At 43.4% G+C, this 134273-nt stretch overlaps 3 protein-coding genes, 2 long non-coding RNA genes, 1 other non-coding gene and 1 pseudogene across 14 annotated transcripts in view; 4 read left to right on the forward strand and 3 right to left on the reverse strand.

Moving 5' to 3' along the window:
* PAPSS2 (3'-phosphoadenosine 5'-phosphosulfate synthase 2) overlaps window positions 1-29130 on the forward strand; it is a 73894-nt gene extending 44764 nt beyond the window's left edge. For 2 of the 3 annotated variants that reach the window (XM_040454234.1, XM_040454235.1), the window contains 11 exons: window positions 101-336; window positions 1050-1188; window positions 1998-2116; window positions 2252-2365; window positions 4067-4178; window positions 9022-9036; window positions 13193-13398; window positions 22560-22695; window positions 24760-25028; window positions 26519-26748; window positions 27237-29130. In XM_040454234.1, the coding sequence (XP_040310168.1) occupies window positions 101-336; window positions 1050-1188; window positions 1998-2116; window positions 2252-2365; window positions 4067-4178; window positions 9022-9036; window positions 13193-13398; window positions 22560-22695; window positions 24760-25028; window positions 26519-26748; window positions 27237-27378 (1718 nt within the window). In that variant the 3' untranslated portion in view covers window positions 27379-29130. The remainder of the gene's footprint in view (window positions 1-100; window positions 337-1049; window positions 1189-1997; window positions 2117-2251; window positions 2366-4066; window positions 4179-9021; window positions 9037-13192; window positions 13399-22559; window positions 22696-24759; window positions 25029-26518; window positions 26749-27236) is intronic. The other variant, XM_040454236.1, reaches the window with a different exon arrangement.
* An 8059-nt stretch (window positions 29131-37189) lies between these two features.
* On the reverse strand, window positions 37190-116806 carry ATAD1 (ATPase family AAA domain containing 1). 5 transcript variants are annotated; one of them, XM_040454239.1, is made up of 10 exons: window positions 116707-116806; window positions 91889-92060; window positions 77020-77118; window positions 74723-74843; window positions 69189-69389; window positions 60937-61043; window positions 52777-52866; window positions 49660-49710; window positions 40676-40809; window positions 37190-38864 (listed from the first exon to the last, which is right to left on the reverse strand). In XM_040454239.1, the coding sequence occupies exons 2-10, from the start codon at window positions 92048-92050 to the stop codon at window positions 38744-38746; spliced, it is 1086 nt and encodes a 361-aa protein (XP_040310173.1). In that variant the 5' UTR covers window positions 92051-92060; window positions 116707-116806; the 3' UTR covers window positions 37190-38743. The 5 variants fall into 5 exon arrangements, with proteins under 5 accessions (XP_040310173.1, XP_040310172.1, XP_040310171.1 ...); XM_040454238.1 differs by lacking the exon at window positions 116707-116806 and adding an exon at window positions 95599-95722; XM_040454237.1 differs by lacking the exon at window positions 116707-116806 and adding an exon at window positions 92899-93419.
* On the reverse strand, window positions 51758-51920 carry LOC121016611 (uncharacterized; annotated as a pseudogene).
* On the forward strand, window positions 75430-75514 carry TRNAQ-CUG (transfer RNA glutamine (anticodon CUG)). The gene has a single exon. It is a non-coding gene; the product is annotated as a tRNA-Gln (tRNA).
* Window positions 95737-101703, forward strand: LOC121016568 (uncharacterized). 3 transcript variants are annotated; one of them, XR_005784358.1, is made up of 5 exons: window positions 95737-95905; window positions 96362-96485; window positions 100447-100542; window positions 100992-101049; window positions 101390-101703. It is a non-coding gene; the product is annotated as an uncharacterized LOC121016568 (long non-coding RNA). The 3 variants fall into 3 exon arrangements; XR_005784359.1 differs by lacking the exon at window positions 100992-101049 and having other exon boundaries at window positions 96362-96601; XR_005784357.1 differs by lacking the exon at window positions 100992-101049.
* LOC121016569 (uncharacterized) lies at window positions 115742-118274 on the forward strand. The gene is made up of 2 exons (XR_005784361.1): window positions 115742-117279; window positions 117824-118274. It is a non-coding gene; the product is annotated as an uncharacterized LOC121016569 (long non-coding RNA).
* A 10785-nt stretch (window positions 118275-129059) lies between these two features.
* On the reverse strand, window positions 129060-132868 carry KLLN (killin, p53 regulated DNA replication inhibitor). The gene is given in 3 exon segments (XM_040454194.1): window positions 129060-132535; window positions 132537-132769; window positions 132812-132868. Coding segments are annotated over 3 exon segments (459 nt in total). The 3' UTR covers window positions 129060-132366.
* Window positions 132869-134273: the final 1405 nt, after the last annotated feature.

Consider the following 134273-nt stretch of genomic DNA (forward strand, 5'->3'; position numbering starts at 1 on the left):
ATTTCAACACGGGAGTGCAAATACTTGACTCGTAGTAAACTGTGCTTTTTTCCTCGATTTTTGTGGTATTGATTTGAGATCAACTGGTTGAAATGAACAGGTCTCTCTGGTGCTGGAAAAACGACAATAAGTTTTGCTCTGGAAGAGTACCTTGTGTCCCACGGCATCCCGTGCTACTCCCTCGATGGGGACAATGTCCGTCACGGCCTGAACAAAAACCTCGGATTCTCTCCCGGGGACAGAGAGGAGAACATCCGCCGAATCGCCGAGGTGGCCAAGCTGTTCGCTGACGCTGGTCTGGTCTGTATTACCAGCTTCATTTCTCCGTTCACGAAGGTAAGATGATGTGGCCCTTCCCCCCCCCCCCCCCCCCCCGCCCCCCCCCCCCCCCCCCGCGCCCCCCCGCGCCATGGAGTGCCAGTGCTTCTAAACCTCCGGAGAGAGGAGTCAGGTGGAGGGCAGGGCACCAGCGAATGTTGTCTTTTCAATTTCCCCCACTCTTTCTTCTCTTGCTTCCCCATTTCCTGTTTCATAGTGGTTATGTAAAGAGAGTTCCTTCATTTCCAGATGCCGGGCCACCGGCTGACATAAAACCCTTCCGCACTCAGCACCGTGAGGGACATCTGGCCGCAGTTGAAAGGAAGAAAAAGTTAAACAAAAAAAGTCAAAGCCTCTCTAATCTCATTTCTCCAAAAAGTCAGAATGCTTATGGTTTGCTGAAGACAATGGGCAGTTCAGTGGGGGCCTGGGTGGCTCAGTCGTTAAGCGCCCGACTTCGGTTCAGGTCACGATCTTGTGGTCTGTGTGTCGGGGCCCCGCATCGGGCTCTGCGCTGACAGCTCGGAGCCTGCTTGGGATCCTCTGTCTCCCTCTCTCTCTCTGCCCCTCCTCCCCTCGTGCTACCTCTGTCTCTCTCAAAGTAAACAAACTTAAAAAAAAAGAACTAAAAAAAACCCCAACAACTATCAAGTCCCAGAGCCCACACCGTTTTGTGAGGGAGCTTTCCGTGGCCAAAGCTCTGCTTACCCTCTCCAATGTGTTTTCCCCAGGACCGTGAGAATGCCCGCAAGATCCACGAATCGGCAGGACTGCCGTTCTTTGAAATATTTGTTGACGCGCCTCTAAACATCTGCGAAAGTAGAGATGTCAAAGGTCTCTACAAGCGGGCCCGAGCTGGGGAGATCAAAGGTAGGGGAGCCAGTGCTGTGGCCCGTGCGTAAGTTACTTCTGCCGCTGAGCCTTGGCAGTCTGTCCCCACAAACCCGTCTGAGGTTTCAAAACCCATTTTCCAAAATCGCATGTAGCGCACCCAACTTTTTGTCAAACCACAGTATGTTAAAAAATTGTTTTTTTAATGTTATTTTTGAGAGAGAGGGAGAGACAGAGCGTGAGCGGGGGAGGGGCAGAAAGCGAGGGAGACACAGAATCCGAAGCGGGCTCCAGGCCCCGAGCTGTCGGCACAGAGCCCGATGCGGGGCTTGAACCCATGACCCGTGAGATCGTGACCTGAGCCGAAGTCGGACACTTAACCGACTCAGCCACCCAGGCGCCCCCAAAGCACAATATATTCACGATGTCCCCGGGCTAATTAAAAGGTGGGCTTGTATTTTCCAAGAACTATCACCTCGGTCGTGAGTAGTAAAGTTCACGGAACTGAAATGGGTTTGTGCACATGAGTGTGTGTCTAGAGGGGATGGTTTTAGACTTTTCTCTTCTGCTCGTCTTCCTTTTAGATTCTACTCAGCTCCAGAGGGCTTGGACCTCCCCAAATTTTGTTGATAATTTGGGGCTTTCTATGTGGATAATACAGCTCTGTGTGTGTGTGTGTGTGTGTATACATATTTTATCTCTGGCTAGAGGTCAAGGGTGGCCGATGACCTTTTCTGTTATAATCTAAATCCTCAGCTTAACGCATGATTCCGACCCGTGTTATGTCTTGTTGTTTAAAAAGACTGTTCTGTTGGTGCTGATGTGATCTTCACCCTTGTGCCCGGCAGGGTTCACAGGTATCGATTCTGATTACGAGAAACCCGAAACTCCCGAGCTTGTGCTCAAAACCAACTTGTCTCCAGTGAGTGACTGTGTCCAGCAGGTGGTGGAGCTCCTGCAGGAGCAGGTGGGTGGCCCGGCCATCTTTTCTTCTTTCTCTTTTTTTCTGAAGTTGAACCAAATCACAGAAGATCACTTATTTACCAAGGCATCCTTCTTAGCGTTTTCATTTCAAATTGTTACCAATTCCGCTTCATTGCAGAACATCGTACCCCACACTATAATGAAAGGCATCCATGAACTCTTTGTGCCAGAGAACAAACTCGACCAAGTCCGAGCTGAGGCTGAAGCTCTCCCTTCGTTAGCAATTACCAAGGTAAGACAGACAGTGCAGACTGACCGCAGCAGAACCAGGCGTAATGGCGGTCGTTATAGTCCATTTACAATCACTCTTAATAATGAGGACGGAATGGGGGCACCTGGGTGGCTCAGTTGGTTAAGCACCCGACTTCGGCCCAGGTCATGATCTCGTGGTTCGTGAGTTCGAGCCCCGCGTCGGTCTCTGTGCTGACAGCTGGGAGCCTGGAGCCCGCTTCGGCTTCTGTGTCTCCCTCGCTTTCTCCCCCTCCCCCACTCATGCTCTGTTTCTCTCTCTTCTCTCTCTCTCTCAAAAATAAACATTAAAAATTTTTTTAAATAATAAGGAAGGTATGGGTGAGGGAGGTACAATGTCCATAAAGAAAAACACTTCTTCTTTTTTTTTTTTTAAACCTCTTCTTCAAGAGATTAAAAAAAAAAATTTCCCATGAAGAGCTGCCCCAGGGCCCTGGTCGATGCCACAGACAGGGAATGTAGCTCCTGTTATGCACAGGGCAGCGTGACATGATTGTTGTTGTATCTTCAGTTCTGCAAAAGTGCAGGCATCGGGCAGTATTGATTGGTTGGCAACTGCTGAGAAAATAGTTTTTTCAGAATGCAAGTATTTTTGGGGGCAGTCGAGAAGGAATTTGGAGAAAACCAGTCACCCTGTGATCTAAAGTGACGGGAATCTTTTTCTACTCTGCAAATCCTACTTTTTCCTAACGAGGCAGAGTCCAGCCTCAGTGGAGGGTGTAGACTGCTTCGGTCACAATGAATTTACTGCCCGGCACAGGGAAATACAACCTCGGCAAACTGCACTACACGCGACTGCCTTCCTATGGGTCAGTACCAGTCGGTCCATAGCAGGCGATCACATCTTCACTGGCACCTTTTTGTTATCCTTGAAAACCCCGGACAGTTTTGAAAGAGGCACAGTAAGTTGGGAACCTGTTTCAGCTCACTTGTTCTCTATGAAGTCGTGAAAAACTTATAAGCAGAACCCCCTGACCCCACAAAATAAATTCTGAGTCCTCCAGCGCTCCAGAAAAATGTGATTATGTATTGCTGTACGTAATTATAATTGCAGTGTGGAATGATAGTTTCAATAACAACATGGGCCGCAGGGTACAGCAGAGCTTCAAATAACCTAATAATTAATTTTTTGGCCCTAGGGTCGGCAGCAAAGGGCATCAGAGCAATGACGCATGATTAGGGTTTTAAAGGATGAGTAAGAGTTTTCAGGTGGGGAGGAAATGGAGATTTCTCCATGAGCCCAAGGGACCAGGGCTTGCAGGGCTCTCAGTATCACGCTAAGAATTTTGGACTTTTAGCGTCAATGATTCGGCAATTTCAGTCGGCTAACTAGGGCATGTGGTGAAAGCGTGTGGCCATACCAGAATTTTCTGTAGGAAGAAAGGAAAAGGGAATGAACAGTGAATGTTCACACAGTTGCACACCCTCGGGAAGTCTGCAGCCTGAGGCGGTCAAAGAGGTCGCCTCCATTTCAAATCTTTTCCCTACACTCCAGTAGGAAGGTTTTAGACTCAAACTTAATCTGACCCCTGGATCCATGGGTCAGCATAAAAGTGGGAAGACTGAAAACAGAAAAACTTTTGCCTTTTTCTCCTGACAGCTGAGTAAGAAAGGGCTTGCCCCGGGGCCAGATGGCTGAGAAAGGAGCTTCTGGAAATGTTCACCTGTTTCTTGTGTTTTGCAGCTGGATCTGCAGTGGGTCCAAGTTCTGAGCGAAGGCTGGGCCACTCCCCTCAAAGGGTTCATGCGAGAGAAGGAATACCTACAGGCTGTCCACTTTGACACCCTGCTGGATGGTACGGGCTCTCCCTGTTTGTTTCTCACTCTTCGTTATTATAGAAAAAAAATCTCTCTCGGAAGTCTTCACAGGATCAAGGAACGTTCATTCTTAGTGTTAATTCTTGGGTCGCACATCTTAACCGTGGAGAAACATTTAGATCATGTATGGTGGGTCTAATTCTATCATGCATAAATTCCATTTTTAGGACCTTTTTCATGATCCTTGAGGGATTAGTGATTATTCGAATCTAAGGGACTGAAAAAGGAAGGTTTTACTTGCACACAAAGCCGAGAGAAGGTGAAGTGTTTCACCGCACTTGTGCTGGTGTTTAGAATCGAGTCGGGAGCACTGTTGCCCGCCGCTGGGACCCCCCTGGGGCAGCCAGGGAGAAGCTAGCACAGGGTCCTGATGTGCAGGGTGCCCCTCAGCCCCCAGACTGCTGGGTCACATGTTATCGCAGCAGCTGCATTCCTCAGTGGATGAAAGTGTCACTGCTCATGCCCTTCCATGAGATCAACGCGGTGGCTTCCTCCTAACCCTCACAGGGAGCATTAAGTCAGCCTTCTGGGCACAGGCTGAATGACTTTAGAGAACTGACTGGTCCAGGTCGGAAGCACGTGTTATTCAGAAAACTTCCGGCCCCTTCCGTGATCATTTCCTTCCCAGAACTGCCTGTACTTGTCAAATGGAACTTGTCTGTTTCAAGACTCTCCGCCCCCCCCCCCAGGAATGGCTGCTAAGTGGGAGGGGCTGGGAAAGCCCCCCGGGATTTGTAACACTAAGCAGGGCTCCCAGACCTTTTCGGAAGAAACATCAAATCAGATGTTCTTTCTTGACAAATGATGCTGACGTTCTTAGCGTGTGACTCTGCCTAGGGAATGGGGCAGGAAGGCCGAATCAGAGCTCCGAGAAGGCTCTGGTCAAAGTAGACCCTCCCCTCTTATTCCCCTGTGGGGCCTGAGAAAGTCCCATCGCCCGAGACCTTCATTCCTCAGATACGATAACATTCCCAAATACGATTGCTCTCCTTGTAGCCTGCCTTTACAACAACAATAGTAACGTGCGTCTGTAGGCTTTCCCCATCTCCAGGGCATACTCTCGGGCCTTATTTAACGTGATCTTCATCAAAGTCCTGGAAGACGGGCAACGATGCTCACCCCCTTGGCAGACGAGGAAGCGGATCTCGGGCAAAGTGCTTTGCTCGAGTTCATGCCCCTCGTCCAGGACCAGAGACCAGAACCTCCCGACTTCTGGCCCAGAGCGATTTCATACCAGGCTGTTCTCCTGGTGTCCTTTCTGATAGAAGTTAGAAGGCCAGGACGTCTGACGTTTACCTCGACGTCTTAATCGCGACACATGCCGAACACAGGCGGTGTCAAGTAGATGTCATGGGGCCCAGCAGCCAAACGCGGACAAGAAGAGGTTGACCACAAGCACCCCGACCACAGTTGTGGCTCGGAGACTAGCAAACCGCAGTGTAAGTGAGGGCTTAATTCCAGACACAGCGCTGTCACCTTTTGACAGGTACTTGTTCCAGAAAGAAAAATACAAGGGCAGTGGGCGCAGGTGCAGAAGTCAGCGTTGGTGGAAATTCGGGGTCCTTCACCCCGGGGTCTAGGACTTCGTCGTGGGGGGCACAAAAACCATCCTAGGATAGGCGCCAATCATTTGTGGTTTAAGGGGGGCGGAAGGGGCATTTTCCTGGGTTGAGAGTTCCTAGCTTTTGGTAGATTCTTAAAGGAGTCCGTGGTCCAACAAGATGGACAGCTAATGCTGTAATAACCCATCTGGAGAATTTAGGCAAATCTCGCTCCCTCCTTCACACACCATTTCAATGTCAGTTTATGGTGTTCTTCAATTGGTGAGACACCTTGATTTTCTCCTTATTTGGTCCTCACCACCATGAGGTAGATGAAGCCCTTATCGCGGCCCTCCCTTGCTCATGCCGTCACGTGTCTCCCTCCCCCCCCCCCCAAGCCTACCAGTACGGAGACATGAGTGAGGTCACTTTGCCATTGATACTGGGGTCCCACGAGCTCCCGATTCCTACCTGCTGCCACAGAAACCCCAGTTCTTCCCCCAAACCCACAAGCAAGCATCTGCGGGAGTTCTCCAGGGTGTGTTTCGTATGCTCCCGAGTCAGGCCACAGCCACGTGGATCCGTGTGGTTGTTGCACCCACAGAGGTACGGGTCCCACAGGCTCACTCCAGCCACTAAAGCCTCTGTGCCCACAGGGCACAGACTCTCTCGAGTGGGAAGGAAAATGTTCCCTTCCTCCGGGCTGACCTCAGTCAAGGACTCTCCAGTGCACTGCTTGACTCCCAGGGTGTTAGAGAGTTGGGTGAAACCTCTTGGGATGAGTACACATGCCTTTATGGTCCTCTGGTTGCCAGTCAGCAGGAGTCTGGATCACATGCCATGCTGCTTCTTGACCCTTACCCCTTCCCACCTGTAGGGCCTATTTCTGGGACTCTTTGCAAGACTCCTTCCGCGCCCCCCCCCCCCCGTGGGGATTTTCTGCTGGCTCTACCATCTACCCCAGAGTCAACCACAGTCCCACTGGACACGGGTCTGCAACCCCAATTGTAGTTACGATTCAAAAGTGCCCCCCACCCGAGAAGCCTCCTCGACTCCTATGTAAACTGATTAATAAAAACAGATGCCAGGGAAATAGAGGCGGGACATCACAGTGGGAGGAGTGCAAGCTTTGGATCCACACTGCGTTCATAGGCTAGTGATTTGCTAGGAACCTGGGGCAAATTAGTTACCTCTTTGGCCCCAGCTCCCTCAAGTGTGGATGCTAATAACCGTACCAACCACGTTGGGATGCTGAAAGTTTAAGGAACGACCGGTCCACGAGTAAATGTTCCATATATGAACAGATCCCCACTGCATACAATGAAAAGACCCTGAAATCTTGAAGAGACTCTGTGGCCATAGTTACATCAGTTTGGAAGCAGCACAGATAAGGAGTTCATCGGTTAGCCAGTAAATATTTACGGAGTGTCCTCCTGTGCCAAGTTTAGGTTTGTTCTAGCTGCCGGAGGTAGAGTGGTAGTGAAGACAGATGTGAGCTTGAGAGGATAGATATACAGCCCAGTTTCCGAACCCTAGAACAGTGGGTTCTTCGCCCCCCCCCCCATATCAGTGGTTGCCAAGCCTGTTCTTCTTTAAGCCAAATAATGTGTTAATTTCAGTGAAATCTGAGGCAGTCTATGCAACAGAATGGGTGGGCTTGGCCTCCCTCCCCGTTGGACGGCAGCCCGGAGGGGGTTGGGACGAAACGGCTTGCAACCCTGTTCTGTGCCACATCCGTGACGGTCTCATGGGAGGGGTTGGCTTCTGACGGCTTTTGGACTGTGTAGACACAGTTAAATTCCAAACAGTGATGGATGTGTATATCAGAAGGTCGATACACGATATCATTCATAGGGACATCGTTTTAATCCACGAAAGTCTGAGTGACCACCACTGACCATTTGAAATTTCTGTGGCGACAGACATGTAGTCCAACTTCGGCCATCAAACAACTGTACATTTCTTGATCACTTACAATCTACAGGCAGTATTTTCTTTTTATTCGGACCATGTCTCCCAAAAGTATTTTTAAAAAATTTTTTTAATGTTTATTTTATTTTTGAGAGAGAGAGTGTGAGCAGGGGAGGGGCAGAGAGAGGGAAACACAGAATCTGAATTAGGCTCCAGGCTCTGTGCTGATAGCACAGAGCCCGACATGGGGCTTGAACTCATGAACCATGAGATCATGACCTGAGCCGAAGTCGAACATTCAACTGACTCAGCCATCCAGGTGCCCCTATTTTGTTCATTTTAATTTTCTCGAAGGTTCACATTTCTCCTTAAATTAAAAAGCAAAACAAAACAAACAGAAACCTCAGCCTACTCAGTCCAAAAGCAAAAAAAAAAAAAAAAAAAAAAATTTTTTTAAGTGTTTGTGATGATTGCATAACATGAGTTACTCCTTATATGACTCAAGGATATACTTTCATGTCCATTGATTACACCACTTTATTTTTCACTAGATACAGAGTTTTGAGGTTGTTACAGATCCTCAGGGCATAAATGTCTCATCTGAATTTTTTAAAATGGCACCTCAAGCTTGTCAAGTTCTTTTGACTGGTGGCATTCGAGGAGGGTCACAACATGGCGGCCTTGTGAGTCTTGACCGTTTGATGACGTCTTATGTAGCCCTGACTTGCCAAGACAGGGTTTGAGGGCTTTCCATATATCCCCCCAGCATTTATTTAGCACCTAATGTGTTCCGACCCTGGCGTTTAACACAGGATATCACATTCAATCCGGATAACACCACTGTGAAGATATTTTGCTCCTATGAGGAAATAAGTATTGGAAAGATTAAATAACGCGAAGCCCGGATTCAAATCCAAGTTCTCTTGGTTCTAGTTTTTGTACTTGTTCTACTAGGCATACTTGTGTGTGCTTTAAATATCTGGGATTCCAGGACATTCTAGAACAGTTTGCTACTACGCCTACCAATACCTGGTTTGGAGCCATTTGGTAGTAGTTATACAACATCACATATTTGTAAGAGACAACTTTTTGCTGAAGTAGGAGGTGCCTCTGGCATATGCTGTAATTATTTTAAAACAGATAATCATCTAAGTGGATTATGCACTGAACGACATTTCAGTACAAATTCTGCTGTCACCAGCTTTTTGCGGTCATATACTCTTTAGAGCAGAAGCAAAAGGCTCAGTACGTTTATCTGTTGTATGTGTGACGTTGTGTATTAGGAATTTGTTCTTTGACATTGTTGCTTTAAGATTATCTTGGTGGAGAGCTGAAAACATGTTTCTTAATTGTGTTTGTATTTCTCTAGGCATGGTCCTTCCTGGTATGTACTTTAACTTTCCAAGTAGTTCAATTATTATAATTAGATATTTATATTAATTATAAATGGTTAAGAACATAATTTAAAAAAAAATCCAAATGAACCAGTTGGAATTGCTAACAGTTCATGATCCAGCCAGTTATAAGAGAGTAATGCTGCATTCTTCTGTTGATTGGAGTCCAAATAACAGGAAATTTCTGGATCAGATGCAGCTGTTGTCTACAATGTCGTATTTGGCTGACAAAAGTAAACTTGTTTCTAAATTATTGTTGCACATTTTGTCCCTGGGATTTAAAGAATTTATAATCCTTTCTGCTAATTACTTCTGAGTGCTGTTCCTCAGTTTTGCAAATCCAGAATGCTTTCTCTACTGCATTTGTAAAACGTTTTTAATCGATGAAAGATAAATCAATTTTAGATGCAATTTAAATGGACGCACCTGGTTGGATTGTGGATAATTGTACTTCATTTGTTTGTGATGTGTGATTCTGCATGAATTTAATTTCAAGCTATGATGATTGATAGTTGTAGAACTGGGAATGAATACACAGCTTTGTTATGGCTGTAAAGTTCTGCACTCTACCAGAATGAAAAGGTAAAATTCTGAAGATACCATTTATCTTGGGCATTGTTTTCATCACCATTGTTTTCCTCATTGTTATTTAAAAAGCCCAGCTAAGCAATAAAAAACGATTTTGTTTCACGAAACACGGAGTTACGTGTTGGACTAGCCATGGTCTCCGAACCCAGCAGTCGTTTCCAAAGCGAGATGGATCCCTGTAAGATCAGTGCTCGCTTCGGCAGCACGTACACTAAAATCAGATCACTGTAAGATCAGTCTCGGCAGACGAGGGGCACACGATGGAAAAGGCTGACAGCCCGAGTCAACGTGTGAAACCATGGAGGGTGCTTCAGCACAGAGTGTCCTTGTGGGATAAGTTCCTGCGGTAGAACAGTTGGGAACGCTCATAGAGAAAGCGCAGTAAATCTGCTTATACTGATTGTTGCTGCAGGCGGATGAGTTTGGGCGGCCTCAATTCTCAGCAGACCTCTTTCCCTAACTCCCCGAAGATTAGCTCTCTTATCTTGACCACCTGCCAGGAAGGGCCGTTTCCCCAGGTCAAGGCCAACGTGAACGTGGCCGAGAGACTACCTTGGGCAGGAACCTAGTGGACCGAAGGAGGTGATTGCCACAGGAAAGTGCTGGAGCCCTTGGATTTCAACCCAGAATAACTGCCCGAAGCCAGCACTGCAAGGGTGTGGTGGGCAGACCTAGGCTCTCTCGGGCTTCCCGCCCGCTTTTTGCTTTGCATTTGGTTTTCCTTCATTTTGGTCAAGTCGCTGCAAGCAGTGTGGTCAGTAATCCACAGAACACATGCTATCTAGTTAGATCATCGACAGCCTTGAAGGGGGTTCCTGTTAGCCTCTCTCCCCTTTTCTCAGCTCAACTGAGCGGTAGGATTAATCATCTTCCATCATCACCCTCCACTGGCGAGGTGCTAGACGGCAGGGCCACTCTCGGCAACCCAGCGATGTACGTAGTATTTGTTAGCCCATCTCTCAAGTGGGGAAACAGCACAGGGAAGATGAGTGGCACAGGCAGTCAGTGGGAGAACGCCTGAACTTTGAAACAAAGGAGTTATTTGAACGACAAAACCCCTGACTTCCTGTGCAGGGTCCAATTTGTGGTTTACCAGGGCTCCCAGGGCGGGTCACAGGGTTTTGAAGGTTAGGTTTAAAAGACTTCATGAATCGAGGGGGTATTTCCTCAGATCCATAAATAACTGCATTTGTTTCCTATGGAGTTGAATGTTTTCCTTATTCACATGCTTTTGTTCCCTTCTGAGTCTTGAACTTGGGAAGCCCTCCTAAAGCTCCCTAAAATTCTTCACTGTTGTACACTCAACGGCGTGCCCCCATTTTCTTGCCTGTAAGTACAGCAGACGTAGTTGGTGGATGTTTGGCGTCACCATAGAAGTGGGGAGACGGCTGGTTGTTTCTTTCTTTCTTTTTTTTTTTTAATGTTTATTAGTTTTTGAGAGACAGAGGGAGAGAGAGACAGAGACAGAGCACAAGCGGGGTAGGGACAGAGAGAGGGGGAGACACAGAATCTAAGGCAGGTTCCAGGCTCCAAGCTGTCAGCACAGAGCCCGACGTGGGGCTCGAACCCGCAAACTGTGAGATCATGACCTGAGCCGAAGTCAGATGCTTAACCGGCTGAGCCACCCAGGTTCCCCTGGGTCGTTTCTTTTATATTATCTGGCCTCATTAAGAAATGAGATGTTTCCGGGAAGCCGGATTATAATCTTTGAAGCCCCAAACTAAAAAACAACTACATCTTTTAACCATTTTGTCTAGAAATATTTAAAAATGTACGGCTAAAAAACCCCAAATGATTTCATATTCACTTTAAAATATGTGTTAAACACAAGGCAACTTTAAAGGTGACTTCATCGGGGGCTCCTGGGTGGCTCGGTTGGTTAAGCGTCCAACTTCGGCTCAGGTCATGATCTCACGATTCGTGAGTTCAAGCCCCGCATCTGGCTTTCTGCTGACAGCTGGGAGCCTGGAGCCCGCTTCGGATTCTGTGTCTCCCTCTCTCTCTCTGCCCCAACCCCGCTCACACTCTGTCTCTCAGAAAATGAATAAATGTTAAAGAAAAAAATTTTTTTAAATAATTAAAAAAAAAAAAAGTGACTTCACTGCCACTCCTGAGCTGAGTGGTAACATAATGGTGCTCTGAGGGGTTATTGGCCCCACGCAGAAGGAACCCCTGTGACTCTCCTTTTGGTTTCTTTATTAGTCAGGGTTCTCCAGAGAAACAGGAGACGGGTGGGGGCTGGGGGTCACAGAGAGAGAGGGAGAGATTGATTTTAAGGAGCTGGCTCTCGAAGTTGCAGAGCCTGGCAAGTCCGAGATCTGCAGGGTAGACTGGCAGGCGAGAGACCCCGGGGGAGACATAATTCAGCCCCACAGTCTGTGGCACAATTCCCTGTTCTTCCTGGAAAGTCCGTCTGTTTCTGTTGGGTCCTTCGAGTGATTCTCTGAGGCCCACCACCTTACGGAGGGTAATCTGCTCTACCCAAAGCCCCCTGACTTACATGTTCATCCCATCTTAAAAATACCTTCAGAGAGACATCTAGAATAATGTTCGACTGACTACCTGGGAACTGCAGGCTAGCCGAATGGACACCTAGAGTTTCTACGTCAGTTTTTAAGTCATTTTCCTGCCTCTTCCTTTGAGGCCAAGCTGTCGCGACGCATGGTTACAGCTGAAGACGCAAATTCTCTGAACACCACCTCCCACACCTTCCGGTTTGTTGTGTTGTATACGGAGAGACCCGAATGCCAGTTGACTTAAATTCTTTGTAATGTAGGATACTTAGCCTCAGGGGGAGAGGTGCTTGCTGTCCATGGGAAATGCATGAGTTTTAGGAAACCAGCTTTGCGTGGTTTTCCCTTCTTTCTGTTTTTCGACTGGTAGTTCTCCGTAGCAGTTGGGCTGGTGAGGATGTTGGTCCTCAGGTCAATCTTTTCGATAGCATTTAAAGGTGACGCTGAGCCCAGACCATAGTAAACAGAGCAGGTGGATGGCTTGGTCCTTCCTACCCGCTAGTGTTAATGGTCTGACTCTTTTTTTTCCTCTCTCTTTTCAATACAGCGTGTTGGTAGCACAATGAGAGCCTAAACAGAGAACAAGAGATTGGCCAATGTTGTTACAGGACTCATTTCCAAGAGAGACTAGAAGTTTGCATTTGGGTTTGCTTGGCCAACCTTTATTTTGTGTAATTGGATTTCTAAAGACCTTACAACTCTGGTATGATGAGGTCAGCACCATGCTTTCAAAAGGGAACTCAGAAGAGAAATGTCCCCTCCTCAGTCCCCAAATTAGGTAACTTACTGAAGCCACCTCCGTGATTTGACACGCAGCCCACTTTTCACAGATGCGTCTGTCTCTTGCTTTGAGAAGCCTCTCAAGGACTTCTTGTCAGACCCCCTGGAGAAATTGCTGCAGCCAACACAGCCATGGGGGATTTAGGTCTTCGCGCCCCGTGCACTTCAGGCAGTGTTTGAATGCACGTTGTGTGCATTCGAATTGCCCTTCAAGGATGGTACACCTTGGATCCCGTATTCACGCGTCCTGTGGCTCTTTCTACAGATGGAGTGATCAGCATGAGCATCCCCATCGTGCTGCCTGTCTCTGCGGATGACAAGACGCGGCTGGAGGGACGCAGTGAGTTTGTCCTGACCTACGATGGACGGAGAGTGGCCATCTTACGAGACCCCGAATTCTACGAACACAGAAAGGAAGAGCGTTGTTCCCGTGTGTGGGGGACGGCGTGTGCAAAGCACCCCCACATCAAAGTAAGTTGCAAGACCTCTGGAAGGGCTCTCTTGTTCTCGTTCGATTTTGGACGAAAAGCATTCCTTTTTATTCCTTCACGAAGGACTTAGCAACACCGGGGTAGATGGAGGAAGGCATTCCTAAGGTGGGACTTGCAGGCTTTGCCTTGGGAGATCTTGTTAGAAAGGGGCAGAAAATGTCTTCCTGTTTGAGGGCTGCTCTGGACGATCCCCTGAATCCCCGCATGATGGTGACTCCCTCAGCTAAATGGGAAACGACTGGACCGGGTATCATTTAGCCTGGCACCTCGAATACAGGGCAAAAGTCAGAGCCGCAGCGGTGCCCCAAACTAGGGCTTGTGGCGCTCTCCATCCTGAACATTCACCGGGGAAGCGCGTTCCTTCATGCAGAATGGGTCCAAGCAAACCCTGGTAAGAGACTCCAAGTTCATGCTCTGTGGCCAGCTGAAGGGGGGTCAGTGACATCCTTTCAGTAAACAGAGCTCAGCGCATATAGCGGCAGTTTCCAGAGGGAAATGGCGCGTTTTTGTCGGTGGCTATTTTAAGACTGAAAAATGTGGTCATCTGATTATGATCATCTTGAGCCCATCCTGCCTACAGGCAAAATAGGCTAATCTTCCTCAGATTCCTTCACAACCTCTACTTGGTGGGGGTCGGGGAGGGGCAGGAATGGAAAATACCATGGAATCACTGGGTGTGGTTCATTTCCCATAAAGACAAGTATGTGAAACTGAATGCAAAAGCCAACCCTCACCCAAGATCAGAGCATTAGGGTTGAAATTTTAAAAAGCCTTAAACTAGTAATTCGACTTACCAGCTTCCCCAGGGGGCTGGAGTAACAGACTTCCAGAAAATTCATGGGGACAGAGAGCAGTTTGAAGCCCAGGAGACGCTAAGAAGCCTTGTGATCAGACAAGGTCTGGGCCTCAGTTTCTTCACTGATAAAAGGAGGGGCCAGACTCAAAATTAACTCCAGAATCTCTCTCAACCCCATGACCCTAGAAAATGGCTGTTTGAACAAACCTATCGGTTCTGGTTGGGCAAATGTTTGTTTTATTTTGTTTCCTTTAGTTGTGAAAGGTTGCAAGGTAGGAGAAGGGCTCTTTCAAGGCCCCCGGTGACGTGACGGCCTCTGAACACAAGAGGTTAATGGGCAGCTTTTCATTTATTGGACACGATCCGTCCTGCAAATTAAGCATCTTTAATTTTAACGCACATCCAGTTCAAAGTCATCTGAACAGGGTCCAAGAGGCTGGCAGACAGTCCTTGAAATGGCTGGCCGCTGACTGAGAGTGATTTCAGGAATTGTGTCCTGGGCCTTGATCATGCCTGTGGTGCATTTATTTCCTGATCGTAATTGCACAGGGTTGGGATGTTATCTTCGGTCAGTGACCTAAAGGATGAAGAATAGTGACCTTTTATCCTCCTACTTCAGAAATTTCCAGATTCAGAAATCTCTGGGCCTATCATCCACATCTACATGATAAGCGCTAAAAGAAAACAAACAAAGCCCCCCCCCCCCCCACCAAAACCTAAGGAAGCCCTTAAGCAATTATTTCTTTTCATTTTGTCTCACAACATGTGTTGGCACTTGGAGTTCAGAATTTCTTTCTTTTCTTTTTTTTAAGTTTATTTATTTATTTTGAGAGAGAGATCAAGTGAGCACAGGGGAGGGGCACAGGGAGAGGGGGGGAGAATCGATGTGCAGGGCTCGAACTCATGAACTGTGAGATTACGACCTGAGCCGAAGCCAGATGCTTCATCAACTGAGCCACCCAGGTGCCCCGGAGCTCAGAATTTCTTAGAAGCAGGCATGACCTGTGGTCTTGGTAATACAGTCGGTGGCCCTTCTGTTAGAGCATCCGGGGGGACTCTGTAAACATTCCCAGTGAGCTAATGGCGAGACATGGGCCATGGAGAACGAGACAGAGGAAGCCACTCAACGGTAGATTCTACACTCGGTGTTCACCAGACACACAACACATGGGATTTGGGGGGGGAAGGGGCTCTTCTCATTGCACCTTTGTTTTTAGCACCTCAAAATTTACAGTAACGCTAAAAGGTGTTATTTTTCTTTTTAACCCCAAACTTGCAAAAGTCACCCCTTCCAAAAGTAACTGTGGGCCTTGTATTTGCACTTGGCCCTGGAAGTGATATTTGTGTGAATGGTCGGCCACCACGGAAATGGTCTGCTTCCTCAGTTCCCCACGGACATCGCCCTGACCCTCCACCCTAGTCCCCCCTCATCGAGTTGCTCACTGAACCGTGTGACACGACATCAGGTGAGGTCACGAGAGCAGGTGAAAGTTGCGAACTAAACCCCAGAGGAGCCGTGTTGCTGCCTCCCAGCCTGCTCCCAGCATGCTTCCATGCCCTGATTATTTTGCGCAGTGATTATTCTCGTGAAGCCCCGAGGAATCATTAATCCCATTTACGGACATAGAAACCAACCGCTTGGAGCGCGGCTTCCCGATGAGGCGTAGCAGTGAGAGAGGGTCTGCATCCCGAGGTCTGCAACATACAGCATGTGGTCTGTTAGGTCCACGGCATCCCCTGGGGAGCCTCACAAGCTCCCACCCTCACAGACCCTGGTGTACTTGGCCGGGTCACTTCTGGGTGCCAGGGTGAGTCCGGGAAGGTCGGGAACCATGGCGTTAAGAGAATTCTTCGGAGCAGTTTCCCGCAAGCACTCGACACCCACATGCCCAACGCCTCCCCAGCCCTGCTCCCCAATGGCGGTCCACATCCAAATCCTGGATGTTCGCCTTGCTTCTTTCTCCTCCCCGCTTCGTTCCGCCGTCGGGTCCTGGCGATGCTCCTTCCATGTATCGCTTGAACTTGCTCACTTCTCTGCTGTTCTACCGCGTGCGGGGCCGTTCACCCTGCCCTTGTCCTGCTCCACTGGCCCCACTGTTTTTTCACTTCTTAGTCTTCTGCAACCTCTTGGTCAGCCCCCAGCAGTGCCAGGGCTGGGCCGCTGGAAGGGCTGACCGCGCGGAGCCTGAGCGTAGGTCCCTCCGAAGGCAGTGCCTATGCGGGACAGCAGGTGCAGTGGCAGGAACAGCGGGTTTGGAGGGGTCCTGGGGGTCCTGGGTGCCCTGTCCTGCCATCTGGGAGACGGCTGTGTGCACTTGAGCTCTGCCTCTTCTCCCGTCTGCAAATGAGGCATGAAGGCCCCGTTCCCTCCATCCCCTCCGACTTCGTTGTGGCCCCAGGCCTCCCTGATGCGGACGGAAGAGCACAGAAATGGATAGATGCTCTCCACGTGCACCGCCTGGGTTGTCTCTGCCTCTTGACGCAGATCTCTGGACTCTGTTCTCCTTCTCTGCATTTCTGTTGCCTGGCCCAGCTCCCCTTTCGCTACCCTGTTCGATTACCCCCCCCCCCCCCCCAGCCCGTTCCTCCCTGCTCTCCGTGTGCGCAGGTCTGCAAACTCCAGCTGCGTTCCTTTGCCCGCCTTTGGCAGGAGGCTTGAAGCAGGTGGGGGCTGGGCGATTGGGCAGAGCCACTGAACCTCCCAGCCTGGTAGCGGAGTCTCAGTTCTGGGACGCGTTGGACCATCCTGGGGAGAGAGATGCCCTTTGCGCCCTCCCTGTCTCAAAAACGCCCAAAGCATAGTGTCCGCACTGCTTTTCAGATAGACACAGGCCTGGTTTGTGAACCAGGTTGGTTCCATGCTGCCTTCACCAGCAGAATGATATAGGGTGGGCCCCTAGCGTCCAGAATGAGTTACTGCACTCCTAGGGATTTGGGGTGTTCACGTCTTTCAAAGTTTTATCTGTAGCCTGACTGGGGCAATGAAGAGAAAGTAAATGAATAGGTAAGGGTATTTGACAATATCTTATTAAGTGACTTTTCTTGGCACCGAGTTTAGAAAGGGGGCCACGGGCCCAAGCCCTTGAAAATCACCCTCTGTACCCAGAGTTTCTCAACGCCAGCACTGTTGACGTTGGGACTGGATAATTCCTTGCTGTGGGGACTGTCTCGTGCCGTGCTGGGTATGTAGTAGCATTTCTGGCCTCAGCACATTAGATGCCAATAGCACACCCTTCCCTGCCCCCATCATGACAATCAAAATTGTCTTCGGATATTGTCAAATGTCACCAGGAGGGGCAAAATCGCCCTCTTTTGAGAGCCTCGGCTGTATCCCAGTTCCCCAGATGCTGAGCCCCGATGGAATGCAAATCATAAGCTCCAACGTCCAGCCACAACAGGGGATGTGAACCAGGGGTATGCACACCCTCGGTGCCTTGGCGTCTTCCAGCTCAGCGCTTTATCTTCCATCAGCTTTATCTCGCTACTCCTGCGCCCTCTCCTCGGCTGTCATCACAGGTGGCCATATTGTCCTTGGACAGCACGAGAGCAGTTATGGAATTTGATCAGTGGAAGGGTTATGAGATCATTAACTGATGGAGAAGTTGGACTTTCTGTAACGTCCATCTCAGCAACTGAGACCCTTGCTTTAACAAGGTTGTAGGTTGTAACTGATCACATCACAGCATTATGTGGGGCGTATTTAGGTTTATGACAAAACGAAGGTCGTGTTTCTCTTCTCTCCCCAGCCTTATTGAGATATAACTGACACATAGCACTGTGTGAGTCTAAGGTGCACCTTATGACCCAGTTGGATGTCACCAAGTGGGTGACATGGGTGACACCCATGTGTCCTGTTAGGCCCGAGGGTGTCTTCCCTCCCATGAGGGGAGCGCTGGCCTTTCCTCCCTCCATCCCACACTGGCTTGTTCTTCCTTTTTGTTCCTATGGCCGCTCCTCACGCCAGGCTCACCCCTAACATTTGTGGGGCCCGGGGCAAGGCCAGCCTACTGCATCTGAAGGTCCCATATCGAACTCACGAACCGTCAGAAACAATGTGTCCCATCCTTCTTCTCTGACAGCTATGCCTTGAGAATAACCCGGAAGGTCAGATTCCCAGGTATGCTTCTTGATTCTGTACCAGAACATGGTGCCGTGTGAAGAGTTGACTCCTGGCCTGCAAGGAACCCTCCTTCCTCTTCTCTGCTTGGCCTTGTTCCACACCATGAGGGTGCCCTGGGCTGGGTGTCCAAGCTGCACCCACACCCCTGGAAAACTCCCTTCACTTGGCCAGTCTCCAGAACCAGTGCTGCCCTGGCAGGGTCCACCCTGGAAAGACAGGCGGGGGCAGAGGGGTGAAGCGCTCTGACTCCTGGGAGCCAGCTCGAGGCTCCTTGCGCAGGGAATTCAGGAGTCCCAGGTGCACAGGTCATGACCTAGACCTTGGAGATGGAGACCAAGTGCGCCTGCCCCCCGAGGCTTCTATGCCCTGACAGAAAGGGGCACAACCACAGAGGGGAAGAGTGGGGTCATTGATAGTGTGAGACACGGTGCCCAGGGTGTTTCCTAAAGGTCTCCATTTCCTGTCCCTCACTCACCCTTTCCCAAAGTCACCTCTTCAACTGAGACTTTGCCAAGTGAGGGTATTACTAGTAACCGCAGTGAAATCCTCAGTGAGTAAAAAAACAGGCCATAATCTATCCATTTATCTACACCCAAAGCATATAACCTAACATTTACCATCTGTAGCATTTTTGAGCGTACCATTCAGGAGTGTTAAGTCTATTTACTTTGTTGTGAAAGGAACGGCCAGAACGTTTGTTTGGCAAATCTGAAAATCTATACCCATCGAACAACGACTCCCCTCCCCCTCCCAGGTAGAAGCCCTCCTATTTGCTGTTTCTATGAATTTGACTCGTTTTAGATGCCTCTCCTAGGAGGGATGATACAGTATTAATCTGTTCTGTGAGTGCTTTTATTTCATTTAGCGTAGTATCTTCAGCCACGCTGTAGCCTGGGACAGGCTGTTCTTCGTTTTTTTTTTTTTTTTTTTTTAAATTTTTTTTTCAACGTTTATTTATTTTTGGGATAGAGAGAGACAGAGCATGAACGGGGGAGGCGCAGAGAGAGAGGGAGACACAGAATGGGAAACAGGCTCCAGGCTCTGAGCCATCAGCCCAGAGCCTGACGCGGGGCTCGAACTCACGGACCGCGAGATCGTGACCTGGCTGAAGTCGGACGCTTAACCGACTGCGCCAACCAGGCGCCCCTGTTCTTCGTTTTTAAGGCTAAATAATACTGTTGTCTGTATGTGCAAGTCACGGTTTACCCATTCATCTGTTGTTGGGTCCTTGGACAGGTTCTACTTCTTGGCTTTTGTGAATAGTGTTTTTATGAACACGGGCGTGCAAATCTCTTCAAGATCTTGCTTTCCATTCCCTTGGCTATATGCCCAGAAGTCGGATCAGTGGATCGTATGGTAGTTATATGTTCTAATTTTTTGAAGAAATTCCACAGTGTTTTCCACAGCGGCTGCACCATTTTACAATCGCACCCACAGGGCACAAACATTCTGATTTCTCCACGTCCTTGCCAACACTTGACATTTTCTGCTCTTGACAGTAGTCATCCTAACAGGGGTCAGGCGTTTTTCTGATGAGGAGTGATGCCGAGCGCCTTTTCCTATCCCGTTGGACATCTGTAGATCATCTCTGGAGAAATGTCCGTTCAAGTCTTTCACCCGTTTAAAAAAGCAGGTTATTTAATCTTTTGTTGTTGAGTTGTACGACTTTTTAAAAATATATTTGGAACATTAGCCCCCATTAGATGACTTGCAAATATTTTCTCCCATTCTTAGGTTGCCTTTTCACTCCGTTGATTGTGTTCTTCGAGGCACACAAGTTTTAAAGCTTCAAGTAGTCCCATGTCTATTTTTGTTTTGTTGCCTGTGCTTTTTGGTGTCCTAGCCAAGAAACCATTGCCATGTCCAAGGTCATGAAGCTTCTCCTCTGTTCTCTTCTAGGAGTTTTAGAGTTTCAGATCTTACATTTAGGCCTTTAATCCATTTTGAATTAATTGTTTTTGCAGGGTATAAAATAAGGCTCTAACTCTATTCTTTTATCTGTGGATATCCAGTTTTCTCAACACCATTTGCCAGAGACTGCTCTCTTACCATCCAGTGGCCTTGGCACCCTTCTCAAAGATTATTTGAGAAAAACAAGATTTTAGCTAATTAGTCTGTGCTTAGCCTTGGGTGTGGATTTGGCTACATACTGCTGCTCTTTGGACATTGTCTTTTGTTTTCAAATTAGAGATAACTAAGAAAGATGCTCCTTTGGAGAGTTTCCTTAGAAAGTGTGCTTAGCAATGATTAATTAATTGGTAGAAAACAACTTGCCTGATTTTTTTTTTTTTTCCCAGCTTCTCTATTCTGGGTCCTTATTGAAAACAGTCTAAAGATACGTGAGGTTGTATTAGGAATGCACCGGCAGTGGTCCTCGGAGAGTGGCTCACAGAACACTGGGGGTCCCCAAGACCTTTCCCCAGAACCCCAGTCTCAAAACTGTTCATACTCCTGAGACATTATTTGCCATCTTCACCTTGCTGACGTCAGCACTGAGGGTACAACAGCAGTGGTGAATAAAACTGCCTGCTCCTCAGACTCAGGACAGGGACAGCCGGCCACACTCGGGTGGTTGTGCCCCTCACCACACACACTTGCAGGAAAGGCAGTGCCAGCCTCAGTTGAGAAAGTTCTTTTATCTTTTTTTAATGTTTATTTTTGAGAGAGAGAGAGAGCACAAGACGGGGCAGGGCAGAGAGAGAGGGAGACACAGAATCCGAAGCAGGCTCAGGCTCCAAGCTGTCAGCACAGAGCCCGACGCGGGGCTCGAACCCATGAACTGTGACATCATGACCTGAGCCGAAGTCGACACTTAACCGACTGAGCCACCCATGCATCCCAAGAATGTTCTTGATGAAGCTGTAAAAACAATTACTGAATCTGGACACTTGATCATCTCCTTTTAATAATCTATCACCAGGCATCCAACTTAGGCTCAGGTCATGATCTCATGGTACATGGTTCAAGCCCTGCATCGGGCTTTGTGCTGACAGCTCGGAGCCTGGAGCCTGCTTTGGATTCTGTGTCTCCCTCTCTCTCTCCCTCCCCTGCTTGCGTTCTCTCTCAAAAATAAAAAATGTTAAAAAAAAAAAGTTTGTGTCACGAGACGGGCAGTGCACACAAAAGCGCTTTTGCCACACGCACGGATACACAACGGTTGTCTCAGTCGGAGACTCAGTCGGGCACTTGAGCCAATGAGCAAAACCAGCCACTTTTTCAGGAAATGCGGTTTTTGCTTAGATGACTGACAAACTATGGCTACTCAGACTTGGTTATTTGGCAGATATTTAAAAACAAAAACAAAAACAAAACAGTGAACCTGTCACTTCAAGGAAAACAATGGAGGGTGTTGGTTGCCAATGATCTCAAACTGAGCTTTCAAACGAAAAAATGCTGGAAAGCTTTTATTTGCCACAGTGGGTCTGGCATCTTCCCAATACTTACAAAATTGTCTGATGATGTTAATAAATATCAAATATTGACATTAATATCAAGTATATAGATATTAATATTGATATCAAATATTAATTTTTTTACATCCTAAACTGAAATATGTTGACATTTGAGAAACTGACAAACTCAGTGAACCAAGAGTTTATTTCTTTTTTTTAAACTTTATTTTGAGAGTGAGGGAGGGAAGGAAAGGCAGAGAGAGAGGCAGAGACAATCTCAAGCAGGCTCCACACTGTCAGCTTGGAGCTCAATGAGAGGCTTGAACTCACAGCTGTTGAGATCATGAACTGAGCCAAAATCAAGACCCAGACGCTTAACTGAGCCCCTCAGGCCCCCTTCACCGCCTTCTATTAACTCAGACATTAAAGAGATTTGCAAACATGTAAAGCAATGCATTTCTCTCTCTTCTTGCTTGGAAAACATTTTTAACTAAAAAGAAAGTTATTTATATTACTATACAGTAGGTTTATATTAATCTTAAGCAAATTAATAAATATTTTTGAAATTTCCCACTTTTAATTTCTAATACGGAAAATACGATAGGTAAGAGCCACAAAAACAAAGCTCTTTGGGGGGTCCTCAGTAATTCTGAAAAGCATAAAGGGGTTGAGAGACCACATAGTTTGAGCAAGGCTGCGCTAGAAATGCTTAAGAACTGAAGGTGGTTCTTCAACAGGAACCCGAGATCGGTTCGGAAGGAGAACATTTTTTTTTTCCAGGTAAAACAGAAGCTGATCTAATCTCCAACAACTTTGCTAACGGTCTGTTCTAGATGGTGATGGAGAGCGGGGATTGGCTGGTTGGTGGAGACCTGCAGGTGCTGGAGAGAATCAGGTGGAACGATGGGCTGGACCAGTACCGCCTGACACCTCTGGAGCTCAAGCAGAAATGTAAAGAAATGAATGCTGGTGAGTAGGCTGGCTCGAGTGGGTGCGTCTGTCAACACTCGTCGCCACCCTCCCGTTACAGGATTAAAGATACCAGGAAGCGGCAGGTTTATAGCTAAAAAAAATTTTTTTTAATGGTTTTAAGTTTGAGAGAGAGAGAGAGAGAGAGACAGTGAGCAGGGGAGGGGCAGAGAGAGGGAGGGCGGGACAAAATCCCAAGCAGGCTCCAAGCTCGGTGCAGAGCCTGATGCAGGGCTCGAACTCACAAACTGTGAGATCAGGAGCGGAGCCAACACCAAGAGTCTGATGCTTAATTAACCGACTGAGTCACCCAGATGCCCCGGCATGTTTTATAGTTTTAAAAAGCTGGAAGCCTCTATCAGCATTTGTATTGACACAGACTGGAATGAGTGTATAAGGTTGGCGTATATCCATATATTGGAATAGTTGCAGCCCGTTAACGATATGCACGGACACAGAAAAACACCCCAGCTGTATTTATTAAGCAAAACCGCAAACTGCAGAATAACATGCAGAGCAGAGTTCTGGAAAACAAAATAAAATAACTGTTCTTAAGTTAAATAACTGTATATAAGCCAAGGTCTGTGTAGAGTATGTGCCAAATCGCAGGTGACAGCGGCTGCTTCTTGGGGACAGGGACCAATGGGCAGGAAGATTTTCATTTTATGTTTTTTGAAAAAGAGAGAGAAAAAAATCATGATAGGATTTTAGGTAGTTTCTATATCCTATTTTGGGCTTTTCTGTATTTCCCAAATTTTCCATAATGGATATTTCTTTCATAACTAGAAGGAAAAATTAAGCCTCTCGGGAGTCCATTTTTTTTTTTTAATTTTTTTTTTTCAACGTTTATTTATTTTTGGGACAGAGAGAGACAGAGCATGAACGGAGGAGGGGCAGAGTGAGAGGGAGACACAGAATCGGAAACAGGCTCCAGGCTCTGAGCCATCAGCCCAGAGCCTGACGCGGGGCTCGAACTCACAGACCGTGAGATCGTGACCTGGCTGAAGTCGGACGCTTAACCGACTGTGCCACCCAGGCGCCCCCATTATTTTTTTTTTAAGTTTCATTTATTTATTTTGAGACAAAGAGTGAGCCAGGGAGGGACAGAGAGAGAGAGAGAGAGAGAGAGAGTCCCAAGGAGGCTCCAAGCTGTCAGCACAGAGCTCTGACACAGGGCTCGAACCCACAAACCGTGAGATGCTGACCTGAGCTGAAATCAAGAGTCAGATGTTCAACCAACTGAGCCACCCAGATGCCCCAGAAGCCCATTATTAAGTGGAGTAGTTTTGGAGATTTTTTTTTTTTTTTTTGACAGTTGAAGGTGAAATATTTTTTTACGTCTTTAGATTGTTGAAACTTTTCCCAGGCCCCAGAAGTTGCTGGTCATGGTTCTTGTGCTGGGGACGTGAGAGACAGGAGCAAAGGGTAAACTGAGGACTGACCAGCACCAGCTCTGGTCTGGGCCGTGCTTGGCTGGAAAGGCCCTGGCCACAGATGTCTTCATTTCCGAGTCAGGCTCTCCCTCTAGGGCTTCCTGCCTGTGTGTCCCCGCCCTGTGGATGCGGTCTGGCACTGTGGGCACCTTTGAAGTAAGAGTCCTGAAGCCCCAGGTCGAGTCTCTGGATGCTGTTGTTTTTTTTGTTTGTTTGTTTTAAATGTTGTATTTAGTTTTGAGAGAGAGACAGAGCATGAGTTGGGGAGGGGCAGAGAGAGAGGGAGACACAGAATCTGAAGCAGGCTCCAGGCTCTGAGCTGTCAGTGCAGAGCCCGACGCGGAGCTCAGACTCATGGACTGTGAGATCATGACTTGAGCCAAAGTCTCACGCTCAACCAACTGAGCCACCCAGGCGCCCCTCCTGTTGATTTTCGAAAGCCGATGGGCATAGCAAATGCTCTGTGCCTTAGACGTAGCTGTGTTTCCTTTCTTTTAAAATCAAAGTTCTAACTGGCCTTACTAAACGATTCTTGCAAGCAGAGGGGAGCTCCCCTGCATTTCCTCTTGTTCTTGCGGACGAGCGACAGCGTGCACTTCCTTCACCTCGCCTTCCTCCTCTCCCTTCCCAGATGCGGTGTTTGCCTTCCAGCTGCGCAACCCCGTCCACAACGGCCACGCTCTGCTGATGCAGGACACCCGCCGCCGACTCCTGGAGAGGGGTTACAAGCACCCCGTGCTCCTGCTGCACCCCCTGGGTGGCTGGACCAAGGACGACGATGTGCCCTTGGACTGGCGGATGAAGCAGCATGCAGCTGTGCTTGAGGAAGGCGTCCTGGACCCCAAGTCAACCATTGTGGCCATCTTCCCGTCCCCGATGTTGTATGCCGGCCCCACAGAGGTGAGCTGTCCCCAGGCTGGGCTGTGGGCCTCAGAAATGTGGGCTCAGACTTGACTTAAGAGGAGTGAATGAATCTCTGGGATCATTTTCCCTCATGAGCAGATTCTGGAGTCTTCTGCTATCTCTTTTTTTTTTTTTAATTTTTTAAAAAATGTTTTATTTTTGAGAGAGAGAGAGAGAGAGAGAGAGAGAGAAAATGAGCGGGGGAGGGGCAGAGAGAGAGGGAGACAGAATCCGAAGCAGGCTCCAGGCTCTGAGCTGTCAGTACAGAGTCCCACACAGGGCCCGAACTTGCCAAACCGTGAGATCATGACGTGAGCTGAAGTTGGATGCTTAACCAGCTGAGCCACTCAGGTGCCCCCTGGTCTCTCTTCTTTATCCAACTTCATTAGGTTTCCATTTCATTTCTGTAAAAATGCTAGAAACACCAAGTCGAGTCTGTTACGCACTGCCTCTGAGAACACAGAGGTTGGTGTGCAGATAAGGAGAATAATGCAGCTTAACTGGGGCGGTATTGGGCAAACTGTATTGAACCTAATATTCAATTTCCAAAGTCTAGTCACTGAGTCACCACACAGGCCCGGTGAGCTCTATTAGAAAGCCCCACTAAGGGGCACCTGGGTGGCGCAGTCGGTTAAGCGTCCGACTTCAGCCAGGTCACGATCTCGCGGTCCGTGAGTTCGAGCCTGTTTCCAATTCTGTGTCGCCCTCTCTCTCTGCCCCTCCCCCGTTCATGCTCTGTCTCTCTCTGTCCCAAAAATAAATAAACGTTGAAAAAAAAAAAAAGCCCCACTAAAAGCTCAGTGTCCCCTTTGATCATAACACAGAGAGCCTGTCAAACAGGCTTGAAGTGGGTTTGAACATGTTTGCAGGAAGTATGATGAACTGCGAGGGTCTCAACTGTTTGGAATGCCCCAAAGCGAGTTTAGTAAATTAATTCTCTTCAACCAGATCAAAGTACCTGGTCTCTGGCTCTCTTCTCCACCCTCCATATTTCTATCTGAGCTTTAGACAGGGCAGTTCATTTTGAAATCCCAATATTTGTGTCAAACTAGAATTGATGTCTGTGTATAATCAGCTCATTATTGGCAATCAGATAATCAAAGATGTTGGAATTTGTAATTTCCTTTAAACTGTGATTTATTCTGAATAGGGAGGGCCTGGAAAGTAAGATTCACATGGTTCTGTAGAACAGTAAGGTCCCCATGCTCCTGGCTCACCTGCCTGTTTGGAGAGAGCGATTAGGAAATATAACCTCAGGTTCCAGGAAGCTGGGGGGTCAGGTGGGGGGGATTTGGGTCTAAAGCTCCTACCTCATGTAAACAAGCATGAAGAAGAGCTTGGGGTCTTAGATACCCCACGGACTTCTGCACCTATTAGGTGATCCTGTCACTGAATTATTTTTACAGCAGAATAAAGGCATCTCTGTAAACAGGGACCCAAGAGTTGGCCAGTGGTGACCAGCATCTCCCTCCCGTGATGTCTCCTAGGTCCAGTGGCACTGTAGGTCCCGGATGATCGCAGGGGCCAACTTCTACATCGTGGGCCGGGACCCCGCTGGAATGCCTCACCCCGAGACCAAGAAAGACCTGTATGAACCCACTCATGGGGGCAAGGTCTTGAGCATGGCCCCCGGCCTGACCTCTGTGGAAATCATTCCATTCCGAGTGGCTGCCTACAACAAAGCCAAGAAAGCCATGGACTTCTACGATCCAGCAAGGTAGGTTTCCAGAGGAGGAGGCCTTCATCAACATCTGCTCAACCAGAAAGAGGCGGCAAAGCTTGGGCCCCGTGCAAGCTCTCCAGTGCTTCTCCACCTTCTCCTAGCAGGAATGAGAGTCCCTTGAAGGCCAAGACCGGTCTTACACATTGTGTGTCCCCGTAAAGTCGTAGCATGGCCGCCTGGTATGTCAGTAGAGGGTCCGTCCATAGCTCGCTTTCAGCATGTCTCTCCTGAGCTCAGAGCTCACGGACGCAGGCGGGGCAGAAGACAGAGCAGGTACACGGGAAATGTCGAATGCATGCCTGCTATCAGTCGCCCTTTCTTGTGCACATTCCTTTACTGAAGACCTAGTGAATCACCCATTCCAGAAAGTGCAGCATTTTACAGAAAAAAACAGGGTCGAAACACCCCCTCACCTACCGCGGGCACCTTTAGGGTCGATGTGCCTCACCCACGCTGAGTTCTGTGTTGCTGTCCTGTGACAGGCACAACGAATTCGACTTCATCTCAGGGACCCGGATGAGGAAGCTGGCCCGGGAAGGAGAGAATCCCCCGGATGGCTTCATGGCCCCCAAAGCATGGAAAGTCCTGACGGATTACTACCGGTCCCTGGAGAAGAACAACTAAATTGCCCTCCGGTTCCAGAAGTTTCTTCTTGAAGTGCTCTTGGATTCCCTTTTCTATTTTTGTGATTAGATGCTTGGCATATGATTGCTTCTCAGTGACTGATTTTTCGTGTTTTATGACAAGGTTAAAAATTGTGTCTATAATTTAAAGTCAACTTCAATAATATATAAAAGAAAGTCACACTGAAGACCACATCTTAGCAGGGACAGCAATGCTGTTATGATTTCGGAATGAAATTAGTTGTATTCTCTTCTGCATCTGATTAGGCAGGTCCCGGATTTCTTGATGCTTTGACCGTGTGCCTAGTTTCCTCACCAGAAGGTAAAAGCGTGTTTTCCGGCGTAGGTCTTGCCAACCTGCACTCGCCCAATGTCACGGTAGTCGAATAAACCAGGTGAGCAACCTCTTCTGTACGACTGACCTAAGGCGGGGGAAACAATCCTCACCCTAAGTGAGGTGTGGCTCGCATAAGATCCTTGCCCCTATGTCACCCCTCGTACAACCTCGCTGCCCAATCTTTTAGGTGCTCACCTGCCTGGAGACACCAAGTATGTGAAAATGCGAATTTAATCTCGGATCTATGCAACCTCGTTCTGCCGAGAAAGTTACGTTGTCTCATAAAGAAGTCTTAGCGCCCTTGTGTGAGTAATCGAAGTCCAGTTAAAGGGTGATTTTCAGTTGGAGAGTGGAGCGTGCTTTGACCAAAAGATTTGCACCCGGGGCTCCAACCATCTGGCATTGTTGTGGCAGGTTAATTTCCCTCCTCTTTGCTGTGGTCACTGTGTCCTGGGTGAGGCGGCACTTGTCGGCTGCAGCTGCAACGGAAACCAGTTCACGCCATTAGACTAGCGAGCTGCTGGGATGGGAAGAGACCACGGAAAACGTGGCCTCCAACCCTGTGGTCTCACAGAGGACCACACTAGGCGACGCACAGCACATGCTCCGCGAGCTGCTGAGGCTGCCAGAAAATGCACCACTGGTATTATTTAGGAAAGACTGGGAGGACGGGGGGCCCGAATGGGCACGCTGCCACTCGACTCCCTGTCTGGTGCTCTGTGCGCACTGCACGTACGCCCGTCGGTTTGGCCAAGCTCCTTGCACCAGGGCACCCGCGAGGCAGACTTCTTGGATGTCGGAAGGTCCAGAGTTTTCTCACCAGTTTTGTAGTTTACGGCTGCAAAAAAAAACCCACAACGCCAAAAAGCCCAAAAAACCCCACATGCTTTTCCAAAGACTTATGCTGTGCCGACACCTAACCTCCAATGGCTTTACTTCTTGGGAGGTGATCTTTTGTACTTTACGCATAATTCTTTGTTGCCAAAGAATATATGAAGAAACGGTACCTTGTGTACTTGGGTCTCTCTGGGAGAGACTTAAAACTGGAAAGAGAAAACTGTGATTTTTTTTTTTTCATATTCTCAGTTGTTTTTTTAAATGCTAATCTTCGCTAATGAAAGCTCTTTTGAGAATAAATCACATACAGTGGCCACAGCAAAACGTAACTGCCTTTACGAGAATAGTGCCTGTATTGATTTAATAATCAGAGGTACTTATTGCTGCCTTTTTAAAACAACAGCGTATTTATTGAAAACATGAGACGGGAGGGATGTAGTGCCTTAACTGATACATTTTGTGATTTAAAAAAATGTATTTAAAATTGCTTTTCTGCTCTTAGTACCACCATAGTGCAAATGACTGTTTCCACGGACAAGCAATGCTTGTTTTTGTTTTAATAAATTTCTCAGAATGGAAGCGGAGTCTTTTCTGCCTGTGACGCTGAGTGGGGTTGGCCCCATGAGTGCTGAGAGCTGTGTGACTCTGCATAATTGGAGACGGACAGCAGCAACCCTTACACCGCAATTAGGAGGCTGTCTGCCCTTGTTCGAGTCGCTTTATAAACCGTGCTGTATGTGTGAATGGCTCCTCATGTGTTCAGGGGTGACTTGGTAGCTTAGGGACTCCCCTCAGGTTGTCACTGCAGGAGGATCTGACCCTTTTCTTCCTAACTTGCTTTCTTTTCTCCAAGTGCCCGCAGGCAGTCCCACCAGCAGGGTGGGGAGCGGTCTTTTTGCTGTTTCGTATTCACATCATCCACTCCAGCACCTTTTCCAACGGGAGCCACTCGAGAAAGGGCACCTGTTTCCACCCCTGTTTTCAGTGGCCTCCAAGCACCTGGTACTTTGGGCTTTCCCCTCCCTGGCTGCCTCCCTCTGTCCCAAAGGCTGGGGGCAGATTTGGCTGCGGGTCCTCCCTTTGTAGAACGCGGGTGTGAACACTGGTGTAAGAGCCGCTGGAGGCTGCCACTCTTTGTCCCTCCCTCTTCCCGTCCAGAGCCTGCTCACTCGTTCCTAGTGGCAATTAGCAGCACAGAGTAGGGCAGGAAATGTGTTAAGGACACGGAGATACAAGAGGTGCCCAGGGAGGACGCCAGAATGTACAGGGCAGGGGAAAAACATCCTGGAAAGGTGTATGTAAGTCATTCGGTCAGATAATGGCAGAACTTCCAAATACGGTAAAACCTTGGATTGCGAGTAACTTGTTCTGAGTGTTCCGCAAGACGAGCAAACATTTTTCTTTCTTCCTTTTTCTCGTCTTTTTTTTCTTTCTCTCTTTCCTTCCTTTTCTTCCCCTTCCTTTTCTGTTTACTTATTTTTGAGAGAGGGAGAGAGAGAGAGGCAGAACACGAGTGGTGGAGGGGCAGAGAGAGAGGGAGACACAGAATCTGAAGCAGGCTCCGGGCTCTGAGCTGTCAGCACAGAGCCCGATGTGGGGCTCAAACCCAAGAACTGGGAGATCACGACCTGAGCGGAAGTCCTGTGCTTAACCAACTGAGCCACGCAGGTGCCCCAACGAGCAAACATTTCTAATAAATTCTACCTTTACAAATGAGCGATGTCCTGTGATATGAGGAGTTTGTGACACCGAACGTCACATGATCACAACTGAGCCAGTTCTCTCTCTCTCTCTCTGGGATTGTAGGTGATCATCTCCCATGTTCAGATGCTCGGTCTCAGGCCACAGTGTTTGGCAGAAATCAGTGATTTTTCAGAATGCTGGAAGGTGCCCACAACTGGCACTGGTGTATTTTTGTCACTTCAAAGCACCTGTGGACAGTCCTTTGCTTTTCCCAACAAGAGTGAGCTTAGGAATGCTTTGCTTCATTCTAGGTCAGGCTGCCTGCAGATAGAGACCCTTTCCTCTGCTGCCTTATTGCCAGTTACATGAAATACAGTCTATGACAAGAGTTTATTAATTCTGCACTGTGGTCAGCATCCACGTGAGCGTATACAATGGCCCCGTGCAGAAAAAGATTCCTTTGAGTCGATAGCAGTGATTCCGTTGGTGATAGTGAAAGTTGTCCTACACAATAACCCTCCTCTCTCCTGTCTCCCTCGTACCAGCCACGAAGGTTTTCAAAAGTAAAACTAGATAAGTACAGGTTATTTTTCTTTGTATTTTCTTTACTATTTTGCATTATATTACAGTATTGTAATCATTTTTATATGAATGTTTTGGGGTTGTGCAACAAATCCTCTGAGTTTTCATTATTTCTTATGGGGAAATTCGCTTCAATATACAAGTGATTTGGATTAGAAGCATGTTTCCGGAACGAATTATGCTCGTGAACCAAGGTTTTACTGTACGTCAACACTCAGGCGATAGGATTTCCTTCCAACCCATCCTCCCTGGCACAAAGAAACAGATCTCGGTTACTTGAGAACACCACGTTGGATTTCGTTTTTTCTTTGTTCTCCTCCTGTCACACGGCTTTCAGGTCTGGTACTGATCTTCAGAATTCCCTGACAGTAGGACAGTAGGTGATCAGAAATTAGATGGGCACCAGACCACCGACTGCTCTTACGTCTGAAGTTTGGATGCAGCAGTAACAATGCAGCTTTTGCCTGAGGTTTTGCTACAGGTTCCATTATCTAAGCGTTTCCTCACTACCAAAATGCATCAACTGTCAAGAATGAGCCGTACACAGGTATTGACAACCACGGATTTTTCTCCTCCCTCGGATGCACTTAGTTCTTTGATGAATATTAACCATTATCGGGCCACTCAAGTGCCCGCTCACCGAATGCTGAGAATGATATACAAGCAGGTGGCTAATACACACGCCAGAGGACTGCCTGGCTTTTCTGCTTATGTTGGAAACTATTTTAATGAAAATAAATTATTACAGAACTTATATTGATATTACCAAACATAAATGGGTCATTGGCTAGAGTTTGGAGATTTATTAGCCACAATATACAAATCCTACTTTCTTATGGGGCCCCTCAGGGGAGGCGGTGAGTTTACCAACGGTTTCTCTCTTGTAACAAGGTACCCCCCCACCCCACCCCAGCCTATTACCCTTCCTGTAGACCTCTTAATTTGGATTAATTGCAGGGAAGGCTAGTCTCCATGAGTAAGATACTTAAATTATGGAATGTTTTTTAAAGTAATGCAGTTTTATCATTTTCAAACATGTAAGTCACAAACGGATGGACACAGCTCTTTTAATGTCATATGTATTAATGATTGCTGGCATCCATAATACATGCTTTACTTGGTAAAGTTCTTAAATATGGTTGGTTTTGGGTTTTTCCCCAGAGGTTTAAACCTGCTGTGCACTTCGTTCACAAAACAATGTGACAGTTCTTACAAACTGTACTACATTGTACATGCTTACGTGGAAAGAAAAATCTTGATTTTCTTTCCATAAATAGTTCATAGTTTTCCATAAATAGTTCAAAGGCAAAATTCAGCTCAGCCCAGGTTGAAATAATGATGGGCTACTTGCATGAAAACAACTCCAGTATCAACCTGGAATTTTAAACTTGTTAAGAGACTGGCTTTTTCATGTGTCTTCACCAAGGAAAATCTGCATTTATGGAAGATATTGATTCCAGGAACCACTAAAGAGGCTGTAACCCCCATCCTATCCTCAGAAGGGAAAAGGAATTCTATAAAACAATCAGAGAGAGCTACAGCTCCAACAACAGAGTCCCGGAAGGAAACAAGTCTAGTACACACAAACACCAGGCACACAGAAGTGTCTCCAACCCGCCTACATAATGGCGTATTTTGTAATCTGTGCCTGTTAGAGCAAGTGTGTTCACCGAGGCTGACAGCCTTCAGTAGCTGACTAGGCCGCCCTGTTAAGGAGCCCTGATGGGCAGGTCAGCCTTGCCGTGGGCCCTGCATCTGTCTGCCAACATGGCCACCGCTGCCACAGTGTGTGGCTTAGAGAGCTGGGATGCGGATGTAAAGACATCCATTTCAGCACGTCCATCACCATGCAGACAAGGAAACAGGCCTGGACATGGGAGATGGGAGACGACTTTCCTAAGCACACGATGACCGGCGGACATATTCATTTCCTAACTTCCAAAGCATTTGCATAGGATTCTTAAAACGATCCCAGGAGGTATACATTAGGATTCCTATTTAGAGATAAGGAGACAGATGCTCAAGGAAACAGATTTTGCCCAAGGCTATACTGCCATATATGTGTGTGTGTGTGTGTGTATACACGTATGTATACACACATATATGCATACATGTATATATACATGTATGGATACATAAACATATGCATATACATATATGTATGTATACATATATACGTATATATATGTATATATACATACATATATATGGCACATATATATATATATATATACACACACACACACACATATAATTATATTACACATATAAAAGTTTCACGGTTGGGACTGAAACCTACAAAGTTGGAAATGAACTTCACATGAGTTAGAATTCTGCTAGAATGTAGGAGGGCGTGAAAGACCTTCATTCCCAGGGCAGCAAGAAAAAAGCCGGGCGAAATAAAAATAAGGTTTTTCTACAAGGCTCGCAAAGAACAGTAGCTACAAGGATTATTCGCCAACTGCCTTCCGGAGAGAGCTAAGCCGCTCAGGGGTGAGCGGGGCGCCTCGGTGCTTGTGCATACACGGGGGAGGAGACTCCACAGTCTGGATGCAGTGTATGGAAAAGCAGGCCTGCCTTAGATGGAGAGACTTTGCAGGGATGAGACTTCAACCAAGACTCACGTCACTGACTGCAATCTACAAACACATCACCTTCAAAAATAAACCGCCTGGCGAGATGATCCCCCTTCCCGGCATCCTGCAGAGCAAATGGTGGAAGAGGAGCTCAAGTCTTGTGCGTCCTCATGGTGGCTGGACGCCAGGACCCTGTCAGGACCGAGTCCACAGGGCCACGAACGTCTGAACCTCACACCTCCCACCCAACCCATCTCCAATACTGCTAAGATCAAGAGGCTGCTGCAGGAGAGGGCAGGGGCGGCCGAAGCCCGGCCACCCCATCTTATGAAAGCGACAGCCCAGACCCAGCGTACCCGGGCCCTGGGATCGGGATGACCAGGCCTTCACCCTCACTGCCCACAGAGGAAGAGGTCTGCGTTCCTTGGAAATAAAACAAAACCCAACATTATCCTTCTGTCTCCAGTGTTCTTTTTTTTAGACCTGTTATCTGGAACAAAGTCAGGAATAAGTTAAACATCACCCAGCTAACACGCTGGACAAGCCAGGCGGCACCCTGGCAGCAGGGGCGAGTAGAGCGTGTGGTCCCCACAAGGCTGTGCCCACACAGTGCACAGTGCGCTGCAACCACAGTGTTGGCGGCTCCCACTTCAACAGGCCCCCTCCGGTTACAGGATCACCTCCGTTTGGCTCGTACCTATGGTATCGCTCGATGAGCTGGTCCTTGTCATGTGTTTGTCCAGCCACCTGGTCCACAGTACTCACTTTTCTTTGGTTGAAATCCTGCCTTCTGTTGCATTTAGTCGTGAGGAGGCGGTACATCCAGATCCTTGCCCTCAAGCCATTTAAGCCAGGGGTCCTGGAGGCTCATTCTCTCAAAGCGCCATGGCTGCCGACAGGGACTTTGACTTGGGTTTGCACACCTACTTCCAGGACTTTGATTCACTTCCGGGATTCAAGAATGGGGCAATTTAAAGACAAACAGGATTCATTTAACCCAGCAGAGGAATAAAAGCAAGATTCTTGAACAATTCCAGTTAAAAAACCTTCTGGAGCTTTCTGTCCTCTAAGTCTACTTTTTTTTTTTAAGTTTGAGAGAGAGCGAGTGTGGGGGAGGGACAGAGAGAGGATCCCAAGCAGGATTCTTGATTAGACCTGCTCAAACCCACAAACCATGAGATCATGACCTGAGCCGAGATAAAGAGCTGAATGCTCCCTAAGTCCAGTTTTTTACTTCCCTTTGAGCTCCTGAGCTCCCCCATACCCTTTCAAGTGAATTCTTCGCTGCATACGTCAGTTGTCTGGTTACCTAACCAGTACTCTTTACAAGACCAGGACTATGGCCCAGTAGACAATGCCTGTCTCCCTCAGATGTGTCTGCAAAGGTATGTTTTGAGAGAGAGAGAGAGCGAGAGAGCAAGAACCCCAAGCAGGCTCCTCACGGAGCTCAGCACGGAGCCTGCCGAGGGGCTCAATCTCACAACCCTGGGATCATGACCTGAGCTGAAGTCAAGAGTCGGACGCTCAACCAACTGAGCCACCCAGGCGCCCCAGGAATTTGTTTTACTGGATGATACATCACCACCCCCCATTTGAGTATCTTGGTCATTCCTAGAATTTCTGGAAGCTATCCATCTTCCAAACACAACACAGTGTTCTATTCTCAGTTCTAAGTTTTGCATGTCAGTAATTACTTAACTAGAGCTTTGGCTCTGGTTTTGAACTGAACTATCATGACTCACAAACTCACAAACTATCATGACACACTCCACACCAGCATGAACATTATTCACTGCAACTGTATTTCAAAGCCCAACAACTTACACCTAAAAGCATTCTCAAGCAGAGAACTATAAATATTAGACAATCACAAAAATGTACTCCCAGTCCAGTGTTCTGTTTAGAATAAAATGCGTTTTTGAGAGACAGAACATGTGCAGAGGGAGGGAGAGAGCATCCCAAGTGCTATCAGTGCAGAGCCTGACGCGGGGCTCGAGCCCACAAACTGTGAGATCATGACCTGAGCCAAAATCAAGAGCTGGACACTTAACTGACTGAGCCACCCAAGTGCCCCCAGTAGAGTGTTTCAGTAATGAGACCTTATGTGCTGTTAGTATTGACAGTGTTAGAAGTTACACCAGTGTTACTAAGGATGTTTTATTCTTACTCACATGAGTAAGTGATCGTGTTTAGGGCCGGTCTCATTTACATCTGGCACCCGTGCTGTCCATCTTCTTGGTAGTTTCATGGAGTGGTGAGTTAGGGTGTAACTTCCACCGACACGGGTAAACAGAGCTTTAACTTTTGACAAGATTAGCGAACTGTTTCACAGCTTAGTCTACAACATATTTAATAATGAAGGCCCTCTGAAGATTTGTCAGCTCTACATGGAATGATTCTATGGCTTCAAGGGCAGGATATATGCTCAGGATATCAGAATTCTATTCAATATTCTGACCTTGAGAAAAGCTAAAAGATAAATATCATCTGTTTTAGTTTCTTTATCCAGAAGAAAGTTGTAACGTTTGCCTACAAACAACACAATGCCGGTAAAAAAAACAAAAACAAAACAAAACAAAAAAAACCCCGTCAACAAGGGAGGCACTCAAGGCTTGAGCCATCCTCCTGGAACACCAAACCTTTAAGGTACAGCTGCTAAGTAATGTTAGGTCATTCTGGTCCACGTGGCATATTTCCATGAACCCACCCAGCTCTTGACAGCATGGTGGGTTCTGGGTTGTCCTGCATTTGGGAGCTGAGAGGTAGAAGCAAAGGAAATCATAAAGAAGATACTGAGCTGCTTCCAATATGGAGTTCCCGAACTCTCCACAGAAAGGCCTGGAAAGAGTGTGAGACACACCAGACTCACCAGCCATCTTCCAATGACGAGGGTGTCAGAAGCATCACACAGGTGATCACTTCTATCTCCGTCCCTAGAGTACGGGCCTGGGGATTCTGCAGGTGGAGTAAGCAGAGAGAATGCTCCAAACTTCAGCCTGCCAACAGATACGCACGTCAGTGTGTAAAAGTAAGAAACGAATACGGTGACGGCCCACATTTGAGTGAGGACTGCTCTGGGGCCGGTGCTGAGCGCCTTACACGCACCGTCTCCTCACACCACCCCGTAGGTGGGCGCCACTGCAGCTCCATTTCATAGAAGCGGAGGCTCAGAGACGTTAGGGGACTAGTGCGCAGGCAGAGGGTTAATTCACGGGGAACCTGGATTAGCCACTTGGACGTCCCCAGGGAGCCGTCCAACTCCACGTCCGGCGTGCGTAACTGCCACCCACGAGGGAATACCCGGGAACCTGGAGCCCAGTGACCTGTGTCAAGTGCACGTCTACAGCGAGCACAGATTCTGTGACACTAAAAGTTCTCCGAAATGACATAAAGGTTCCTCGACTACTGTAAGGCCCCAAGATGCCCGGATGAGTCACAGTTGACGGGACCTAACTTCACGTGGTGATTAAAACCATGATAAACTTAGTAACTGTACTACTGGATGCTCTGAATTTAAGATAAAAAGAAAGCACATGAGAGATAGATCACCTCTTTTTTACACCAGTCTGCCATCAGAGTAAATGATGACTGAAATCCATCCTAAGGCAAAATAACGATAAGACATGAGATTGCATGCTACCGAAGTGTGAAAGCTACTCAGCAAGATAAAACACTCCAAATGCAAGCTGATAAACTAAAAAACCCCCAGAAGATTTGTAACTTTGGAAGAAGACCAAGTGGAGAAAAATTAATAAAGAGGGACCTCTTTATTGCATGTTTATAAAATAATCGTGTAATATAGTTATTAAAAATGGGAGACGAAACTTTTTATTTTTGATATCTTGTGTTTTGCAGTCAATTTTTAATCATCTTCACAGTTTTTGAAACTTGCTTTTTGTCGTCCAGAGTGCTTTCTGCAATCTCTACCCACCCGCTACTCGCATAACCAAATAAACTCCCCAACAGGTTCAAGTGAGAGACCTACTATCAAATAAATTACTCTAATGACTCACGAATGAAGACTGAAGAGTTTCAAAGAAATACAATAAAAACAAAAATATATGGAGCATAATTTAATCTTTCAGATGGTTCACAGAAGGCACCTCAAGACCATATTGTGCCATTTTCCTCATGCGGTGTGTTTAAGGGCCTATAACAGAATTCTGGTTAGTGAAATTCTGGACAAAAAAAAAAATGTTTCCTATGGAGGGCACATAGCATCGAATGACTATGGATACAATATGGGACTCTGACGTGTGTATCTGTACTAACTAGGGCACAATTTATAATATGCTAAGAAAACTTTAAAAATCAAAGTCACAAAATGAGTATTTTTAGCACAGCTAGCAACAGCTACTTGTTTTAAACTATCATTTCATTTCTGATGACCAAATTATATTTGACCATAATTAAAAAACATAACTTTAAAATAACATTACAAAACCATGGTTACAACAGAACTACGTTCCATCAAATGAAGGAAAAGTCACAGATGTGTACTGCATGGCACTGTAGTTTTTCAAAGCCATTTGGAAAGGCTCCTCCAACCACGTTCACGTGGATCAATTGAAAACAGGCCTCTGCTCAGTGTGCTTACAGAAAGACTTGAAATCCGTGTCGATCATCCAAATGCCTGACAACCACTCAATGCTGATCACTGATCAAGTATTTTTATTGGATTTTTCGACCAGCGTAATAGTGGAGCCCCTTCTGAAGCAGAGACGTGGCGGACTCCGACTATTCCACTGCGGAGAAATGCTCAACTTAAAACGAAAGCGGACACAGGTGACAGCTGGAAATGGCTGAATCACTGTACCTTTACACACGACCAGAAATCTTAGTTCTGCTGTACACTATTTGGTACTTTTTGATTCAGTAGTTGGGGTAAAAAAAAGTTTCCGTATTCAAACATATCTACAGAATATCAATATAAAATGTGTGAATATATACATTTAATACACACGCGCGCGCACACACACACACTCACTCACTCACGTACGTATCGAGAAACCAGCACTTACCCACATCCCTGTTTCCACGAATGACTCGACAAATCGTTACTTTAAGACCAGCTTAGATGCTCTGAGGCCGCAGCGTCCGGAGACAGAGGTCAGACGCGAGCCCGCACTCAGGCTGGATTAGACTGTTCCTCCTCATGATTTCTGACGAGTAGTAACACTGCTTATAGAACAACTACATCTCAATAACTTAGGAGTCAGAGTATAAAACCAGTGTCGTGAACATTTAACTCTCTCACGGCGTGAAGGACATTCCTGTTTTCATTCTATTTCCACTGATGATAAGAGTGCACCAAACTAGATCACACTGAACTGTACAAATGATCTTTACTCTTAATCTAAACAAACATGTGTCAAAACATTCTGAAATGCGGCGTCCTTGGATTTCTTCATCTTCTCAATCGCTCGATGCAGGTCCTGCTGTTGCACAGGCCGGATTTCATCTTCATCGCGGCTAAGACACAGACAAAACCGCCAGATGGTCAAATAACTTTCAAATACACCTCCCAAAAACATCCTCCTGAGATTAAGAAATGAAATCTTTGTCCCACCTAAGACCCCCAAGGACAGCCACAATTATGAGCTTCATGTGAATGCTTCCAGAATTTTCTGTGCAGACACAAGCTGGGGAGGATGTTTTTAGAAGCACGGGCTGCTGGGAGGGAGGGGGCCAAAATGGCCGGCTGTAACTCAGTGTTGCAGATGTGGTCATGAAAACCAAATACCTCACACTAAGAACCAAATGCAGAATGTTGGCACAACGTGGAAATATTAGAGAAAGGTGTGCAGTTTATCTATGTGGGCGGAGAATTCCCATCAAGGAATCAAAAATTATTCCCATGAAAACTGAAATTAAAAGTAGCATTCTTGGGTATATATTCATGTACATATTTAGCATGTGACAAACTAAAAATAAAATTCTTTGCTATTAATAAAAACCAACTAGCCTAAACCTCCCCTATTCAATAATGAGAAAAACAAAATCCAATATATAATGTCTCCTTGTAATTTACAAACATTTAGGAAAAAACATTTAGGGAAAAAGTTACGATAAGCCAAGTCTAAGACCCAGATTTTTCATCCTGACATATAAAATTTTCAAAGGCTTTGAGGACAGCAGAAAAATAGGACTTTCTTTATTAATGTAACTTATTCACACAAAACGTATTCATCAGTTGTTTCTCCTCCTCTCCTCATTTTCTTATACACAAGAATAAAAACCTTTCGCAAGCAGACTCTTGGCTCCGGTCAGAGGTCAAAAGTATTCCCAGCATCAGCATTAGGGGAGCTGGAGTAATCCAGCAACAAATAAATGAAGTGAGCCTCTCCATAACGGGGCCCCAGGGAGCACTGAAGGCAGGTGCGGAACTAGGGCAAACATAGCTAACCTTTCTTCCTACACCAAGCGAAAGAGTTTTTGGTGAAGCTTGCTATGGCGATGCACCGTCATTAAAAACATGGCACCACCAGCACATCCAGGTCTCCTGGAGTGAGAGCCTCGGCGGCGGATGAGGGAGGAGGCCTTAGAAAAAGGGGCCAGAGGCGGAGAACTCATTCAACATGAGGCCCCAAAGTACAACAGTGTGCTAAGAGTTACAGAAACTCTTCATCAGAAGGTCAGTACTCTGAAAAGAGGCTTAGAAACGCAGTGTGAGGCTGGCCCAGGGCAAGCGGCCTTCTGGGAAAGGTCTTTGCAGGACACAGTTCACGGGGGCGGACTTGAGCCGGCTCACTAGCGTCTCTGCTGAAATAGCCGGGCACAGAGCTGGTTTCTCAAACTCGTGCTCTGAAACTGCTTTCGAGTGAAGTTTGCCCCAGTGGCAACAGTCTGTCTAGCACACGCATTACTGTTAACACACTGAAGTCTAATCCCCAGCAATGGCCCCCAGGCCCACTCACGTGGGAAATCCCTGGAAGAGCACAGGAAATGGAACTAGGACTTTCAAGTGCAAAGCAGTCCGGGAATCCTAGAGAACCCTCTTTCCTAGGAGTAAGTAAGCCTAAGCTGCCGTCGGCCTCCTGTGACCCAGTGCGGGGATTTTTGGCAAACGTGCAGCTTCTATTTCTTCCTTTTCCTTCCAGAGCCTCCCCACAACCCCCGTTCCCAACTCGCTTTCAGAACTTTCCTTTAGGAAGAAAAAAGGGCAGTTCATAAAGTTAATTCAAGTTCACCTTTTATACCGTAAGCAGAGTTGGTACTGTCAAGAAAAATAACAGAAACCACCCTGAAAGGTCTACAAGAGTCTGAGAAATAGGAGATGATACCTTTCTTCCGATGTAGAGTTAACATACTCCCGGACACACAGGAGGGCGGCGTCCCTGCACATCTCCTTCAGGTCACTGCCTGAGAAACCGTCCGTCTCCTGGGCGACTTCCAGCAGGTCCACGTGCCTGTCCACCTTTCACAAGGAAAAACAAATGTGAAAAGTGCTGCAGAGCACGATCCAGCCACTGTCCTTCCATGTAAAGAATGTTAAGCATGTTGGAATAGTATGGAAGGAAAATCATCCAAAAATACTTTGTTTCTACTTTTCCTTTAGCCGTAAAGCCTGGAGTTTTGAAATCTAATTGTCATGAACTGCCATTATGACTGGAGTATTGAATAAAGCCTTACTCGATAGATCATGAAGCGAGAGGGAAGAACAGACACTCAAACACTGTCGGACTCTCCTTGGCGCCTCTTAGGAAGGTCCTGAGTTGCAGGACTGCATTCACCATTCTTGGCAAACAGCCCACATCAAGTCCCGGGTCCATGACAGCAAACCTATCCACGGGCGCTCGCTTGCCCTTTGGCCGCAATGCTCTGTGTTTACCAGCCCAACACTCAGCGTAATAGTCTCGTTCCTCAACGTAAGCTTACACAGCCGAGCCAGTCGTGTAAGCTTCGGTCACTGTCCTGGGCGCACGGCAGGCCTAGGAGAGTACACACTAGGCTTCCGTGTAGGTGGAGAAGAGAAAATGAGCAAGAACGACGTCCCTCTATCGGATGATGCATATGTGTCACTCGCCACGCTAAGCACTCTGCATGTTAATTAGTCTCAGGGGATCCTGCCAGGCAGTGTTCTTGTTCTGAGGGAGCTTAAATACACTGCCCGAGGTCACACCAGAGCCGGGCCGTGGACACACTGTGGTTAAGGTCCAGCCGAACTCTTCCCCTGCAGAGCTAACCATCTGCCTTAACAACACTTACTTTCTTCCACCGACCTGAAATGCCACCTCTATGAGTTATTAAATGCCCACTGGGTAAGCCCCAGTGTTTGAGTAACACTGGCAACTGTGCACGAGACTGGGATGCCAGACGGTGTGGGGTCTACAGTCAGCTCTGCAACTGCGACCTCATGCGACGCTGGTCTCCTCATCTCTACAACTGGGGGTTGAATGAGGAGATACCCCACATTCTTTGTGAACACAAGTGATGCAGGAGGTAGGTGTGGGGCTGGCAGTAGAGCGAAACGAAAAAAATGGTAAACATGGAAGTAAGTAAGTTGGAATAGGGGCGCCTTGGGGGGCTCAGTTGGTTGGGCATCAGACTTCGGCTCAGGTCATGACCTCACGGTTCGTGGGTTCAAGCCCCGCATCGGTTTGTGAGTTCGAGCCCCACATCGGGCTCTGTGCTGATAGTTCGGAGCCTGGAGCCTGCTTCAGATTCTGTGTCTTCCTCTCTCTCTCTCTGCCCCTCCCCCACTCGTACTCTGTCTCTCAAAAATAAACATCAAAAAAATTTTTTACTAAATCAAGCAAGCAAGCAAGCAAGCAAGCTTTAATACGTACACAGTAAGAGTCATTTAAGATTTGGGGTGGAGAAACAACGTGGAACCAAAATGTGAGACACAGAACACATGAGACAGGGAACAGCCATGCAGAAACATTTGAAGTAAAATCACAGTATCAGGAAGAGGGAGGAAGAGGCAGGAAACAGTGTTAACCTGGACTATAGGTATATGTAAAAACATTTTAAGGGTACCAGTAAAAGATAAAAAGAGAACGCGTAACTTCCGAAACAGTAGAAGAAGAGGAAAAAAGGGAAGAAAACACAAGAGTGGGGGTGGGTGGGCAAAAAACAAAAAGCATAATACATAGAAAGTACTAGAATAAGAAAGAATGAATCAAAGCTTATCAGTGATCCCCACAAATGCAAATAGGCTAGGCTGGTGAAAGTCCATTAGACTATATAAAAAACCAAAATGCAGTTAATTTGAGGTTTAGAATGGTCACACCCTGTCCAAGGGGAAAATAAAACAGATTTGGTGTTCAGTTTTAAAAGAAAAAAAAAGTTCAAAAGATTGAGAAAGGACAGACAAGGCAAATATTAACCAAAAGAAAGCTAATTTAGTTCTATTCTCATCAGATCAATAGATTTTTACTCAACACACATAATTTGGAATAGAAATCATTAAATAATAAAAAAAATAATACATCAGAAAAATACAACAATTCTGCACTGATATACATTTAATAAAATATGGCCCTGAAATACATACAGCAGAAATGAACGTAAGGACAGAGTGAGATGGACAAATCCACAGTAATACCGGGAGATGTTTTCTTTAAGATCTTAAGTAATCTCTACACGCAGCATGGTGCTCGAACTCACAGCCCCCAAGATGGACAGTCCCAATCTCGAGTGAACTCCCGTATCACATACTCATGGATCAGACAGTAAGCACTTCTAGTTACAGTGAGCACCTGTGATCTGATGTACACAACAGAAAACATGACGAACTCACTACGGGGCTTCTGTATAATTTGGATATTGGTCCCCTGTTGGTCACAGGGTTGTAAATCTGTTCCCGGGGGCTTTTCTTTCATTCTGTGCATGTTACCTCGTCATGCTTCTGATTATCATCAGACCTGTCTATTCTCTTCCTGGGAAGCATACGCTCCCTTGTATCTGACAACCCTTCTTACATGTGCACAAACACACGGCACCAGACATGCAAGAATCTAATTTCTCTACAGTTTGTAAAACTCACGGAAGAGTAAAAATAACCTACACCTGCACACGCATCACGTGTCCATCCACACACAACCACGAAACAAATTTCCACTACCCACCAGGACAACGGGCTACCAGTGACAGTGACTGCAGGACATGGGAAGCAAACATGTTAAGATCACCCATTAAATCCGGGTGGTGAATATAAGGTTGTGTCTGTGTATAAAATATTCCATACATTAAAAAAGCTACTTAAGAGGGGCGCCTGGGTGGCTCAGTTGTTTAAGCGTCTGACTTCAGCTCAGGTCGTGATCTCACGGTTTGCGGGTTCCAGCCCCACGTCAGGCTCTGTGCTGACAGCTCAGAGCCTGGAGCCTGCTTCGGATTCTAGGTCTCCCTCTCTCTCTCTGTCCCTCCCCTGCTCACACACACACTCTCTCTCAAAAATAAACAAACAGTAAAAGAAATAAGGGGCGCCCGGGTGTCTCAGTTGAGGGGCTGACTTCAGCTCAGGTCATGATCTCACAGTTTGTGAGTTCGAGCCCCGCGTCAGGCTCTGTGCTGACAGCCCAGAGCCTGGAGCCTGCTTCGGATTCTGCGTCCCCCCCTCCACCCCCTGTCCCTCCCCTGCTCATGCTCTGTCTCTCCCCCTCTCTCAAAAATAAACATAAAAAAATAAAACATTAAAATAAACCTACTTAACACCTTCCAAATTGTACTCTGAAATATTAACAATTTGACTTCCTCATTTAAACAATCAACACCTCCACCCCATCTTTTGGCCATACTTTGTCGGGCCACACTATGTTCTAACCGCTCACAAATCTTGTGCACGACACAGCGATAAAATTACAAAGCGATAAAGATGAACAAAGCAAGTATGAGAAAATATCAAAGAGGAGAAGATTCCAGGCAGCGGGGGAGCAAGATGAACAGAGGCAGCATGCCATAATGGTTGAGAGAAAGGCTCCATCACTACTTTGCTACATCGGCCTGGGCAATTTATTATAGAACTTCTCTGAGTTCCAGTTTCCTCAACGTAAAATAGTATCAGCATGTGCTCCTCAGATGAACTGAGGATTAAGTAAAACAATGTGTATCTCACCACTATGCTAGGTACACAGCAAATAATCGGAAAGTAACCCTTTTTATAACAGCTAGTAGATAAACCATAAAGTCATGGGAACTGTTTTCATTAGGCATTCCTTATACCCGTGCCGAATGTCATCCTAAAAGGATTTCCAAAGGTGCTACTCTTAAAAAAAAAAAAAAAAAAAAAAAAAAAAAAAAAAAAAAAAAAAGCAGAATACTGAAATCAAAGTTCAGAAATAACGAGGAGTTTCTGGGTTGGCTGAGTGACTCAGTTGGTTGAGCGTGCAACTCTTGGTTTCAGCTCAGGTCATGAGCTCACGGTTCGTACTGGGAACGATACTGAAATAAATGAACAACTTTCTAACACGGCCCATTTCCTCTGTCTACCATGGATGGCACACAAGCATGTACTCTCAGCATTTTACGTGTAGCATTTAAATTCTCAAAACGATTCTATGAGATTGTTGGCATTACGTCTACCTTCCCAGTAAGAAAAATGAGGCATAGGGACACTGAACGCTATTTGCCCAAGGTCCCCCAGAAGGTAGGGTTAAAGCCAGAACGTGGGACCCTCAGGCTGGTCTCATTATGCTGCTACATTATGGAAAAGGTATAAACTCAGATTTGTTTGTAGGGAAAAAACTCAAGTCTCCTCAGTACAGAGACAGGAAACCTGTATAATGTATACATTTTATTAGTTCTAATCCTTTCATACTTAAAACTTTAAGCCAAAACCACTACACTGTCTGTTTTAATTTTTTTTAACGTTTATTTATTTTTGAGAGAGGATGAGCACGAGTGGGGGAGAGACAGAGACAGAGACAGAGAGAGAGAGAGAGAGAGAGAGAGAGAGACACGGAGGGTCTAAAGCAGGCTCCCCGCTGACAGCAGAGAGCCCAACGTGGGGCTCGGACCCACAAACTCTGAGAACATGACCTGACACCAAGTCAGATGCTTACCTGAGCCACCCAGGTGCCCCACACCATCTGTTTTCAATGACTAAGTTTTGTTAAGGACCTATTAGTAAAGAAACATGAGAAGACTGGAAAACACTATCATTTGAGGCATCTTTTTAGCAAAATTACATTAATTTCTTTCAGACTCTACTGAAGTAACAATATGCCTTCAGCATAAAAGTAGCAGCTAGTGGGGAATAAGATGGTCTTATGTCAACAATTATCCAGAGCATTCATACTCTGCATCACAAAAATGGACACTAATTCTTTGTGCTTTAAGAAACAGAGTGCTAAAAATTCCTTATACCCATGACAAATGTCAGTCTAAAAGGATTTCCAAAGATGTTACTCTTAAAAAAAAAAAAGCAGAATACTGAAACCAAAGTTTATTTACTTATTAAAAAATTTTTTTTGATGTTTAGGTATTTTTGAGAGAGAGAGAGAGAGAGAGAGAGAGAGAGAGAGAGAGAGAAGGGAAGATACGGAGAGAGAGAAGATCCCAAGCAGGCTCCAGTCTCTGAGCTGTCAGCACAGAGCCCGACGTAGGGCTCAAATTCACGAGCCGTGAGATCATGACCTGAGCTGAAGTCAGATGTTTAACCAACTGAGCCACCCAGGCACCCCTGAAATCAAAGTTCAGAAACAATGAGTTTCTGGGGCGCCTGAGTGACTCAGTTAGTTGAGCATCCAACTCTTGGTTTCGGCTCACGTCATGATCTCACAGTTTGTGGGATTGAGCCCTGCATCGGGCTTTCTGCTGACAGTGTGGAGCCTGCTTGGGATTCTCTCTCTGGCTCTCTCTCCACCCCTCTACCCTGTTTGCCTGCATTTGCTTGTGTGCTCTCTCAAAATAAATAAACTTTATTAAAAAAAAAAAAAAAAGAAATGAGAAGGTTGTTTTGTTTTGTTTTTTTAATGTTTATTTTTGAGAGAGAAATAGAGTACAGGAGAGTGAGGCTGGGGCAGAAAGAGAGGGGGACAGAGGATCTGAAGCAGGGCTCTGCGCTGACAGCAACAGAGCCCGATGTGGGGCTCGAACCCACAAACTGTGAGATCAAGACCTGAACTGAAGTCAGATACTTAACTGACTGAACCACACCCAGGCACCCCAATAATGAGGAGTTTCTTAAGTTAAATGTGAAAACATTACAGCCTACGTGAAGTATGGCTATCTTATGAGACAGAGCTTAAATGCTATGATTTATATTCGTTATCTATACGTGAATCATCTACATCATCTATATCTTTATTAAACCACATACACATGGTTCAAAAATGTTAAACTTCCAGCAATACCATCTTTCATTAAATTTTTTTAAATTAAATAATTGTATTAACTCGAAGTCTCTACAAAATTGTCAGCAATTACCTTCTAATATTTGATAAATGTCAAGCCACATCATAGCCATCATAAGTTAAAGAACTTGTGGCATTATTTTATCTCCTTTGTTTTCTTTCTGAACTGCTCCTTGATGCCTGTCTTTGTTAAAGGTTTACCAATTAAGTGTCTTTCACCTAAACAGCACGACAACTACACGATGTCTTGAAAGTAGTTATCAAATAATCAGTTAGAGGGCAAATGGAAGTTGTTGATTTCATGCTCCTACAGGAGTTCTTTCCCTAGAACACTTGGAGAGTTTTAAGAATTTCCCCGAAATTGCAAAAAACATTTCATGCACATGAAGTTTTTAAGAAAAGGCTGCATAGCATTTATCTCTTTATTAAATAGCTCTATGCTCCCCTAAATAGTTAGTAACTGTGTAATTTGCTAGGTTCCTTACACTTTTGCAATTTAGCGTATGTCTTTTTTTATATGTTTTAAAGAAATAAATGAACAGGACACTACTGAAAGACTCAAAACAACCAAAAAGCCATACTTGTTTTTGGATAGGAGATTCAACATCAAAAAGATCTTAATTCTCTTGAATTATGATCCACTAAAAATCTAGCGTTTGTTTCTTCCTGAATAAGACAAATTAATTCTAAAATGAATACAGAAAAATAAGCAAAAATATCCAGGGAACTGGGCTGAGGGTACCAGGGGCGCCTCACCCTACTTGCTGTTAAACAACTGCTCCTGTGCAATCAGCAAAGTCCAGACCATAGAAAAATGTGGATGAACCCAACCTGGCTTTTTCAACAAATACACTGAAAAGAAAGTGGGGGGAAAAAGGGGGGGGGAGATGAAGGAATAATCTATAGCCTACGATTAAAAGAGATCTGAAAGCTATTGGGGCACCTGGGTGGCTCAGTCGGTTAAGTGTTCAACTCTTGATTTTCACTCAGGTCATGATCTCACAGTTCGTGGGTTTGAGTCCTGTGTCATACTCTGTGCTGACAGTGCAGAACCTGCTTGGGATTCTCTCCCTCCCTCTCTCTCTACCCCTCCCCCGGCTCACGTGCATACATACATATGCTCTCTCTCTCTCTCTCTCTCTAAAAATAAATAAAACTTAGAAAAAAACTATCAAATAATTGCAAATTATGAACACTATATGGATCCTGAGTCAAATACATGGTAAAAAAAAATAAATAAATAACAAGCCATTTAGGAGACAGCAGGAAATTTGAACAGACTAGATATTCAACGATAATAATGAATTATTGTCCTTTTTTTGTTAAGTGTAATAATGGTTATGAGATTAAGTCAAAAAAGAAAAGAATTATTTCTTTTAGAAGTGAAACTAAAATACTCACAGATGCAGTACGATGGGAAACCTGGGGAGTGGAGAAGTAGGGCAGTGAGGGGCACAATCACCCTGACAGTTGATTCATGGAGGAAAACCACAAAATACAAGCAACCCTCCCTATGGGAATCTATCAGGTTTTTTAGTTTGGACAGCAAGTTCAAGGAGTGAGTTTATTTTACTTATTTTTTTAAAGTAAGCCCTATGCCTGATGTGGTGCTTGAATTCATGACCCTGCAATCAAGAGTCGTGTGTTCCACCGACTCAGCCAGCCAGGCGCCCCTCAAATGGAGCTTAGATACAAAGTTTAGGATGGTGAAGAATGCCATGTTATTCAAAACTCAGAAGCCAAAAACGGGGGAAAAGAACCCAGTAAGTTAAGAAAAACAAACCAGGAAAAAATACTTCAAATCATATAAACTAAGAGAATTCTCCCTAATATATTAGAGTTCCTATAAATCCCTAAGAACAAGAACACTGCAATAGAAAAATCGGCCAAGAATATGAATGGGTATTTCACAGAAAAAAACCTCAAGAGGCTCTTAAACATGAAATGCTCATTTCATCCTTAAAAACACAATGAGATACCGTTTTCCACCTAGATCACGTGGGCACAAAGCCCCACCGCACTCGTCGGCAAGGCAGCCAGGGAGGCACTAACGCTGCTGGTGTGAGAGTACATCAGCGTGGAATTTGGCAAGAGCTACCAAAATTCTAAATCAGATCCTTTGATCTAGCAATTCCTTTTCTGGAAAATCATCCCTACTGACATCCCTGGACAAGTGTGAAGTGACATCTGTTCAAGGTTGTTATTCAATGCGGCATTTTTGTAGTAGTAAAAGACTGGAATCAACCTGAATGTTCTTCAATATGGCACTGATTTAATGAATCGTGGTATATCCAGACAGTGAAGTCCTATGCAATGCAAAAACGAGAGAGAGAACGAGAGAGAGCGACTGAGCGCACAGAATAAAGACACTATCTGCTAATATGGAAAGGTCTCCAAGATGAGTGACAAAAGCAATGCATAGGACAGGGTATGCAGTTTATTAATATGGCTTATGTAGGAAAAGGAAAAGGAGTAACGGTATATCCTACGTGCTGTTATAGACTGGGTCATCTGAAGGGACACAGAAGAAATGTAGGAGGAGAAGTGGGATTCTTCTCTGAATACCATTTAACGTACATGTTTTAATTCTGAAGGATGTGACCTTAAATACAGAACCCATTTAAATTTTGATTATCATACCCTTTTAAATCTCAACTGCAACTTCAAAAAATATCGTAATCAAATAAATAAAACCCATACTGCTGTACAAAAATAAATGTATCTTATATAACTGAAGAGCAGCCTAAAAATATCAAAGATATGAAACACAGCACTTTTAAAAAAAGCAGACCATCTTTAATTAGCTCAAATGGACCATGGCTAATGCGTTACATGAACGGCCAACAGTTTTACAGTGATTTATGTCAAGTACAAAGCTGCTTATTCTCCAATTACTTTTTCATTTCTAAAACGGTTTTATGAACATAAACATATTTACAGGTTGGGGGAAAATGTCATTTTCTACTTACGTTTTCATTTTTCAAGATGAGTCTCAGGATTGCTTCTCTTTGTTTTAGAGCCTAAAACCAGAATCATTTCCAGTTAGCATTTAACAAAAATAAGGATCAACTAGTTTTCGTGATATTTCTTCTTTCCTCTGTAAACAATCTGACAATACTTGCAGGAAACGCCAGAAACTCTAACAAAAATCATAAAATATGTTGGCTAAGCAAGGTCTAGATTCTAGACTCTAGAGTAATTGTGGTCAACCTACTGAATTCCTGTCTTCTTATTCTGAATCCCCAGCGATTAGCACAATGTCTGGGAAATAACATGCCCTTCAATGTCTTTCCTCTACGGCTCTGGCAAATGTTCTTTTCTTCATTTACGTAATTGGACAGGATGGCAACGATGTAGGCTCAGTTCCTCCACGTCTGCACACCACTCCCTCACTCGCTAATTTATATCAGTCAGTTTTTGTTTGGCGTTGGCGGTACACGTGTTTATATACTTTCCACCCGAGCGATGATGGCTCACGTTATATCACAGAACAGGCATTCTGATAGGATACCTTACATAGAAAGTGGATATAAAGGCTTTAAAAATGTATTATGGCTGAACTCATTCTTGTTCTCACAACCACTGAAGACACAGCTAGTCACCACCAGTATCAAATCAAGTGACCGGAAAAAACACAACCGAACCCTGCTGTTCCCGTAATTCAAGATGGTTAAGTATGAAGGTAAATTTGGTATGTTATGTGATGACCAATGACTACTTTTTGTGAATAACCACTTAATTTGGAGAAGAGTTTTAAGGTAAGGTTAATCAGATACTTCGACATCAGAGTTCTGCAATAAGAAGAAAATTACCCTATAGAGTATACGTATCCACTAAAAATGGAATGAAAAGGGGGGGGGGGTTACAAAATCCCAGTTTGTACATTAACAGCATACAAATTTGTAACAAGTCTGAGAACCCATTTTGGTAACTAACACAATTAATATGTTAAAATGAGAACTGTAGTAAAGGCTACCTTTGAGTTGTTGCATCCTTGTTCTATTCTACTGTGTATCAAAAACCTGTTTCCTGTCGGACTCCAGACAGAGATCCCATCAACGTAATCTTTGTCTTCAGATCCGCCGAGGGAAGGAAATTAATTTTCTTTAAAAACGTCCTGCTGTCTTGCCAATGCAAAAGCCCGATTCATAAGCAAGGCAGACAAATGCCACGTAAACCTGGCGGCAGCCTACTTCTCCAGCCTCGGGTCCCTCTGCTTCCCGGACGCCCTGCCTGAACTACCCCCAGAGTCTCAGCAAATACACATTGCCTTCCACACATTCTTGCCTTTCCTCGCCTCCCCTGCGTATCAAACTCCTGCCATCCTGGATTCTGTAAAGCTTACTACTACTCAGACAGAATTATTGGCTTTCAGCATCATTTCAGGGTCTCAGTTCTTCAAACATTCTTTTGGTAAGTATCTTTTATGTCATTCATTTACATGTCTGCCTCCCGTGCCACCCAGAGCTGAGGACAAGGGCCGTGCTCCATTCCCCGGAGTCTGGCGGGTGCCTGACACAAACCAGTGCTCAACGCTAGTCACACTAAATAAATTTAGTGTGAATTTCAGCAAGGTGAATTTCTCCATTGCTGTAGCAGGTAAATCTTCTAAGAGTGGCTCACTCTGAGCATGCTCTCTCTCTCAGAGAGGCCGAGGTCTTAGCTACAGCAAATAACTGATCAGAGTAAGAGGCCACAACCCTCAATTTTAGGAAACCATGTTTATTGCCACAAACTGGTAAGTTGCGGAATACACAGTGGGACAGATGTTTTTTAGCCAGAGACTCTCAGGGGTATTATAATCTTTTATTTCAAAATTTGAAAGGATTGACACTAAAAATTCCTCTACATAGCCATACATGTAACACGCGGACTGACTGTATGGTGCGCATTTTCAATGATCAACCCTGTTTTTTCCCTCTTCCATCGAAAGGCACCCAAAATTCACGATTTGAGGATTCTGTGCAAAAATTATGTAGAGTACCAGCAAGTTATAATCACCTACTCGAGGGTACTTCTTAACTGACAGAAACGGATGCTAGAAAGAAGACAGTCCTGGTCCAGTACACACTTACATCTACATTAAGTTAAAGTGTAATATCTTAGTCACTGGTTAATCATTAATCCTATTAAAGGGAAGCACAGATTACAATTGACAATAATCAATCAGATAAATCCAGTTCTTGTCAGCCTTCTGCACTTGATCTGAGCCAAAAGGCCGAGAAGTGATTTGTCAGCCTTCTGAACAGAACAATTCTTTTTTTTTTTTTTTTTTTTAATTTTTTTTTTTCAACATTTATTTATTTTTGGGATAGAGAGAGACAGAGCATGAATGGGGGAGGGGCAGAGAGAGAGGGAGACACAAAATCGGAAACAGGCTCCAGGCTCCGAGCCATCAGCCCAGAGCCCGACGCGGGGCTCGAACTCACGGACCGCGAGATCGTGACCTGGCTGAAGTCGGACGCTCAACCGACTGCGCCACCCAGGCGCCCCTTGAACAGAACAATTCTTTAACCCCATCCCTCCTAATTTTATCCTGTGCCAAACCAAAATTATAATTTCAATTTTCTATGTACTTTCTCAGACAACTTGCTACATTCTAAAGAAAATCAAACAGGTGGCTAAGCACACGAGGTAAGTATAGACTCTGAAGGGAAGCAAATGACACTCATCTTAGGAAAGAAAGAAGAAAAAAAGCAAGACAGAGTGGAAAGGACAAATAATTATAGGGACTCCTACCCCATTCCTTTCCTGCCTGCCATAAATAGTAAGTCAATCCTATTAAAAAAAAGATCATTCCTGGGGTGCCTGGGTGGACCAGTCAAATGCTTCACTTCAGCTCAGGTCATGATCTCACAGTTCATGGGTTCGAGCCCCGCGTTAGGCTCAGTGCTGACAGCTCAGAGCCTGGAGCCTGGAGCCTACTAAAGAGTCTGTGTCTCCCTCTCTCTCTGCCCCTCTCCCACTCGCACTCTGTCTCTCTCCAAAATAAAAAATAAACATTAAAAAAATTAAAAACCAAATCATTCCTTTCCTGTAAAAAGCTGAGTCTCTAACAATGCACAACATCAATCACAAGCACTTACAGGCTGGTTGATATGAAACCTTGTAGGCATTCTTCTCATTATGGCCGAGTCAAGGTCCTGAGGACGGTTGGTGGCCCCCATAACTATGACCTGGGTGGGCACAGAAAGAAAACACAAGGCATTAAATCCACTGATAATGCACCTTTTAGGATATTACTACTAGGGCTTAGAAGCTATGGAAAAATAAGGAGTGTTTACATCTTCTTTAAAAAATGACTTTAATCTAGTATTACTCAAAAATTTATACATACAAGTCAAAGTTAATCCTAAATGGATCCAATGATGGCAAAAGTGTAAGACTGATGCATTTCACCAGAATTTTAGTAACTAATATACTGTTTAGTTACTGAAGAATTATGAAGATTTAAAATAAAAAGTATTTTGCAATATATGGTTGCTCAGTGGCTACACACTGAATAACTAAAAGCCATTTAGGTTACAGCTTGGGAGTCTATACAGGGGACACTTCACGTCCTTCGATACTAAAATTAAATCATTTCCCCTGAGTCTAAGGATTCTGGTGACGGTAACAGGTATCTTGTACTTTTTCCTCTAGATTTCACACCACTATCTCACGGCACTGTCAGCCCTGCCGGTGATGTCTTCTCAATGCTACAATAAAACCTCAAGTGATCAAACTTTCAACAAGGGCAAAAATTAATCAGATAAATGCTGGGCAGAATTTAAAAAAGAAAAAAGAATTAGGTGCTTGGCTGGCTCAGTCGGTAGTGTGTGTGACTCTTGACCTTGGGGTTGTGAGTCTGAGCCCCATGTTGGGGGTAGAGATTACTGAAAAAATAATTAATTTTTAAAAACAGAAAAGAAAATGCTGGTGACCTGCCAATCTCTGGGCCTATGTCACTTTACTCATAAAGGATATAGACATGAAAAATCAACGCAAATAAAGACAGAGATATCCAAAATAAGTTAATTTCTGGAAGCCCTCAATATTAACATTATTGTTGGTATTTTTTATAGAACCCAATAACAGCCCACATCTGCTACCCAAAATGAAATTTATCAGTATTCTAATGGAAACTTTTCTTTAATATAATTTTATTTCAGCCTAAGAGGTTCTCAATTTCTGAAATAATCTGAAATCTAACTTCCAGAACATGCTGAAAGATCCATTAAACCTTATATTCTACTTCTACTCTATATTTAATGACATTCAAGAGACAAATTATTTTCAATTTAACTGTTGGCAGGTTGCCACCTAGAGGGAAAAAATGTAAATACAAAGGTAAATTTGAGAAATGTTAGTTCCACAATATAATGCAATTTTGTATTTAAATTAAGTGGTCCTAAGATCAAAATATTAAGGCTCTTACCTATTTTTCAAATTAGACTTTCCACAACCCTATAAAATTAGTAAAGTAAAATTTCCATCAAATGTAAAACAAAGAAGTCCTAAAAGTGATCAAAGGAACTAATTGCAGAAGATAATGTATGAGTAGAAGAACATTTTGAGATACAGTACACATTATGTGTTAGAAGAGATTCAAAGTGATATGGAAGCTTGTGGAAGACTGACCACATCAACCTAAAATAAAAACAAAGCAAAATCCCGTATGGCAGATGGGATGCTAAAAATTAGGATCAAGGAATCTAAACAAATCCAGCACAACACAGTTTAATGGATACATACAGGATGATAACAGGTACTCAGGATGAAGAAAAAGCAAGTGATTCAAACTTAAAGAAGCTCTTTCAAGCAGTGATTTTAAGGGGCAAAAACGGATCAACTGTACATACACATCTTAACTCTAGTGCAAATGAGCAAAAATCCAAAATGGGAAGAAACAGTACTGTTTTAGTATTTAAGCAGAAATATTAGTGCTTTGGTTGACTTTTTAGAATCTTTAAAACATGTGATGCTTTATCATTTAACATTTAAAATAATCAGATCTAAAAATAGGCCTGAAACCTTTACCTACGTCAGCAACTACCCTACATACACAGTTAACTTGTATGTCTCATGTCTGAGCAGATGAAGAACATGTCATCAGGTACCTCTGACCCCCAGTGTGGGTGGCGGCTACCTCAGACCCCCAGTGCCGGTGGCGGGTACCTCCGGACCCCCAGTGCGGGTGGTGGATCTGATTGGGCCACTCGGCTACCTCTGTTTCCACTGTAGGATATCACACATACAAGAAAAAGCTGGGGTACTGGGCTTGATCCGTAACCACAGAATAGATAATTTTAGAGAAAGCCTGACTGGCTCGTTCATATGAAAGAAAATGCCTAAAACTAATATTCAAGTTAACATCAATTTTAATCCCCTCAACGCACAAAAAAGGTTGAAAAATTCGTCAGCTTTATAAAAAATTGACATCTTCATTTGCTATGAAGGTTTATCACAGTGAACACAGTAAATTATTACCATCAGTGTAATAAAGAATGGCGGTTCTGAAAACTCAGTGTTGTTTCGTATCAGAACCACGCTGTGTGGCTCTGGAGAACACTTCATCCAAATGCTATTTTCTTGACTTCTAAAACGACACTCTGATACGAAATAATATTAAACGATTTTCTCTTACATGGGCTAACTATTCAGTAGTCTAAGTGTTTTCAATACTGTTGCTTAGGAGGATAATCAGTTTTTGGAAACCTGTAAACTATTCCCATTTTGAACAGAGTTATTAGCACCAATTACTAACAACATTGTTTCTATTGCCGTCACCTAAATTTACAGATGTTATACTTTGTTTTCTATCACCCAAACACTAACGGCAACTTTCCCTCATCATGAAATTATATTTTCATGAAGCTGATGTACAAGGGGGACGTGTGGCTTAATATTCTCTTTAAGGATGGTGTTTTAATTTTTGATTTATGGTAATGTGGTGGATGTAGGAGATCCTTAAGCCCTCTGGCTATAAAACAAAAATAATAAAGTATAAAAAAACTCAATCAATCAACGAATCTGCAAAAACATAAAGGAATTAAGATAAGGCCAACAGTGAAGTCTACACATAAGGGAGGCAAGGGAGGGTAGAAGCTGCCCACGTACCACACAGAAATGTACAGATCTTAGGCAGTGGGGCTTGCACTGGACACCTTATAGGCTTAATGATAAGAGGTCACCCTACATAAAGCTGGGACTCATGAAGTAGGAGGGCCTGAAACAGTGTGAATATTAGAAAACGCAGTCAGTAGAGTCAAGATTTGGTTCTTGGTCAGATGTATAAACACACACACACACAAAATCCCTACGATTTCATGGTTCTTCACCAGCTAACCTGGATCTCAGACCTGAATTTACCTAGTGTTGAAAAAAATCTGGCAGAAGACAAAAAAAATCCTCTTGGGAGCAACAAACCTTCAACATAGGTTCCAAAAATCTATGCACACAGTTTTACCAAATATGACTTTTCCCATGAAATCACAAAACACACAAGCAAAAACCACATAAAGTCAAAAAAGAACAGAACCAGATGTATAGTCATATGTTAGAACTGCTGAATAGACTATAAAATTAGTATGTTAACATATCTAAAGGAATAAAAAAAAATCACATAGCAAATACTTGTTAACTGGTACTAAGTTATACCAGGCAAGTTATAAGCACTTAACTTCCTTAAAACCATTCAACAGTTTGCAGTGGATGCTATCCTTCCCTTTTTTATAGACAGTACTCCGTCCATTCAGATACAAAGTGACTGTATTATCTGATCAAGGTCACACAGCTAGTTGATGCCAGGACTCTGGTTCTCTAATCCAACTGGAAACATGAGTTGATGGGTCAGAGCCCATCAAAACTGACCCGTCAGACTTCAAGAAGGATCTAAAAGAATCTCTAGGACTAAAAAATGTAAGTGAACTAATAATAAGCTCAATAAAAAGGTTAACTCTAGCAGAAGAGATGCAACTAAACTTAGAATTGGCAAATTAAACTAAAAAAAATAAAAACATTTCTCAGAATGTAGCACAAAGAGAGAAAATACGAAAGAGAGCTAAAACGCGCGCAGTGTAAACAGGAGCATCCAACGGGCATCCCACAGGAAGATCACATGGGGAATGGACGGAAATGATACGTGAAGAATGGCTGCGTTTTTCAGTTCTGGTTCTCGAACTGCCATTTCCAGTAATGTGGCAGAAAAACAAACATGCGGGGTGAGGTGTTTTGTGTTTTTTTTTTTTCTTTTAATGAAAATACATTACTGTTCTGGCAGGAAAGTATGGATTATTCAGAGGCAAAGAAGTAAGAGAAAATGGAAACCTCAAGAGGTACATTGAACAAGACAGGTGGCTTTCCCTTTGGGGCCATACCAGGGGACCTTGGTTCTGGTTTTCAGAGCCCACAGGGCGCAGAGACAAAGCGTAGGATAAAAGACTTTCATAAAAGTGGGATCCTAAGGAAAGTACATGGGGCAGGAAGTGGGAAAGTGTGTGAGTTCCAGCAGCTAATGAAAGTAGTAAAGTGAAACTAAGGGGACAGGAACTGAGAGGAGGGAGTGTAAGATTCACGGTAAAGGGTCGAAACATGCACAGAGTAGCCACAGCCACTAGTTGTTTCCTTTCCCTCAGAGGAGAGACTTCACCCTGGTTTTCTCTTTTCTGTAGGATTTGTTTCAGGCACTTAGGCAATCTTTTAACATTGTGTTTAACATAAACCCTCAAAATGACCAAAAGTATACACAAACTATTCTTTCAGATCCCCATCACTTAATGGTAAGTATAAATAATTATTAAAAACAAAAACAAAACCAAAAACAAAGAACTTCTCAACAAAACCAGAAGATGGTTCTTTGAAAGAATTAACAAAATTGATAAACCACTAGCCAGTTGGATCAAAAAGGAAAAGGAAAGTACCTAAATAAATAAAATAAAAAATTAAAGAGGAGAGATCACAATCAACACAGCAGAAATAAAAACAGTAATAAGAGAATATTATGAGGAATTATATGCCAATAAAATGGGTAATCTGGAAGAAATGGACAAATTCCTAGAATCATATAAGCTACCAACAGTGAAACAGGAAGAAACAGAAAATTTGAACAGACCCATAACCAGTAAGGAAATAGAATTAGTAATCAAAAATCTCCCAAAAAACAAGAGTCCAGGCCCAGACGGCTTTCCAGGGGAATTCTACCAAACGTGAAGCCAGCATTACCTTGACTCCAAAACCAGACAGAGACCCCGCTAAAAAAGGAGAACTATAGACCGACTTCCCTGATGAACATGGAGGTAAAAATCCTCAACAAGATTATTAGCCAACCGGCTCCAACAATACATCAAAAAAATTATTCACCATGACCAAGTGGGATTTATACCTGGGATGCGGGGCTAGTTCAATATCCACAAAACAATTAACATGATTCATCACATCAATAAAAGAAAGGACAAGAACCGGGGCACCTGGGTGGCTCAGTCAGTTGAGTGTCTGACTTTGGCTCAGGTCATGATCTCACAGTCTGTGAGTTTGAGCCCCGCATCGGGCTCTGTGCTGACAGCTCAGAGCCTGGAGCCTGCTTCAGATTCTGTGTCTCCCTCTCTCTCTGCCCCTCCCCCACTCATGCTCGGTCTTTCTCTGTCAAAAATAAAATGAACATTAAAAAAAATGTTTTAAAAAAAGAAAGGACAAGAATCATATGATCCTCTCAATAGATGCAGAGAAAGCATTTGACAAAATACAGCATCCTTTCTTGATAAAAACCCTCAAGAAAGTAGGGATAGAAAGATCAACCTCGAGATCATAAAAGCCATATAAGAAAGACCCAACGCTAATATCATCCTCAATGGGGAAAAACTGAGAGCTTTCCCCCTAAGGTCAGGAACAAGACAGGGATGCCCACTCTCGCCACTGTTATTCAACATAGTATTGGAAGTCTTAGCCTCTGGAATCAGACAACACAAAGAAATAAAAGGCATCCGAATCGGCCAGAAGGAGGTCAAACTTTCACTCTTCACAGATGACATGATACTCTATATGGAAAACCCAAAAGATTCCACCAAAAAACTACTAGAACTGATTCATGAACTCAGCAAAGTTGCAGGATATAAAATCAATGCACAGAAATTGGTTGCATTCCTATAAACCAACAATGAAGCAACAGAAAGAGAAATCAAGGAATCGATCCCATTTACAATTACACCAAAACCATAAAATACCTAGGAATAAATCTAACCAACGACGTGAAAAATCTATACACTGAAAACCATAAAAGGCTTATGAAAGAAATTGAAGACACACAAACAATGGAAAAAGATTCCATGCTCCTGGATAGGAAGAACAAATGTTATTAAAATGTCAATACTACCCAAAGCAATCTACATATTCAATGCAATCCCTATCAAAGTAACACCAGCATTCTTCAGAGAGCTAGAACAAATAATCCTAAAATTTGTATGGAACCAGAAAAGACCTCGAATAGCCAAAGCAATCTTGAAAAAGAAAACTAAAGCAGGAGGCATAACAATTCCAGACTTCAAGCTATACTACAAAGCTGTCATCATCAAGACAGTATGGTACTGGCACAAGAACAGACACTCAGATCAATGGAACAGAATAGAGAACCTAGAAATGGACGCACAAACGTATGGCCAACTCATCTTTGACAAAGCAAGAAAGAATATCCAATGGAATAAAGACAGTCTCTTCAGCAAGTGGTGCTGAGAAAACTGGACAGCGACATGCAGAAGAATGAATCCGGACACTTTCTTACACCATACACAAAAACAAACTCAAAATGGATGAAAGACCTAAATCTAAGACAGGAAGCCATCAAAATCCTCAAAGAGGAAACAGGCAAAAACCTCTTTGACCTCAGCCACAGCAACTTCTTACTCAACACACGTCTCCGGAGGCAAGGGAAACAAAAGCAAAAATGAACCACTGGGACCTCATCAAAATAAAAAGCTTCTGCACAGCGAAGGAAACAATCAGCAAAACTAAAAGGCACTGACAGAATGGGAGAAGATATTTGCAAATGACAGATCAGATAAAGGGTTAGTATCCAAAATCTATAAAGAACTTATCAAACTCAACACCCAAAAAACAAATAATTCAGTGAAGACATGGGCAAAAGACATGAATAGACACTTCTCCAAAGAAGACATCCAGATGGCCAACCGACACATGAAAAAATGCTCCACATCACTCATCATCAGGGAAATACAAATCAAAACCACACTGAGATACCACCTCGCACCTGTCAGAATGGCTCACATTAACAACTCAGGCAACAACGGATGTTGGCGAGGATGCGGAGAGAGAGGATCTCTTTTGCACTGCTGGTGGGAATGCAAGCTGGTGTAGCCCCTCTGGAAAACAGTATGGAGGTTCCTCAAAAAACTAAAAATAGAACTACCCTACAACCCAGCAATTGCACAACTAGGCATTTCTCCACGGATACAGGTGTGCTGTTTCGAAGGGACACATGCACCCCCATGTTTATAGCAGCACTATCAACAACAGCCAAAGTATGAAAAGAGCCATCGATGGATAATTGGATAAAGAAAATGTGGTGTATATATATACAATGGAGTATTACTCGGCAATCAAAATGAAATCTTGCCATTTGCAGGTACGTGGATGGAACTGGAGGGTATTATACCTAGTGAAATTAGTCAGAGAAAGAAAAATATCATAGGACTTCACTCCTATGAGGACTTTAAGAGACAAAACAGATGAACATAAGGGAAGGGAAACAGGGAGGGGGACAAAACAGAAGAGACTCTTAAATACGGAGAACAAACTAAGGGTTACTGGAGGGGTCGTGGGAGGGGGGATGGGTTAAATGGGTAAGGGGCACTAAGGAATTTCCTCCTGATATCACTGGTGCACAATATGCTCATTTGGATGTAAATTAAAAAAATAATAAAATTATAAAAAATAAATAAAAATAAATAAAACCAACCAAAAAGTTAAAAAATTTTTTTTTCTAGGCCCATAAAACTAAGTATTAAACATTTTGTATCAGTGAAATATGAAATAAATTATTAAATGAATTGATAAAGTTTTACTAACAAATGACTGAACCAACAACAACAAAAAACTTCTCTAAAAAAGCCTAAGAAGTAGCCCACTAAATTTCCTCCTACTACCACCGCCACCCCCCACACCCGTCGCCACTGCCACCAGCACCCACTGCTGCCCCCCATCCCCCATCAGCACCCACCACCACCACCGGCTCAAGGCAGATTTCTTTCACACACCTGACAGCTGTGGTCAGTATCCAATCCGTCCCACAGACTCATAAACTGAGCTTTCATCATGGCGGTAGCTTCATGGTCAGAACTTGAACGGTTTCGCAGAAAGGAGTCTAGAAGGAAGAAGTCCTCAACCTTAGAAACTAATTTGAATTATTTACTCATCGTAAAACTTCAAATCATTAACCAAAAAATCAAAAGCTAACAAATCTGCGAAAGAGTACAAGACAAAGAGTTCAACTATCCCTTTTCATACATTGGTCTGATACAACAATTTTGGCAAATAATTAAGAAATTAAAACGCAATCAACTCCCAATCTTCAATTCTTTCCTATCAATACATTAATGCCAACATATGTAAAGAAGTACAGGATCGGGTAATTAGAAGATACGGATCAAGTGGTGTCTTGGAGGAAGGTCTGTATGCTTTGGCCCTAACATCCCAGGTTATGTGCATCCTATGTATTCTTAATTGTGGGTCACACTCTTTTTCTTCACATGCTTTTCCTGGAAATAAAGAAAAATGGCATTGGAAAAATGTTAAAACACCATTCCGTGGGAAATGCAGGACAGAAAATGGTTTCGAACACACATGCTCGTAGGCATGTGCATATACGTGACACAATGTAAAGAAGCCAGCAAGAAAATACACCAGAACGCTAATTGCTTTAGTTATCTCTCAGTGATAGACTTGAGGACAATTTAAATGTTCTCTTGAACTATTTGCTGTCTTCCCAATTATCTACAAAGAACATGAAATGCTTTTAAAGAGGGGTAGAAGGAACAGTACCTCCTAATTATGAAAAAAAGACAGTCATAAGTCCTAGATTTTCTAGTATAATCCTATTTCAAGTGCTTTGTCTTCTATCCCTTCAAATAACTAGCATTTTAGCACTGAAACTACAATCATACGTGTGAGTTACACAGAAATGGTTTGGTCCAAACTTAAAAAAATTTTTTTTACAGGGTCTTCGGATGACAAATACACATTCTGGATTTTCTTTTGTAGTTTCAGTTTCATACAATCCGTCCCACTGTTGGACTAGGTACCAAACTAACCCATCTACTCTGGAGGTAGAAAATGTAGTCATTTTTAAATTGCTTCTTTTTAAAGATAATATGTGTCAGTACAGCTGCCAGCTAACCACCATAATTCTGCTATCAATTATTCCTAAATCATCTTCATTACTAAGAAGTTGGTTCTGGAAAGACAGCTGCTTGAAATAATATAAAAAAACTTAAAATGCTGGAGAAGTATAAATAACCTAACTATATTAGTAATTACATCAAATGTTAAATGTAGGGGCGCCTGGGTGGCCCAGTCGGTTAAGCGTCCAACTTCAGCTCAGGTCATGATCTCACAGTTCATGGGTTCAAGCCCTGCGTCAGGCTCTGTGAGCCTGGATCCTGCTTGGGAACCTGTGTCTCCCTCTCTCTCTGCCCTGTCCCTACTTGCGCTCTGTCTCTCTCTCTCTCTCTCTCAAAAGTAAATAAACATAGAAGAAAAATTAAAGAAAAAATGTTAAATGTAAATGGTCTTAGAGTACCTACATAGGTGGTTAGGAAATCAGACTGGACACTTAGGAAACCGAAATGTGTGCTGCTTACAAGAGACACTTTAAATCTAAGAGCTCAGAATGTTGCAAAGGATGGAAAAAGACATATATGTAAATATTAACAAAAAAGTTGGGAAAAAAATATTTTTAAAGTTAATGCATACCTGACAAATGGTGCTAGAACAACTGAACATCCATGTGCTAAAAATCTATCTAGACAAAGACCTTATACGGTGCACAATTAACTGAAAATTGATTCTAGATCTAAATGTAAAACACAAAACTGCAAAATGTCCAAAGATAACATAGGAGAAAATCTACATGACCTTGGGTTTGGTGATGAGTTTTTACATACAACACCAAAAGCATAATCGATCCAAAAAAAAATAGTTAAGTTGGGCATTATTAAAATTTAAAAATGCTCAAAAATGAACTACTGGGACCTCGTCAAAATAAAAGTTTCTGCACAGCGAAGGAAACAATCAGCAAAACTAAAAGGCAACTGACAGAATGGGAGAAGGTATTTGCAAATGACAGATCAGATAAAGGGTTAGTATCCAAAATCTATAAAGAACTTATCAAACTCAACAGCCAAAAAACAAATAATCCAGTGAAGACATGGGCAAAAGACATGAATAGACACTTCTCCAAAGAAGATATCCAGATGGCCAACCGACACATGAAAAAATGCTCCACATCACTCATCATCAGGGAAATACAAATCAAAACTACAATGAGATACCACCTGGCACCTGTCAGAATGGCTCACATTAACAACTCAGGCAACAACGGATGTTGGCGAGGATGCGGAGAGAGAGGATCTCTTTTGCACTGCTGGTGGGAATGCAAGCTGGTGCAGCCCCTCTGGAAAACAGTATGGAGGTTCCTCAAAAAACTAAAAATAGAACTACCCTACAACCCAGCAATTGCACTACTAGGTATTTATCCGAGGGATACAGGTGTGCTGTTTCGAAGGGACACACGCACCCCCATGTTTATAGCAGCACTACTGACAATAGCCAAAGTATGGAAAGGGCCCAAATGTCCATTGATGGATGAATGGATAAAGAAGATGTGGTATACACACACACACACACACACACACACACACACACACACACACACACAAAGGAGTATTACTCAGCAATCAAAAAGAATGAAATCTTGTCATTTGCAACTACATGGATGGAACTGGAGGGTATTACGCTAAATTAGTCAGAGAAAGACAAATATCATATAACTTCACTCCTATGAGGACTTTAAGAGACAAAACAGATGAACATAAGGAAAGGGAAACAAAAATAATATAAAAACAGGGAGGGGGACAAAACAGAAGAGACTCATAAATATGGAGAACAAACTGAGGGTTACTGGAGGGGTTGTGGGAGGGGGGATGGGCTAAATGGGTAAGGGGCACTAAGGAATCTCCTCCTGAAATCATTGTTGCACTAGATGCTAATTTTGATGTAAATTTAAAAAAATAAAAAATAGGGGCGCCTGGGTGGCGCAGTCGGTTAAGCGTCCGACTTCAGCCAGGTCACGATCTTGCGGTCCATGAGTTCGAGCCCCGCGTCGGGCTCTGGGCTGATGGCTCAGAGCCTGGAGCCTGTTTCCTATTCTGTGTCTCCCTCTCTCTCTGCCCCTCCCCCGTTCATGCTCTGTCTCTCTCTGTCCCAAAAATAAATAAACGTTGAAAAAAAAATTAAAAAAAAAAAATAAATAAAAAAATAAAAAATAAAACAAGCTAAAAAAAATGTTTTAAATGCTCAATAAAGAAAAACAAAATTAAAAATTCTTCCCTGTGGAAGACACTGGTAAGAGAAGAGATAAGCCAGGGCGCCTGGGAGGCTCAGTTGGTTGAGCATCTGACTTCTGCTCAGGTCATGATCTCATGGTTTGTGGGTTCCAGCTGTGGGTCAGGCCCTGTGCTGACAGCTCAGAGCCTGGAGCCTGCCTTGAATTCTGTGGCGCTCTCTCTATGCCCCTCCCCCACTCATGCTCTGTCTCAAAAATAAACATTTAAAAAAAGAGACAGCGAGAGAGAGAGACAGAGAGAGAGAAGAGAAAGAGTAGATATAAGCCACAGACTAGGACAAAAGATTTTCAAACTACTTCCCTGATAAAAAGTGTGTATCCAAAATATACAAAGAGCATAAAATTAAATAATAAGAAAACAACCCAATTAAAAAATGGGCCAAAGAGCTGAACACACACTTCAAAGATACACAGATGGCAAATAAACACATGAAAAGATGCTCAACGTCATATGTCGTTAGGGAACTGTAACTTTAAATGACAATGAGATACCGCTCGCTACATGCTTGCTAGGATAGCTAAATTCCAAAACACTGATTATATCAAGTGATGGACAGGATGCTGAGCAAGAGGACCGCTCATTCATTGCCAGTGGAACTGCAAAATCACAGAGCCATCTTGGAAGCCAGTTTGGTGGTTTCTTACAAAGCTAGAGTTTCACTGTAGGATCCAGCAAACGTGCTCCCAGGCATTTACCCAATTGAGCTGAAAATGTATGTCCACGCAAAATCTTGCACATCACTGTTGTTAGCAGCTTTATTCACAATCGCCCCAAATTGGAAGCAACCAAGATGTCCCTCAACAGATGAATGGATAAACAAACCGTTGTACAACCACACAATGGAATATTACTCAGCCATAAAAAGAAATGAGCTACTAAGCCACAAAGACACGGAGGAGCCTTAAATGCATATTGCTAAGTGAAAGAAGCCAGTCTGAAAAGGCTACATGCTGTATGATTCCAATTACAATATTCTGTAAAAGGCAAGATAGTAAAAAGACTAGTGGCTGCTGGGACTTTGGGAGTTTAGGATGAACAGGTGGGGCACAGGGGGTTTTCAGAGCAGTGAAACTATTCTGATACAGTAATGGTAGATACAGGACATTATGCATTAGTCAAAGCCTATAAACACAAAGAATGACCCTTAATATAAACTACGGACTTTAGTGATTAATAATGTAGCAATACAGGCTCATCAATTATAACAAATGTACCACACGAATGCAAAGTACTGATAATAGGAAAACTGTGTGTGTAGGGGATGTGTGTATGGGAACTTTCTACGTTCTGCTTTCTGTAAACTTAAAATGGTTCTAAATAACAGAGCCCAGTTTAAAAAAAAAAACAACAGCTTAACGAATATCTGAGATTGTAAGAAAGAGAAAAAAACAACCGTCAGAATTCAGGAAATATGTGGTGGGAGCATGAGGTGTCTGTGCCAACCGTGGACACGTGCACTTGTGGACACGGCAGGGAGGCGTGTACCGCCTCGGCGTTCATGTCCACGCTGAAACCAAGCTGCTCAAAAGGATGTACGCTCACAGAAAGTGTAGACAAGAAAAAAAATCCTGCTCACTACTACAGGGAGTTAAAGACCAAGTCTGTCTTGTCTGTGCTCTGGGGGTAAACAGGTCTCCCCTGAAAAATAAAAAAACTAAGGTCACAGAGGCTCTCCCTCAGGCACGAAGACTGGATTTGTGCTGTCATTCAGTCTAGGAACATCCACACTGAGAAATTATCACAAAAATTAGCCCTGAATGATCAGACTCCACACACAGGCTCTAAGTGGAAGGTAGGAAAAGCACTCTGACTGGTCTTAGGCAACACAGAATTCTCCTATAAAAACAAGCTGTAGGCTATCTAACGTTAGAAATGAGCCAAGGAAACAAGTTAGTATGAAACACTTAACAATACAAAGGAGAAGTAGAATTTCAGACAACAGAACAATCCAAAAAAACTATATATAAAAACAGTATGCTTAAAACTGAGACATAAGAGGGGGTGGTGCCTGGGTGGCTCAGTTGGGTTAAGCGTCCAACTCTTGGTTTTGGCTCAGGTCGTGATCTCAGGGTTTGTGGGTTTGAGCCCTACTGACAGCACAGCCTGCTTGGGATTCTCTCTTTCCTCTCTCTCTGACCCTCCCCCACTCATGGTGTCTCTGTCTCTCCCAAGATAAATAACTTAAAAAACAAAAACAAAAACAAAAAAAACCAAGACATAAAAGGGACTGAAATTCAAACAGAAAAGCAACTATAGTGAAAAAAGGGAAATTTAAAAAAGAACCAAAAAGAACTTCTAAAGTTCAAATGCAATCAACAGAATACAAACCCAATGGCTGTGCGGTTAACATAGCCAAGCAAAGAACTGCTTTTTAAAACTTAAAGATTGATGTTTTAGTTGTATCATTATTTTATGTATCAACAAAGTTTTAAATGTTGCCAAGTAAGTTATAATACTCAAAAAACTCTGCCAATTAAATTATAACATGTTACCCCAACTTCAGAAAGGTTAAAGTGTAAATAACAAAATGGTATATTTTAGAACTGATGAAATATGGGAGAACTCGATGCGGCAATGACTCAAAATTAAGTAGAGAGGGTAGATACATGTATAAATATAAATATATACATACATAAAATGGAAGTCTCGCCACAATCAAAGATACGCAGTGGCTGAGAAATTTTCTGGAATGAAAACCACGAATCATCAGATTAAGAACCACAGTAAGTCTCAGTGGGATAATAAAAATAAATACAGACCTGGAAAAACCATAATCAAACAGCAGAACAAGATAAAAATCTAATAACACTAGAGAGAAAAGATAAAATTACTTACAAAGCAATATTTGACTATAAGCAGAATTCTTGAAAGCAACAAGAAAGACTGGAAGACAATGGACTTGTAGCTTCAAAATGCTGAAGAAAAATAATTCTGTTATCATTTAAGAGTGAAGGTAGAATTAACACATTTTCACCCAAAGACAGAATTTACTGTATTCATGATCTTTGCTGAAAGAACTTTGATAGACTTCAGTGAAGGGAATTAAATCCAGAAAAGGCAGCTTTGTAAAGAAGCAACAGTGAGCAAAGAAACTGGCAGACGTGGTCTCTAAACAAGTACTGCCAGTACAGAAATAACAACCACTATGGAGACTGTAAAATAAGAGAAAATGTTAACATGTAAGGAATGAGTGGAACGATTAGTGTTCAAGAGTTCTAAGGTCCCTGGAATTATTTGGGAGGAGGGCAGAAATGATTAGCCTAGACTTTCAGGGCAAGTAGGTATTCTAAATGTTTCACTAAAGAAAAAGAATATGTTACTTCTAAACCTGTAGCAGGGAAAAGGGGATAAAGTGAGAAAAGTCCACTAGATTGGTAAATAAAAAAGCACACGTAATGTGGCAGAAATAAATCTAAATACATGAGCTATCAAAATAAAGGTAGACTGACCACACCTCCTGGTTAAAGTGTCTTAGATTAAAATTTTTTTAGGGGCGCCTGGGTGGCGCAGTCGGTTAAGCGTCCGACTTCAGCCAGGTCACGATCTCGCGGTCCGTGAGTTCGAGCCCCGCGTCGGGCTCTGGGCTGATGGCTCAGAGCCTGGAGCCTGTTTCCGATTCTGTGTCTCCCTCTCTCTCTGCCCCTCCCCCGTTCATGCTCTGTCTCGCTCTGTCCCAAAAATAAATAAATGTTGAAAAAAAATTTTTTTAATTTTTTTTTAAATCTAGCTATAAGCACTTTTATGCAAAATTCACACCAAAACTCCAAAATAGCTGTAATAAACTGATGAGACACACAAGACAGACAAGTAACCAAAGTATTATATATCTATACCATTTTTCTCTCTACATTTCTGTATAGTCTATCACATTACATATAATAGTATAACTAATTCAAAGCTATAGTTTCAATCACCATAGCTTTATTATGACTTACCATACCAGGAGCAGAACCAACAATACTGATGATCCATAAAATACAGAAAAAGTATACTAACATAAAAGTCATGAACAAACAGGGAAAGATAATCTATTTTATAAATTGGCTGTCTATATGGAAAAGAATGAAATTAGATTCCTACTTCACAATATATATTTTGAAAAGAGGGATATTTATGGGGGTAGGGAAGAAATTTGTAAGCCAGACACAAAAAAGTATAAATCATGATAAAAAGATATATACAACTAAATTTAAATTTAAATTTCTGTAAATTATCATAAAGTGAAAAGCCAGTCTAGAAAATATTTGCAATCATAATAAATATCAACAAAGAATTACCAAGAAAATGCAAATAACCCCAAAGAAAAACTGACAATTTATAAGTAAGGAAACTCAATGACTAGTCAACATGGTAAGAGATGCCCAAATTTACTAGCAATGCAGGGAAACACGAAACAATGATAATTCGTGTTCTTTAGTTTGACAAAAAAAAAAAAAAAAAAAAAAATCAATCAATCAATGATAATATCTGAAAAAATAAATTTTAGGGGCATGCAGGGAAACTATATAACTGAGAGAGTGAAAACAGGTAAAACCACTTTTAACAACTGGTAATCCTAGTGCGGCTGAAGACAGACATGTCACACAACCTAACAGTTCAACTTCTGGGCATGTAGCCTGGACAAGCACATGTACATGACGAAACACGTACACAGATGTCCACCGTGTGATGTTTGTAATACGGAGAAGACAGGAAACTACTACCGAGCAGCGGAATGAACAGATTATGGTTCATTCTGGAATAAATTATACACAGCATATAAGGATGTTGGTGATCTCTTTTGTATTACTAATTTGCCCTAATAAATGTTGAAAACTAAATCTGGTCATCTAAATACCACCCTTAAAAATGGCGCTATAAAATGCTCACACAGAAAAGTCGCATACCTATTTCATCTATGAAAATGATGGAAGGCTGTAGCTTTATGGCAAGGGAGAAGACCGCAGCAGCCAGTTTCTGAGACTCTCCGTACCACTTATCCGTCAGCGTTGAAGGCTGAAGGTTAATAAATCGACAGCCTGCTTCTTTGGCTGTGGCCTTGGCAATCAATGTTTTGCCACAGCCTGGAGGCCCATACAGAAGAACTCCTGGAAATTAACATGTCATTTTATTATTTACATTTTTTATGTGATAATCAACATACTAATTCGGCCCACACTAAAATTTTCCCCAACATGTTAATGGTAGGAAAGGAAGGCGCCACTTCCTAAGTTCAGTGTCAGTGACGGCTATAAAATTACAGCATGCTTGTGCCTTCTCCCTTCACGCAAAGGTCTAGCTCAGGATCCCCTTGACATCCAAACTCACGCCACTCGATCCATGGTTGGCAAAATGGTCCAATGCCCTCCACCTTCACAAGCTAACAGAGCACTACAGCACATTAGAACAGCCCAGAGAAAACTGAGAACTTCTTCAAACCAGGCTGCGGGAGGGGCACCTGGGTGGCTCAGTCGGTTGGGTGTCCAACTTCAGCTCAGGTCACAATCTCACGGTTTATAAGTTCAAGCCTCACATCAGGCTCTGTGCTGACAGCTCAGAGCCTGGAGCTTGCTTTGGATTCCGTGTCTCCGTCTCTCTCTCTGCCCCTCCCCCGCTTGTGCTCTGTTTCTCTTTCTCAAAAATGAACATTAAACAAAAACAACAAAAACAGGCTGCAGCAAACACCGTTTCGATGTTACTGAGACTTAAGTTTTATCCAAAAGGGCACACGCCTTTTTCCAAACAGATAATGATCTCTTCTTCCAAAGGACAAAAGCTGCCAGTCACTTTTGTTTTACTCTCCAAGGAATGAAACTGAATCCTTCACCTATCGTCTCCACAGACAGCAGTCTGCCGCTTAATACAACTTAAGGTAATTCTTTTAACAGGAGAGATCTAAACTGGTCGAGGCCTTGGGCATTTTGGGAATCATCACCAACTGTTTAGCAACCAAAATTAAGTAACATTTTTCTATGTTAATAGTAAAATTATGTTCCTGGCTATAGATTATCTGTAGACGGGCCTGACGAATATTATAACCTGCAGACTTAAAATATTTGCTTAATTCATAGCTTCTCTACTTTTCCCATGTCACAGCACTTAAAAAGACAGTATTTACAGGTGACATATTAGGGTAATATGAAGAGACTTTGGAGATTTCCAAAATATTATTATGCAATAAAAATAAAATATAGGGGCGCCTGGGTGGCTCAGTCGGTTATGCATCCGACTTCGGCTCAGGTCATGATCTCACAGCTCATGGGTCTGAACCCTGGGCTCTGTGCTGACAGCTCAGTTCTGGAGCCTGCTTGGAGTTCCGTGTCTTCCTCTCTCTCTGCCCCTCCCCCGCTCACATGCACGCGCGGTTTCTCTCTCAAGAATAATAAACATTAAGAAAATACAAAAATATAAGAAAAGTAAATATTTTGTATTAAAATCCCACCCTGCCTAAATTTTCATTTTTTTCTTTTTAATGAGAAGCTTGATTCCATAAAACAAATATTTTTCACATCAAGCTCTTCAAAGTAATGTTCAGGCACACAAACTTTTCCTCGGGCATGCACAGATTTTTCTAGGGGTCTTCATAATTCTTTAAGAATTAATGAAGTTTAGTCATCTTACTTTTCTGAAGCCATTTTAAAATTTAAGTCAATAAGCTTTGCCAGTACATCCCTTTGCAATTTTTAACTAAGTCCATTCAGGTGTAAAAAATGTAGTTAAGTCATTTATAATTTCAACCCCCTATCGATACTTCTTCCTTTGGATGGCACATGTGAACACCACAGAGTAGTGGTCTAATGCCATTTAATTCACATCAAACTGAAAACATACGGGGTGACTGCAGATGCCTGGAATTATTACAACATTTATTATTTTGATCATACAATTTAATATGGAATGCAGATCCACAAACTTTTATATGCATGTTATTTGAATCTTAGGGTTTTCTGAGCAAACTTCTGATGCAAAAGTCCTTGTATCTTGTTGACTGTGCTGCTACAGCACGCCTCACAAACCGAGGCAAGTGTTCTTAGAATGTCCTCTTTGATTCCAAGTATTCATTCATCACTTTGAGTCCTCTATTCCTGACAGTTTAGTTTTGGCACTCCTTAGCAGGATTAAGTTTTTCCTATATTTTTCTTCTGGAATTACAATTAGTGTTATTAATTAGGCAGCTTTTTTACAGTTTTGTTTTGTTTACAGGGTATGAAACTCAACATGCGTTGAAAGCTTTGGGATTTCATAATCTTCTGGAGGACAGACATGATAGGGGAGGTGCACGTATGAGCAGGGAGTGTTCACTTCCTGACTTGGGTGGTAGCTATGGAAGTGTCAGCTTTCCAGTCACCCACTTGGCTGTTTTATCCCCACTTCTGCACGTTGCTTCACTAAGACTCACGTTGTCTCACCTGGCATATTATCAATGAGTCTAGCAGTAACACTGTTTGAAGGGCCATCTTCTCTATATCCTTTGTGGGATGAACACTACCCTGTTCATTCTTAGGAAGAGTGATACATGAATGGTCCCACAATGAATGCGAGGCATCCGGCTTCAGTTATTAGTTTTGCAGTCTTTTAACTAGTTTTTTTTGAGCTCAGTCTGGTACTTTCACAACCATTTTCAACAAAACGAAAAACTACGATTATTACCTTCATGCTTTGCAGAGGCTAAAAATTCAAACCCCTCTTTAATGTGGATGTTTTAGTAAGGGCTTTACTTCGTAAGTACTACGTGCAAATAAAAACTTTAGGGTGAGGAAGAAAAGAAGAATTGGGACAAAAGATCTAAATTTGAAATAATCCTTATTCGTGACAAGTATATTACCTTATCAGTAACCAACTTTTTTCTTTTTTGAACTAGTTTATTGACTTTCAAGCTTTAATAAAAAAAATTGTCCAAATGGTGGAAAAGTAAGTATCTGTAAAAACTGAGTCTATTTAAATACAAAGTACTCAAGGAGGTGGAGGGAGGGATGGAGGCTTTTATGGCCCCAGAAAAATCACTTCTCAAAATATATTTTTCCTAAGTTACCTACATTTTCAAGAAACATCACAACATGGAACATGATAAAATTCACAAACATAAAATTTATGTGCTAAAATAATGATTACCGAAGTTAGAGTTTAGCGAGAACTGTTTGTATTCATATGGAATTCTCAATGTAAATTTTTAAACATTTGGAAGAAAGCACGGTTATTTTTTTTTTTTTTAATTTTTTTTTTCAACGTTTATTTTTATTTTTGGGACAGAGAGAGACAGAGCATGAACGGGGGAAGGGCAGAGAGAGAGGGAGACACAGAATCGGAAACAGGCTCCAGGCTCCGAGCCATCAGCCCAGAGCCTGACGCGGGGCTCGAACTCACGGACCGCAAGATCGTGACCTGGCTGAAGTCGGACGCTCAACCGACTGCGCCACCCAGGCGCCCCAACACGGTTATTTTTTTAATGCAACCATGAACATTCTATGGCATGTCCTTGTGACCACTTGGTGGCATGACAGCTGCCAACTTTCTACCTTCACGTGATTGGCTGATCTCGTGTGCTACTATGGAAGACATTCTCAAACCATCCTCGCGTAGTCTCTAAGGCAGTGCGGACTTTTAGCCCCGACAGCAACGAACTGTCCAGGGATAACATAAAATTGGCAATAAAACAACGACTCTAACCTATGTAACCTACTTCCAGTTCAAAAATGGAACAAACTACGGTATCCAACCGATTTTACGCTCTGCTTCTGTCTGCTAACATCCAATTTATGTTGAGGGTCAAAAAGTAAATCAATGGCTTTTCAAATTTTGTTCCTGATAAAAAACTTTCCAAAAATGCAAGGCTGAAAAGGCTCAAACAGCATAACTTTAGATCACACAATCAAGAGCTACTCAGGTAACTTAAAAATTTTAAAATACACACAGAAACCACTTCTAGTTTTGGACAATGCTTTCAAAGAAGCACCAGATATACACGTAACTTTGAAGTATCCCATTGTAATTTGGTGTCTGCTGTGTTAATTGACTGGGGCTTTAAACCAAGTGCGACTGGTACAGTGACCCAATTACCTGGGCTAGGTGTCACTGACGAGGGCTGGAGCTTTCCCGAACAGCACAGAAAACGCATCTTACTTTTCTCCCATCCAAGTACTAACTGGGCCCCATCCTGCATCTGACTTTTCTAGATTCACGAATTAAGAAACTAGGGGATGACAACTCACACAAGGTCTTTCTTGTTCAAACTACCAACCAGCCGGAAGAGGGTAAAGAACTAAATAAGCCAACTTGTACTTTACTCTTTGATCTTGGCTCAGATAAATCATCTGCAATTTTCTTCTGGGGAAAAAATTTTTAAAAACACAATAAACCAAATGCTTTTTGCTAGGGGGGAAAAAAGGAAGTATTGTTGTTTCAGAAAATAAAACAAAATACCTAATGAACAGTTTTGCTGTTTTAGTTAATGAAAAGAACACGTCATCATCACCCTCTATTTACCAGGAGTAAAAATTACCTACTTTGTGAAAGTGTACAGGTATCGGCTTCAATTACTTTTGAAATGTAAATTGATGCATTTTGATATAACTGCAAAATTAATAAGATTACAAGCAACCATAACTTACACACAGCACTATGTTGATATTTCTAAAGATCTTTTTTTTGTGATGTGTCTAATAATTTGGTTTCAGCCTTGAAGAGCAGCGGAAAAGTAAACCTGTCTAGTATGAGGAATACAAGAAAGAGCAGTTTCCACTCTTTCCACTGCTGTAGCGTTTGTATGGGATAGCCACGGTAACACACGTGTATTTATCTCACTGCCAACTGTCACCGAAGCTCCATCTGAATCACCTTTCATAATACGTTTAAACGTGATTCATATTTGAGTGGACAACAATAAAAGCATTACACGTAAGGAAGGAGTTATAAGCATTTCCAATTCTTGAGTTCTGAGGTTTTTAAAATCATCGCTAATTAGGAATAAGGAAGTTTCCCTTAAAAAATAAGTAGCATTTAATTTCTAGTTCACCTGTACTCCAGTACTACTTCTAAAAAAACACTGCAATCCAAAAATAATGAAGATTACTAGGAGGAAAAAACAATATTGCTAAATTATGAGACAACAAAAAGAGTTCTTACTTTGAAAACAAAAGAACCCATACCATGACTTTAGATTTTTTAATTTCAATTTTCCCAATTTTTATTTACTTGGAAGTAATAAAAATGAGTTTGCAATAAAGGGATTATTTTGACATGTAATCACAGGGAAAAAGTTTTACCTAAATTTGGGAAGCTGAAGAATGAGCAATTATTTTAAAACTACTATTTATAAAACAGCTCACTGGATCTCAGTATTCTCTTCAACATCCGACCTCAGCGATACCAGTTCTATAATGGCAGAAAGTTTCAATGTTTCCTACATTTTTAATACTTTAGCAAATGTAAACTTTTACCATACCCTTTGGAGGCTGCAGAAGCCTGGAATTTTCAAACAAATGCTTCTTTTTGATGGGTAAGATGACTGTGTCTTTCAGATCCGTAATGACATCATCCAGACCTGCTATATCACTCCAAGTAACCTGATAAAAGGTAAGGTCAACATGAATTTTACAACTTACATATATGCAATGAAGTTAAAAGGAAAAAAAAAACCAAAATGGCAAACCTTAATCTGATAATTATATGTAAATAATAAAAGATTAATATATAATACTAGTAAAGACTTTTTACAGCAATACTGAAATTATTTAATTACCATGAAATTACAAAAAGGAATTAATAATCAACTATCTACTATTAAAAGCACTAGGCCCAGGACTCAAAACTCTACAGGGATCTAATAAGCTGAATTCACTCCGTGTAAGAGGAAGGAATACTCTGCCAAGAAGATGGAGAACCAGCTCAGACAGAGAACTCAGTGCTAGCTGATGGGGAAAAGCTTACCAGCAGTGTCCCTAATTCATATAGGGTGCCGTCAAACACAACAGGTAGACATGTTGGAAATAGGTTCACGCAACACTGGACTTCTGAATTTTATTAATCAAAAATAAAACTTTCAAAACAAAACTTTCATCTTTGTAAATAGGGGATATATACTGTCAAAATAAGCACAGCTTGTGTATTTTAAAACCTTCTGACTCAACTTCAAAAATGGGAATGGGGGGTGCCTGGGTGGCTCAGTCGGTTAAGCATCTGACTCTGGCTCAGGTCATGATCTCATGGTTCATGGGTTCGAGCCCCATACCGGGCGCTATGCTAACAGCTCAGAGTCTGGAGCCTGCTTTGGATCGTATGTCTCCCTCTCTCCCTGCCCCTCCCCTGCTTGTGCTCTGTTTCTCAAAAATAAATAAATGTAAAAAAAAAAAAAAAAAAAAAAAAAAAATTTTTTTAAATGGGGACGGAGTGAAGGGGGGAGGGGATAAAAAAACAAACGGAAAAAACCTAGGGGGAAAAAAAATCAATCTTGCTCTAACCTGGCAGAGTAAAGAGGCTGAAGGTGGGGTGAGTCAGAAGCCATATTTACAAGAAATTTACTTTCACTACAACTTTAAACAAAAAAAAAGGGTGAAAAACCACAGCCAAATCTGAAAAAAAAAAAAAAAAAAAATAGCATCTACTTCCACTATAACAAAAAAGAGAGTCTGTTAGTACAGCCTTACTCAGAAGTGAACACAGAGCCAAGAAGTCCCACTGTAAATTTATAAATCAAATTGAAATGGAGGATTAACTCTGGGGACATGTATCTATCTCTGTGCACACAGATACTAATACTAACAGACATTGAAGACTTTTATTTCCTAGATTTGGAGATAGGAATACCATACTTATTCTATTCTATTTATTTATATCTGTCATACAAAACCTATTTATACCTGCTGTTATCAAATATTCACATAGGAGTTTAGAGTTTATATATTACATTAATCTGATCCTCCAATAATCCTTTTGAAGTAGGTACAGCAGGTATCACACCTTCCCTGGATTACACATGAGGGGACTGACACTCAAAGAGGAAACAATTTGCCAAGGCCATGAATGGAAAAAATTAGAATTCAGAATCTTGTGTTGCCTACCGTATCTTATTACGAAAATCTACATTTAAACTCCAAATCAAATATCCACATAACTTAAAGCAGTACGTTTTATATGCCACAAAGGTGAATATATAAAAGAACAAGTTTATCTAAACAAGTGTGTGCCAAAAAAGGTTAACACGGCAGGCCTCAGACTGTTGTCCTTAGAAAGGCCTACCTGCAAGGCTGGCCTTTGGCTGCAGTATGGGGGCTTGAATTCCTTCATTCCCTAATAAGAACACCTCGCTGTGCAAACAAAATGGTTTACGGGGAACGTGTTTCCCCTCTGAACGTCTAGAATTTTGGTAGATGTTGGGATGTGGGGTCTACATGACCAGTCCCAATTAAAATCCTGGGAGTCTCTACTGAGCTTCCCTCGTGGACACGGCACTTCACACTTGTCCTCACAACCTGCTGCTGAAGGAATTAAGTGAAGCCCGTATGACTTCACTGGGAGAAAGCTCCTGGAAGCCTGTGCTTGGTTTCTTCCAGGCTTCACTCCAGGCCCCTTGTCTTGCTCATTTTGCCTCGTATCCTTTTGCTGTACTCAGTCACATCTGTGAGCACAAAACTATGCCAGATCCTGTGACTCCTCTTAGAGGATCATCAAATATGGCCGTCTTCAGGACCCGACACAAAATGCCAGACCCAAACGATCTTAAATAAGATTAAAGATACGTACGTGCATGTTAAGAGGGTCTACGAGATGAGCTGCAATACTCATTTCATATTCTGAAAGCTTCACATTTTTCACACCAATCTGTTTCATTAATTTTTCTGCCTAGAACAAAAAAACAAGCAACTTCCTTTAGTCTGGTATTTGGGTCTTGGCACTTCAAAAGAGATTATCTGTGAAGTCTAAAGAGCCATGAACAGACATGCAAGAATTTTCCAGGGAAATTCTAGGCCCCTTGACCTCCTCTTCCCCAATGTAAGCTTGTAGGTAAAGACAAAAGGTGAGTGTCTAACTGCACAGAAACCAGGGCAATTTAAACCAGCTCCTAGGAAATGAGAAAACTAGGGCACATGATTGAGGAGATACACATAGGGCCTTGCACTGCTCCAATGAGATTCTAGGGTCCAACTTGATGTCCTTTCAAGTAAGACCATCATGACAGGTGCAGATGAAACCTCCAGATGAGAGCAGAGCAGTTGAACATTTAAAAAATGGACAACTGGAGTTTCTTTTCTTAAATCGAGTTTCTGAAAACAGATGCTTAACTTCCTTCAAATTACCCAGTTATTGACACCAGGTGCCCACGGCAATCAAACTCCAAACTGTTCGAAGATGCTGTCCTTTTTGGTTAAAGCCAATTCCTGGGACTAGGCAACCAGAGATAATAAATCCTAAATTCTAAATGATGGGGCGCCTGGGTGGCTCAGTGGGTTAAGTGTCCGACTTGTGGTATCAGCTCAGGTAGTGATGCTGTGGTTGTGGGATTGAGCCCTAAGTTAGGCTCTGTGCTCAGCTCGGAGCCTGCTTGGGATTCTCTTTCTCTCTCTCTCTCTCTCTCAGCTCCTCCCCTGTGAGCACTCGCATTCTCTCTCTCTCAAAAATAAACACTTAAAAAAATAAATAAATTATAAGTATATTTGCATATATATTTTTAGAGCTGGACAAGACTAACCTGAAACCTACGAGCTCTAGCAATACAACAAAGATTTCAATTAAAATTAAAAACGATAATAATCACAAACATTTACTGAATGGGCCAAACCATATGCCAAAATACCGTAAATGGATTAGCTCACTGAATCCCCCGAGCAAGCCTATGGGGTAGGTACAATTTCTCCCCACCACAGAAAAGGAAATTAAAGTTTAGCTCAGATGAAATAATCTGCCTCAGGTTCAAGTCAGCAAATGGAAGAGACGACATACACATGCAGGCAGCCCCACTCCAGAGCCCACCCTCTAATCACATCCCAATGACCCTACGTTCCCCAATTATAACAGGGCGGTTTGTGACCACCGAGGAGTCTTAAAAAGACTACAGAAAACACATTCAAATTTCAATTAAATGAACATATTTAAAAGTGCTCTGATAAATACCTGCTTTTGTTATATTTTCCTAAAATGCTTTAAAAATATATTGTATACTTTGTTTATTTTTAAGTAGGCTGCAGTCCAACTTGGGTCCTGAATTCACCACCCTGAGATCAAGAGTCACATGCTCCACCAAGTGAACCAGACAGACGCCCCTAAAATACTTTTGATTTTGTAAGATCTTGCTTTGGTCAGGGGGTATGGCTGCTCTAGAAGGAAATTCATCTCACACAGCACTATAGTTACAGACTGCTCAGAGCATAGGATAAATGTGGATAAAGTAGGATAAATCATATCCTAGTAATGTAGCATTTTTAAAATAAATAACCACATAGTTTTTCCTATTTAGCCCCCCCTCCCCCTCGGGTAAAATTACCGAATCAATGGAGAAAACAGCCTTTTCCAGGTTTTTTAATCTCTTTCTTGTAAATATCTTCTCTTTCGCTGATTTTCAATCTTTTGTGTCAGGTATGAAAGGTATCCTATTTTAGCCTCTGTAATAACATCAATTATTCTTTTCCATTATGCTTCTATAAATGTGCAGCCATCCCACATGTGTTCTTTTTAGGCTATGCTGTAAAACAAAAGTTTCCACCAGGGGTGACTCTGCCCCCCAGGGGACATCTGGCAAGGTCTGGGAATACTTCTGGCTGTCACGACCTTGCGGGGAGGGTGCTCTTGGCATGTAGTCAGCAGAGACAGGAATGCTGCTTAACATTCTGAAAGACACAGTACAGCCTGCCCCTCCCCATTATCTGGCCCCGAATGTCAACAGTGCCGAGTTGAGTGCTCTTTCCCCATTAGCTAGCTGCTCTTAAAACTTTACTCTAGGTCACAAATGCTTCTTGCTTTAAACAAACTTTATCTACGTTTGGGATTTCCTAAGTAAAAACGATCAACTGTGTTGTTTATGTTATAGAAATAGAAAATGCCGTGGTCAAATTTACCTAAAATCTTTCCCCCCATATAGTCCCATTTAACGATGTCTTCAGGTTGCATTAACAACACTGACAGAAAACAAAATTAATGTTTATTGGGCAAAACTCATTTTCATTTCCTTACCATCAGCCCGTACAACCATCCTGAGAAGTAGCTATTACTATGCTCGTTTTTCAGATGAGGAACTCAAGAGTCAGAGAAATTAGAAGAATGGCCAAGATTATGAGCTAGGAGTTGGCATTACCAGAGTTCAAATCCTGATCTAATTCCAAAGCTGTTCTACTGAAACACTAATATTCCTCATCTGCGAGACCAGAACGTGGTTAACAAATAAATAAAATAAAGTACCCCTAAACACATCAAACTGTCTTCCAGAAGAAGTTATCCAACTGTTTCTAGCTTTGACAACTTTAAGTGAGCCCGTTTCTAAAATGTTTTACCAAGAAAAACAAAATGATTGTACTCTAAAAATGGCTTATGTTCATGAACTGCTTTATCACTTACAGCTCAATGACAATCGTATTTTCTAGTTACCAACTTTTGCTTGGTTTTTAAGTGAATCTCTCCAAGTAGTTGTCACTCTGTGGAGGAAAAATGGTAGGTGAGGCGTTGAAGGGAGTCAGAGGTAGGAGGGAAACTTACTTTTTACTGTATAGTCATCTTTTTAACTGTTTCATAGTATTTTTATCCTTTCACGCTATTTCATTTTTTTCCTCCATGTAAACTATTAAGAAGATTAAGATTAACAAGATTAAGAAGTGGAGTAGGAAATAGTAAACTACTATTTTTGCCTAGAATGGGAAAGGAGGAAATGGAGAAAAGGAGTAGCAGAAAAGAAACTTTTCATTCAGTTTCTGAACGATTTGTAAAATTGGTTGTTCTTTTGGGAGATTGATTTTAGAAAATTAGAGACGGGCGCCTGGGTGGCTCAGTCGGTTGAGTATCCGACTTCGGCTCAGGTCATGATCTCACAGCTCGTGAGTTTGAGCCCCGCATCGGGCTCTGTGCTCCAGCAGAGCCTGGAGCCTGCTTCCGATTCTGTGTCTCCCTCTCTCTGCCCCTCCCCTGCTCATGCTCTGTCTCTCTCTCTGTCTCAAAAATAAATAAAACATTAAAAAAATTAAAAAAAAAAAAAGAAAATTAGAGATAGCATTAACAAGGGTGAAAAACCAGAGGTAGGTTAACTGATTAAACTTAGGTCTGTTTATTAAAGTCACAGCTAAAGTACTCTGATTTAAGTGTGGATAGAGGAAGTCACTGACAGAAAGCTCACAACACTACATTTCCACGGGAAATGGCAAAGAGTCTGAATAATTATATTTTAGATGTAATCTCTTATACACTTGCATTAAAATTCTTGAAAGCACCCTTTTCTAGACTAACATGGAAACAAGTCGTCTCCCCTCTCACGGTCAGTCTCTGGACGTCATAAGAAGAGTGGGCTTCAGGGGCGCCTGGGTGGCTCAGTTGGTTGAGCGTCCGACTTCGGCTCAGGTCATGATCTCACAGTTTGTGGGTTCAAGCCCCGCGTCGGGCTCTGTGCTGACTGCTTGCTCAGAGCCTGGAGCCTGCTTCAGATTCTGTGTCTCCTTCCCTCTCTGCCCCTCCCCTGCTTATGCTTTGTCTCACTCTGTTTCTCAAAAATAAATAAAATGTAAAAAAAAAAAAAAAAAAAAAAAAAGAGTGGGCTTCCTACCCTCCACCGCACCTGCGTGTGAACAACACTGCGCACCCCCGCCCTGAGTATCCCTCTCTTGGGAGCTCTTTCCTCAGCATTTCCACCTTGGCCAGTCAGGCAACAACAACTGCTTACTCCTGACTTCCTATCTCAATTTACTGGCTGCTCTTACAAATACCTGGCAGTTGAGGGGCACTTGGGTGGCTCAGTGGATTAAGGATCCAACTCTTCGTTTCTGCTCAGGTCATGATCTTGCAGTTCATGGGTTTGAGCGTCAAGTCCAGTTCTGCGCAGACAAACGGAGAACCTGCTTGGGATTCTCTGTCTCTCCCTTTTTTTTTGCCCCCCCCCCCCCCACCCCCTTGTGCTCTCTCTCTCTCTCTCTCAAAATAAATAAATAAACTTAAAAAAAAAATACCTGGCAGTTGAGAGTTCCAGTTTTTTTTTTTAACGTTTATTTAGTTTTGAGACAGGGAGAGACAGCATGAACAGGGGAGGGTCAGAGAGAGGGAGACACAGAATCTGAAACAGGCTCCAGGCTCTGAGCTGTCAGCACAGAGCCCGACGCGGGGCTCGAACTCACGGACCGTGAGATCGTGACCTGAGCCGAAGTCGGCCGCTTAACCGACTGAGCCACCCAGGCGCCCCCAGTTTTTTTTTTTTTTTTTTTAAGGTTTCAGTGTATCATTCCTTCACAAAATATTTCAGCTATTATTTCTTTCAAAATAACTAAAAGTTTTGAAGACTAAAGTACAATGACAGGACTAAAAATAAGAAGACATTAACTTATCTAAGGTCACGGTCCAAACCTTCAGGTGTATGAAGAATTCTCAGTAGTGAATCTTCCCTGGGCTTTGACAAACTACAATCTCAGAAATATTATACAGTGTAATTCTTCAGAAGTACGACATAGTCTCAGAACAGGTCAAGCATTGTTATTCCTCCTGTACTTGGACAGCATACCCAGAGGGTTCCTTTTTCTACGCCCCAATTATCCCGACCCACCCTTTCATCACACATACCTATCAAAACTCTTCTACTACATCTAAATACAATCCAAGCAGCAGCCGTGTGCCCAGGAAATCCCTGTCCATTCCGTAGAAATGGTCTCCTCTCTCATTACCAATTAAATATCCCACATTTCACCAAGCTGGGACGTTTTCCTGGCTTCAGGCTAGAAATTAGTTACAAATATTCTGTTTAATTCAAACATTAAGACTACTTCTGGGTTACTGTTCCTGATGCGAATGCACCTACATCACGTTACCTTTCTTTCAACTCATAACCGTACTACCTTTAAACTCGCACGAGGCCCGCTAATTATCAGGTAGCCTCCAAATGTTGCCTAGGCTGTTAAATTCAGTGCTCTTCCTTTGTGACTGCGGAAGTCACACCTTCCTCCTCCCCCCCCAGTCACACCTGATCTCTGCCCGCAAGGTGTGCTCCTAATTCTCTAATTCCTTTCTGTACTCCCACTTAATTACCCCCCACCTGGCAACACTGCACTTCCTAAATGGCCTGGACCACAGGTCATTATTTCAACAATGTCTTCTGTTGAACCTTAGCACCCCTTACACTTGTACCGGTCAGTCCTATTCTCGGTGCTGGCTCCGCACCACCACTCAGTTTATCTGCTACCGAGATGCTGAGAAACGCGCAAGAAGTTAAGAAAAACAAAACAACTGAATTCCCGATAAACTCATGCTTCCTTCAACTACGCCCTAATGTTCATAACCCACAATTTCTCTCATTAAACACGGATCACATATTTACCTGAGCAGGTCCGAAACCTCCATTCCCATTTAGTTGTAACATCGCCCCATTTCACTGAGAGCAAATGAACTCGACCTTAAAAGGTTCTTGTGACCACTGATCCCAACCCCTCTGGGACCCACCTCCATCCTCTTCGGCAGCAACTCTCCACCTCCTCCTTCTGCGCTAGTCTTTTCCCTTTCCTTCTTTACCTGTCCGCCAGCAAACTCTGGAACGACCACATTCTTTTACTTTAAATTCTACTTGCTGTCCCCAGTGAACGGAAAGCACTCTACATTTACGGACCACTTTTTCTGATCACATTCTCCATATCCTCCTTTCCTCCTGGATCACTCTATGACACAACATTCACAACCAATTCTCTTTTGCAACCTTCTCTTCCTTTGGTTTTGAGGACTTGACCAAAGGATTTTTCAGACAGTGGGAGACAAATGTGAGGAAAGGCTTTTTAAAGTTACATTCAACACCCACTGACTTCCCCCAATTAGTTCTGTGATTTCAGAATGTAGGCCTTCCAGTTCCAATTGACTGCCACAATGAACGACTTCTACAGTGTGCAGTGTTTTGTCTATTTCAGGCGTGTTGGGATGGGAAAGACTAATACCAGTACCTTACATTATCCTGGTTTTATTACTACTCCTCTGGCCATTTTTTGGGTGTTATTAATAATTGGGTAGATGTTAAAAAAAAAAAAGTCTTTAGAATTTACAGGTGAGGCAAAAGAACCATAGAACATGTGCTCTATAAATATCTGTTACACGAATAAATTCAAGTCGTTAATCTACGGAAGAGATTATTGTAAATGGTACCGAGTAACAATTGAATTTAACTCCCTTTCATATAGAACCAACTGTCCAAGTATCAGTTATTGGTTCATCCTTTCTCCAATAATCTACGTACAAAGCAGAGCCAGTCCTTTCATGCATCAATTTCCCACAGCATGCCTAGGTCTGTTTCTCGACTCCACTCTGCTGAATTTGCCAATCCACCCCGGTACCAATAACATACTGTCTTAATAACTGTAGCTTTGTGAAAAGTTTTGATATAAATTAGGGCAAATTCTCCCTCTCCCAATATACATGTCTTGTTTTCAAGAGTGTTTTGCCTATATCTCAACTTTTATTCCTCCATACAAATTTTATTTTTTTTTTAATTTTTTTTTTCAACGTTTATTTTTGGGACAGAGAGAGACAGAGCATGAACGGGGGAGGGGCAGAGAGAGAGGGAGACACAGAATCGGAAACAGGCTCCAGGCCATCAGCCCAGAGCCTGACGCGGGGCTCGAACTCACGGACCGTGAGATCGTGACCTGGCTGAAGTCGGACGCTTAACCGACTGCGCCACCCAGGCGCCCCACCTCCATACAAATTTTAGAAAAAAATACAACAAAAAAAGCCTGTCAGTATTTTTTCATTGGCACTGCATTTAAGTGTAGCTTTCAATCATTTTGTAATTTTCATTAAAAATGTGTTGGACAGGGGCGCCTGGGTGGCGCACTCGGTTAAGCGTCCGACTTCAGCCCAGTCACGATCTCGCGGTCCGTGAGTTCGAGCCCCGCGTCAGGCTCTGGGCTGATGGCTCAGAGCCTGGAGCCTGTTTCCGATTCTGTGTCTCCCTCTCTCTCTCTGCCCCTCCCCCGTTCATGCTCTGTCTCTCTCTGTCCCAAAAAAAATAAATAAACGTTGAAAAAAAAAATGTGTTGTACAGGAGCCTGGGTGGCTCAGTTGGTTGAACGTCTGACTTCGGCTCAGGTCATGGTCTTCCAGTTTGTGAGTTCAAGCCCCACGTCAGGCTCTGTGCTGATGGCTCAGCACCTGAAACGTGTTTTGGATCTTCAGGTTCTGTGTCTCCTTCTCTCTCTGCCCTCTCCCTGGCTCGTATTCTGTCCCTTTCTCTCAAAGATAAACATTAAAAAATAATGTGCTATACAACTCGTGCTTGTCAGTTATTATGTATTTTTTTAATGTTTATTTTTGAGAGACAGAGAGAGGGAGAGAGAGGGAGAGGGAGAGGGAGGGAGGGTGGGTGGGTGGGGGAGGGGCAGAGAAAAGGAGACAGGATCTGTGCTGGCAGAAGACAGCCCAGTGCGGGGCTCAAACCCCCAAACTGTGAAATTATGACCTGAGCTGAAGTCAGACACTTCACTGACTGAGCCACCCAGGCGCCCAGTTATTGTGTATTTTTGATACTACTGTAAACAGTGTCTTTATAAAGCTGCATTTTCAAACCGTGGTGGGTACACAGAAATAGTTGATTTTTGTATACTAATTTTATATCCAGCAGCCCTTAAATTCTTATTAATCCTGACAGCTTTGCTACAGATGTTGTTTACTTTCTACGTAGATTATTGTATTATCTGTGTCTAATGACTGTTTAATTTTTTCTCTTCCATTCTTCCATCTCTTGTTTTTTCTTGATTTATGCATCATTAACAGTAAAATGTTACACAGAAGTGATGACAACAGGCTCCCTTGACTTGCTCCTAATCATAAAGGAAATGCTTCCAACTATTTACCATGAATTATGTTTCCTATAGTAAATTCATTGTATCAGGCTAAAGACATTATCTTCTATCCTAAGATACTAAGAGCTTTTTACTAAGAGCTTTTCTAAAAAGAATATTTAATTTTAACAAAGGCTTTTTCTGCATTTGAGATAATCATAGTTTTATCCTTTAATCTGTTATTATAGAATAAATATATTTATTCCTCAAATGAAGCCAGCCTTAAATTCCTGGAATAAATCCTACTGGTCATAACATGTTACCTTTTTTTTTTATACACTGCTAAATTCAACTTGCTAATATTTTAAGGTTTTTCCATTCATTTACAATTGAGATCAAGCCCGTGACAAGTTTTAGAATTGTTATTATGCTGCCCTCAGAGTTTGCATCAGGTTGTTATTATAAATTTCTTCTTTATATGTTTCTAGAATTTACCAGTAAAACTTGATGGGCCTGGAGTATTCTTTATCAAAATATGTGTCCAATATTACTTCATAGGTATGAGAATAAGTATCCACGTTTTCTAATCCTACCTTCCTTTGAGAGAGAGAGCATGCAAGTGGGGGGGGGGGAAGGGCAAGGGGGTGAGAGAGGATCCTAAGCAGGATCCACAGCCGGTGTGGAGCCCGATGCGGGGCTCGATGCCACCACCATGAGATCAGGACCTGAGCTGGAATCAAGAGGCCTGACGCTTAACTGAGCCACCCAGGTGGCCCTCGTCACCTAATGTTTAAAAAAAGTTTATCTATTTTGAGAAAGAGAGAGTGAGAGTGCACGTGCAAAGGGAGGGACAGAGAATCTGAAGCAGGCTCCGTGTCCCACGCAGACCCTGACACTGGGCCCTATCCCACAAACCATGGGATCCTGACCCGAGCCGGAATCAAGAGTCAGAGGCTAAAACAACTGAGCCGCCCACGTGCCTGTCGTCTTCTAATTCTTGAGTCAGTCACGGAAATAAATATTTTTCTAAGAGTCTGTCTAGGTTTTTACACTTATTGGCGATTATTTACTTTCCTTATTTTTAACGTCTGCAGCATCGTCATTATGTTTCCTTTATCATTCCTAGTAATATTTATTGGTGGCTTCATTCTTTTTTCATGATTGGTTTTACAAAACTGTCAAATATTTTTGTATTTTCAAATAACTAACATATTGGCTTCACTGACTTTCTTTACTCTGTATTCATTTTCTGTATTTTTATTCACTCTTCTGTTCTATATTCATTTCTTATTTGTCTATTGACTTGACTATTCCCATTTTTTCATTATTTGTGAGTTTATGTTGAAAATCTTTTCTTGAGCTTAAGTTGGAGATTTAATTAATCTTCTACCTTCTTTTGCAACAAACACTTAAGACTATAAATCTCTGAGGGGCGCCTGGGTGGCGCAGTCGGTTAAGCGTCCGACTTCAGCCAGGTCACGATCTCGCGGTCCGGGAGTTCGAGCCCTGCGTCAGGCTCTGGGCTGATGGCTCAGAGCCTGGAGCCTGTTTCTGATTCTGTGTCTCTCTCTGCCCCTCCCCCGTTCATGCTCTGTCTCTCTCTGTCCCAAAAAAATAAATAAACGTTAAAAAAAAAAAAAAAAAGACTATAAATCTCTGAGTACCATTTAAGACATGACGTTTAATTCAATTATAAATATTTTCTAATTTCTATTATATTTTCTTTCACTGAGGAGATCTTCAGAGATGTTTCTTACTTTCCAAGCGTACTGGGGGGCACCTGGGTGGCTCAGTCAGCTAAGCGTCTGACTTCTGCTCAGGTCATGATCTTGCAGTTTGTGAGTTCGAGCTCCACGTTGGGCTCTGTGCTGACAGCCTGGAGCTTGGAGCCCATTTCAGACTCTGTGTCTCCCTCTCTCTCTGCCCCCCCACCCCCCCTTCATGCTCTGTCTCTCTCTCCTTCAAAAAAAAAAAAAAAGTCCAAGCGTACTGGGTATTTACTGATCTTACTGTTCTGCACTGGAGCCGGGGGATGTAACAAGCATGCTACCGGTACCACGAAGCCCGATGTCTGCTGTACAATGTAGCAACCGGTCCAATTTTGTAAATCCTACATGAGTGCTTTGGATATGTACCCTGCATTTGTCTGATGCACGATATGCTATACATGGCCACTAGATAAGCCGCTACTTACTTAAATCTGCTATATCCTTACCGATTTTTAAAAAATGTTTCATCTGACCACATCAAAATAGAAAAGCTTCTGCACATCATAAAGGGAAGCAATCAACAAAACTAAAAGACAATCGGGGCGCCTGGGTGGCGCAGTCAGTTAAGCGTCCGACTTCAGCCAGGTCACGATCTCGCAGTCCGTGAGTTCGAGCCCCGCGTCAGGCTCTGGGCTGACGGCTCGGAGCCTGGAGCCTGTTTCCGATTCTGTGTCTCCCTCTCTCTCTGCCCCTCCCCCGTTCATGCTCTGTCCCCCAAAAAAATTAAAAAAAAAAAACGTTGAAAAAAAATAAAAAAAAAAAAAAAACAAAAACAAAACTAAAAGACAATCTACTGAATGAGAGAGGTATTTGCAAATGACATATCCGATAAAGGGTTAGTATCCAAATTATATAAAGAACTTATATAATTTAGGGCATCTGGGTGGCTCAGTCAGTCAAGCATCTGACCTCAGCTCAGGTCATGATCTTGTGGTTCGTGAGTTTGAGCCCCGCATTAGGCTCTGTGCTTACAGTTAGGAGCCTGGAGCCTGCTTTGAATTCTTTGTCTCCCTCTCTCTCTGCCCCTCTCCCATTTGCTCGTTCGCTCTCTCTCTCTCTCCTTCAAAAATAAACTTAAAAAAAAAGATATTACACAATTCAACATCAAAAAACCCAAATAATCATCACAGACATTTCTCCAAAGACATCCAGATGGCCAACAGACACATGAAAAGATGCTCAATGTCACTCACCATCAGGGAAATGCAAATCAAAACCACAATATCACCTCACATCTGTCACAACGGCTAAAATAAAAAACACAAGAAACAACAAGTGTTGGCAAGAATGCAGAGCAAACGGAACACTCACACTGTTGGTGGGAGTGCAAACTGGTGTAGCCACTGTGGAAGACAGTATGGAGGTACCCCCAAAAAATTAAGACTAGAATTACCATACGATCCAGTAATTCCACTACTGGGTATTTACCCACAGAATAAAAACACTAATGCAAAAAGATATATGCACCCCTATGTGTACTGCAGCATTGTTTACAAGGGCCAAATTATGGAAGCAGCCCAAGCGTCCATCAATAGATGAATGGATAAAGAAGATGTGGTCTAGATACACATTACTCAGCTGTCAAAACGAATGAAATCTTGCCATTTGTAACAACGTGGATGGATGTATAGGGTATAATGTTAAGTGAATAAGTCAATCAGAGGAAGACAAACACCATATGTGGAATTTAAGAAACAAAACAAACGAACAGAGAAAAAGGAGGCAAACTAAAAAACAGACTCTTGACTATAGAGGAGAAACTGACAGTTACCAGAAAGGAGGTGGGGGCAGGAAGAGGTACGACAGCAGAAGGGGAATTAAGAGTATACTGATCATGATGAGCACTGAGAAATGTATACAATTGACCAACCACTGTATTTTGCACCTGAAGCTAATGTAACACTGTGTGTTGACTGTTTGGAATTAAAACAAAACAAAGCAAAAAAACTTTTCATCTACCAATTACTGAAAGCAATGTTAAAAACCTCTCACCATGATGATGGATATGTTATTTCTCCTTATAGTTCCATCAGTTTTTTGCTTTATATATTTTGAGGCTGCATTAATAGATGCACACGAATACAGAAATGTTCTATTTCTTGTTGAACAGAATGTTTAATCATTCCATAATGAACCTTGTTTTCTCTAATATTTTTGCCTCAAAGTTTATTTTTGTTCACCCAGCTTTCTCTTTGTATTTGTATGGCATATGCATTTTCCATCACTTTATTCTCAACAACTTTCTGTATCTACAATTTCTACGTGGCACTTCAACCAGTATATGTCGTAAGTTTCTCTTTTTAAACCATCTCACGGGGCACCTGGGTGGCTCAGTCGGTTAAGCGTCCGACTTCACCCGGGTCACGATCTCGCGGTCCGTGAGTTCGAGCCCCGCATCAGGCTCTGGGCTGATGGCTCAGAGCCTGGAGCCTGCTTCCGATTCTGTGTCTCCCTCTTTCCCTGCCCTTCCACCATTCATGCTCTGTCTCTCTCTGTCTCAAAAATAAATAAACGTTAAAAAAATTAAAAAAAAAAAATAAATAAACCATCTCACATCTTTATCTTTAGGTGAATTACCAGAGGGTATAGTCTTTTGGAGTCAAAGATTTATGGGACTGTTGTCTCTTGGATACCCTACCTTGGAATAGGGCTGTGCTTTGTGTCCTGAGCTCCTCTAGGCCATAAAAAGAGAAGTTCAAATTCAGTGGGTTCAGCAAATTCTCCTCCAACGTGAAAGCTGGCCATCAAAGCTCATCGTATCTTTTTCGATCTTTGCCTTCAGTTTTTTAGCTGAATTTCTTCCTTTCTTGCTAGCTCATGAATACCTTTAAGATGATTTTAGAAAATATTTTATCTAGATCGTTTAGTTGTTCTCAGCAGAAAGGTGAGTCCAGGTATCTAGTTACCCTAACTGACCTATTCATTCTCCACTGGCTTCACTTCGTCTCCCCATTCCCTAGATGAAGGCTGACTCTTTGGCCTACTATTCATGGTGTTTGATAGCATCTCCTTTAGAGATCTCATTGCTTCCCATAGTCATCCCCATCTATCACAGTGACAATTACATGAAAAACTCTCAACAAAGTTTGAACATATAAATCCTGATGGTGGTAGGAGGAAGATGGAGGAGTGGTTTGGGGAAACCCCACAAATGATAGGTTTTTACAAGAATTACCCTTGGGCCCACTGCATCCAGTGAGACTCACTTCTCTAAGGAGTCCGACTGCTTACGAGCATCTCATGGATGCTCTGAGGACTGATCTTTCCTCCAAGATGTACACCTACAATTTTAACTGCTGGATGAACATTTTCTCCAGGATTCCTACCACCAACACAAACTCAATATGCCCAAATCAAGTATCATCTTCCCACAAACGTGCCCTAGCTACCAGTTTCTAAACCTCTATGAAAGACACTGTGAGTCTCCGAGGACTCCAGACAAATCTTGGATTCATTTGTAAAATGTCCTTTTGTTTTCCCATATAATCACGAAGTCCTTCCAGCATTCTTTTTTTTTTTTTTTTGGTTTTTTGAGGGGGGGGGGGGGGGGGGGGGGGGGGGGGGGGTGGTGGTGGTGGTGGTGGTGGTTGAGCATCCGACTCTGGTTTCAGCTCAGGTCATGATCTTGAGGTTCATGGGATCAGGCTCTGTGTCAGGCTCTGTACTGAAAACACTGAGCCTGCTTGGGTTTCTTCTCTCTCTCCTCTCTCTCTGCCCCTTTCCCTCCCCCTCTCAAAATAAAATAAACTTTAAAAGATAGTCACATCTCTGATTTTAAAAATTCTGAAAATGATATGACCGGTTAACACTGTGACCTCAGACTGAAGTGGGCTTTCATAGTGTAGGTGGCGGGAAAAGCTGCACTTCAGCTGACACGAGGATATACTTAGTTACACAGACACACGGGCGCGCGTGCACACACACACACATACCTGGCAATGGTCAGACATCTCAGAGAGTGACAAAATGACTGATATCATGACATGATTTAGACCTCGAGTCAACTATTTTGTAATCAAATTTAGGGAACAAACTCATACCTGTTTGAACTGCTCTTCAGTTACAAACACTAAGCAGTGTTCGTGACACTGATTCTTGCCGATTTACAAACTATGCGCAGTGCCGTGAGGCAGTCATCTATCCACATCCCGGGTTGCCACATTGGCCCCGAGCATTTTAAAAGAACAAGATTTATTCATCTTTTACCCTTGGCACCAAGAATCTGCTAGGAGCTCAGTAAATGTTTACTGAGTTCACCAGTCACAACTCACAGAAGGAATCTAAAAATTGACGAACAGGAGGAACATCTTGCCCTCAAACAGCAAGAAAAATTTGAGAGGCTCCTTGAAGGGTTCTACTTTTTTGAGTAAGAATAGACACCAAAGCAAATATATCATCCTAATAAGGAAATGACCACAAGAGGCAATAACAGAAAAAAATTAAAAACTACTACTTCTTCTAATAACATTTAACAATTTTTAAATTAGAAATCAGAGTAGTTTGCAAGTGTAAGATCGCAGCTTATCAGTATTATCCACATTTCAAATGTCATGCAAAACAAATTGTATACCATTACTAAAGATAAATTGTTTTTCTTCAGTCTGTTGACAAATTTTACCTAGACTCCCTCATTCATTAGCTGACAAAAATCTTCTAATGAACATGTTCACAACAAAACGCTGGAATGTCTTTATTCTTCATCATTGTTTTATTCTGGTAAGTTACTAATAGAGTTGGAAAACTGAGAAACGAGCACTTTTTTAAGAAACAATGAAATTAAATACGATGTTCAAACACATTTTCACACGGCGAACCTCTCAGTGTGTAATTCTACTATACCCCTTGTTTTACGGCCAAATTGCAGCTAGCTACAAGGAAAGTGACCCTCAGACATCTCACTCGTACCTGTTTCTGAGCTTCCACTTTCTGCTTTCTGGTGGGATCGATTGCATCTACCATCCATTTGATTGTGAAGTATGTCACTGCACCAAATATCGTCAAACGGAAAATTAAGCCGACAACTTCATTCCGACTCAAGGGACGAGAAAAGGCTTCAGCATGTACCATCTTGATTAACCTTAAAAAACAAACAAATGTCACTAGGTAATAACTACATTGATTAAAACCGGGAGACTGAGAGGTAGTTCACCCTCAGCAGGAAAAACTTGGTCAAATTCAACAATATCTACCTTAAAGGGTTTATTTTGAGGGAAAATGAATTTTCAAATGTTAAATAAACACATTTTAAGCTCTCTTTGGATAATGACGGCACATATTAAAACACTGAAGATTTATTATACTTTTTAATGAATTTTCCTAAAAGCTCACAGAATTTAGGCAGACAATAACTCTAGATGAAAAATGCATTCAATATCTTAAAGTATTTATTTACTCTTTTAAACAGCTTTTAAATAACTACTTCAGAAAATGTAGAGATACACTGACTATAACACTAACCCAACTGAAGGCGGCAGCCCATTACTGGTGTGAAAAGAATTTCTTCTAAGTGCAATGGACAGCAGGCGATTTCTGAGCGAAATTAAAACCGTGAACAGACTTGCTTCGCCCTCAGACTTACTTTTTTTAAATTTACTTTAATTTTTTTAATTTACATCCAAGTTAGTTAGCATATAGTGAACAATGATTTCAGGAGTAGATTCCTCAGAGCCCCTTACCCATTTAGCCCATTCCCCCTCCCACGCACGACCCCTCCAGCAACCCTCAGTTTGTTCTCCATATTTAAGAGTCAGACTTACTTCCAAAGGTTTTCAAGGCCTGCTTAAATTTAAACATGACATTTTCTCTATTAGTAAGTCACGTTAAATTTTTTGAGCCATCCTATCGTTTCCAACAACCCAGCTAAATATGAAGCAATACATTCAAACATTTTTGAGCCACAAGATTACAGTACTCACCCAAGAGAGGAAAAAAGGAGGCAACATGCCTGCTTTGACATGCATCTCTGAGCAGCTACATCAGTCCCGTACAGGCTTGCAGAAGGCATGCACATGCCTAGCAAAGGCAGTAACTACCCAGAAAACTAAGGCTGTTAGGGGATGATTTGACTATCACATTTTGCAAAATAGGATCTCGGCTTCGAACAATGCCATTAGTCTCTCATAGCACAGGACCGTGCTGAGTGCTATGCTATACGAATAAGAGAGGGGGAGGCAGAGGGAGAGAGAGAATATATTTTGCACTCAGGTGAAAAGGAGTAAGTGAGACTTTGCACAGACAGCTCAGCAACAGGTGAAAATCAGGAACCGCAAAGATTACCATCCACGGTCTTTTCTCCTCTAACATCAGGTTTGCCTTCTCACTCCCACTACCCAGTTAAAGACCTTCACTGCCCTCCCCTGGGATAGCTCCGACAATTCCCCAAAGCTTTTCCTTTACTAACAGGATTTCCAAGCATTCAAGGCATCCTAACCTAGCCCCAACCCAGCTCACCCCTTCTGTAGCTGGAGGCACTGGTACCAGAAAACGCCACGTGTATTTTCCCTCTACCATATCTGCCTGGTGCCCCAGATAGGCCAGTTCTCCCCCTTTATCCAGGATCAGTCAAATTCTATCCACACCTCAAAGCCTTCAGATCACATTGATATCCTGTATTATTCATGTGGCCCCATTATTGAGCTTCTATAATGCCTAGCCTACTCAACCAGAATTCAACTCCTTATAAAAAGGGACTGATATCTTCTCCACATAAGAGAGAGGCTACTCAGTAATTATCTGTTCAAAAGATGAACTCCGACTGCAGAAAAACTTCCCACTCTATCATTCCAACAAAACCGCTGCCAGACTTTTGAATGATTTCCAAAACAAAAAGTCAAGGGTTCCACGTGTCTCCATCACTAGGGGCCATTTCCTTCACAGCAGTACATCATTAACTTCAACTTACTTAACAAAATAATTGAAAGCCTTCATTTCAGATGAAGAAACTTTGACCTAGGGACATTAAGTGATTTGAGTCAAACCATAAAGCGCCTCCTGAACATGAATATATATATATAATGCCTACTATTTTTTATAATGGGAGCTAGGGAGGAGCCACCTAATTAAACTCTCTCCTCATGTAACAAACTGAAGTGTGCTTTCATCCGTCAGCACGGACTCCTAAAGAGGAGTTAACAGCACTCCGCTCCTGATAAGAGGAAAATTGACCTAGCTAACCTTCATTCCAACAGGGTACATTTGAAAATGCAGTTGGAACCTGTGGAATCATTGTGTGGGGATATTATTCATACAGGAAAATAAGCCAGTAGGCAAAAATCAAGGTCTAATTAGCCTCATCTATGAAAACTAGTGACATCTGAATAAAAGGATTCCCTTTATTTAAAAGTTTGGGTTGGCAGTGATGAAACCGCCATCTGCTGGATGTTCGCCGAACTGCACGAACAACCAGGGCGATTTTCAGTACATCCCAGACATCGAGACAATGCCACTTTCGAATCCTACAGGGAGTATCACGACATAAAACCTGTTAGCTACACATATTCCTGTATTTAAGTTAGTGCCTGTCGTAGAGTACTCTAGACCTATGGCCACCTCTAAAACAGTAGTCCGTCTTCTACAATGACTTTGAAATCCTGAAATGAAACAGAAACTTCTACTTGTAGGTTGAAACTGTATATACTTTATTGTACACTCATCTATCATTCATACGACATTGATACACCTGCAATGTTAAGGCCGTTGCAGGAGCCGTGCCACGACAGCAGAAAACACAACCAAAGCTCCGTTTGCGTACAACAGTAGGGCATGGGTTTCAATCGTGTATAGACGTTAACGACGAACCAAATGCACACACAAATATGTACATAAACAGACAGTATGACGTACAACAAAGAAATAAACCCAAACGCTGCCAATTCACAGTTATCCGTTAGGCAAACGTGATCCCAGGGAGTTTCACTTAGAGAGTTCTCCGTTTCAGGGCAGAAAACTTTTGGAAATCGGACCACCTCGTCACTAAGCAATCGACTGACAGCTGAGGGGCCGAGGGTGGAGTGTTTCGGTCCTATTTCACCGCGGGGTTGCAGAAAGTTTTTCTCAACCCCGGAGTCCCAGTTTCGCAGGGAACAAGGCCCCAGGAACACAGCCTGTGACAATGCCTGCCAACCTTCACATAAAGGACGCGTTATTACGCTCAGCACCATCCTCTGCGAAAGCGTGCCCTGGCCCGAAGAACCGCCTCCGCCTCTGCACTAGGTGGTGGCAGCGCCGGGGCGACAGTCAGACCCGGCTCCCTCCGGCCGCCTCCGCCCAGGACCCCCCGGTGCCGAGGTCGCCCGGAACGCCCCCAAGCCCCCGCAGCGCCCCCAGCTGCCTACACAGGTCCCCTCGCAAGTGGCATCAGTCAGAGGGGTAGCGCTAACGGGAGACCTAAGGGCCTAGGCCGGGCCGGAAGCCAAGGCGAGGCCCGGGACGCCCTTGGAGGTTAATCCGCAGGATACCAAGGGCTGCGGGACGCCGGGGGGGGGGGGGGCGGCACCGAGGTGGGGCGTGGGAGGAGGGCGCGTTGACCTCTCCTGCTCGGTTTCCCGGAGGCCAGCCGGTCCCCAAGGGGGCTCCGCGGGAGCCCGCGCCCATCCCACGAGGACCCCGCTACTCACCCCAGGGCGGACACTGAGGCAGCAGAAGCCCTCAGCCAGCCTCACACAGGAAGGAAACGCCGCCTGGGAGAGAATGCTTCCGGCGGGAACCGTGACCCGCCCCCTCGCACGGAGCATGCGCCTCCCCGGGCCGACGGCGAGAAGGGAGTGCGTTTCCGGCTCTCAGGAACTGCGGGGGCCGCGGACGGGAGAGGGCTCGCCCCGTAAGATCTCTCTTGCCCTCTGCGGGACTGAGGCTTCCCGCGAAGCGGGTGTGTCCGCTTGCAGCCCTCGCTCAGGCTCCGGGTTTAGCTGCGGAGTCTCAGAGGTACGATAGGGGAAGGCGCTGATCGCAGAAGGACCCTTGCCCAGCTCGCGGGCTCCGGGTGCGACACTGACACATCGGGGAGCCTTCCTCATAGTGCCAAGAAATGCCCGGTGTCTCCGCAGAGTTCTTCCCTGACTCCTCCTCGATCCTAACTCCCGCCCCTAGCCCCTCACCCCACGTGAGGCCGCTGTTCGGTCTGTCCTTTAGCCAAAGCGCTGACGCGCATGGCCGCCCCCCCCCCCCCCCCCCATCTGCCTTTCAGTTTCTAGGGTGAGCTCACCCTCCTCCCCCGTCACCGCGCGCTGACAAACACCTGGGGGTGGCGCCTGAAAATCCTGCAAAACAACTTTGCAGCCCACCCAGGCAGGACCGGTGTTCGGAGCAGAATAGGTTATCTGGTACCAGGTTTTGCATTTCGGTGACTTCCCTTTTTCTTCTACACCTTCCCCTTTCCAGAATGAGAGACGTGACACAAGAGGTCCCCAGGGAGCAAGGCCCGCGCCTCCTGAAAACACACAGGCTACCAGGGGGCAAGATGACTTTAGCCACTGTTTCCAGATACTTCCTTCAGATAGAGGAGGTGAGACTACGAAGCAGTGAGACGGTTGCTCTCTACCCTCCTCAGGAAGGCAGTTTGTGTCTTTCTGCTTTGGCCATCATCTTTGATATCTGAAATTCTGCAGCCTGATAGTAAAAGTTAGTGTATGCCACCCTTGTTACAAGCGTGTGATGCTGGGGTGAGGAAGGTCGCTGCAGTATATTGAAAGCCTACTAAGTATCAGGCTATATGCTTCAGTGTGCTTCAAATCCATAATCTAAATTCCTCAAAAAACCCAGTCCTCTGAAGTAGCCATTGCTTTCTCTGTTTTTATAGATGAGCAGATTTTGAGGCTTGGGGAAAGAAACTTTCCTAAGTTCATGTACCTAATTGGCAAATTTCGCTGGAACCAAGTCTGTCTAATTCATACCCTACACTTTACACTTTCTCTTTGAGATAATAGTTTCATCCCAGTTATGTTTTAAAGTTTCGCTGAAAGAAGACTATGAAATGACAAAATCATAAGGCTTTAAAGGGTGAGGATGAGGTGGCAGGGATATGTAAATATTTTAAAACTGTGATTGGGTTCAATGACAGTTAGGATGGAATTTAATACTCAATGATATGAAGATAGGTTTGGGAGAGCTAGACTCGTTATTTGGAGAGGAGATAGAACTTTGGGAAGAACAGGATGATGATGAGACCTGGACGATGTTTACAAAAAACAAACAACAACACCACAAAAACTCACAAACCCAAACCCAAAAACCATGGTTGCTCAGCAGTCTTGGCAGAGGCTCCCTACTGGTTCCCTAGGATTATCCTCAGTCTGAGTCGATCTGAGCTTGGATGCTCCTGGAACATGCATTGTCAGAGCTAAAAGGCAGAGAATACTGAAGGAAAGAACTTTAGGTGTCCCACTAGAGTAGTCACGCTCTCCAGTAAAGAAAAGGAGCTGCACAGTTCAAGATGGTCATGGATTTCCATCCTTCACTGAATGAAAATGCACCAACTAAAGACCTCACCTGCCTTATGCTAAGGATCAGGGTGACCACTCGACTCAGCTCGTCTGACACCAAGAGGGTTTTTGGAACTTAGGACTTTGATTGCTGAAACAGAGGAAGTCTCAGGCAAACCATGAAGCGTTGGTCCCCTCTTAGGGACACCTTAAATGAATTCTAGAATGAAGGGGAGCTCCCAATGTGATTGTATCTAGTCTCAGTTCACCTGGAGGATGTATGATTGTACAGGAAGTTGTTGGATAAAGTGGCCAAGACGGGTGCTACAGAGTCTACATGCCCCCAAATCAATGCTGCTGCTCATTCCTCTTCCAGTGCTTTGGCTGGACACCAAGTATCTACACACATACTTCTTGGATGTAATTTACATTTAGCAAACTCTTAGGAAGCCTCTTATGTCTGGGTCCTAAGACGTCAAATTACTGCCTTCCCACATACCATGCATGTTCATTTCCAGCAATCACTAAATCAGTGAGGTTCTTCCAGAATAGAGCTGAGTGAACATATGCTTTTCATCCCAGGATAGCTTTATATAATCCCTGGCAGCATAAAACACCATATTTGGCCCACAGTAGGGGCTCAATAAATAATTCATTATGTATAATATTAATCAGGAAATTATAACAACAGATTTTTTTGTGGACTTTCTGGGCCTTCCCCCTGTGATCATTGGAATCAAGATATTAAAAATAACTATTGCGTTTATTATTGAAAGTTAGGTTTTGGGTTTTTGTCTTATTTTCTTTCCTTTTAATCAATGCCTCCTAAAACAGTTTATGGCAGTTCTTCGAACCACATGGAATTGAATTATCCCTTACTTTTGTTAGGATGGGAGTGTGATTAATTTGCTCTGCAGCCAAGGTCAATCTTTGTACTGCATCCTGAAGGGGAAGGGATTCCTTAGATTGGGGTTCTCAGATTTCATTGTGGGCCTGTACACTTGGACAACATGGCAAAATGCAGATTCCCAGGTCCTAGCCTTAGAAGCTCCCATTTAACTGCTCTAAGTTTTAGCCCAGGGGTTTGAATGTTGAATAAGCACCTGAGATGGTTTGCACATAGGTAGTTTTGGATCACACTTTGAGAAACTCTGCTCTAGTGAGTGATGATTTTAGATGTATTTTTGCAAAAATCTCTATTGCCCCAGTCCCCAAAGCCTATCTGATCAGCTGAACCATTAAGTCAGCTGGGATATATCAAGATATCAAGACAAGGAACCCTCATGATCAGATGCAAAATAAAATCTCTTTGGAAGGAGAAACAAATCTGAAATTTGTGGATAAGTAAGCACAGTAAACCTGACCGTGTTTGTTGTTTGTTAGAAATGATTCCCTTGACAGTGATTTAGAAAGAGCAGAACTTTGGGGCTCCTGGGTGGCTCAGTCCATTAAACATCTGACTCTTGATTTTGGCTGAGATCATGATCTCGCAGTTCATGGGTTCAAACCCTGTGTCAGGCTCTGCACTGATGGCATGGAGCCTGCTTGGGATTCCCTTTCTGCCCCTCCCCCACTTGCATTTTCTCTCTCTCTCTCTCTCTCTCTCAAGATAAAAAAATAAACTTTAAAAAAATAGAAAAGAGCAGAACTTCAACAAATAGATAAAGTTATATAGCAGTAATTATGCCAGTATAATAGTCACTTGGTAGCCTTGGTTCTTTTAAAAACATTTCATCAGTATAGAATAATCTTCATTATTACTTTGACAAGTTAAATAGAATGGTTGGAGAAGAAAAGTAAAGCAAGAATATGAAGCTGTACCTGAAGCCATAAAAACACTGTGAAAAACCAAGATTAAGTGCTTGAAGCTCCAATAGAAAGAATAAGATGGAGTTGAGGCAAAAGCAACGAAAAATTAAAATTTCAGCAGTTTGGAAGGAATGGAAAGATGAATTGGTAGCCCCATTCTATAAAAAGCACAGAGAGCTAAAAGATGCAATAGCAAAGTTTAAAGAACATGTCGTAAATCTACTTTTCATGCTTCTGTGTTTTCAATTTCACACATAATTTAGGAGCGCCTGGGTGGCTCAAGTATCCAACTCTTGATTTCGGCTCAGGTCATGATCTCATGGTTCATGGGATTGAGTCCCACGTCAGGCTCCATGCTGGCTGTGTGGAGCTTGCTTGGGATTCCCTCTGCCCCTCCCCCTCTCCCCTGCCCCTCAAAATAAATAAACTTTAAAAAATTTTTTACACGTAATTTAAAATATGCGTGTACGTGATTTTCTAATGTTATCCGGATGGCACTAAGCCACAACCTTACATTGCTACACGATCCTTTTTCTTAAACACTACTGCCAAGTGGACGTTTTTACAGTTTAGGCGAGCAATAAACATCATCTAGAACTTGGGTATTTATTTTAAATCTGCAATATTTTGGGGCGCCTGGGTGGCGCAGTCAGTTAAGCGTCCGACTTCAGCCAGGTCACGATCTCGCGGTCCGGGAGTTCGAGCCCCGCGTCAGGCTCTGGGCTGATGGCTCAGAGCCTGGAGCCTGTTTCCGATTCTGTGTCTCCCTCTCTCTCTGCCCCTCCCCCATTCATGCTCTGTCTCTCTCTGTCCCAAAAATAAATAAACGTTGAAAAAAAAAAATTAAAAAAAAAAAAGTAAAAATCTCAAATATACAACCTAACTTTAAAAAAAATAAATAAATAAATCTGCAATATTTTATCATTCAGCTTCATACAGTACTGAAAATAACACTGTTCAAGTGATACTGTCTGTGGAAAGTCACGATCCATCAAAACAGAATTGCTTGGGAAGAAGTCTAACCTTACTATAGTTCATTAGCAGAGGATTTAAAGCACAGGCGAATGAGTCCTCTTCCCTAGGATTCGTTTGGGACCTTCATAAATGGTCTTCCATATGGTGTTTTACATGGGAGAGGAGATGCGAAGGATTGGGTGAGAGGAACAAAGATATGAATTCATCAGCCAAAACTGAAGAAACAGTAGTTGAAACATTAATTCTCAATTTCTGTAACAGCAGATTGATAGATGAAGCATAAAACAAGACCAGATGCTGTGGTTTCCAGGATGCACTTGGCTCCCCATCCTTTATAACCTGGAGCATTTTTTTGCTGTAAGTAGGTCACTTGCTTGCTCTCATTTACCTGATTCTAAGAAAATGCCCTTGAAAGTATTTGGAAAAGAATGTGTGCTGGTGCTTAACATTCAAAAAAATATTAAGATTGTGTAAACCCTTCCCCTGCCCCCATTTCTCTATTAGAATATGTTGTAACCTTGAAACACATGTGAAACTGAAATGGAAAAGAAGAATTTGAGATCTCTTATTTTCTAAACACAAAGACACTAAAATCTGTGCCCATCCTGTTAGCCCCCATGATTTCACTCTACGTAGCACTGGCACAGTGTTCACCTCACAGATTCTAATTGGGGTTTAAGTTTTTTGTATTCTCTTATCACATGCCAGCTGCTTGAGAAAAGAGGATGCCTAGGACATAGGCAGGGCTTAAGTGCTTTCTTAAAATGTATTTATTGAGGTATAGTTGACATACAATGTTATGTTAGTTTCAGATGTACAACACAGTGATTCAACAACTCTCTACCTTACTCAGCGCTCTCCGTGGTAAGTGCGGTCACCATCTGTCACCATGCAAGGTTATTACCATATTATTGACTATATTCCCTTTTCAGCCCCGTGTCTTGTGTATTTTATAACCAGAAGCTGAATCCCCTTCACCTATTTCACCCATCTCTCCACTCTCAACTAGGGTTTTAATTAATTGACTTTTTCCCCCTGCAATCTGACATATCTCATGGGGCTTTGGAGGCTCTATTACTGCAGATTTAATCTGACCGAGAGGGGGAGAAAAAAAGGGCAGGAAGGATATACAGTCCAAAGATAGGAGATGTGGAATCAAACCATTTTATTGACCGTGTGTATATCATCACTCTGTCTTTGGTAGGTCCGTTCCTAACGTGTCCATCGGAGACCAGTCCCATCAGGGTGAGTCTTGGTACTCATGGGATTTGGGAACATAGACACTGAGGTGCAACAGACCTGGGTTTGTATGGACAATCTACTGTTTACCAGCTCTATGATTTGGGGCAAGCCATAAAGTTATAAAGCCTCAACTTCCCCATCTTTCATACGGGGACAGTAGCAGTACACGTGCCACGGAGTGGCACTGAAAATTAAATGAGACGGTTTCAGGGAAGTGCTGAGCTCTATGCCTGACGCTTAGCAAGTGCTCAATAAACATGCTGTTGTAACATCCCAGGTGATGTTTTTTATTGTACCATGAAATGATGTTCTCTCATTTCCCGAAGTCTGTGAGGACAAAGATTCCTTCCTATCTGCTTATTGTTTGTTTGCAGGAGGACTTCACCTCCCAAGTTTTTAACCATGGCATCTTGTCTGGGAATATTTCCTCTGACTAGTGAAAAGGCCGTGCCCCTGTCTCCCTGACCTCTTGATTCTCTCATTCTCGATCTTAATACACTCATCTGGCTGAGTCTTACTGACGAGTAGTCAAGAAACCATTTATGATAGTTCTATAAAACCCGTAAGATTCCATCCTTACGACCACCAGACAATTACATTTAAAATACTGATCAATCAATCCATGAAAATAGCTACCTGGATATTTCTCAGTTCACCAAAGACCATTATTGATACTGGCTGTTGTTCCCATCTGTCTAATAACAGCCATTTATTGAGCTTATACTTCTTGCTTTTGTGGAGTTCTAAAGACTAAAACGTCTTATAAAAATGCAAGTCCTCACAGAACTATTGATTTTTTTTTTTTAAGCTCAAGGTTTATCCCATATTTCATCCCCATTTCTTATTTGTTTAGGGAAAACTTTCTGCCTTAGATTGCTGAGTGGGTTTTACACAAGAAAAAGAACTTAGTTCAGTGGGTGAAAGTGAGATGCTGAACCAGACTGGAGATTTTAGACGTCGATACTTTGCATGTCTGATCTTTCCTTTGCAAACTACAGCCAGAGATTTTGGACGTCGATACTTTGCATGTCTGATCTTTCCTTTGCAAACTCCACTTTCTTACTACACTTGGGGACTGTCATAACATCAGAGCTGCTATTCTTCGTATAGAACTTAATTCATTTGAGCACAACAGTTAAAAAAAACCATTTACTATGTGCAACTCAGGCCCACGCTCCTAAAATTGAAGTTTTGCTGAGCAAAAGAAACGCGATGTCCTGTTTAGAGCTTGAGTACATGGCTTTCAAAGGCAAAGCCAAGGTCACACCTTGCTGATTTTAGATGTTTAAGACTGAGATATATACTAGACCTTCTTCTTTCACCTTAGAAAGGGCCAGCAATAGAGGACTGGCAAGCTAACATTAAAATCGCTTTCTCGTCTCTTTAGTGTCAATGTTTCTGGAACTGGAAAAACAAAACAAAGGTGTAAGTAAAAAAAGGAAGAAAGAAAAGCCTGTAACTTGAGTTACAGAAGTACAGGAAACAAATCAAGTCCCATTCAGCTTCAAAACACTATACCTGATAGAGTTTCACACAGCTTTCTCCTTTCCAGTCTGCTTCTTATTAAGTTTGAACTCCAGACTCATTATGGAGCTGTCAATGCTGAATGAGGCCCAGTGCCAGAGGCATGGCCCACACCCATTTCTTTATGTCTTCTGTGTTCTCAGGTAAACAGGGGATCACAAAAGGGGTCATTAAGGAAAGGAGACAAAGAGGTTGACTCCCCAGCAGTGGTTTTTTCCCCCTATGGTGTTGAGATGCTAATGATTCTTTGTATTTGTTTAGTTGTTTGTTTTTTATTTGAGAGAGAGAGAGAGAGAGAGAGAGAGAGAGAGAGAGAGAGAGAAGCTTAAGCAGGCTCCATGCCCAGTGCAGAGCCCAATTCGTGGCTCAATCCCACAACCCTGGGATCATGGCCTGAACCAAAATTAAGAATTGGATGCTCAACAGACTGAGCCATCCGGGTGCCCCAAGATGCTAATGATTCTTTTTTTAAATTTTTTGAAAATGTTTATTTTTGAGAGAAGAGAGAGAGAGCACGGAGGAGGGGCACAGAGAGGGAGACAGAGGATCCGAAGCAGGCTGTGTGCTGACAGGGAGCCCTATGCGGGGCTGAAACTCACGAACTGTGAGATCTTGCTCAGAACTGGAGTTAGTCGCTTAACCGACTGAGCCACCCAGCCGCCCCAAGATTCTAATGATTCTTAACCGGCTGAAAGCAACATTAGAATTCTGTCTAGATAATCTTGATTCTCAGGCTGGACAGTATTCCACCTTCCACATTCTGATCCATCCATCATTCAGTTCTACTTGTGCTAGATAAACTGGCTTTATATTGTCTATTACCATGTTGTCCTCATAGGCTAGTATTCAAGGAGCCTCCCCCCACTCCTCCCTTGGAACTCTTGGATGTAAACGAGGAACAGTTAAGTGAATGGTGTCTAAAGTCATGAAATACAATGACTGTTTTTTGTGGGGAGAGGGAGAAGAGTAAATAATGATATTTCTTCAGCTGAGTGAATCATAAACATTTCCAGCACTCGAACTTACACATGTAGGCAAAAGCAGAAGGCAACTAAAAACCTCTCCAGGGGACATTCTTCCTCATTCTTTAGGAATGTGGGGTCTATGAAGCTCCGTTTTCATGATCATTCCCAAATTCTGTGTCTGTACCCAATCAGTACTGAGGTGTCAGGTACAAATACAACCTCTGTCAGGATAGTTTCAAGCACGCAAGACACAGATTATTGGGTACGGTGTGTGAGAAACTCTGAGAATACTAAATGAAAGGGCCGGTTCTGTGGCCTGTCCCGTGTCAGGTAGGCTTTCTGGGTTCCCTCCTCTGGAAGTGGGACCAGCTTCCTAATTCCACGACTCCATGATTCTTTCTGACCTGAGTGTGGAGGGACTTCTGTTTGAATGTTTCCCCCTTTGGACCCCATAACTGAATGCTAAATTTGAATTCTAGCTCTGGGGGTATAGTTAAAATATTAAGTACTGAAGATTTCCAAGATTCGTGTAATAATACTTGGTGAGCCACCCACCATTTTGCCAGTCCTAAATTTTCCACACTGTGGTTTCACGTTTGTGTGCTCGAATTTTAAGGTCTGAAATCTTGGTATGTCCGGAAGGGTCTCGTTGCTTTACGCCAAAGAACTTAGCTGCAGTGATCCCTCCCCTCATCCCCACTCCTACCCCATGTGAAGGTCACAGGGTAAAGATGGAGGAGGTCTCCTGTTCTCCACCCTGTCCCTAGATGACAGTAGAGAACAACAGTAGGAAGCCGGGTCTAGAAACACCATGCCCTCCTTTTGTGGAGAGACCAGCTGGCTACTAAGAATGTTGTCGAGGCTGGCAAAAATGATACTACACAGAAAGCAAATGCAAGAAAGCATTAAATATCAATACATTAAAGGCTACAACAAGAACTTAAAATTTTTTTTTCTTTTAATCTTTATATTTGAGAGAGAAAAACAGAGTGCAAGCCGACGAAGGGCAGAGACAGAGGGAGACACAGAATCAGAAGCAGGCTCCGGCTCTGAGCTGTCAGCACAGAGCCCGACACCGGGTTCAAAGTCATGAACCTTGAGATATGACCTGAGCCGAAGTCGGACGCTTCACTGACTGAGCCACCCAGGTGCCCCAAGAACTTTTTAAAAAGGGAAGTGTGGTTAATATAAAATAAACCCCATCTCCCACAGCAGATCATGGCTTTCAGGATATGAGCTCATGAACAACAGAGGGAAAAGAGGTTTTTTTTTTTTAATTTATTATCAATATTATTGTTGGATTCTCTTGTAAGTTCCCTATTTTCTGTGAAACCCGGAACTTGCCAATGAAGGTTTTAGCTAACAGGACACTTTTCAGGAATGTATCTTTTACTACCTCCAGTTGGTGAGAGATGACTGTGACAGATTTATCATGTTTTAATAGAGAGCTAAAGAGGAAGAGTGGAGGGGTGAGGACACAGATTTACCGCCACTTATTTGTTCATTTGGAACTTTTATTGACAGAAAAAATATTTCCTCTTTTTTTTTTTACAGAAGATTTTAAAATCTCATTCTCTAAGAAGTAAATTCAGGAGTAAGAAATGCCACACCTGTTCTACATAGTACAGTTTATTGTTAATTTCATTGACTATTGACATGCTGAGTGGTGGGTTAAGCTTGTAACCCATCTCTTTACTCAAGTAAGAAACCAACATTAAGAAAGATAAGACGTGCATTTTTCCCCTTGATAAAGACACCTGCTGTTCCAGTGTCATAGAAACGGTTAGGGAAGATCTAGATACAGATTTAGAAGGATAGAATTTCCCGGAATCACATTCTCTCAGGATTGAAAGGAATATTAAATGTCATTGACTCTTCAACTCAAGGCAGTGTAGAATTGTAGAAAGGATGTCTGCTATGGAATTGAGGGGACCTGGGTCAGATCATAGCCTTGCCACATCGTAGCTATGTGTTTTAGGAAATTTAATCTCTCTGGGCCTTAGTTTCTCGCCTATAACTTGTGAATAGTGACTACATTATAAGTTTGGGGAGGATTGAAGATACTGTATGTAAAGGACCTAGGACAGACACAATAGGCATTTAGCAAATGACTGTGGTGGTTGTTATCAAAATTGTGCCACCACCTGGTCATAAAACTTACTGGAACATTCCCAGTGATGTGATTCCCAACTGTTGGGAAGCCCAGGTTATGTTTGAAGAGCTCTTCTGTGTTCGCCCTTTTACAGAGCCGAATTCCTTCCCCCCTAGAACTTCGATCTGCTGTTCCCATTCTTGCCGGCGGGGCTGCGTAGGCTACGTCTGTCACCCGATTGAATGCGCCACCGAGAATGGAGCAAATATGCCTTCAGAGTGGTATGACTGGTGAGGACACTACAGATGTGTCAGCACAACTCAGAGTCAGACTAGCTCCCTTGTCCTGGCAGCCACCAGTCAGATACCTACTGAATTTGCTGTTAACGAAGCCCGTTCATCATCCTCACAAGAGCCGAGGCCAAGTTTGTCACGGTTCTGAGGGAGAGACTCAAGCGCAGAAACTTACAATGAAATCTTTATTATATTAATAAGTTGGTGAAATTTCACTTGAGTCATGCTAGTATATTTGAATATTTCATCAATTCTGCTGTTCTGTGGCATACGTATAAGGTAATGTAACCGACAAACGGGCATTTTCTTTAACCGACACTCAACATAGTATTTAATATGTGCCAGGCACTATTCTAAGTGCTTTGCATATATTAACTCACTCAATTCTCACTCATATTTACCCTATGTAGTAAGTACTATTATTATCTACAGACAAGGAAACCAAGGCACCGAGAGGTAAAGTAACAGAGTAACACTAACTTTCCAAGGTCAAATAGCTAGTAGATGGCAGAATTAGGATTTGAACCAGTCTGTCTGGTTCCACAGCCTTGTGTTCATACTGATGCCCTTCCCCAAATTTGTTGAAATTAAAAAAAAAGAAAATCTGTTACTTAGATTGTTAGAACTTCTTAAAAGCAAAAAACAAAGTATAGTGAATTAGTGCTGCTGGATTCACAACCTCCAAGCTTTATAAAAACATTATTAGAGAATATCTTTTGAATTACTATGAACATTTATGAGAGTCCAAAATGTTGATTGGAAGCAATATCTAACTCCATTCTAAGCAAGACTAGGCTGGCTTGCATATATATATATATATATATATATATATATATATGTATGTATGTATGTATACATTTTGGAGAGAGAGCACAGGCAAACAGGGGAGAGGGGAAGAGGGAGAAAGACAGACTCTTAGGCAGGCTCCATGCCTAGCACAGAGCCCGACATGGGGCTTGATCCCACGAACCCGGGATCATGACCTGAGCCAAAATCAAGAGTCAGCCGCTCAACCAACGGAGCCACCCAGGCACCCCAAGACTAGGGTTCCAATAATGTTCTATTTTATATTTCCACAACATAAGAAGAACTAAGAAGAAATTAGAAGAAATTAATGGCTGCCTCTGAATCTTGGTCTTATTCTGATAAAAATTGTTTTCAAATATTGGAACAGCATTGTATCATATTTGAGTGTTATTTTAAATTAGCATATGGTAAAATTGTGCGTATGTGCATGTGTGTATAGGTCTTAGAATTTTGATACAATAGATTCATATAACCACCACCGCAATCAAGACACGTAACAATTCCATTATCTTACAAAACTACTTTGTGTGACTGTTTTTAATTACTTCCTGAACCCCTGGCACCCACAGATCTGTTCTCCATCCCTGGAGTTTTGTCTTTGTGAGAATGAGACGTCAGTTAAGTCACGCAGTGTGTAACCTTTTGAGACTGGCTTCTTTTATTCGGCATTCCTTTGAGATACACCCAAGATGTTGCATACGTCGGTAATTCATTTGTTTTTATCGCTGAGTAGTATTCCGTGGTCGTACAGTTTGTTCATTCAGTCATTGAAGGACACTTAGGTTGTTTCTAGTTTTTGGTAATTATGACCGGAGCTTTTATAAACATTTGTGTGTAGGTGTTTGTGTGAGCAGAAGTTTTTGTTCCCTTAGAATAGATACTGAGGAGTGGAATTGCTGGGTCACATGATAAAAGTATTTTTAGCTTTATGAGGAGCTGCCCAACTCTTTTCCACAATGGCTGTACTCTTTTACATTTCCTTGAGAATGTGCGAGCATTCCGTTTCTTCTGCATTCTCACCAGAACTTGACAGTATCGGTATTTTTTTAAGTATTCTAATAGGTATCGAATTGTGGTTTTAATAGGCATTTCCTCTAATGGCTGATGATATTAACATCTCTTCATGAGCTTATTTGCCATGCATTAATCTACTTTGGCAAAACACCTGTTCAGGTCTTTGGTTTATTTTACAATTGGGTTGGTTGTGTTCTTACTGTTGAGCTTGGAGGATTCTTTACCTATTCTGGATCCAAGGCCTTTGTCAGTATGTGATTTGCAAATGTTTTCTTCTAGTCTTAGCTTTTTATGTTCTTGCTAGTGTCTTTTGTAAGGTTTCAAATTTGGATCGAGTCCAAGTTATCAGTTTTTTTCATTTATGGATCATGTGTTTGGTATCATGTGTAAGAACTCTTTGCCATACCTAGGTCATAAAGACTTTCTCTAAAGATTTCTTCGGAAAGCTTTATATTTTACATTTAAATCTATGATACGTTTTGAGTTCATTATTGTATAAAGTGTGAATTTGGGGTTGAGGTTCATTTTTAAGTGTATGGATGTCTAACACCTTTTATTGGAAAGACTATCCTTTGGACCTTTGTCAAAAATCACTTGGCCATATTTGTGAGGATCTCTTTCTGGGTTGTCTGTTCTGTCCCCCTGATCTATGTGGCTGCCCCTCCACTGTCACCACCCTGTCTTGAGTAATCTAGCTTTATGGCATAACTTAAAAAATCAGGTAGTGTGATTTCTCCAACATTATTATTCTTTTTCAAACTTATTTTGCCTTTCCTAGTTCCTTTGAATTTCCTTGTTAATTTTAGAATCAGCTTGCCTGTATCTACTAAAATCCTCCTGGGATATTTAATAGAATTGAGTTAAATCTGTACATGGGCTTAGGGAGCTGAGTTTTTTCGTCCCTGAACATGATATGTCTTCCTGTTTATTTAGGTCTTTTTAAAAAATTTCTTTTATTAGTGTTTTGTAGTTTTTAGCCTACAGATCCTGTTTATGTTTTGTTAAATTTATTCTTAAGTATTTAAATAATTTAAGAGCCATACTAATGATTTAAAAAAAAATCAGTTTTGGTTGTTCATCCGCTGGTATGCAGATAAGATTATTTTTGTGTTTTACCTTATGTCCTGTGACCTTAACTTTACTCAGTTCAAGGGGGAGGTTTCTTTGGTCACTTCTTTTGATTTCAGTTATGTCATCTGCAAATAGGAACATTTTCGTTTCTCCCTTTTCAATGTTTATGCCTTTTATCTCTTATTCTGGCCTTATTATACTGGCTGGGAGTTCTAGTAGAGCATTAAATAGCGATGGTGAGAGGGGACATCTTTGTCTTGTTCCTGATCTGAAGGGGAAAGCGGTCAGTTTTTCATCGCTAAGTATGATATTAGTTGTTAGCTTTTTGTACATGAACTTTAATGAGGTTGAGGGAGCCCCCTTCTTTCTTAGTTAGCTGACTTTTTTTTTTTTTATCTTGAATGGATATTGAATTTTTTCCAGTGCTATTCCTTTATCAGCTGACATGATTATGTAGCTTTTCTTCTTTAGTCTACTAATAAAGTAGATTACATTGATTGATTTTTTTTAAAATACTGAAGCAGCCTTGACTTTTCAGGATAAGCTCTGCTTGGTTGTGGTAGTGTATAATTAAAAAAATACTTAGGTGTTCAATTTGCTAAGGTTTTCCCTGATTTTTTCTATCAACGTTTATAAGAGATATTAACCTATAGTTTTTGTTTGTTTTTGTTTTGTTTGTTGTTTGGTCTTTTTTTATCACCTTTGTTTGGCTTTCATATCTGGGTAATGTCAATTTTATAAACATGACTTGGGAAGCGTTCCCTCCTCTTCTGTTTTTGGAATAGTTTGTGTTAAAGTGGTAGTTCATCTTTATATGTTTAGTAGAATTCTACAGTGTAACTGTCTAGGTCTGGAAAATTATTTCGGAAGGTTTTTAAAAAAATTATAGTTACAGGATTCTTTAGGTTGTCTATTTTCTCTCTGATGAATTTTAGTAGTTTGCTCTCAAGAACTTGTTAATTCTACCTAGGTCATATTTATGTGTTTAGAGTTGCTTTTTGCATTCCCTTGTTATATCAGGTTCTGTAGTGATATCCTCTTTTTGATTCCTGATACTGATCATTTGTATTTGTTCTTTGTTCAGATTTATAAATTTCACTTATCTTAAGGGATCAGTTTTTCATTACATTTCTCTATTAATTTTTTTTTCAATTTCATTTATTTCTGCCCCTAGCTTTTTTATTTCCTTCCTTTGCTCGCCTTAGGTTTATTTTGCTCTTTTTTTGCTTTTGTTTTTGTTTGTTTGTTTGTGTCTTTAAGATCAGTAATTTTACACCTTCCTTCTTTTTTAAATCTAAGCATTTAATGCTGTAAATTTCCGTCTTGCACTGCTTTAGCTGAATCCTACAAATTTTGACATGTTGTGTTTTCATTTTTATTCAGTTCAAAATATTTTTACCTTTCTCTTTTGACTTCTCTTTGACCATAAGTTATTTACAAGGGTGTCGTGTATACATGTTAGGTTATCTTTTCATTTTTCCTGTTATTTAATCCTAATTTAAATCCATTATGATTGGAGAGCATAATTGGTGTGATTACAATTCTTTCACATTTTTTGGGCTGGTGTTACGATCCAGGATATTGTCAGTCTTGGCGAACATTCCACATACATTTGAAATGATATGCTATTGTTGGGTGGAGTAATCTGTAAATATCTGTTGAATCTAGTTGGGTTGGTGGTGTTGTTCGGTTCTTCTGTATCCTTGCCAACTTTGTTTACTAGTTCTGTCCATTGCTGAGAGAGGAGCGTTGAAATCTCCAAATGTAATTGTAGTTGTGTCTGTTTCTCCTTTCGGTTCTTTTAGTTTTTGATTCATGCATTTGGTAATGCTCCAACTTTTGATAATTATTTATTTTTGCTCTTTAGTCTACTTTGATGTTAATATAGCTGCTCCACTTTGTTTTCATTCGTGCTCATATAGCATATATTCTTCCATCCTTTTATTTTTAACCTTTTATTTTATTTGAATTCAGATGTTCTTTGTATCCATTCTGCCACTTTGTGTGTTTTAATTGTCATATTTAAGACCATTTCCAGTTAATGTAATTCTTGATATATTTGGCTCTTTGATATATTTGTTTTTTGTTGGTTTCCTTTTTTGAATTTCCCCCCTCATTTCTCTGTTTTCTCTTTCCTGCCTTATTTTGGGACATAGAATTTTTGTTAGTATTCTGTTTTATCTATTGTGTTTTTCACTATATATCTTTGTAAAAAAAAAAAAAAAAAGCCCTAATGGTTGCTCTTGGGATTAAAATATAAATGTTTGATTTTCCACAATCTATGTGGAATCAATATATGTTACCATTCATTTCAAGTGGAATGTGGAAGTCTTATCATTATTTCACTTAGATCTCTTTACGCTCTATTTTACAATTGTCTTATGTATTGCATTTACATAGGTTGAAAGTTCAATAAGACACTTTTGCTTTCAAACATGAACTGTATTTTAAGGAACTCAAGAGAAGAATAGCCTATTATATTTACCTAGATATTTACGATTTCTGTTGTTCCTCGTCTATTCCCAATGTTCCAGGTTTCCTCGTGGTATAATTTCCCTTCTAAGAACTTCCATTAGCCGTTCTTTAGAACAGGTCTGGTGGCAATGAATTCTCTTTGTTTTCCTTGCCTGAGAATGTGTTTGTTTCAACTTCATTTATGAAGAATATTTTTCCTGGATTTTGAACTCTGGGTTGAAGGGTTGGTTTTTATTTTTCCAGCACTTTAAGCTGTTCCATTTTATGCTACCCTCCATAGTTTCTGATGAGAAATGTACAATCATTGAGTTGTTGCCTTGCAAATAATGCCTCTTTTTTTTTTTCTGCCTGCTTCCATGATTCTTTTTGTTTGTCTTCAATTATCAGCAGTTTGATTGTACTATGTTTGGGCATGCCTTTCTTTGGGTTTATCATGTTTAGAGTTCACTGAGCTTCTTGACTCTGTGTGTTTCTGTTTTTCACAAAATTCAGAAAATTTTTAACTATCTTTTCCAATATGTCTTAACTGCATTGTATTCTTTCTATTCTTTTTCTAGATCTCCAGTAACATGAATATTAGATCTTTCAGTTTTGTCACATTGGTCCCTGATGCACTGTTCGTTTTTTTCCCATTATTTTTCTCTTCATCGTTCAAATTGAATAATTTCTGTTGAGTTATCTTAAAATTCTCTGATGCTTTCCTGTGTCATCTCTGTTCTGTGATTGGGTCCATCTACGGAGTTTATTTTGGTTATTGTATTTTTCAGTTATAAAATTCAGTTTTGTTGTTTATATCTTCAGTGTTTGTATTCAAGGGTATTTCCTCTCCTTTTTTAAAATATGTTTATTTATTTATTTTTTTGGGGGGGGGAGGAGCAGAGAGAGAGGGTAAGAGAATCCCAAGTAGGTTGTGTGCTATCTGTGCAGAGCCCAATATGGGGCTCGATCTCACAAACTGTGAGATCATGACCTGAGCTGAAATAAAGAGTCAGAGACTCCACCAACTGAACCACCTAGTGCCCCTCCCCTTACTCCTTGGTACACTTTTATAATAACTGCTTTACAGCCTTGGTTATCTAATCCCAACATCTACATCATGTCTGCATTGTCCCCTGTTATTGTCTTTTCACATGTGAGTTGAGATTTTCCTGGTTCTGTGTATGCTGAATAATTTTGAATTGTATTGCAGACATTTAGAAGATTTTTTTTTATTTAAAAATTTTTCTTTTATTAATTTTTTTTTTTTTTTTGAGAGAGAGAGACAGAACATGAGCAGGGAATGGACAGAGAGAGGGAGACACAGAATCTGAAGCAGGATCCAGGCACTGAGCTGTCAGCACAGGGCCTGACATGGGGCTTAAACCGATGAACTGCAAGATTATGACCTGAGCTGAAGCCGGACACTTAACTGACTGAACCACCCAGGTGCCCCAAGAATATTATAAGACTCTTGGGGGTGCCTGGATGGCTCGGTTGGTTAAGCATTGACTTTGGCTCAGGTCATGATCTCACAGTTCATGGCTTCAATCCCTGTGTTGGGCTCTGTGCTGACAGCTGGGAGCCTGGAGCCTACTTTGGATTCTGTGTCTCCTTCTCCCCCTGTCCCTACCCTGCTCACACTCTCTCTCTGTCTCTCTCTCTCTGTCTCTCTCTCAAAAATAAATAAACATTAAAAAAAATTGAAAAAAACATTAGAATATCATAAGTCTCTAGGTTTTGTTTAAATCCTGTGCAGGATATTAATATTTTTGTTCTAGCAGGCAATAGAGGTGGTTGGGTTCAGGCTACAAATTCTAACCACTATTTTGTAGTTTCCATGTCAATTCTGTTTTCAAAGCATTTGCAGTGCTATTTGGATCTGTCTTCTGTGTGTGCCACAATCTGGGACACGTGTGGTAGTCTGTCCTTCAGTTCAGTCTCAGAGTCTTCGCTGTGCTGTCTAGGTCTATTCTGTCCTTGTGTAGCCTGAGGGGGAGCCTAAGAGTCTCTAATCAGCTTTACCTGTTAACTTTCCTGAGTTTCTCCTTCTCCATAATCTCTGGTACTTGCCGGCTCCCTGGACTTCCTCTTTGAGTCCTATATCCAGAAAGCTAGTGCTTTAGCTTTGCTGTTGCACAGGCTACTTCCTGGGATGGGCCCCTGTCTGGGGCCAAGCAATGGAGGGACAGAGAGGAAGCACCGACTATGATTTGTACCTCCTCCTGGGACCACAGCTTCTCTGTAGAAGAAGGTTTCCCTCCCTCAGAGGTGTTGGTGCCTGTGGGCCCCCACTGCCTTTGGAGGCATTGCTACTGCTGGGGTGGCAGGATTTCCTGGGGCCGGAGCACTAGAGAACAGAGGAAAGAACAAAAGATGGCAGACTTCCCTGAGACTCTCTGAGCGTTAGGAAATGCTTTCCTGGTCCTTGAGCCAGAACAGAGCTGAAGGGCTTCTTCAGGGCCCTGGTGCCCATTCTGAGTTTCAGGCTGCTCTACATCTAGACCAGGGGATTCTAGCAGGGGAAAAACAAAACAGAAAACACTCACTGCTGATTCAGTGGTGCTTTGAATTCTGGTCTTCTTTCCCAGTGCACCTGCTTCTATTTATGGACACCTCAAATGGCTGTTCCATGTGTTCCGTCAGGTTTTATAGCAGCATTCGGTGAGAAAGGGTAGAATGCACTTACTCCATTTTACCTAGAGCTGGAATAATATATTTCATTTGCTGTCACGGACTGAATGTTCATGTCTCTCTAGAATTCATATGTTGAAGCCCTAACCCCCAATATGATGGTAGTTGGAGAGAGGGCCTTTCGGAGGTAATTGGGGTTAGATGAGGCCATGGAGATTGAGCCCTTCTGATGGGATTAGTGTCCTTATAGAAAGGGCCACCAGCGTGTACTTGTTGTCATGCTCTCTCTCCCTCCCACCCTCCGTGCCCTGTGAGGTCACAGAGAGAAGGTGGCCATCTCCGGACCAGGAAGGGCACCCTCTCCAGGAATTCAATTGGCCACCACCTTGATACTGGATTTCACAGCCTTCAGAGCTATAAGAAAATAAAGTTCTGTTGTGTAAGCCATCCGGCCTAAGGTACTTTGTTGTGGCCATCCAAGCTAATTGAAGACATTGGCCAAAAGACTCATGAAAACAATTCATGGCGCTCCACCTTGATTGTGTCACTCTCTCCAACTCATAGCCTTTCCGTGTAGTTCTGCATAGTTCCACCGAACGTGTTTTCCGCAAGGTTTGCTAACAATTTATATTTAGCTGAATTTCCAGAAAGAGGAAACGATTCCCCCAAACTAGACTGGTAGCTTTAGTGCTTTTTATTGTTTGGTTATAATACCTCAAATACATTTTCTGGTATGTCAGTGTTTTGAATTAATTTACTGCTTGATTGTTTGGGTCCTAGTCCCCTTGACTAAGTTTGCTTCAGATTTCACTGTAAATAATCTAGGGGCGCCTGGGTGGCGCAGTCGGTTGAGCGTCCGACTTCAGCCAGGTCACGATCTCGCGGTCCGTGAGTTCGAGCCCCGCGTCGGGCTCTGGGCTGATGGCTCGGAGCCTGGAGCCTGTTTCCGATTCTGTGTCTCCCTCTCTCTCTGCCCCTCCCCCGTTCATGCTCTGTCTCTCTCTGTCCCAAAAATAAATAAACGTTGAAAAAAAAAAAATTAAAAAAAAAAAAAGATTTCACTGTAAATAATCTCAAGGCTAAGTGACCTACGTCCTGCGTGGACCAATTCTTTTTATTATTTATTTCATGCCTCGGGGAAGCTTATTTCAAAGAGCACGTGGTTAGAAGGCCACAGTCCCCGCTTCTCCCCCACACAGCACGGTAAAACACAGGACACGAGAGTAGGTGCGGGATACTGTACTTGAGTGGGGAGCAGAAAGGAACCACGGGACCCTTCTCTGCTCACTTAACAGAAGCCGTCTCAGGTGTTCCCTTTTCCTTTTCCTTTTCCCTTTGCCGCAGTCTCCTACCTCCGTGAACTTGTGCTAATCGGTAGAGCTGGCTTTGAAGAGCTGCTGATCGTTGAGGGTGAAGCCTTTCCCTCATCCAGCGTGCGTCTCTTCCTCTGGGGGCTTGCCCCGCCCCCGCTCCTACTCCACCTGTCCATACTGTCCTGCGGGTCAGGGCCAGCGCCCAGCTTTGACTCTGGCCCCGCTGGCCAGAAGGCCTGGCTTGACTCGCCTGGGGCTCCCTTGAAAACAAAAGCCCAGGACTTATTCTAGGCTAGGAACACTGTTTCCCCCCTCCCACACTAGAGTTTTGTCAAAGCGTTACATTATTCCAGAGTTAATACGTAGGATTTGCGAAGCTAAACCCCAGTTGTGACTTGGCCACTTCCATCTTAGACGACATCGAAAGAGCGGCATTAGAGAAAAATACTTCCACCAGAGCTTGTTTGAAAGAGAACAGTTAGCCTCTTGGATGGAATTAGGTGTCCACGTTCCGGGAATTCTGGTTATTTGTGCCGCAGCTGAGAAAAGGTATATTACTGAGTTTGGTTTGTAATTAAAATGGTCTCGTGGGCCTACCCCCCACCTCCCCACCCTCAGGGCACAGGATATTCGCTAAGACTGGCACTTCCTCTGTTGATGTTCCCTTTGGGAAACAAAAGATAGAAATGGTGACTAAGGTCTTTCCAGATAATATCCCACACCAAAGTATTGACAGAAAAGGTTTGTATAACATGACGTGATAACGTAATGTGATGTATGAATATTATTACCCAAGGGTTATATTATACCCAGCCGATAAGTTATATTCGTATGGTTATGTGTATATTTGTAAAAGTGCGTAGCCTTTCAGTCGTTGACTTTATAAATACTTAACCGAGTGTCTGTCTGGTATGTAAAAAACTGTGCAGGGCATTGTGAGAAGTACAGAGGTTTACACAAGATGGGTTTTTTTTGTTGTTGTTTTCTAGCCTTCAAGAAAGTTCAGTGCAGAGTGGGAGTAGCATCACTGAAGTGACGACCGCAACGTAGTTAGGAGTTGTCAGGATTTAAACTAGAGAGTGTGGATGAGGTTTTGACTCTGAAGGTTACTGTACCTTCTGAGAGCTGTGCATCGGGCAGGTTCTCGGGAAGCCCCTGGGGGGTTTGTTGCTTGCCCAGTTGGGCTGCGATTAGCATCCTTCTAGTTTGGAGGAGACGTTATCCAGGAAGCCATCTAGTCCGTGGGGGAGGTGGCATCTCCTGAGTCTTGCTGCCACAGAAAACTTTGAATGGGTGGAAAAAGGAGTTTGTGAGCATTCTTGCTATGTCACAATGTTGGACATGTGACTTAAGAGAAGCATGTGACAGGTCAGTGTGATTGGACCATTTGATTACCAAGTCCAGACTCTAGAGTGACTCAGTGGCCAATGCTGCTTTTTTAAACGGTTAACTGAAACATTGGTATGACAGAAGATCTATGAATAAAAGACCTAAAATCCTTTTAAACGTACTATTTATTGGGACATCCTGAAGGACTTGTTCCCGTATCATCTCCCATCTTGCACTTGTTGATAATTGTTCGACATTCATTCGGCATTTACTGGAAGCTTCCAGATGGTGGACAGCGTGCAAGGTGTCTGAGATGGCAGAAGGAAAATACAGAGGAACAGGCTGTATCTCCTCACTCGGTAATAACAACAGCTAACATTGAATGCTCATTTAGTGTTTACCACGTGTCAGACTTGTTTGGAGAGATATATTTCTCTTCCCTTAATCCTTATAACAGCCGTATGAATCAGTGCTATTACTGTCCCCACTATACGGTGGATGACACTGGCAAACAGAGAGATTGAGTAACTTGCCAGGTAATAGCCTTGCAAGGAATTTATGGTCTGAGTATACATTGTTGAGTACCTCCCTTTTTAGGGTAAGGCAGCGATGAATGGGGTATAGGGAAGCAAAAGGTGACTCGGGTTGAGTGTTTGCTGTAAACTGACACCCAGAGTATCTGACTCAAGAAATTCTTCAGTCTGTGATCCGAAGAGAATTATGGAATGGTAGGAAATAATTAAGCACAGCAAAATGCTGGAAATATTTACCAGCAGTGGCAATCCAGTTTAATTTTATGTCCAGTACCACAGCCCTACATCTTCCTTTCAATATACATTATCAGGGTTAATGTATGTAGTCAATCCAATAACATTGTTTTCTCCCCTCTCTCTGCTTTGGGAGGGGTACCTGTATGAAGGCTGCTTCACTCTGGAGGTTTGGACCTGTGTGGGCATGTCTGGGCATCTGCTGGGAGAGGACTTGCAGAATACTGGGGACCTTAGCGAGAGAATTCCTGAAAGTGGAAGACTGTAGAAATGGTAATAAGGCCTCAGCTGTTATAAGAGAGGGGTGACTTCAGTACTTGTGGTAAAGAGGCAGGATAGGTAGGGTCAAGTGGTAAGAAATACAGGAGATATATTTGTGTAGATCACTTAACAGTAGTATGTAATCAGTAAATACTCATTATTATTTGTATTATAGTACTCACCCCAGGCTGTCCCTACAAAAACACATATGCAGAGACCTAAGAGACAAAGTGTGAAGATGCCAGAGGTCTTCATCAGACCGTATAGATGTCCTTTAATGAACTTATAGATTGCTAAATGTTACCAACAAATGTTAATAATGATAAGTGGTGGTAGATAATATCATTATTGCTCTTATCTCCATTTTTTGTTGTCATTAATTTTATATTGTGGTCAGTTGGAAAACAGGATTTAATTTTGAAAATATTCAAATATTTAAGGAGGTTTTTCTTTTTTTTATCAGTTTTTATTTTATTTTAAATTTTATTTTTTATTTTTTAAAATTTACATCCAAATTAGCATATCGTGCAGCAATGATTTCAGGAGTAGATTCCTTAGTGCCCCTTACCCATTTAGCCCATTCCCCCTCCCATAACCCCTCCAGTAACCCTCAGTTTGTTCTCCATATTTATGAGTCTCTTCTGTTTTGTCCCCCTCCCTGCTTTTATATTATTTTTGTTTCCCTTCCCTTATGTTCATCTGTCTTGTCTCTTAAAGTCCTTATAGCAGTGAAGTCATATGATTTTTGTCTTTCTCTGACTGACTCATTTCGCTTAGCATATTACCCTCCAGTTCCATCCACGTAGTTGCATTAAGTAGATTTTTCTAAGCAGAAAGAGGAACGACATTCACGCAAATAGGCAAGGAACTTAATTGTCATTGGTGGGCATTATGGATTTTGCATTCTTACAGAAGCAAACTCATGAACTGTGATTTTATTATCACAGAAATTAATTTCTTGCTAAGAGTCACTTTCTGCTTTTCTCAGCATTTGATATATGCAAGATCATTATTTCCTGTATCCACCCTAAATAGCTTACTTCTTTCCAGGCAAGTAGAGATTTCAGAAAAGACGATGGGGAAATTCTTTTCCTTCTGATTGGTTCTTTGGCCCTTTTCATACCCCTCCCCCACTCCCTGCAGGGGGTGGTCATTAAAATGCCTCAGACAACTGTGGAGCCTTCAGGATGGTAACTGCGATATGATCATGTTACACACCCATTCAAAGTTCTCTGCTCCAGGGTCAAGGTTTGGATGATGGCACACAGCCTGTGGATCTCCTGCCTCCTGGACTGGTTTCTCTGTTGTGAGAAGGATAGGAAATGAGAGAGAGATGAACCCACTGTAAGTCTGAGGATGACATTTAACTACAGTCTGGTAAATTTTGAGATATTCCCATGTTGATAAATTAATCTAGTCCTTCTAACCTGGTATGTAACACTCTGTTGCATGAAAATATCACATTTTACTTGAATATATTGATGGACGTTTAGGTTCTGACTTTTTGCTCTTTCAGATACTTGTGCGCACATCCCTATGTATGTGTTTGTATGACATATACGAACGTTCCTGTAGGATGGGGGTCTTTAAACTTACTTGCTAGCTTACCCCGCAACTTGGAAAAACTTTGCCTCCTTATACATTTAGAATTGGAATTAAACTTTTTACCGGGACTTCAACATTAGACATTTCTGAATGTTGTCAACAAATGTTAGTAATAAAAACTGGTGGTAGATAATATCATTATTGCTCTTATTCCTGGTTTTTGTTGTCACTAACTTTATATTGTGGTCAGTTGGAAAATCGGATTTAATTTTGAAACTATTCATGTATTTAAGTAGATTTTTCTAAACAGAAGGAGACGACATAACTTTCAGTAGTTGCAAAGGAATTAATTTCCTTGTAATGTAAACATTAGCATTTAGAAGTAGAATTCTTCAGTGTATCCAATTGAGTGTAAATACTCCAGTTGAGTGATTTGATACTCACTATTATCCATCAAATGTTAACAGTATGAACAAGGTCTCTTACAGTGGGAAATTTTACATCACTTCTTTTTCCTTCTGCGCTTGAATTTTCTTTCTACTGCTAAAAATCTACAGATTTTTATCTGAATGTATTACACATTATATGTGAATGTTTTTTATTGGTCACTTAACATATTTCCCTACGACACAATGTATATATAAATTTTAAATTAAATTACATTAACTTTCCTTGACCATAATACTCCTAATGGTTAAGGGTTTTTCTGAATCATCATTATTTTTACTTCATAATTGACCAGTGAAGTGCTTTGATTTTATTTTATTTAATTTTTTTAAATTTACATCCAAATTAGTTAGCATAGAGTGCAACAATGATTTCAGGAATAGATTCCTTAATGCCTCTTACCCATTTAGCCCATCCTCCCTCCCACAATCCCTCTAGTAACCCTCTCTTCTCCATATTTAAGAGTCTCTTATGTTTTGTCCCCCTCCCTACAATAAAGTGCTTTTAAAGGTTAATAATTATTAAACATAAGTTAACAGAGCTTTAAAAATTGATTTTTTCCTTCTTCTGATAATTAATTAACCAACTAACTAATTAATTAATTGATGTATTTATTTTTCTGAGGCCAAAGTTTACCATTTCATCTCCTGAGAAGATTCTAAATATGCCTATTTGTGCAATGCTCTTATTTACATTTGTTTATTTATGTATGTATTTATTTAGTTAGTTAGTTAGTTTCAAGTGTTTATTTAACTTCTAGTTAGTTATATTGGTTTCCGGAGTAGAATATTGTGCAATATTGGTTTCAGGAGTAGAGCCCAGTGATTCATCACTTACATATGACACCCACTGCTCATCACAAGTGCCCTCCTTAATGCCACTCACCCATCTGGCCCATCCCCCACTAAGAAATTCATTTGTAGATCATGAATGAATTTTACTTATTTCTAGAAGGAGACAGGGTCAGCATCAGTTTATCCCCAGGTTTTGCTTTTCATATTGTAAACACTGAGGAATATTGTTCACATAAATAAGTAGATGGCCATTGGAATAAATTGTGTAGGTGCCGTTGCTCATTTATTTGAAAGCTTTCCAAATTATATGCCACACATCGCTTAGTGGTCTTATTTTTAACGATTTATCAGTGAACACTTTGCACGGTCCTCTGTCAGTTCACTACGAAACAGGTAATGTTAGGCTAACATTCAAAAGTGTTTGTGTTTGTTAGTCGGTAAGCTCATTCAGCTTCTCAACATTAATATCATTGTTTCAGGTTATCTCTAGCTCCTTTCAGGTTTTTGCCTTTGGGGCAATATATCGTTTAGCATTCACATGGAGACAGGTATCCCTTTCTGTTTTAAAGTGGAGAAAGGGCCTCTGTGAAGGGGAGGTAGGGACTAGGAACCACGGGGGCCACCTAACTACACTGGTTCTCAGGTAGTTCAGTTGTAGGCGGAGCGTACATGGAAGATAAAGGTCTGGAATTACCCGCTGAAAACTGGCTGCGGGCCTCCGTTCTCTAGTTTGAAGCTCCTACTCTGAGGTTGATACCCAGCACTGGAGTTGCTATCTCTTAAGCTGTGTGGCCGGTTCGTTGAACCCACGTCGCTGAGGACATGGCTCTGCCTCCCAAGGATTCAGGAGAAGTCCCCTCTGAAGGTCCCCGTATGTGAGTCAAAGGAGTTTTCTAACTTTAGGAAAATCCCATGGTCATTGGATTCAAACAGCTGGTGGCCGACGAGTGGTACGCACCAGAGTTCGATGAGACTCTTCATCCGTTTCTATGATTTGCTTTGTGACACCCTATTTTTATTCATAACTTACTTTCTTTAAAAAAATTTTTTTTTCAACGTTTATTTATTTTTGGGACAGAGCGAGACAGAGCATGAACGGGGGAGGGGCAGAGAGAGAGGGGGACACAGAATCGGAAACAGGCTCCAGGCTCCGAGCCATCAGCCCAGAGCCCGACGCGGGGCTCGAACTCACAGACCGCGAGATCGTGACCTGGCTGAAGTCGGACGCTTACCCGACTGCGCCACCCAGGCGCCCCGTGTAACTTTCTTTCTTTTAAAGGGTGTCCTTAGTCTACATCAACTGAGGTGGCACAAAAACAGCACTGTACTTGGTTTGCGCTCTGTGCCCTGAAGCAGAAATGCCTTTAATTGTTCATTGCAAACTAGATGTCTAGTGGAGAAGGTTATTAAAAATATTTTGTGCATTTTGGGAGAACTGGAGGTCAGGATGGCTTGACCTAGCATCTCACAGCAAACCCAAGTCAAGTAAGCCACCAAGGTAACATAGCCTGTTCTTAGGGCAAAATTTTCTGGTTGGCTAATTTCTGGATATTATTAAAAGGGACAGTACATTTTGAAAATAGAATGATGGCCATCCTCAGGCAGGAGAATTCTACTTTAAAAACAGAAGATTTAATGTGCCAGATTCAAATCATAAGGAAAGGCTGCCCAGTTAATAGGACAAATGCCTCCACATTGTAAAATAAACAGATTTGAAATGCAGAGTCTTATTTTGCAGTTACAAGTTATTTAAAAATCTTTATAAAGACCTAATAATAAAAGAATAAAGTGTTTAACTGCAAGTCCACAAGAACGCATTAGGCATAAGGTACATCTTAATTAAGGCCTCTCTTCTACTTACTTCAACAGGTGGCCTAGGAAGGGGGTGGTCCCATGAGCTCTAGCAGCCAGGGGCCCGGGACCTCACTCTGGGAGACAGCCAGGGCAAAGGTACTACATCCAGGAAAGAACTTTCACATAAGACTTCAGTCTCAGAGCTAAGTAAATAAGGATCTGTTTTGTTTGTTTTCTTCTTAGACCTTTTTCTTATGCACTCCCTTTTCCTCTAGAGTTTCCTGAAATGTAAAACCTGTACATCTTCTAAAAAATGCAACATATTTAAGTACAATTAATTAGCAAAAATCTACCAAAGAAAACTGTTTATCTGTTGTTTTTAGAAAAGATAAAATTTCCCTTCTAGGTTAGGTCTGACAACATTAGGTGTTTCTATGGTATTCTTTCTGAAGTTGCTACAAGATAGAAAAATCTAAATCACAATGAGAGTACCTTTGGAACTTCCTAATCCTAAAACATGTTAACAAGAAGGCTATGAAGCATAGGATCTAGAACTGCTATATTTTGTCACGAAGTGGAACCAGGGAAATTAGTGCCCCCTCCACTGGGCTGCTAGGTTAGGTGGAAAAAATGAAATTAAGGGTACTGTCTGTATTCCTGTGGCTGAAAATCCAAAGGCATGAGGCAGTAGTATCATGTGCGGTGGGAGTTACGGCCCTTGGAGCCGTGGGCCCTGGCAGCACAGCAGACGTCACTTTCCCACCTGTCTCCTGGCCGTGCCAGTGTATTAATCGGGAATGTTGAGGGGCGCCTGGGTGGCGCAGTCGGTTAAGCGTCCGACTTCAGCCAGGACACGATCTCGCGGTCCGTGAGTTCGAGCCCCGCGTCAGGCTCTGGGCTGATGGCTCAGAGCCTGGAGCCTGTTTCCGATTCTGTATCTCCCCTCTCTCTGCCCCTCCCCCGTTCATGCTCTGTCTCTCTCTGTCCCAAAAATAAATAAACGTTGAAAAAAAAAATCAGGGGAACGTTGAAATGTATAGGTACCTTGAAATGTACGAGGAAAATGGGACTAGGAGGGAGGAGAATGGCAAGAAAGAGGGCAGGGCAAGGAGGGGGGAAGGATGGGAGGAAGAGGGTGACTGGGTCCATTTGGGCTGCGGGAACTGAATACCGCGTCCTGGGTGGCTTCTCAGCAGTGGAAGCTTACTTCTCGCAGATCGGGAAGCTGAACGTCCGCGATGAGGCTGCCTGCAGGGTCAGGTTCAGTCTGGTGTGGGCGTGCTTCCTGATTCATGGGGGGCTGGCTTCCACCGGGAACCTCACCTGGGTGGCAGGAGGGGAGGGTGCTCTGGCAGGCCTCTTTCCTAAGGGCACTGATCCCATTGGTGAGGGCTCCCCTCCTTCGGGCCCAGTCACCTCCCAAAGGCCTACCTGCTAATACCTGGGTTGAAACTCACCCAAGGTTTTGGGGAGGACACAGACATTCAGTGCATTGCAGTGTGGGAAAACAGGCTGTCCACAAAGGATCAGCACCTTTCCCAGCCTTCTCCACGTACGTGTGTTTGTACAAGAGGAAGGGGTGCCACTCTTGATCTCTTGGTTGTGGATTACAGTATTGGGTGCAGAGATCACTTAAAAAAATTTTTTTTAAAGAGGAAAAAATGGGAAGTGTAAAAGAAAAAAAGACACTTATCTGGGGAAGGGTATTTAGTGGGCCACTAGGAATTCCTAACCACGTGAACGTGTTACTTGGATAAACGTCTTCGTATTGCTCCTTCTTCTCATGTCCCTTTTATCTGGTCTCAGCAGAGTATATTTTATTATTTTGAGGTTTCGGTCTTGGGGGAAAGTTCAGAACTAACAGGCATAAATATTCGTGGAAGAGAGGCAAGCAGAGACGCAGTACTCTCTTACCTTCCTGCCAGGAACCAGCTGACCTTTCTCTGGCGCAAAGTGGCCTGGTGAGATCCAGAATTAAACTTTCTCTCTACAATGACCTGTTCAGACGGCAAATAGATCCATCATCTGGTTCTGGGCCCTGCGGAAGACACCTCCCCCCACCCCCCCACCCCTCCCACGACTGTGCCGTGCGCCATTTACACCGACTCCGGCCCTTCAGCAGGTGGCGCTGTTTGCTCTATTCCCGCCGCTTGGCGTTCCCTTCCTTTCTAGAGCACGGTCCCCTTCCTTTTTTTCAGTCCATATGTAACGGCTGCCTCTTTTACATCGTTCTCTTGGGAGGTACTCTCCCAGTGATCTTAGCACTGAGGAGGAGAAGCAAATTAGCAACATGGAACAACTCACGTTTTCATGTTTGATCTTTAAAGCCCTCATCCCCTGATCTAATTAATTGCCCCACTTAAGGGCAAGCGACTGAGCCTCAGAAATCGTATTGTTCACTCATCCCTGTCTTCTCCTATCCTCCACCCTACTTATCGTCCCTCCTTAGGCAGCCTTCCCTTCTCTTCATTCACCCCTGCCTAAGGCTTCAAAATACTATTAAAAGTATCTGTAAACCAAATTTCTCTCTAATCAACTTCTTTAGGTGTTTATAAAAGTGAAGTTTTCTTCCCGTCCTTAATCACGGAGGGAGTAGCAGGAATTTTCCCAGGCTGCCATCCCGCGTCCCTCGTTGAGTAGCTATGTAATCTGGGCCTAAAAACCCCTTGTAAAATGGGATTGGTGGACCAAGAGACTTTGAGGCGTCTTCTAGCTCTCATACTCTGGGATTATAAAGCGGTTTGCCACTGCCTTAAATAATAGTTGTACTGTGATACCAGATGATTGTTTCTGATATTTTCTTTGAGCAGGAAAAGTTGTTAAGTAGCACAAAGAGTCCGTGGAGGCAGTTGATCTAGGGAGAGAGGGTATTTGGGGTAAGATGTAACACGTCTTCCACACTAGACATCACTCATGACAGATATTCTCATGTATTTCTGTGGTGCAGCAGATACCAAATAGGCATTTAGGCATAAATTCTAGAACTTTCTTAGTGTGCTTATTTATTTAAAAACGGAAATCAGAATTGAGCTGTCTCCCTGGTTTATTTGGTATTCTTCTGACAATAGGCATTTGTTGTATTGTTAGACTTCATTCTGTTGGATGAGATCACTTTTTTACCTTATGAAAACACTAAATGATCATTGTAAAGAACCGTCAACCCATACAGAAAGAAATGGAAAGAGGAATTCTCCTCCCTCCCCATCCTGTCATTGGAGATAACCCGTATTATTTTCTCTCTTGTTTATTCCATCAGATATTTTCTATGGATGTACACAAATACCTGCATATGTATTATCACTTCTGTTTTATCACTAAATATTGATGAATATTTTTGCAGCACATATTAATCCTACTGGAGAATTATGCGTGTAAACTACATGAGAGAGCAAATGAAGACACTGTAGGGTTAAGGAGCAAGATCAATAACAAACAGAAAGCACTCCATTACTGATCAAATAGTCAGCTGATAGCGATTCCTAACAGGTAGAGGTTCTAAAAAGAATTGAGCACGGAGGATCGTGTGTTTGGAGGAGTCCTTTCTAGGGGAGTGTGCTGGGGTCGTGGTGGGAGGTGACCACCAGTGATTTCTCCACTTCTGTACGTGCTTACAACTCAGAGGTAGAGTCTCTCCTTCTTCCTGTAATGGTGACAGTCTCTTACAGGCTAATGGTGATGCTGTTACAATTCTGGTGTCTGCCTGGCAATTTCAGTTTTTGCTTTCTTGGAAGACGATCCTCATGTAAAGAAGGCTGACCGCCTTGCGGAAGAGAAAGGCCTGACAGATGCCTCTAGAGGATGAGACCCTCAGGAGGGAGATCGGTCCAGCCCCTCGCCATTGCAGCACTCCAGCTGAACCACCAGCCCTGTGGTGCAAGTCATCTTGGGTCCTCTAGCCCAAGTCAAGCTGCCCCAGCCGACACTCCATGAAGGAAAGACAAGCTGTCACTGTCATGTTCTGTCCAGATGGCAGAATGGTGAGCAAGAAAATGGTTGATGCTCTTTTAAGCTGCTACATTTTGGGGTAGTGTGTTATGCACAATAAATAACAGAAATTGATGCCTGAAAGTTGGGTGCTGGCACAACAAAAATCTAAACAAAAATCTAAAAACAGAAAATTGAAAACACGAGGCATCAGCTTTGGGACAAGGCATTGGGTAGAGATTGCGGAGGTGATGAAGGATGAAGGAACTCTCTCTCTGTCTCTCTTTTTTTTTTTTTTTTTTTTTAAATTAACTTCGTCTTTAACATTTTTATTTTGAAACAATTTTAGACTTACAGAAAAGTTGCAGAAACGATAGAGTTCGTGTACCAGAGTTCACCCAGCTGCCCTAATAATAATAAATTACCCAAAGCAGGAAATTAACGTAAACTACAGACCTTAAGTGAACTTCACCAGCCTTTCTGGGGATGTTCTTTTTCCATTTCAGAATCCAACCTAGGATCCTGCATTTGCATTTAGTTGATATCATCTCCTTAGTCTGGGAAGGAGGATCTTAGTGGAGGCTCTGAGAGTGGTGAGTAAATTGTATTAGAGGCTGGAGAAACGGTGCTATATGGTGGCAAAATATTTGGTCGTCCTTGTGTGCAGCAAAACAGAAGATGAAAAATGTACCTAATGAACTTGTAAATCTGGCAACAGGGATTTTCAAGCTGAGTGTTCAAAGTATCATCTGGCTTTTAGTGATGTGTGATGGTGTTACCAGAGAGAGATGTGTTAAAAAAGGAACTATTCAGTTTTCAAGCAGCATGTAGAGGAAATAGACAGGGCCTAGGAGATTCTCTTGAGTCAGCAATAGCCTCAGAGTAAGAAATGGCCTCAGGGGGCCCGTTAAATGTGGCCTCCAGGTAATGATCCAATCAAGACTCTTACGTTAAGGCCCGTCACCATTTTAAGATGTTGTCTCATAGACCCTCTCAGCTAGTCAGAAAGGCTTCTAAGAAGAAATCTTCAGAGGAGTCCAACAGCAGCTTCCTTGACCCAAAGCAGGCAGAAGTTTGTTTTTGGAAGAATTATAGATGTGGCTTTGTGGGCACAGTTGTTGTGGGCAAGGAGTAAACTCCAATAAGAGTCCTAGAAAACCCACAACATTTTAATGACAATTATATTGATGAAACCACCACCAGCCTAAACTAAAGAAGAGACGGTTTAAATGTAAAAAAGAGCCACTGGGCTCCCCAAGTTTCTATGGATAGGACACAGGCTGAGAGAAGCCGTCCCCCTGTAAAGGACAGGCAGTGTCTTATGGAAAAGGAAGCCTCACAGGTCACAGCCTGCCCCTGAGCGCAGGGAGCCCAGAACGGTGGTCCGGGAGGCTCCCGGAGAGAAGAACCAGACCCTGCTGGAGGTGTGGGTCCCCAGAGTGAGGCTGCCAGTGCTAGGCTGGCTTTGGGGACTGCTATGGATGGTGGTTGTTTCGTGCCTGCCCTGTTGCCAGCCTTTGACACGAGTTCGTGTCATGGTTACCCTGCCCCATCTCAGCACTGTCCGCTGTGAATGGAACTGGTCCTTTTAGCTCACAGGTCTCCAGAGAAGCGGAGCAGCCTCTAAAATGCCTCATCCACACCTGGGCCTAGCGCGTGTCCTCAGAGCCGGCGCTACGCAGAATGACAATTTTCCGGGAGGGACGGGGCGGATTTTGCAGGTCAGCGTGTGGGTGTGTGCAGGTGTGAACTGTTATGTTGGGAGTGTGTCCCAATATGACCGCCCATAATTCGTCCTATTCCAGGTGGTCTCTTTGCTGTCCCCTGGCATCTGGGCTGGCCCTGTGGCCTGCTCTGGCCGCGAGCCATGAAAGTGATGTTCCGGGACTTCCGAACCCCCGCTTTCGGAAGCCTTGTAGCTTCTGCTTTCTCTTTTGGGACCCAACCTGTAAAGAAGCATAAAGGAGCTGGGGTGGTGAAGCCGTCTTGGCCGTTCCAGCCCCAGCCAGATGCACAGCTAAAGGCCCCCACGTCTGCCCCCTCCCCTGCACTGTCTGCATGGGAAGGCAGAGGAACGGCCCAGCTGCGCCTTTCCAAATTGTAGAATTGTGAGAAAGTAAGGGGTGGTGGTTCTTTGAAGCCACTAAGCTCACGGTGGTTTGCAGTACAGCAATAGGTAAATAAAGCCGTTATCAAATATCAGGTTTTTTTCTCCTGCTTTCACTTCACTCCACAGGCTGTGAAGAGGTTGTAACCGTGTCAGATAAAGAAGCCAGGTTTTCAAGGAGACTAAATTCCATAAAAGCTAGAGCTCATATGCCACCCACAGTCATTGCTCTGTCCACAGAGCTTAGCACAGAACTAGCACATAACAGACTCCCAAATATTGGTTGACTGGATAATTAAGTGGATGAATGGAGATAAAAGATGCCACACCATGAAAAAGACAAAAAAAGATACTTTAAACAGAGTTTGTCTCATTTTATCTTTCAGAAAAATTTCTTTACCATTTATTTATTTTTAAGAGAGAGAGAGACAAACAGGGGAGGGGCAGAGAGAGAGGGAGACACAGAACCCGAAGCAGGCTCCAGCCTCTGAGATGCCAGCATAGAGCCCAATGCAGGGCTCGAACTCACGAACCGTGAGATCAAGACCCAGGCTGAAGCCAGATGCTTAACAGACTGAACCACTCAGAGGCCTCCACTTACTTTATCTTTCAAAAAGGTGCTCTTAATTTTTCAAAAAATGTGATGCCTCAGAAGCCACAAGGATGCTCTTAAGGGAAGGACTGGTAGGAGTGAGGCACGGGGCACCCCTGAGTCCTTCTCCATGTCCCTCCTGTGCCTAGATGAAAGAAGGTCCCTCTGGAAAGCACCTGGCAAATGCCCCAATACCTGCCGGTACGTACAAATTATTACCTTTTTCTATTATTGGCAGAGCTGAAAAGCAGAATATGTGTTCCATAGGACTCCAGCTAGAGTTAGTACTAAAGGCAGAATATCCAATAGCCAGTGCCAGGTTGGAGAGTAAAACAGTCAAAACGGATTGATCATGTTCGGGCTTTTCTTTTCCATCTCTCTGGTCCGAGTCACAATTTCTGAATGCCACTTGGACACAGTGAGTGCCTGTTTCTGCTCTGTGGTTCTCTCAGGAATTCTCAGCCCCACCCTCATTTCTCTGAGAGTGAGAATTTCATCTAGCACACCTCTCTACTGCGATGTGAAAGGAGACCCATGTGCAAGAGCTCCAGGAGAGCCTGTGGGCAAGAATGGAAAATTCTTTTTTCGGATACGGTTACTTGTAGTGCCTTCTGGAGAACTGTCTTGGGTAAAATGCCTTTATTTAAAAGAACAGCAATATTTGTAATTAGGATAAATGAAATAAGGGGAGAAGACTTGGACCCTTGCAAAAATAGGGTGGTTTAAATTCAAACCTATAATTATTATATTTTCTATTCTGTACTATTCAGAAAACCGTGGTAAAACAAATAAAAATAGAAAAGATTGCTTAAAAAATTAAAGCCATTGATTTAGATCTCTATTTGAAAGGTCACTGTGTGGGAGATGTTAAAGGCGTTATGGCAATCAGTGTTCAACAAAAGACATTTTAGCAGTGGAATCTACAAAGAGCATATCAACTATTTATATCAGCCACATCAAGTTGCTGGTCATTTCATTTATCAAAGAAAATAAGAAAGCTATTTTCTTTGGACATTCTTTGGGTGTAGTAACAATATAGTTTTGGAATCAGCTGTTAGCAACTATAATTAAAGCTGGTTTATCATGTTTACTAATTATTCTACATAGTCAGTCTCCCTGAAGCTTTATATAATTCTCCCTTTGTTACAAGCTTCTGTTTCTCCCTAAGGCATTCTGAATCCAGACAGGTAAAGAACTGAAGTGCCTGGAAACCAATGTATTGTAACATCTGTACAGCCAAGCAGCTCTTTGCAATTGAAGTTGAAAAACAACATATAGATTTTAAGCTTTCTGTATATTAGACAGGGTCAGCTATTTAGAGGTTTCAGCTCTACCACTTGGGTAAGGAGATCTCTTGGGTAGAAGGAAGACGTGAAGGAAAATAAAAATCGAAAACAAAATTTCCTTCAGGAGCCTATTTAATGAACACTGGTAAGGGGTGGAGGTTTTTAAGCGGTGACTCCTAGTAACTACCTGATATTGCCGTCAGGCTGGCCAGATGTCGGCCAACAGCGGTGATCCTTTCGTTCACCACTAGAGAGAAGTAGAGGGACCGCATGTGCAGAGGCAGCAAACTCAGGTCCCATTTCCTTCCCTCTGCTAGTGGGAGTGCTGTGGCCAGTCTTACATTCCAGCACTTTGGTGCTGGTGGTGCACACACTCTCTGCTCTGGAATAACTCTGTGCCATGGGAATGGAAAAGCAGCCTCTCTCCTCAGGCCTAAGGGGCAGGAATGAACCCATTTCCTTCCCAGGAAGTGGATTTCAGAACTTCGCAGAGGCTGTGCGACTAATCCTTACACAGGGTAGGCTCCAGGGGAGGGGCAAAGTAGGGCACGCTAACAGCAGGGACTCTGGAGACAAGACCAGCAACCAGAGAAACAAAGGTGGGGCATTTTACCCCTTCCCAATCTATCTCCCTTCATTTACCGTCCTCCTCATTTTCCCTTTCCGCACCAACTGGTATTTGCTACTCAATGGGGGCACACACAGCTCAGTCTCTTACCCTGCATCTTGTGAAACACCTAGAAATCAGGGACTCCTTATCATTGGTTATTTGTAAAATAAATCTCTGGCTCAACCTAGGTGGTGTGGACAGGATTTTCATTTTTGGAAACCAAACGGAGGCCTTTCTCCTACTCTTTCCAGATTACCACCCCACCCCCCTTTCCTTTTCCACTTGTGGCCTCCACCTCCTGCAAGCTGACCAGGACCGTGCATGAAAACAGCCTCCAATGAATATCCACACTGAAGCTTCAGCAGGTTGCTAACTCCTGCAGAGCTATCTTAAAAGGATGTTGTATATAAATGCAAAGTGTTATGGAGCCTCAGAGATCTGTAAGAACACTGTAAATATCCCTGGTTTAATTAGTAGTCCTGGAATTAGGTAATGGCCTGTGGCTTCTAAGCAAGCTCTCTTGGGGTTTCTAGTCTTAAAGGGGCTGCCTGCAACCGTGATGCGCAATCTTCTTTCTCCGACACCGAATAAATCCTTTTAGACCTTCCTAGGCACCTACTCACAATTACTGCAATACACATGCAAATTGGTTCCATTCTCCCAGATTTTTAAAAAGAAAGAAAAAGAAAAAAAAAAAAGAAAAACGATCCAGCGCCTCAGCCTAGGTTTCAACTCCGATACTTTGGACTCAACTGTCTGCTTGAGTTCTACTTCCCAGGGGAAGGAAAAGGAAGAAATTCCTAGATTCGTGTTGATGGGGTGCTCATTCTCTTCAAGCAGAAACCGGACAACTCACTTTGCAGCTGATCAGTGTCAGGGCAATGCGCTCCAGTTCTCAGAATTTCTGAACCAGCTCTCTCACGGGGACAGTTCAACCAATCGGGGCTGTAGGCAGACTTGACAGGTTTGTTCTGGGCTGACGGCCATTGACTGGGTTCTCGGACCAGATAAGTCACTCGGCTGAGTCTACAGTAGGTGGGGCGCGTTCACCAGCTCTGGGGTAGTGACTGGAAGTTTGTTGCAACACTGGTGAATTCAAGCAGCGGGCTGCTGCAGCAGATACCCTTTTGCCCTGTGAGCACAGCGCGGAAGGGCTCGCCCTAAGGGGCAGGGCGCTAGCGAGGGAGATGCCAGACCCCCGGGGCCCAGCCCGTTCTCCCACGGTTGGGAACGCGCAGTGTTGGCCGACCCGGAGCTCCGATCTCGGGTCTTGGCCCTTCAGCTTGCTCGGCAGGTAGCACGCGAAGGGTGGGACCGGCTCAGGAGCTCTCCCTCGGTGGTCTGCGAGAATCGGCGACCGCGGCCAGCGGTGCGGGGAGGCGGGGGCACGTGCTTGAATGTGGGTGCTTGTGTAACCAGCTTCCCAGGCGCCAGCACCGACCGTGCTTGGGCCGGAGGCCCGTCTGAGCCTGCTCTTCCGCGGCGACCCGGAGGCTCGGGGTCCCGCTACCGGGACCAGGCAGGAGCACCCCGGGCGAAGGAGGCGAAGCACTTGCTTCCCAAGCCATCATAGGGGAGTGGGAATTTGGAAAGTTCCCCAACTAGGAACACACGTGACCTCCTCCTGAAAGTAGTTCCGACTGCGGCCCGCGTATCCCTCCACCTCCTTTTGAACCCGCCTAGGTCTCCTCGGCCCCGCCCACTCGCAGGGGCTGTCGCTTCCTACCGTCCCGTATTTCACACTCGGCCCCGGGCAGCCCCGGCCGCCAGGCTGCGCAGCCCGGCTGGGGCGAGCGCGGAAGCCGGCCCTCGGCGATCCATCCGGCCGGGTTTTCACAGCGGCCCGAAAGGGGCGGGGCGAGGCAGTCCCCGAGCCCCGAGCCCGTCGTGGAGAACCTAGCTGGAGCCCCGAGGGGAGGGATGCTCAGCCCTCCAGGGGGCAATGCGGGGGGCTGCGGGTTGGGTCCCCTCCTCCCGGGTCCTCTTTTGGTCCACGCGGGCAGTGGTCCTTGGGGATCTAGAAATTCGGGAGCGATGTGCTCCCACACAGCGCGCTCGATTGCCAGCTCTCGTTTTTAGGGCGAAGGAGCCGAGCTGCCGGGGAAGCGGGAGGTGGGGCGGTGAGAGGGAGCCGGATGAGGTGATACACACGGAGACACAATAGGGGGTTGTTCTTTGTGCTGAGACTGACACCTGGAGAACACGGGTGGGGGGCGGACAAGGAGGGAGGGTTTCTCGGCAAAGGCTGCTGCAGGCGGGTCGCCCCGAGCGACCGTGATCCGGCAGCGGTGCAAAAGGAGGATGAGGCTGCAAGGCCGAGCCGGGGAGGTCTGGGGGCGGTGGCAGGGGGGAGGGGTGCCCTCGCGGCAGGGGCCGTGCCTTCGTTTCCCTGTACCCCCACCAGCGCGGGTCACCTGGTCCTCCCCACCTGTGCACAGGTAACCTCAGGCCCCAGTCAGTGACACCCCTCCACGCACCCCGGAGCTTCCACCTTCGGCCGTCCCTGTCCCCGCCGGGTTTGTGGGCTCAGGCCGAGGCTCCGCTCATCTCCCCCCTCCTCTACATCCACCGCCCGCTCCCTCTCCAACCCCCCCCCGCCCCCCCCCCCCCCCCCCGCCAGCCCCGCGCTGCTGCAGAAGCAGCCGCGGCAAGTGCAGCTCCTGACGGGCGTCTCGCACAAGCCCGAGCGAGCCCTGGGCGCTCGCACTGGGCATGCTCAGTGGCGCCCGCAGGCCGGGGGCCCGGCGCTCGCCCCCGGAGCTGCCGCCCCTGCCCCGCCGCGTCCCTCCCTCCCCCGGCGCGGTCGCGCCCGCCTCCCGCCTCCCCTCGGGCTCCCAGGCGCCGGGCTCCCGGCGCGGCGGCGGAGGGGGCGGGCGGGCCGGCGGGCGGTGATGTGGCGGGACTCTTTGTGCACTGCGGCAGGATACGCGCCGGGGCGCCGAGCCGCGGCTGCGCTCCGCTCTCTCCTCTCGGAAGCTGCAGCCATGATGGAAGTTTGAGAGTTGAGCCGCTGTGAGGCGAGGCCGCGCTCAGGCGAGGGAGATGAGAGACGGCGGCGGCCGCGGCCCAGAGCCCCTCTCAGCGCCCGTGAGCAGCCGCGGGGGCAGCGCCCTCGGGGAGCCGGCCGGCCGGCGGCGGCGGCAGCGGCGGCGTCTCTCGCCTCCTCCTCGTCCTCTCTTCTAACCGTGCAGCCTCTCGCTCGGCTTCTCGTGCAAGGGACGGTGGA

Source organism: Herpailurus yagouaroundi, unplaced genomic scaffold (genome assembly GCF_014898765.1).
Source record: "Herpailurus yagouaroundi ecotype Mexico unplaced genomic scaffold, PumYag 211, whole genome shotgun sequence".
Taxonomy (NCBI): domain Eukaryota; kingdom Metazoa; phylum Chordata; class Mammalia; order Carnivora; family Felidae; genus Herpailurus; species Herpailurus yagouaroundi.

What these genes read in the sequence shown, in the direction of transcription:
- ATAD1 (XM_040454237.1), bottom strand. Translation starts at nt 92,993, where the DNA reads ATGTGCATGCCTTCTGCAAGCCTGTACGGGACTGATGTAGCTGCTCAG. An exon ending in GGTTTCATATCAACCAGCCT is followed by an intron (nt 49,711 to 52,776) that starts GTAAGTGCTTGT and finishes TTCTGGTTTTAG; the next exon opens with GCTCTAAAACAAAGAGAAGC. An exon ending in AACTCTACATCGGAAGAAAG is followed by an intron (nt 38,865 to 40,675) that starts GTATCATCTCCT and finishes TCTGTGTCTTAG; the next exon opens with CCGCGATGAAGATGAAATCC.